The sequence below is a fragment of the Phycodurus eques genome, chromosome 6 (genome assembly GCF_024500275.1).
Source record: "Phycodurus eques isolate BA_2022a chromosome 6, UOR_Pequ_1.1, whole genome shotgun sequence".
In the NCBI taxonomy this organism is placed as follows: domain Eukaryota; kingdom Metazoa; phylum Chordata; class Actinopteri; order Syngnathiformes; family Syngnathidae; genus Phycodurus; species Phycodurus eques.
In genome coordinates, this window is record NC_084530.1 from 9,576,222 (window position 1) to 9,717,371 (window position 141,150).

General features: G+C 40.3%; 5 protein-coding genes and 1 long non-coding RNA gene across 6 annotated transcripts in view; 1 reads left to right on the top strand and 5 right to left on the bottom strand.

Moving 5' to 3' along the window:
- shoc2 (SHOC2 leucine rich repeat scaffold protein) overlaps window positions 1–6,314 on the bottom strand; it is a 26,514-nt gene extending 20,200 nt beyond the window's left edge. The window contains 1 exon segment of the mRNA XM_061679243.1: window positions 6,041–6,314. The gene's annotated coding sequence lies outside the window, so the exon portion shown is untranslated.
- A 9,975-nt stretch (window positions 6,315–16,289) lies between these two features.
- On the bottom strand, window positions 16,290–30,480 carry pdcd4b (programmed cell death 4b). Its single transcript, XM_061679807.1, has 12 exons — window positions 30,414–30,480; window positions 29,902–29,997; window positions 28,542–28,859; window positions 25,876–25,970; window positions 24,902–25,015; window positions 24,599–24,820; window positions 19,112–19,209; window positions 17,381–17,495; window positions 17,157–17,264; window positions 16,978–17,088; window positions 16,760–16,899; window positions 16,290–16,682 (listed from the first exon to the last, which is right to left on the bottom strand). The coding sequence occupies exons 2-12, from the start codon at window positions 29,942–29,944 to the stop codon at window positions 16,625–16,627; spliced, it is 1,422 nt and encodes a 473-aa protein (XP_061535791.1). The 5' UTR covers window positions 29,945–29,997; window positions 30,414–30,480; the 3' UTR covers window positions 16,290–16,624.
- A 153-nt stretch (window positions 30,481–30,633) lies between these two features.
- LOC133404505 (uncharacterized) lies at window positions 30,634–40,454 on the top strand. Its single transcript, XR_009768839.1, has 3 exons — window positions 30,634–30,769; window positions 37,104–37,525; window positions 38,649–40,454. It is a non-coding gene; the product is annotated as an uncharacterized LOC133404505 (long non-coding RNA).
- Window positions 33,237–74,398, bottom strand: rbm20 (RNA binding motif protein 20). The gene is made up of 14 exons (XM_061680450.1): window positions 74,209–74,398; window positions 49,661–50,669; window positions 45,102–45,166; window positions 44,659–44,762; window positions 44,114–44,214; window positions 40,541–40,687; window positions 39,636–39,767; window positions 39,456–39,535; window positions 38,508–39,204; window positions 37,610–37,693; window positions 36,935–37,517; window positions 36,535–36,600; window positions 33,774–33,895; window positions 33,237–33,675 (listed from the first exon to the last, which is right to left on the bottom strand). Exons 1-14 carry the CDS (start codon window positions 74,292–74,294, stop codon window positions 33,613–33,615), a joined length of 3,339 nt encoding a protein of 1,112 aa, XP_061536434.1. The 5' UTR covers window positions 74,295–74,398; the 3' UTR covers window positions 33,237–33,612.
- A 5,533-nt stretch (window positions 74,399–79,931) lies between these two features.
- smc3 (structural maintenance of chromosomes 3) lies at window positions 79,932–120,990 on the bottom strand. Its single transcript, XM_061678571.1, has 29 exons — window positions 120,800–120,990; window positions 120,328–120,403; window positions 119,921–119,959; window positions 119,767–119,834; window positions 119,610–119,681; window positions 115,235–115,314; window positions 115,065–115,143; window positions 112,913–113,030; window positions 110,688–110,863; window positions 110,421–110,501; window positions 109,778–109,942; window positions 104,414–104,535; window positions 103,945–104,158; window positions 103,664–103,767; window positions 102,356–102,455; window positions 98,612–98,772; window positions 98,176–98,317; window positions 96,989–97,139; window positions 96,730–96,882; window positions 93,422–93,573; window positions 93,058–93,216; window positions 91,380–91,487; window positions 90,755–90,863; window positions 90,327–90,574; window positions 83,788–84,000; window positions 83,524–83,712; window positions 82,248–82,425; window positions 82,044–82,150; window positions 79,932–80,435 (listed from the first exon to the last, which is right to left on the bottom strand). The coding sequence occupies exons 1-29, from the start codon at window positions 120,812–120,814 to the stop codon at window positions 80,364–80,366; spliced, it is 3,651 nt and encodes a 1,216-aa protein (XP_061534555.1). The 5' UTR covers window positions 120,815–120,990; the 3' UTR covers window positions 79,932–80,363.
- Window positions 120,991–122,703: 1,713 nt separating this feature from the next.
- On the bottom strand, window positions 122,704–128,032 carry dusp5 (dual specificity phosphatase 5). Its single transcript, XM_061678572.1, has 4 exons — window positions 127,536–128,032; window positions 126,689–126,822; window positions 125,229–125,448; window positions 122,704–123,440 (listed from the first exon to the last, which is right to left on the bottom strand). The coding sequence occupies exons 1-4, from the start codon at window positions 127,897–127,899 to the stop codon at window positions 123,034–123,036; spliced, it is 1,125 nt and encodes a 374-aa protein (XP_061534556.1). The 5' UTR covers window positions 127,900–128,032; the 3' UTR covers window positions 122,704–123,033.
- Between the last annotated feature and the right edge of the window lie 13,118 nt (window positions 128,033–141,150).

The following is a 141,150-nucleotide window of genomic DNA, read 5'->3' on the forward strand; positions in this document are numbered from 1 at the left end:
CACAGAGAATCGAGGGATATTTACATCTTAGAGACATAGAGGCGATGTCTTTAAATCTTTAACAACTAAATCATGTTGTTTTTGGTGGACTGTTTCCGTTTAGTCTTTGTGAGTGTATAAAGCTGGTTAATACAGTCCCTTCCAAAAGTACTAGAACGGCGAAGTAAATTCCTCTCTATGTAAATACGATGAAATAAAAACTGGAATTCTGAACTTTTGTCTTATATTAATCTTTTGATCTGAAACCCATGTCTTCAGTATACAACGAAGGAATAGACCTTGCAGTTCCAGTACTTTTGGAGAGGATTGTACATGCTAAGCTGCAGCAAAGAGAGACGTGTTTGGCTGAAGATCAGAACGAAGTGAAAAGGTTAGCACTGCTGAGACTAATCTTTAGAAGTAGCCTTCAAAGCATGGAGCCCCCACGACAAGAGGTCATATGACCTTTTGGTAAAAATCACAGCACCCCTTACATGGCCCAAAGTTTTTCGAAATGAAATCATAAATCAAAGTGCTAATGTGTGTCTGGTCTGTGACAGGCATGTCCGTGTGTAAAATAATTATGAACATAAATTTGAGAAATGCCAGATCCCCCCCCCTGCCCCCCTTTGTCATCTAGTCCAAACTGAACAAGAAACTTCCTTTTATGGTTGTATGTTCTGTGTCGCTGCATGACAATGTGCTTCAACATTACACACAGCACAGTTATTATTAGATTTGTGCTTTTATATATGTATATTAGTGAGTCAAGATTAAACATAAATTATCATTTTAATTTGTTTTTCAACACTCTACGCAAAGCACTTTTTGCCTGGGGGAGAAAAAGAACCAACCAATCACGGGCTGCATATATCCTCAGAATTGTTCAAGAGCAGCTTTTGGGGAAATAAATAGCAAAAAGGAAGTTCAGTTGAACAAATAAGATCACAGCAGTATTTGAAAAATAAGGGCAGAGCAAAATTCAAAATGTTAATATTAAAATGTTGGGTAGAATGCACAACATTAAATATCTATTTATTTTAGTTGAATCACATATTTTATTTTAGTTGAATCACACTCAACACAATCCTTTCTTCGGTAAGTTCCGATTTCAAACCAAAATGTAAAAATGATCCGCTTAATAAAACCTTTTCTTTTTCTTTGACGATATCAACAAAGAACATTTCGAATTGTGAGGTTACAAAGGGCCACGAAATGAACTACATTTCCTCCACATAGAAGCAGTGTTTCGGGAGTCCGAATACGATCAATTTTGAAACCGGTTCCCAGAGTGAATACAATTTAAAACACTGTCCTTGTTTTTCCATGTGTGCAACACATACGCATCTTTGCTGCCGTGGTATTCTAAATTCTCACATGAGCATGCACTAACACCGCTGATAGCAACTAGACACCGATTTTAACGGGCTGATCAATATCAGCCGATATTTAGCATTTTATGCTGATCGGGTGATCGCCGCTAATGTCATAATTCGCCAATCCGATCAATGGCTCCGCAAAAGACATTTACTCCGCGTCGCCGCGTGCACAGTATATTTGAATCCAAACGTTAGTTTATTCTTAGCCTTGTCGCATGTCTTTTTTACTGTAAATATCTGACAGCCAATGAAGTTATCAAAAAATAAATAAATGTCGGCGGTGTGGGACAAACAACACGTCGGAGACAGGCAACACGTAATGCCTGCCGGATCAGACAAGACAAATTTGCTCTTTCACGATTGCACTGTCAGAATACTGCAATAAAATCTTGTATTCCGATACCACCGCATCCCGCTTTTTACGATCATTGGGCTTTATCTTGTCAACTCAAATGTGACCAGATACAGTCGTAACCGTGGCGACGACAACAAGAGTGGAGTGCGTTGACTTTGAGGCTGCTCGGAAAAATAAATCTTCCTACAATATCACTAAGGGGATGAAAAGAAACAGGATTCTTATGCCTTTAAGAGTGGTTCTGTGTTTATGATTTCACTTGAATTTTTGGACTCAATCAAAAAAAGATTGTTTAAATTATGATCACTGTTAGTCGGCAGTATCCAATTTAAAATGCTATAAATAAAATGACAATACAGTAAATATGGTGAAACGACTGAGCAGACAATTTCGCAATGGACAAATGGACATATACAGTATTATTGGCTGCAGCAATAATACTGTTATGGAGGTAGAGTATATGAATGTAAACATTTGATGGACCGGGATAGAAGTGCACGGTATTACATGATTTGAAGCGGTCTTTTCACAAAAACCTTTGGGAAAACAAAGAAACTACTAAAACCGATTGAGAAGGACTTGGCAAGAGTCAAGAAGAGCAAAACAAAGGTTTTCCCGGTTCTCATGCCTCTTTGTGCCACCTGTACCGTGACCCTTCCTGCAATACCAAAAGCTTTCCCTTGATATTGCAATAATTATCGTACTGTGAGAATAATACCATGATAAAACTGAACCGTGAGATACAGATATCGTTACACCTCTAGTGTGTAGGTTAGCAGTCCAACTTGCATACAAATTGTGGTTACGGCGCCACAGTAGAACTAGAACTATATAATGAACTGCGGACCTTCGTACAGGCAATATTTTTTTTCCATTAACAATTGACGAATTTGAAATGCCAAAACAGAAAACAAATGTCACTCTAATCTTTTGATCACAAATGATAAGCATAATGGCAGCAAGGCAGTCGGCCGCTAGCATTAGAAGCTAACGAAGCAGTCTACATACCAATGGACAACACAAGTCATAGAATATTCAACTCAAAATACTTTGCTCACAAAAAGCTTGTCAATACCAGATCCAGTTGAGCGTCCTAGTATGCCAATTGGAATAGGAACAAAAACATGCAGGATAAATCTACCGAAATAAAACCAGTAACAGCACTCAACGGAACCAACATTTCTACATTCACAGGTCATCTCCAACTGTCATACAATGGAAATAATCTGGTCAATAATATTTGGACACAGCCAGAGTGCGCTTACTTTGCGCTAACTTCTGGTGCACATTCTTATCTTTTTCACATTATATCTCTCTTCATAAAAATAGGAGTTTAAAAACAACAACAGAAAAAGCAAAACACACACTTTATCCTTTGACGGCTAAAATGAGGTCCAGTGAGGTGCGCAAAAAGCTTGCATAATATGCTGACGTCACAATTTGACAGTCCAATGTCCAAAGAATGCACGGCATTTGAGGCACATTTTCCTGAAAAATGTTGGTCAAACTACGAGTTTTACAAGCTTAAAAGGTGTTCAAGGGCTGAGATTCCACTGTCATAGAAAGGATATGTCTATCCCATCCTGTCAAAAAAGTCTTCTGATTAATGTCTAATTTTACTGTCAGCCAATAAATTAGTGAACTTGTTGCAGTTCCCTCTTTTGTTTTGTTTCTTTATACATGTGGGGGGACTACAGTTGAACAAAAAACAAGCTTTGTTTCAAGTTCAAGTCTGAACGACATTCAAGGTTCAGTCAGTTGATAGCAGCATGAAAATGTGCACCTCCAAAATCAAAAGCGTAAGCTTGCAGGGTGCATCTTGCAGTAGTTGCATCTGCTCAAAAAATGGTAAATAATTATGACTTTGTCAAATACTGTCTGTGAAGTCCATTCATTCATCTTCCGTTCCGCTTATCCTCACTAGGGTCACGGGCGTCCTGGAGCCTATCCCAGCAATCTTCGGGCGAGAGGCGGGGTACACAACTGTGACTAAAAAGCTGCTGACAAAGCTCAGCTTTAATGTTAACAATGAACAAATATCACAATGTTGTAAGTTGTCAACAAATTGGAAAGCAGGTCTATGAGCAGTAAAGATACAACAATAACAAGGATTGCAACACACTTTGGCACAAGCATTACCAACAGCCAACAAAGAGAAAATTTGGATTGAAAATAAAAACACTCAAAAAGTCGAGTGAGGGTTTTTTTTTTTCTTGAATTTTAAAATACTTTGTAGTACATGGACAAGTCGAAATAGCAGTGTTTCTTGCCATTTTGACATTTACATAAGCTTATTTTTACGACTAACATGAATTGCATTTTTGCTGGACTTCTATCTAGGCTTTACAGGGTCAGGATTTTTGGGGCCAATCACCGATCAGCGAGTTTAAAAAAAAACGATAACCGATCAGTGATCTGATCAGAAGATGGAGCAATGTGTCTATTTAAATGACCTGTTCATTTAATGTGTATACCACCGCATTTTCACGACCATAGGGCGCACCGTATTAAAAGGCGCAGTCTTCAGTTACGGGGTCTATTTCTGTAACTAACACATACATAAGGCGCACCGTATTATTGGGCGCAGGCATGGTAAAACATACGCTAGCTTAAAACATACGGTAGCATGCATGCACGCTAAAACAATGTTTTTAAAAAGGCAGCGGGAGCAAAACTGAGTTAGGTTGTACTTTATTTAAGTATTTAACAATGTACTCACGTTATTTTTTGATCAATCCTCATCCACAAAGCCGTCAAAGTCCTCATCTTCTGTATCCTAAATGAACACCTGGGCAAGTTCTCCAACAAACACACCGGGTTCCCCCTCGTCATTGTCAGAGTCAGCCTCGTTGCCGTTGCAGTCGGAGCGGAAGATGGCCAGCTTTTCCTTGTAATCCGCCGGAAGTTGCTGCGCCACGGTAGTCCTTGCCCGAATGGATAGATTGTGCCGTTTCATAAAACGAAAACACCGAGACGGACCTCCTTGAAAATGTTCGATTTTCATTTCTTCTGCAAGCGTTATTGCCCTTCAGTCGAATGGTGACTGTAGAGACGCTTCTCCCGGCTGTTCTTTGATCATTAATCCATTGCTCGAGTTGGTCTTCCAACTCGGGCCCCCTCGCCTTGTTTCCGCGGAAACTCAGCTTTGTCTTCTTGACTTGGTGAAGCTCGTTTTCCTGCTTCCTCCACTTGCAAACCATGGATTCGTTGAACTTGAATTCTCTCGCGGCTGCTCGATTCCCCATGTTCCTCTGCGTAACTGACAGCTTGCAGTTTAAACTGTGCTTCGTAAGTGTGTCTCTTCGTAGGTGCCATTTTCGGGGGTCCTTAGCCAAACCGATGTTGTTTTGCACAATGCACATACCGGCGCCGTATACCTACTGGGGGCGTGCCTTTAGCGTTCTCCTTCACGCTCACCCTTACCCTTTTACGTCCGCCTTTCCTCTATATAAGCAGCGTGTCGGCAGGAAATTCTCCTAGTCAGTCAAGCGGAGCACTCATCACACCACAACATTTATAGATTTTCTGAACTCTATGCATACATAAGGCGCGCCGAATTATAAGGCGCACCGTCCATTTTGGAGAAAATATAAGACTTTTAAGTGCGCCTTATGGTCGTGAAAATACGGTACTTGTGTACTTAATTGCTCAAAAAATTATATTTACAATAAATAATGTATCTTTGTTCCTCTATTTATGCCAGTGAGGCATAGTGACAGACAGAACAAATGAATGGTCTTCTATTAGATGGCAGGAAGTAAATACAGAAATTAATGTATCCACTTTTTGTGACGTTTTTGTTTGTTGGAGTGCCGTGAGAATTTTCAATTGTAAAATATGTTCCTTGGCTCCATGAAGGTTGGAAATCACTGCTCTAGTCAGATTGTGTATTTTAGGGGTACACCCTGAACTGGTCGCCAGCCAATCACGGGGCACATAACAAACAACCATTTGCACTCACATTCACACCTATGGGCAATTTAGAGTTTTCAATTAACCTACCATGCATGTTTTTGGGATGTGGGAGGAAACCGGAGTGCCCGAAGAAAACCCACCGAGGCACGGGGAGAACATACAAACTCCACACAGGCGGGGCCGGGATTTGAACCCCGATCCTCAGAACTGTGAGGCAGATGTGCTAACCAGTCGTCCACCGTGCCGCGTAATTAAATTAATTACTTCACCCACACCGAAACTTTAGAGCATGATTCGACAGAACGCCGACATGTTTACGCACAACCGTTAGTGTTAGCACTAGCTTGCTAGGCCACATAACGTTTTGTTGCCTGCTTACGAGCCATATCGTATTAAAAGTATGCAAACATACCTCAAGCAAGTCTTAAACGAACATCCTCTCCTGTCCTGAGCACCGGTGACCACCAACACACGTTTTTCCCTATTTTGTCCAACAACAACAACAATGAGGTCATTGATCGGATCGGCGAATTATGACAAAGCCAATCAGCATAAAATGCTAATTATCGGTCGATGTAATCGGTGTAAAGTCTACTTCTATCCTTAAACTGAATATGTTGTTACTGTGTATGGTAGGGTATGAACTCTGTACAGCATGTGAGACTACAAAATGAGTCTTTACATAACGGTTAACATCATAGCACGCTAGCGACTACCATTTCAGATTTAATAAAAAAAATAAAAAAAACACTAACTACCATTCAGCTCATTCATACATGTTATATGTACATTAATCTAATAGATTCTTAAAAATCACATACAGATGCTCCTTTGTCGATTTTGGCAATGTTTTTCACTCGTCCAACAGTGTGTCCATCTGCAACAAATGTCCATGCAGTAAACATGGACAGTGGCCAAATAGTTGCAGGCGGCGCAAATTGGTTCCGGGCGACACTAATATACTTTTATTAATATGGTTTATTGCCTCGAGGCAGAGATTTTTGCATCAACCAATTTTTTTGTGGTCGAGTTAGCCGATTTATTTATTTTTTCACACCCCAAGAAGAATGTATTTGCTAATCGAATCAATTTGCGGATTCCGTTGAAAAAAATGTATATTGAATTGAAATTTTCACATTCGATTGGAAGCAAATTAACTCGCATATCTTATTCTGACAGGAGCTGGAATGAATTGAGTCATCCGGCCACGTCCTTATTTACTTATGGCATGTTTGACTTACTGCGCATGCACAGTATGTGTGGGACCCACCGTAAGCCCTAATGTATAATATGTAACATATCATGGACCGTCTCAGCTGAGACAAGAATCTCTGCGGAACCAAGCGTCCAATAAGTAGAAGCTGCACGAATGTTCATAGCAGACTGCGACTGCAGCAAATGAATTGGATAAAATTATACAAGATTCATTCAACACTGATCGTGGCAGATGAGTGACGAGAGCTACAGCTAACTAGCAGCTGAGCTATCTAGCTGGTAGTAGACAAGATGTTGCCAGTCAGCCTGGAGTACTCTTTTTTTTTTTTTTTTTTTTTTTTTGGCACAGAGACCCGCTTAAACAGATCTTGGCCACAGCAACGGATCATGATGATGAAAGTAAGCAATTTTAAACTAACATGACGTGTTTTGGCAACTGCTTTAAAAAAAACAAAAGGCACCTGCCGGCTGATTTCTTAAGTTGCGACCTCAAAAAACTACGAACATTACATAAACAGGGGGCTATATATGATTTCAAATAATGATACTGGATTTTTCATTTGTTGCACTATTATTTTGGAATAGTACAAGGAGTGAGAGATCGAATTGATTCGATCATCTCACGGTAACGACAATACGAATATCAATTAGAATTTATATATATATATACACACACACACACACATCGATATTCTGATTTCTCCGATAAAACACTATATAAATGTTAAAACCAACCTTTTGAATCATAAAATAACACCAATATAATGAATCAAGAAGACACTACAGTTGGATCATGAACATGAAAATGAAATATTCTCAGTTTTTAGTTTATACAAAAACACACATGCGTGCAGGAGTTTTCTGGATGGGGGGGGAAGTGTGCCGTTTACTGTGAGGCACACCAACCAGCAGAGTGAAAGAGGAAAATATTACGTGAGCATTGGACTCGATGGTGGCAATATAGACAATTTATGCATCTCAAGTGCAACAACCCATGTTACATTGAGTATATTCCCACCCCTAGTATGAATGCTTGTTTGTCTATTTGTGCCCTGCGATTGCCTGTTGTCCAATCCAGGGTGCATCCCCACCTCTAACCCCATGTCAGCTGGGATCGGCTCCAACACACCTGTGACCTCAATGAGGAAAAGTGGTGTGAAAATATAGATGGATGGCTGGATGGATACTGTTTAACTTGGACCTTAGTATTATTAATAATTAATTATTATTATTATTATGTTGTTGTTGTTGTTCTGTTTAACTTGGATGCTGTTGACATTCAGAGATAATTTCTGGCTATCTAAAGGTACATGAAAAGTATAGTAATCAGAAAAATAAGTGTTTCCGTAAATGATACAGTGGGTCAATATTGGAATCATTCTAATTTTGTAAAATAATCATTACTTAACACCAATGTGTGCTGATCATATATGCAATCATACAGTAAACATCCTGGAAGGTTGGGGTTTTAATCAAAGCATAACTGTATTGTCTGAGAGAACTCAATTCATTTCATGTGTCGCTGATAATGATTACCAATTTGACTAGTTTGAGTAGACTGCAGTTAATACTCATGACGGCTGCTGTGCTAATGACCAATACTGGGAATCAGATTAAGGAGACATTAGTAGCAGGTCATGCATGCCATGACACCTTTTTTAAATGTGTTCTTGTGCATGTAATACAATACCTTGAGTGTATATTGTCTCAATCTTGACTGACATATACAACGACGTAATTATTTGGGTTACGTGGACTTGAAGTACCCAACACATCCCGCGTAAGACTAATATGTTTAGCTGGTTGGATAGGGGACGACATGTTCATTAGGAAAGAAAGAAAAAAGAAGAAAACATTTTGTGAGCCTCATAAGGAGGAAAGCTACTGGAATATGTGACTGACAAGAATACAGGAAATAAAAGCAAGTAAGATAGACGTCAAGAGCAAACGTCAGTGTTGCAGACTGCTAACTTGCTAACGTCAGCGAGCGAGCAGGTAGCCACTCAAGCTAACTGAATTCCAAGACGCGTAACAAGTCGAAAAATCACACCGCTGCAGTTAAATGCTTAAAAACAAGCTTATGATTTTCCACCCATTTGGTGAGGTGGCAAACATCTTTTTTTCGCCACTGTCTACTAGTGATGATCTTTGTCTCCAACTGAGCTAGCGGTACGCAGGCCCGAGCCGAGAGCTCTGGTTGACGCGTACCCGACCAAGAAGCCCCCACTGCGGCCAGCTGGGAGCCATCGGTCGGTCGGTCGGTCGACAGACAACAGCCACGGACGCAACCGACATCTTGGCGCAAGAGTCATTGAAGCCAAAGAGGGCGCGGACTCATCTTGCCTACAGCGTCCAAGCTCTTGCCGTACTGAATGTTAAGCCGAAGAAGAGAAAGAAAAAAAAAAAAGGGGAAAAAAAAAAAAAAGAAAACACTCCTAAAACAGCGGCCATTCCGAAGCTGAACAAAAGAGTGCGTTTGTACTCGTTACAGTAAAATGACACTCGGGCGTTGCGTACGCTGCAGCAAGAGTTTGGTTAGTGTAGCATCTCCGGACTTGCGTGACACTGCGAAATGTCAAGTATATATCCGATAATATAGTGTAAGTGTTCTACCTTCTTCAGAGGTGTGACTCCGCCATCCTCGCTGCTGCTTCCTCCTCTTTTCCAAGCAACACTGGCGCTCCGCTCCGCCGCCCCGCCCCGCCCTCGCCGCCACCACCAAACTGCGTCATTCCGCCAGGGCCAATCGTGTCGCTCGACACCAGCTGCGCCTCGCCTGCGAAGCGGACATGCGCAGTGGGCTCCGGCGCGAGAGTACGCCACAACAAACACTCAAAAAGCCAAGTTCAAAGAACAAGAAATTCAGGGTGTGTTGTGTTCACAAAGTCACTTTACAATATAAAAATAATAATAATAAAAGAAAAATAATACAAAAGCAACTGATGAGATATGTTAATCAGATTTACTTATTGGTTATATAAAATAAATTATCAAGTTGCATTTGGTGTTTCAGGTGTTGAGGTTCTGTTACATTAACCCCTAAAAATGGTCTTCGCTTTGTGGTTCATTGGAACAAAAGCGGATAAAACTACAGGATTAAGTATGGAAGACATCTACTGTCGTGACTAAATAAACATATAATAATTAAATACATTTTAAATTTTAATCTAGTCTGTGCTTTGTATTAAAGGCCATGTTAAGTGAAAATAAAATATCTTGTAAATTTGACACACCACAGAGAAGAGTGTTGTTGAGAAGCCTGCCAATTTTGAAGAAATAAATCACCAAGTATAAAATATATATATATATTTTTTTAATGAGGCTCCAAAATCATGAAATCGAGAGCCCTCCTCCAGGCTGTCGGTTGCTAAGGGCTGGTCCACTGATGGTGCATAAAACATCCATCCATCTATTTTTAAGATGTCAATCAAATAGGTTCACAAAGTATGTGCTCAAATGTCTGTAGCTACTGGCTGAATAACATGTGCTGCTGATGTTTAGTGAACCGCTAGCTTTCCATGAAGTGTCTCTGTTCTGTGGACTCATACACAACAACACTGAGCTAGGCGCAGACTATTGGACAGACCCAATAAGAATTCGTTGGTCCACGAGCCCGCTAGCAGCGACTAGCTAGTAGCAGGCTCACAGACTGGCATAGGAGCCATCCCATTCACCATCACCTTGCTCCGTGCACCAAGAGTGGCATAACATTTCAGGGAAGATGGATTTTTTTTTTTCAGGTTGTATTCATAGCTTGATGGCTAACTGCCACACTGTTGTGGTAGAAATGGGATAAGTTATTATATTTATATATTAAGTAACTCGGAATTTTCTCCAACTATCCACTGATGGAATCAGGGCACTCAGTACTTACAGTGGGTAAGGAAACTATTCAGACCCCATTAAAATGTTCACTCTTTTTTTATATTGCAGCCATTTGCTAAAATCGTTTTAAGTTAATTTTTTTCATATTAATGTACATACACACAGCACCCCATATTGTTAGGTTGGATGGTGAACATTGGTGGACAGCCCCTTTCAGGTCTCTCCAGAGATGCTCAATTGAGTTTAAGTCAGGGCTCTGGCTGGGCCATTCAAGAACAGTCACGGAGTTGTTCTGAAGCCACTCCTTCGTTATTTTAGCTCTGTGCTTAGGGTCATTGTCTTGTTGGAAGGTGAACCTTTGGGCCAGTCTGAGGTTCCGAGCACTCTGGAGAAGGTTTTCATCCAGGATATCCCTGTACTTGGCCGCATTCATCTTTTCTTCGATTGCAACCAGTCTCCTTGTCCCTGCAGCTGAAAAAGACCCTCACACCATGCTGCTGCCACCATGCTTCACTGTTGGGACTGCATTGGACAGGTGATGAGCAATGTAATTTTCATCATAGGTATACCTCACCTCTGAGAGACAAAATGAGAGAAAAAAAATAAAAATTAAAAATAATCAAGAAGCTCACATTGTCTGATTTTTAAGGAATTTACTAGCAAATTATGGTGGAAAATAAGTATTTGGTCAATAACAAAAGTACATCTCAATACTTCGTTATATCCCCTTTGTTGGCGTTGACAGAGGTCAAACGTTTTCTGTAAGTCTTCACAAGGTTTTCACACACTGTTGCTGGTATTTTGACCCATTCCTCCATGCAGATCTCCTCTCGAGCAATGATGTTTTGGGGATGTCTCTGGGCAACACAGACTTTCAACTCCCTCCAAAGATTTTCTAAGGGTTTGAGATCTGGAGACTGGCTAGGCCACTCCAGGACCTTGAGATGCTTCTTACGAAGCCACTCATTCGTCGCCCGGGCGGTGTGTTTGGGATCATTGCCATGCTGAAAGACCCAGCCACATTTTGTCTTCAATGCCCTTGCTGATGGAAGGAGGTTTTCACCCAAAATCTCACCATACATGGTCCCATTCATTCTTTCCTTTACACGGATCAGCCGTCCTGGTCCCTTTGCAGAATAACAGCCCCAAAGCATGATGTTTCCACCCTCATGCTTCACAGTAGGTATAGTGTTCTTTGGATGCAACTCAGCATTCGTTCGCCTCCAAACACGACAAGTTGACTTTTTCCCCAAAAGTTTTATTTTGGTTTCATCTGATGATATGACATTACCCAAATCTTCTTGTGGATCATCCAAATGCTCTCTAACAAACTTCAGATGAGCCTGGACATGTACTGGCTTAAGCAGGGGGACACGTCTGGCACTGCAGGATTTGAGTCCCTGGCGGCGTCGTGTGTTGCTGATGATAGCCTTTGTTACTTTGATCCCAGCTCTCTGCCAATCATTCACTAGGTGCCCCCGTGTGGTTCTGGGATTTTCGCTCACCGTTCTTGTGATCTTTGTGACCCCACGGGGTAAGATCTTGCGTGGAGTCCCAGATCGAGGGAGATTATCCGTGGTCTTGTATGTCTTCCATTTTCTAATAATTGCTCCCACAGTTGATTTCTTCACACCAAGCTGCTTACCTATTGGAGATTCAGTCTTCCCAGCCTGTTGCAGGTCTACAATTTTGTTTCTGGTGTCCTTTGACAGCTCTTTGGTCTGCACTATAGTGGAGTTTGTAGTGTGACTGTTTGAGGTTGTGGACAGGTGTCTTTTATACTGATGAGTTGAAACAGGTGCCATTAATACAGGTAACTAGTGGAGGACAGAGGAGCCTCTTAAAGAAGAAGTTACAGGTCTGTGAGTGCCAGAAATCTTGCTTGTTTGTAGGTGACCAAATACTTATTTGCCACCATAATTTCCAAATAAATTCTTTAAAAATCAGACAATGTGATTTTCTGGAATTTATTTTTCTCGTTTTGTCTCTCATAAGTGAGCTATACCTATGATGAAAATTACAGGCCTTGCTCATCTTTTTAAGTGGGAGAACCTGCACAATTGGTGGCTGACTAAATACTCTTTTTGCCCCACTGCATGTATTTAGAGACAAGACAGGAAAACTTTACAGGGTGTTTTATTTTATTTTGAATCTGATAATGATTTCATATAGTCAAAATTGCTGATGGGTGAGATGTGAAGTGGGGAGCGAGCAGGCAGCCTCACCTTATATTGTGCAATCCTTCACTAAAAGCAAAAATAACAACAGTAACAGTTCTATCTAATGGCAACATTAAATGACTACAAAAGAGGCCATTGGCAAGTGCCTGTTTGTATCGCGTCACATCTGCAATGTTTTCAGACACTTTTAATATGCACTCCAATTTTCCATAGTCAGGTTTTAATATTTGTGTTACATATTTAGTTTTGCTGAGTGCATAAAACTGATAGGGACTGAAAGATAAAAGCACACTTCACTTAAAACTTCACTTAAAACACATTAAAATGCTTCATCTCTTATGATTGTTTTAACTACTCCCCCCTCCATTCTCATCAATGGACTAGTCCAGTTGATCTCAAACTTTTCGCCAAAAGTATCGCCTAAAAATATATTTGGCTCTCCAACTACCACCATAATAACAAACACAAAAATATAGCAGCACAGTAAGCCTGAAATGTTCATTAAAAATGACGCAGAGGTTTTATTCCTCAAATGTATATTCAATATTTTTGTTAGCAATTCTAACATTACGCACAGTTTGGACATCAAGACTGCGCTTAAATATAAGAAAATAAAAAACATACTTAAATAATGATTCAATTAAAATGTATTGGACATGAAAGTTGAATAAAAAGTGTGCCTTTACAAATCCTTGAAAACATTGTAAATGATTAAATACAAATGTATTGCATTGAAGTTAAATAGAAAAAAAAGAATTGTACTTAAAACAGTATACTGTACTGTACAAAAAAGTTGAAGCCGTTGTAACATGATGCTATGTTTACAGTAAATATTTAAATCAGTGATTCTGCCACATACCACTAGAGGGAGCCCATGTACCACTGGTCTTACTTGTACCACACTTTGAAAATCACTGGACTCATCCATTTTACTGGTACTAGTACCACTAGTGGTACGTGGGCTCCCTTTAGTGGTATGCGCAAGAATCACTGCCTGAGTACAGTTCAGTTGTATTTAACTTTTTAGTGAAATAGATTTCCGTTTAATCTTTAGGACCTGTGCTCTTTATTTAGGTACATTTTATGTTCTATACATTTTCATTGAAGTGTTATTCATGCAAGGCGTGCGGCACGGTGGCCGATTGGTTAGCACATCCGTGATTGAGAAAACAGGGAAGAATGATGATTTTAGCCTACAGAACATCTGTAGTTTAAATCTGCGAGGTCAATCGATATATTTTAAAGGTGAAGAGAAGTGGATAAATTTACATTTTCCAGCTGTACAAGTATATAGATATTACAAATGTTCAAACAGCGGGCTCGGTCTACTCTTCATTATGGAGGCTGTTGCTGATCAACGTTATATTTTTTATTTATTTACGCAGTTTCAGGCAGGAAAGTTGTGTATTATTTACTCATTACATATGTGAACTTTGACCATGAAATACAACTTCATACGATCAGCACAGTTCATGCAAAAAAATTATTAAAAAACATTCAAGAGAAGTTTGATATTGTACCACATTTTTAATACATTACCTTCCATTCTCAGAACTGAAAAGGGAAAATGAAGAAACCATTTTAAACAATAAGTAACAAAAAAAATTATGTTTTGAAGTTAGAGTTATGTGTTTTTTTTAAATTTATTTGTACTTGTCTGGACATGTTAATTAAAACAAAAACAAAAAAATCAGTGATGCAAAATAAAACACTCGTCATCCTTAAATATTACTCTTGTAAAGCAAACAGCAATTATGTAGGCTACATTTTATGCTTTATGCAAGGTCGAGACGTCGACGAAAGCTTGTGTTTGTGTTATTCTAAATGTTACCTACAGAGGTCAGTAGAACACTCCTAGCATGCAAAGGCGAAGAAGGTGGCGTCATATAGCAAATGCGTTGTCCTGACAACTCCAAAAATCCGAGCTAAAGGTGAGTCGTCAGAGAGCTTAATGTATTTTCATTAATTGATGGACATAGCTAACACTTTTTTTTTTTTTACTGCATCAAAACCTAAATGTGAGCACGTTACACATGAAGCAGTGTTTACGTAGATGGTCTAGCTAGATGCTAAACCTAGCGTCAACGCGGCTAGCTAAATGCTATGCATTTTCCTATTACAGTCCACCTGTAACTTCTCCGTAAAATCATTCAACTATTATTTAAGACCAAATTCAGTTTAAGTGTCGTACATGGCACGTCACAATAGCCGTGTGAACAAGATAAACGAAGGCACTTCATAGAACAGTTCCATCCTTGTAATTTTAGCATTCAAATCAGTTTTTGAACCCGTCCTTTTCTCATTGAATTAATCACATCACAACTAATCTAGTTTTCCCTACTTATGTGACGTGTATATAATATTTTGGTTTATATCACGATATAGAGGACTTAAGTACAAAAACCCCACTGGTACACAGACTATCAGTTTCGATTGATTCTTTTAGATTAGCAATATTATTGTGGCTGTAGTTTGTTGTGCCTATTGGGTCAGAGCGTGCGCTGTTGACTATTGCAAATGGCCTTTTTTTTTTTTTTTTTCCCTGATCAATGGGTCACAAGAGGACACAATGCCAGAGGTGAAACCCGTGTTCAGAGAAGTTCTGCCGAAACAAGGTTTGTATCTCTGCATTTAAGATTTACAATACACACACATTTGGTTCACACTAACATGACTGAGAAGATTGTATATGCAAAAAAAAAAAAAGTTATGTAAATGTAGTGACACTGCAAGAAATTTGATTCACAGTAGAGAGCAACAATGACACTACAAATGATGAATTTGCTGTACATGTTGCTGGCTGATTTTGTCATCACAGGGCAGCTTTCCATGGAAGATGTCCCTACCATGGTTCTATGTAAGCCCAAACTGCTCCCACTCAAGTCAGTCACACTTGAGAAGCTGGAGAAGATGCAGCTGGAGGCTCAAGAGGCTGTCAAACAACAAGAACATACCATAAAGGAGTAGCAGCAATAGACAGCTGTGGCTGATTCTCTCCATCAGAGACCTTTGAATTTAACAGGAATCACATTTGTTCGGTACAAACCAACCAGCAATGAAATACCATTTTGAATGCTTTCTTGAGTATTGGATGGATTGGAGGGAGGATGACAAATGTAATGTTATTTGCAACTAAATCTTGTGTTTTTAGTGTCATTTATAACCTGAGTGTGTCTTCAGCTCTGAATATTTGATATGTTGACATTCGTCATATTGTAACAAAAAAAAAAAAGTGATTAAACGGAGACTGAATATTTGATATGTTGACATTCGTCATATTGTAACAAAAAAAGTGATTAAACGGAGAAATGCATGGTAAATCACATATACAGTATGCAATTGATATAAAAATAAACTCTTAACGCCACTTCTTGGAACCTGAATCGACCAATAATAAAAGAAAATGACTCACACAGCACAGAAAGAGCAGCCAGTAAGGGGGGGGGGGGAGGCAGTATTGCATATAACAAACATAGTCTCCTTTATTTTCCGTACATATTATAAAGCTCTTGAAACAAAGCAGTCGCATGTACAAACAGTTGCCTCCTAGAACACACAAAAGGTGTGGCAGTGAACTCCATTGAATACAATTCATCATAACATGGAATGACTGACACAGAGGTATGGCACTTTCTGGGGTAGCTTATGTTATTGTTTATGCTTAAACAAGGGAGGAAACCATCTAAAGAACTTCAGTTTCAAAAGTGCATTTTTTCCCACTACTAGTTAGGAAAAATGCAAGTAAAAAAGTACCGGAGCGTTAAAAGCGCTTCTCTTTAGCTTTCAGTTTTGATGAGACCCCCGTCTCCCTCGCTGACAAATCTCTTGCGACCCCTGACAGGAGAAATAAACATTCAGAAGTTGTGTACATGTTTATGTTTTAATAATTTGGCAAAGGAGTGTGCACTTACCTACAGGGGCAAAGATCTCTTAACTTTACATCAATGATTCCCATATTAAAGCTCTTTTCAACAAACTGCTCAAGGATGAAGTACGCACGAGGAACATCTATGTTAATTTCAGCTATGTCCATATAAACTCTTTCATAGCCCTAAGGAAGAAGAAGAAGAAAAAAAAAACATTGAGTAAAACAATGTCCATTACATATCTGAAACAGGTGGCATCTTACCCTTCTCATTTGGTCCACAGTGATGATGGAGGACACAGAGAGTGACTTAAGAAGCTGCAGAACCATTTTGAATGTCTTCTCTCCCTTGGATTCAAGTACCATTACTATAGCCTTAAAGAAATAAGTCAAATACTGAGCCAGGTCTGTTGGTAGCTGACTGCGCATGCAGACTGACTTACCTCATAGACAAACTCATGGTGAAAATGAGGAACCTCCAAATCTCGTAGGCACCTCTCAGCCTCCTTGCTGTCTCCAGATAGGATGTATTCCTTAAGTAGCAGGTTCATCTAACAAAATAAAACAAATGTTTTTGTTTTACCCTGCAACAATGGTCTTCCAGCCATTAAATGTCAACAGCAAAGGGCTCAAAGTGACGATGCAATGATCCGAGGAAGGGTTTTACCTCTTTGACGAGCTGTGTGACAGGTCTCTGTCCCCCGCCTGTGCTCCATTGGTTGTCTACACGAACCCCACCCTTACTCATCTTCAAAAGCACAGCCGCCCGGTCTAGGGCTGCCCTGCAAGATCAATGATTCTTGTGTACTCAAGTAACAACATTAGGTTCACTTCCACAATCCAACACAAGAGCTCTCTAAAAAACAAAACAAGGATGATAATGCCCAGTTTTGATTGACATCAGTGAGAGAAAAGCTCAACAAAATACTACAGAAATCTCTTGACAGTGTAGTTCAACACCACTGAAAACTACAAACAATAATATTGTCTTAAAACTACTGGAAGCACAGGGATGGTAGTAACGCACTACTACATTTACCCTGTTACATTTAAGTAACTTTTTGGATAAATTGTACTTGTCAGACTAATTTTAATGAGAATCAGAATCATCTTTATTTGCCAAGCATGTCCAAAAAACAAGAAATTTGTCTGCGGTAGTTGGAGCCGCTCTAGTACGACAACAGACAGTCAATTGACAGAACACTTTTGAGACAAAGACATTGACAAAAACAGTCACTGAACAATAAAGGGTTGCTAGTTATCTGGTAATGCCGGTCATTTTTTTTTTTTTGACAATTGTGCAAAAAGACCCAGAGTCCTCTATCACTTGGAGCAGTTCGAAAGACTACTATTGCAATAGTCTGGTGCAATGACCATTGTGCAAAGGGCGCCGAGACTTCAAGCGAGTAAGTAGTACGATAATCTAGGACAACGTTGATTGTGCAAATGTTGCAGATACTCCTCAATCAGTGTGCAAATGGAGCAGATGCTACTCTAGCATGAGTGGCCAGTATTGGTCAACAACAGACATGCAAATAGTCCAGCGTGGCGAGACTACTGCAGTGAGTGCACGAGTAATGTATAATTAGCCCCACAGAAATGTGACAACAAACTCAAGTCAAAAAATTGGCAGCATGTTGTAATGGAATTGTAGGTTAGGTGTTTAAGAAGTTGATTGCAAGAGGGAAGAAGCTGTTGGAATGTCTGCTCGTTCTAGTTTGCATTGATCGGTAGCGCCTACCTGAGGGAAGGAGCTGGAAGAGCTGGTAATGCAATATACTTTCTACTTTTGCCTGTGTATTTTTGGTAGGAAGATTGAGATGCCTCCCTTTCACTCTTTGTATTTGTCTCTATCAATCCAAAGTTACCACTAGCGACGTATGACTCCTTTTCACCAATCAAACAAGCCAAGCAGTATCGCAGACAAAGGCCCCACAGAGTTTTATGAGGAAAGTTTTCAAAGTGAGAAATTTACGTGAAGCATGCCAGAAACAATGGCATGCGACTTGCAAGGCACAACACCTCGTTCAGTCTATTTTCCTTAGATAACAAAAAAGAACATTTGTCATGTGTTCTCATCTGTGCCTGCCTAAAAATGTTCACATTTCAGCCTACAAGAACTCCACTTTAAACTTGAGAAAACACGTAGCGTTGTTCTATGTAATGTCTGCCTGGTGAGCATATTAAATAAATAAATATATCAGAATCAGACATTACCCACCAGTTACTCAGTACTTAGTAGTTTTTTGGGTTCCCCCCCACTTGAGTACTTACTTTTAATGAAGTAGTTATTTGGAGGACTACTTTTTACTATTACTTGAGTCATGTTATTATTCAGTAACAGTATGCTACTCGTACAATTTTTGACGAAGCATACTGTATAGTTTTAATCACATACCTTGTGTATTCACAGCCAACTCTGCCTTTGTAGCCCTCAATGTAGCTCTTTGACAATATTTTGTCACAGACAGCACGTGCGATGAACTGGCCCATTAGCTAGGGAACAAGAAAAAGAACATGTTTTCAATAACACAATTTTCATAGAGGCATTAATTATCACCACTTACATGGTTTCCTTAACGTATGAGAATGATGCAACTTTAGGGAGAGCGTTGGAATGAAACGACAGTTAGAATGCATTATTAGGAATCATGCTTGTGTTCTAGGCATGACACGCCCCTGAAAGTATGTGACTTCATTGTGGCAGCGTTGTTATGAATCCCACGGACCCTAACCCACTCTAATCCTAAACCACCTTAACCCCAACCCTAGCCTTAAACCAAAGCATTATGGGGCCAATTTTGCAAATGCGTAACCCGAGCCACAAATGCATAACCAGATTCACATATCTGTGAAATAAATTTCCCAATACATAGGTTGATCTGTAAATGTGTGATCTATAAATATTGGGCCTCTAGATTGAATGTGATCTTGCACGTGACGTTTGCTACATTCTTGCCGCAGATGATCCACAAATGCTTGCAGTGATTTGCAAATGCGAGTGGGGACTTGTGTGTCCCTCCATATCATACCACCAGGGGACGCAAGCACCAAAAACATTGCCCACTGCTGACTGGGCCTTGACGACATAGACAGCTACAGATGCCATAGGTCACATCCCATCTAGAGGCCCGATATTTACATGTCACACATTTTGAGATCAACATACGCATTTGCAAATTTATTTCACAGATTGTGAATCCGGCTACGCATTTGAGACTCTGGTTACGCATTTGCAAATGGTTTTGCCACAATAATGATCCCATACATAAACTTCTTTGTTTTGATTTTGTACCCATGTGACACGTATTTGGAATGGTCATCTCATTGCATCTGTGTAACCTGCCTTTCCCGCAATGCGGGAGCCAATCACGTTGCAGTGGGGCGTGTCGTGCCTAGAACATTGGGATTCTTAATAATGCAGTAAGAACACCTGAGGTTGTCGTCTTTTATGTGCATCATTTCTTTCATGTTTAAAGACTACACGGGGAGCCATTTTATTATGTGTCCATGTTAGGCTGCTGAGTGATAGTTGCGTTCAATAAAATGAAGGTTCAGATAATGAGATAATGTCATGTTCCTGATTTGTGGATGACTCAGAAATGTGCAAGTTACTGTGCCTTTTTTGAGATAAGCATTAAAATGATGCAACTTGTCCTCTATCAATCTATTTCTACGCATCTGTATCTGGAGATTGCCATATGCTATGACGCATTAACCAGCATTGTCCTCAGTTTTTTTATATGCTATTTCAAGTCATAAATGGGTTAGTGTTCTGACTCACAGTTCTGAGGTTCATGTTTTGAATCTGCGCTCAGGGCTTCTTGTGTGAAGTTTGCATTTTCTCTCTGTGCTTGATGGGTAATTCCTGGGTACTCCGGTTACCCGAAACGTTCCCAAAACATGCACGTAACCCCAAATGCATGCATTGAAGACTTAATTGTACATAGGTGTGAATAAAATGTAAATAGTTTTTGGTATATATGTGCCCTGCGTTTGGCTGGCGACCATTCCAGGGAGTACCTCACCTCTCGCCCAAAGTCTGCTGAGGTAGGCTCTAGCTCACCTGCAACTCTAATGAGGGCAAGCGCTATAGAAAATAGATGGATGTTCTAAGAGAGAACTGAAATGTCATGCAGTTTCTACTGGTGAAAAAAACACCCCCATAACACACAACATAAGAATGGTGTCATAGGCATGTGTGTGTGTGTGTGTGTGTGTGTGTGTGCTTGTTTACAGTTGTGTAGGCGTGTGATTTTCAGTCATCGAAAAAGCTGGCTTTGTTGCTCTGGCATCCACAAAGCATGCACTCAGCACAGTGACTATTGTTCCTGTACAGAAGAGAGGCAGTTCACTCTCCATATGGTGCTGGCTTGACTGGCTGCTGCAAGAAGAACAAAAACGCAACGCGTGCGTGTGTGCGTGCATGCGTGAATTTCAGAAAGGCAGAGGGATACAGAGGGAGGCTATAAACACACACAGATCTGTGAGAAAGAACCAGTGAGACCAACTAAGACAGAGAGGGAGGAGTAATGGGGTGAGGGCCACTAATTGAGTGCTCTGCTGAGTTTGCATTTTTACTGCACAGCCAAGACAGTAGCCACAGATATCATCTGAAAGGACATGCACACACACTTCTTAACAATATGCATGAACAAAATGTTTGAAATATAAGACTAAATAATAATAATTAAAAAAAAAAAATTACAATAAAAAAATATGACCTAGCATTACTCACTTACGCTGCAAGGATTTGAATATATTTGCTCCAGTCAAATACTGTGTGGAACCTCCAAAATCAAATCCCACAAAAGTGTTATTATTCTGGATGCCTCAGAAGTTAAACAAAGAAAACGCCTGGAGGATTAACTCATACATGCAAATAAGTCGCCTTTCGGCCAAATTCGCCGTTATGAAGTCAAAATAGGCCATTTACGTGAATCATATAGATGCAATGAGTTTTTCCAGGGGGCGGGGGCGTCGCCGTCGTCAAAGGCTGTTTCGTACTTCTTTAACGATGGCAGCTAGATCCATTCCACACATCCACACACAGATGGAACTGTTACTCCGCGGCGGACTAACATGGGAGCGCATTGGCCTGAGGTTCCGTCTGTCACAGGAGTTGACGAGGGCAGAAAAACCACTTTCGCCGCTTCTGCTGTTAAGAAATAACGGTACTTTTACTCCTTTACAACGATCTAAATGTCTCTCGCTACTTTTATTTATCACTTATTGCTTATTTATCAATTATTTCGTGCGCGAGACTACGACTTCGACTGCCGCATCGGGCGCTGTTTGCGCCAATCCAGTTGAAAGCGCTAGTGACGTTCAAGTCTCGTTCGCCAATCAAACGACAAAAGAAAGTCACATGACCTCACACGACGTCTTCCATTGGGCTTCGCGGGCATAGGTATAGGAGTGGATAAGCCAGCCTGGCTGATCGACGTGCCTACATGGCGATCGTGTTGGGAAAGTCGTTATTACCATGAAGGCAACGGCGCGCTACTCTTGTTTACATTTAGACGAACAAAAACAACAGCTTTCATGTATTGTAGTATTTGTTTGGCACTGTCTGCCCAAACGTGGATATTTCAGGTCACTTATATCTTGAGAAAACACCGTGCAGTAAATTGCAGATGTTTTCTCACTCACACACACACACACACACACACACACACACAGCAGCAGCAGCATCAGAATTTGTACATTTTATTTGTTTTAATTGATGTTTATGCTGTGGTTAAACAAATAAAATAAATAAATAAATCAGAAGTTACTCTTTACTCAGTACTTGAGTAATTATTTTACTGTGTACTTTTTACTCTTAAGTTTTTGGAGGACTACTTTTTAGTTTCACATTATTTTTAAGTAACAGTACTCTTACTTGAGTACAATATTTGGCTACTCTACCAACCTCTGGAGCGGACATCCTCTATTGGTACTCTTACGTTTAAGCAACATTTTTGCTCATCAGATCAGCCAGTGTTGTATTAGTTGTACTGGTCGTTTGTATTTTCGCGTTGAGGTGCTGCGGGTCCTGGTCCTGGTTGTGGTCCCAGCGGAACTGCGAAGAACATGTAACATCGGCGACAAGAGCTGATCTGCTAGTACATCTTATATTAATTAGGAAACGTGGCTACAATTATCTAATTAGTTTACGGGTGTTAATGTTAGATGTATTAATCGACGGCGCAGTGTTAGGGATTATGTCACAACACAGAATGAACTAACTTCAAATTCAGAAATGGCCAATAAAAACAGAAAAATATGTACTTAATATTTTCCTGGAGGAAGCATTTGGGATTAGCCTTCGAAGTTGGTAATTGTGAAAAAGTTGGTAATTGTGAAAAATGAAGTGAGACAATGATTTTAGTCAATTCCTTTCCAGAATGAGAGCGCTTAAAGAGGATGATAATCATGCGGCACAGCTTGAAGCAGGCATTAGGTGCAGGTGGAGCTGGGCCTGGCTCAAGTTGGAGGCCAAAACAAAAAAGCAAAGAAATGAGGCAAATTTAATTTGAATCTTAAATTTGTACATCAGCGGGACGGTGAACGACTGGTTCACAGTTCTGAGGACCTGGGTTCAAATCTATGTGCCCTGCGATTGGCTGGCAACCAGTTCAGGCTGTACCCTGCCTCCTGCCCGATGATAGCTGGGATGGGCTCCAGCAATCCCGTGACCCTAGTGAGGAGAAGCGGCTAAGAAAATGGATGGATGGATGGATGGATGAATGAATTTGTACATCAACATGTGCTTGAGCGGTGTAAATAAGTTTTTCTTTTTTTTGCCTTATTGTACTCTTCAGAGTCTTCCAGATTGCTTAATTTATGTTAAAATTATCTGCCGGGGCCCAGGGGATCCCCCTCAGACCACCACTAGTTTGTCTGTTTGTTTTTTGTCACCTTTTTCATGCCTTTGGTGTTTGCATGTCTGTTAACTGCAGTTTTTCATTGGCTTATTTAGTGATGTGACCTCTAAATGACGTGTGTGATACCACCGAAGTGAAAATGTAACTTAGTGCGACATAGGAAAGTGCCTGTCTCACTACAATATGAGCATAAAATAGCATGTAGGTGATAGCATAATAGCTCATGACCAGCATGAAAATGAACAGAAGCTTTTTGTTCCCTCTCAATTTTGAGTCCATCAAGAATGAGTAGTTTTGCTTTTAGCTTTTACAGTGGACCCCCTGCATATTCGTGATTCGGCACCTGCAGTTTCACCTATTTGCGGATTTCCCCCCCAATTTTTTTTCTTATATATTTTCCTCCCCCCATCCCCCGCAAGAAGCGGGGTTCAAATGTTACTAGAAAAATTACCTGTTCCATTAATAAAGGTTTTATGATGGGGACTGTTTGAGCCTGTAATAAATTCCATTTACATTATTTACTGTATAAGCAGCATCACAGTACAGATTACTGCGTGTTCACCTTGTTTCTAGTCTAAGTACGATTTAGTGACAAATGTCAATGTTTACTATATGGGTTTGCATTTTTAAATTGAAAACCCTAAATCCATCAATGAATGAAGGTTTTAGATACGTCACTATAACCCGTTTCCCATGAGCTGGTGCCACTGCTAATTCAGAACTAGAACTAAAATTATCACCGGTTGTTAGTTTATTTTACAGTGAAATCAGCCACGTGGAGCTCACAAAAATACTTGCCCCTAGCACTAACATTGTACTGGTTCAGAGTAAATGTTCTTATTACGTCCTAAATAGAGACGCATTGTATGACGTGCAGATGTTATACAGTATGGGTGACGTGGCTCTGGGTTGGCTCTCTACCAGCGTGAAGCCAAACAGTGGAGATGCACAAGTTGAAACAAACCAGCACTGACACCAGAATAGTGTAAAGGAGGTTAAATGACAGAAACACTCACCTGCGGGGCTCCAGGTGTGTCCAGCACCAGATCTGGAAGCTCTCGGAGGAGTTTATCAAAGGACTTCTCCAAATCACTGCGTAATAAGACGGGCCCACAAAGATCAGCCAGCAGCCTGGAGGTCAGCTCCCGCTGGCTGGCCTTGGCCTCCAGGGCCAACGACACAGCCAGCGAGGGCACTTCGCTTCTCATGGGCCCCAGGTTAAGATCTGCTAGCAGCTCCTTCATGAGGAGGGAGATGTAAACACTAACTGTTAGCTCATGTCTTTATACTTATTCAAAGATGGTGCTCCTCATGCTTACCACCACTTCATTTTTGTCTCCATGTTCAAAGTACTCCTGCACGATGGGCGTGACAGTCTTCTCAAAGTCCTTCTCATCCAGCGGAGGGACCACAGTCTCATACACGCAGTTTTCCTGGCAAAATATTCCAGAGCCCATGCTCACAATATATTTGGACCTTTTTATTTGCTTTTATTTACTCTGCTGTCTGAAGCCAGGTCAGCATTGCAAATAAGAATCTGTTCGGAATTGTTTTTACCTGTATGAATAAAGGTTCAATAAATATTTGTGTTACAATATATATAATAACCATGTAAGAGCTGTCTGAAAAATTCAGCTTTAATAAAGACAGTGGTCAGTTGCGATTGACACATAGGCAGTCATTCATGCATCATTACTATTAAGCATTAATAAACATCATTGAATGTGTAATTAATCAGACACAGGTTGCATGTTTTTCCACACTTAAATGTTTCCCATCACCGAACAAATTTAAATTAGTCAAAGACAGCAGAAGTAAACAAAAAAATTCAGTTTTTAAATTAAGATTATTATTATGAAGGGGAAAAAAATTAAAACCTACATGATCCAGTTTGAAAACGTAGCTCCAATGTAGCTGAATTACAAATATTCTGCAAAGATTAGTGGGCCAAAATTCCTCCACAGCGCTGTAAGAGACTCATTGCAAGTTATCGCAAACGCTTGACAGCAGTTGTTGCTGCCAAGGGTGGCCCAACCAGTTATTGGGTTTAGGGGGCAATCACTTTTTCACATATGGTCATGTAGATTTTGATTTTCTTCCCCTTAATAATAAAAAAACATAATAACTGCAATTTGTGTTTACTTGTGTTGTCTTTGACTAATATTTAAATGTGTTTAATGATGGGAAACATTTAAATGTGAAAAACATGCAAAAATATATATATATTTTTTTTTTAAATCAGTAAGTCGAACACTTTTTCCACACCACTTGAGATCAACTGTGTAGGCAGTACCTGAGCTTCATCATAGTTTGGATCTTTCTCATCGACTTGCTCTGGTTCATACACTTCACCGGATCTGCCCCACACACCTTTGCCTCCAGCCCCACCTATGGACAAAATTTAAGCACAAAGCCTGAAATCAAAGCCAATGATGTAAAATGGTATAATGATTTATATGCCCGCGTGTAGTGGTTTGTAGACATGAGACTGTAATTGTAAAAAGGAAAAAAGTAGGAGCATGTGACTGGATTTGGGTGACTGTCCATGAAGTGTCTGTAATGGTCCCTGGAAAAAAAAAAAAAAACCTAAGAAGACTTTTACTTCAAACATAAAAACTGTTATATGGGATGATGTCATGTAACAAAGCACTGTGATGAAGAGACACATTATGCTGATTTAAATCCAGACCATCTTTAAGATCAACAAAGTTTTTCTTACACTTCAGATGAAAAAGATTTGCTTGTGAGCCACCCAGGCTCAAGAACAAGACCAGTTCCAGATAAATCCCATTTGCAAGGGGTTAGGGGTCTGCTCTACACCAGTTCTTTGGTCCATATGGTGTTGTGGAGAATGTGTACATGCACCAACAGATTGTGGACACTTTGCAAAGATGTTTAGCGAAGCAGCTTGTGTGCCAAGCTCTAATGGACATCTCGCTATATTTAGCCCAGCTGGTTATGTGAGCACGTTTCACTCCGTCCGTGCACTTTATTGCATTTAAACTGTTAAAGCAGGCGAGCGCAGACCTCAAAATTCCAAGTATGGCTAGCTAGTCTATCACTTCAGAAGTTGAATTTGTTATCAATTCAGTGCAGAGAGAAATTGTCTTTTATTCAAACTAGCAGGAACATTAATGATATGCAATTACAGGAAAAACCCTGAGTATGTTTATTGATATTTACTCTAAGGTTTGTGGGGGGGGAAAAGATCCCTCTAAGATTGCACATCTCATTTCAGTTTTTCTCCAAATTCCAGGAGGAGCAACCTCAACTAGATTATGAGAAGAGGATGAAAAGAATGTAAAGTACTGGTGTGTGACTCAGATTTTGTTTCACTAACTTGCTGATACGCGTTTCATGTTTGTGATTCTTCCATCCATTTTCTATAGTGCTTGTCCTCATTATGGTTGCCAGCCAATCACAGGGCATATACTTTATAGACAAAAAAAAAAAATCACTCAGTCACATTCACACCTATAGAGAATTTTGAGTCTTCAATGAACCAAATATGCATATTTTTGGAATGTGGGAGGAAGCAGGAGCACCTGGACAAAACCCATGCAAGCATGAGGAGAACATGGAAACTCAACATATGGACATGAATTTGGGATTCAAAGCCAGAGCTTCAGAACTTTGAGGGAGAAGTGCTCGCCACTAGTTGACCGTGCTGCTGCAGTTAAGACTTTTTTTTCTTGTTTTTTTGTAAATTCCCCAAAACTTCTGTATGTAATATGAAACTGAAAAAAAAAATAAAATAAAAATAAATTAAAAAAAAAAAAAAAAAAAAGCTAAAGCAGTACTGTAATTTCCCGTGTATAATACACACCCCCATCGTTGACCTCAAAATTCTGGAAAACCCGTCTACCTATGTATAATGCATTTCTACAATGCATGATTTTGCTTCTACCCATGTGATCAAAACATGAACTATTATCTGTATTTTGTTAGTTTTTTTTCTCAAATAATTATTCTGAAGTTAATCACTTTATTTGACCATACTTTTTCTTATTTACCTGCTCTTATTTTGAAATTCACAGCCCTACTTTTATTTAGTAAATGAGAAAATATACAGCTGCGCTCATGTTTGAATACCCAGTCAGAATTTGTAAGTTGCGTACAATTCTTTAAAGAAAGCATGAAGGACCAGGGGAAACACCTTTAATTTTATTTTAATGGTTTTCAAATTAAAAGGTCAAGCATTTCAGGAAAGCATTATCATGAAACAAAACATAACCGTAAAGAAATTAATGGCTACACCTTTTTAACCACTAGGTGGCGGTGGCATATTACAATGAAAGTGTACACCTTTTTATAACCTCTAGGTGGCACTGGCATTTTGGAACGAAAGTGTACAGCTTTTTCGTAATCACTAGATGGCGGCATACACTTATAAAATATGAAAGTTTTTTTTCATTTGCCCCTATATCCATGTATAATGCGCACTATTGACTTTTTACAATTTTTTGCGGGACAAAATGCACATTATACATGAGAAATTATTATACTACACCAGTGTAATATTAGTAATAGTTTTGTCGTGTGACCATGTGTCATCACTTATCAAAGTTGAGAGAGTATCATTATTGATGTCTATTTGGTTTGCAGTTAACTTCTTTTCACACTTCTTTCTACACCCTTAAAAAGTGAGATGCCTAAGGAGCATCTGCAACATGAATTTATAACTTTGTCACTCAGCTCAAAAACGAGTGCTTTGTCGAGTTCTGTCTTCATATAAAGTGGTTAACTTCGGAAAATGTTTTTGCATGCAAAAATACATCACAATACCTTGTTTAAAACATGAGACACTTATGTCACATTAAATATTCAAAGCAACGTCACTATTTGTTTGGAGGATAACCAATTTATGTTCCCTCAGGCGACAACAACCATTGATCACAAATGTTTCCTGGCATATTGAATAGTTATTGTTGTCACTTATTATTTAACATTTTGTCTTACCTTTCTTTGGCAGTCCTCTGCCTTTGCCCAGTCTGGACCTTCTGTCCAGCAGCTTGCTTTTGGGGCTGGTGGGGGCCACCGCTGTCCCCCTGACCAGATCGCCATTATCACTAAGGGAGTCCCCCCTGCCAGAATCCCTGGATGAGTTCTTTCTGAGCCTCCGCTTGGCCTTGGCCTTGAGACGTGCCTCTTGGATGCTGCTGCTTGACGACAACAGCCAGTTGCCATTGATCTCGTTGTTGATGTTCTTGTTGACGATGAGCGCTCCACCATTGCTTTCATCTTCAGACAAAAAGGAGTCACTCACATTGTCGGCCTCTGTTGAGTTAAAAAAATATTTGATTAAATACAACATGGAACGACCGAGGCAAACAAGAGTGTTCTACTTGGTGTCAACCAGTGGAGACGCTTGCTGGTTCAGTCTCAACGACATTGTGTTTAAAGAAGACCATGTCATAATCCATCCATTTTTTACACCGTATGTCCTCATTAGGGTTTTGGGTAAGCCTATCCCTGCTGACTTTGGGTAAGAAGTCAATTGCAGGACACATGAAGACAAACAACCATCCGCATTCTCACCAATGTTCAATTTAGAATCTTCAATTAACCCAACTTCAATTACCCTAAAATGATTGTACCGGTAGTGTAGTAGTACAAGCTGTGTGTGTGTTAGATGTGGCCAGTGCCCCAATACCCCTAGCCCCAATACATATAAAATAGGACAGTTGTGTCAGGAAGGGCAACCGCTGTAAAAACGGTCCCAAACAAAGCATGCAATTGGATCGCTGTGGAGACTCCTGATGGGTCAAGCTGAAGTCAAAACAAAAAACATATGACAAACATGAATCTTTTTGGAACATGGGGGGGGGATAAGTACCAGGAGAAAACCCAAGCAAGCACAAGGAGAACATGTAAACGCCATACAGGAAGGGAGGGTTTGAATCTCGAACCTCACAACTGTGAAACAAGACGTGCTAACCACTAGGCCAGTGTGCCTGACATGACATCTTTCTATTTTTAATCCATTTGTTACATAGCGTTTCATATTTGACTATGCAATGATTAAGATTACATCATACAATTATATGAGTGACGTTTATTTAAAAAAAAGAAAAAGAAAAAAACAGAAATACAGTCCAGTAACACGTCTGCACAGGTGTCAATTGAACAGCAATTTAGGAAATTAGGTTTGAAAAAACAAAAAGACATGCCAAACCCAGCATTATGATCATTGTATCTGCTTGTATAAATGATTAATTCTGCAAGAAATAAAAACTAAGTGGACCACTTCCACTCAACCCCCCCCGATTAGACACAGCTGATGATGCACTTAAAATGGCTCGGAATGGCTCACACTCACCGACGGGGTTCGAGTTGAGCCAGGCCTCGCAGTCAGCTGCCATGTCCGACAACAGGAACTAGATGTTGCAACGGCAAAAGAAGATTTAGTGGAAACCTGTAATGTCCAAGAGCAGAATGTAGGCATTAGACGGAAAAACATGCCCGGACACGAACCAACACAACAGAGGCCCACCCCCACTGTTTCCTTCATTCAAAGTCCCACTGTTGATCAACAATGGCTAGCAGTAGCATAGCATGACTGACTGTTCACTGACAAGTGGGAGAAATAGAAACACTACATTGACCAGAGCTAAAGCAATAATACGAATGCTAGATACGTAAAATGCAGCTTGCCCCCTGTGTAGCAGACACGTCGTTTAAAATGACGAGGAATGTTAACGTAATTAAATTACCAACTAACGCGTCTGTCAGTGCATATAATGGACCGACTTTTAAAAATTATTCCTAACAATGCATTAAAACATGCTTTTTTTAACGCGTTATGGCGTGTAAATTTTCTCGATAACTCACAAATGAATCAGTGGTCGTCTGCTGTGTTCAAGCTCTGTTCTGACTTGAACTACGTCTGCGTTTTGTCTGCCCAGCAACTCCACCACGTAGCCCTTTGTTTTGCTCTGATTGGCCGATGGAGGCGGGGGTTTTAAAACACCTCAGCCAATGGTAATGCAAGAATATGGGTTTTACTTAATGCCATTTTTTCTTCGTCGAGCTAATAACATTTGACGTGGCCCACATCAACAATCAACATTGTAATAGTAAAATTAACAATAAAAAAAACAACAAATCAAACAAACATCGAGTCTGTTTGCCTTTGCGGATGACCATGATCTGGATGACTGAGAATCTGCAAACACAATTTCTAGCAAGTAAGCTTTTTTTTTTTTTTTTTTTTTAATTGATAATGTGTTAGTAAATTAAAAACAACTCAGGCTGTTATGTAATACAGGCTAACGATATGTAACGATGCAAAGAAACTACAACTAAAATAGTAACAACCTTTCTCTTCATTACAATCACTTTTAGCAGAAAGCTGTGTCGTATTTTTTAAATTAACTCACAATTTATAAACAATATGTAATTGCTTGGTAGATTGGTTTTACCGCGTTTAATAAATTAAAGGCAAATAATTTCATTTGCATCCTTCAATTTTCCAGTATGTGGCCCTCACAGGAAAAAGTTTGGACAATCTGAATATTACAATTACAGCATATAAATAAAGGTAATTTGAGCAAATCTGTTATTTCAGAAGTGTGTATCAAACTGGCAACCCTTCGTATCAATCAGTACCAAAGAAGTAGCTCAGTTTCAAAAAGGTTGGTGACCCCTGTCATATATAATTCATTAGATGATTACCTGATATATACTGTATTGCATACAGTATTGGTTTATGATGAAGTTCGTTCCTACGGCATGAACACAGCCCGAATGTCTACGTAAGTCGAAACACGCCAGATTGTCTAATGCAGTAGTAAAGCCATCATAGTCGGCAAGCAGAAACCTATCAAATAAATACAGCAAGTACGGCGGTAACTTAGTGTGCCTTCTTGTATAATGTGTTTTTAACCTCGTTACGTTGTACGCTATACGGCCAGAAGTATTCACTCACCCGCCTTGACTCACATATGAACTTAAGTGACATCTCATTCTTCATCGATAGGGTTCAATATGACGTTGGTCGACCCTATGCAGCTGTAACAGCTTCAACTCTTCTGGGAAGGCTGTCCACAAGGTTTAGGAGTGTGTTTATGAGAATTTTTGACCATTCTTCCAGAAGAACATTTGAGAGGTCACACACTGATGTTGGGCGAGAAGGCCTGGCTCTCAGTCTCTGCTCTAATTCATCCCAAAGGTGTTCAGTTTGGTTGAGGTCAGGACATGTTCGAAATGGAAGAAGTGTTAACACAAAGTTGGGAGCATGGAATTGTCCAAAGTAAAAGGAACGCTGAAGGATTCAACATAAATAGCTTTTGGACAATTCATTGCTCCCAACTTTCCTGTTCCAACTTGACTGTCCACCAATGCACAAAGCAAGGTCCATAAGACATGGATGAAAGAGTCTGGTGTGGATGAACTTCACTGGCCTGCACAGAGTCCTGACAGCAACCTGATAGAAGTCCTTTGGCAAAAAGTGAGAGCCAGGCCTTCTCGCCCAACATCAGTGTGTGACCTCACAAAGGCACTTCTGGAAGAATGGTCGACACACACTCCAGAACCTTGTGGAAAGCCTTCCTAGAAGAGTTATAGCTGAAAAAGCTGGACTGATGTCATATTAAACCCAACTGATGAAGAAGGGGATGTCACTTCTGATCATATGTGAGTCAAGGCAGGTGAGCGAATACGTTTTGGCAGTATAGTGTATGTCAGGACCACAGACCGAGGACACCAAGTAACTCAATGACTAAAAATACTCTAGAATTGTGAAAACAAAAAACAAAACTAAATCCACGTTGACATCTGGCTTTGTTTGAGATGTACTTATTGTAGTGATCATCAGGTGCATTGTAGTTCATTGCGATTATATAAATGTTATTTTCAATGCAAACAAATATTTGGATCGTTTGCTGTAGCTGTCACTGTTTTGTTGATGAAAATAATAATTCGATCTTTTAAAGCGGTCGTGTATTGTACTATATGCCACTCGTGGTCAGTAGTTTTGTATAGTCGAGCTCAAGTTTGTTTTCCTGCATTTACCTGTTCTGCCACATCGCTTGGGGGCGCTCGTTCACAACAATACTGTTCAAAGTCATGAGCACGGTTTTAAAAATAGGTGGCACTGATGAATGGCGTCACGTACAGTACGTACTTTATCTCTGTATGACGCATGCCATTATGTCGTACGTAAGGTATGTATATACAAAGCTCCAAGCTTAATAATCACTAAATAACTGATTCAAACGTTAAGAAAAATTATAATGCTAGGGGGGAAAAAAACACTTCAGTAAAGTATTTATTTAAATGAAAAGTATATTGGAGAAAAGAGGATTAGGTTTCATAGGAGTGTACAAAATAAATTTGGCTTTGAAACAAGCAACAGTCCTGTATGTTGCAAGTTTAACTACTGTACATGGTCCAGTTTAATGTACTATATTTAAAATGTTGAGGCATTAAGTTAGGCTAATAAAGCTGGTACTGTGAGGGGCTGACATTTTTAGTGACATTTATACACAGCAGTCTTTGTATCGTTCTTACACATAAAGTGAATTGTAACTGAAAGACAACTGTAGTGCACACAAGACCAGAGTTAAAGAAAACTTTACAAAGACTCCAGTTATCAATAAATTGAGAATAATACACACTGAGTTGGAAACTCAACAAGTATAATTAACCTGAGAATCTGCCTCAAAAACATTCATTGGCATCATTTGAGTCACTTTGTTGTTTTAATAATAAAAGTTATTATTGTTATTTGGACAATTCAAAGACCAAACTGGAAGTCAGATTTTGTCTCGAAAGCAATTGAACTTAATGTACAGTAAAGTTTGTCAAAATTCAAGTTCAATAACAAATAGCTTCATGAGTACAAGAATAAAACTAACAAATGCCCTTACTATACATTATATAGTATGTACAAAATTGAACGCAATTAGCATAACTATTCCAAATATGCAACCACTATTCCAGTCGCCTAAAAACAAGTGCAAGTATGTATATTGTTATGCCGCGATGAATTCCACTTGTGCCTTGTTCCACTTGCTGTAAGGACAAGATGTCACTGTCTCGTTGAAAATTCAGCAAGGTTTAGGCTCTCTTGTGCCAGTTGGGACAGGTACTTCTGCATGAGTGGCAGAGAAAGATAACAAAAAGAGTGTGAAGGTATTGGCCACAGCAGTAGCATCAGTCAGCTGGCTGCAGGACATTGACTGCGCATACCTGTAGGTTCCTGTAGTGTACAGGGCTGCGACAGTGACTCAGCTTTGCAGTCTCCTCGCTGGTGTAGAACAGCTCACAAAGTTTACAGTAGAAACCAGTCCTCGGCTCAATGAACTCCACTCCTGCAAAGCAACGAACAATATGTGGGTTACCATTTTATAGGGACAGTTTCTTGGTGTAATAACGACAACGTTTCCTGCCAAGGCGGCGGAAAAAATGCTTTTCAAATCAGAAACAAAGCAAATGCAGTAATGTACTACATTAGAGGCATTTCTCAATTAATTTGAATATTGTAGAAAAGTAAATTTATTTGTACATCCATTCAAAAAGTGACATTCATAATATACAGATTCATTAAACACACGGGAAAATACTTTTCAGAAAGCCAATTCCTAACTAATTTCCATATTAAAAATATTTTTTATGGGTTCATATGTAATATTCTCATTTCTTGATACTTGGGGTATTTGTTCACTGTAAGATCATCAAAATGGAAATAGAAGAAATAGTATAGTGAATCTATTGTATAGAATATGAGTTTTTGAAATGAACTACTAAAATAATTTTCCAGGATATTGTAATTTATTGAGATGGACCTGAATTGTGGTTGCCACGCATGTTGTTTGTTTATATTTGACTGGAGCATTCTCAGGTTGGACCTTGTAACTTTATACTGCTTATCCTGTTCAGGGTGTCGGGTCAGTTGCACACCCTGGAAAGCTCACCACTCAATCACAGAGTACAGATAAACAGCCATTCACACTCACATTCACAGCGAGGACAATTTTGAGTCTTGCATTTTTGTGGAATACTGGAGGAAGCTGGAATATTCATCCAACTACTCATCCACCCATGCATCCATTCATTGTCTATACGGCTTATGCTCAGGGTTGTGGGTGAACTGGAGCCCATCTCTTCTGACTTTAGGCATGAAGTGGGATACTGGACTGGTCGTCAATTAGAGTATTTAATTCACCTACCATAATTTCTTGTGTATAATGCGCACCCGTTTATAATACGCACCCCCAAAGTTGACCTAAAAATTCTGGAAAAACCTTTGTACCTATGTATAATGCAATTTTACAATGCATGATTTTGCTTCTACCCATATGATCAAAACATGAAGTATTATCTGTATTTCGTTATCTTTTTCAAAGAATTATTCTGAAGTTAAGCAGTTTATTTGAACACGTAATACTTTCTTTTTATTTACTTGCTCTTATTTGGAAATTCACAGGCCTATTTTTATTTAGTAAATGAGAAAACACACAGTTGTGCTCATATGTTTGATTACCGAGGCAGACTTTGTAAGATGTATACAATTCTTTAAAGAAAACACGAAGGCCAGGCGAAACACATTTAATTTTATTTTAATGGGATTCAAATTAAACGGTCAAGCGTTTCAGAAAAGCATTATCATTAAACAAAACCTAAACATAAGGAAATTAATGATGGTTGTTTTTCAGTCTTCAGTTGTATTTTAAAAAAACAATATTTCACAAATTCTGCCAAGGTAAACTGTAAACTTATGAGCACAACTGTACATATATGCAGTCATACGTAGCCCCTATCATATTGGAATGAAAGTATAGGCGACACCTTTTTCATAACCTCTAGGTGGGGATGGCATATTGGAATGATAGTGTACAGCTTTTTCATAACCTCTAGATGACGGCTTACATTTATAAAATGTGAAGGTTTTTTCATTTTCCTCGATACCTATGTATAATGCGCACTATTGACTTTTGATGCGCATTATACAGTAGAAATTAGGATAACAGGTATTTTTGGGGAATTTGTGAGGAAGTGCTTGCGTGGGTTTTCTGCGGTCACTCGGAGAAGATGCAAACTCCAACATAGGGAGGCCGTAGTCGAGATTCAAACCGCGAAACCTCAAAACTATGACATGGAACACTCTTTAACCGTTCTGGTGGAAGTTGAGATACCTGCAGAAAATGCACGCAAGCACGAGTAGAACAGAAAGGACAGAAAGGCAAAGTTCATATTCAAACCCAGAATGTCTGAACATACGCAACACCGTGCCTCTCCCTTCCATCGCAAGCTGCGCTATTTCACATAGTATTTTACAAGTATATAGTTTTGAGACAACTGGACAAGAAACATGACCTTGACACTCTGATATTGAAAAGCCTGCTTTTTAAATATACCTAAGTGCATGTGGGAATGATTAGAACATGGAAATCACTTGTTCCGACACAATGACATACTCCGTTGACTTTGACTTGAAAAAAATGCTGATTTCAGTTGTGCTGAGTTTGGTCTGAATAAAAACACAGATTGTTGAAGCATCACACAATCAAAATAGCCACATTACTCATGGCAGACAGCTCTAGTGTCTGTGATCTATTGTTGCCACGCAGCAGCGGCTTATGTAAGTCCCTGTGCAGCATGTGCTGGGCCGTGCCATTCCAGTGCTAATAATAATATAAATATTCATTTCTCAGGGGTGCAGTTCACAATCAGATCACGGAAATAGGTCAGCATGTGGCCAGCCAATTCCAGTCAATTAGAGTGCTAATGCAACAGGTTGTCAGTGCTGTTATTAGCAGTGTACATGATAACGCTTTAACGTTCACACTAAGACAGCAGAGAATAATGTCTGAGATCTTAAGGCTGTGAGAATGATTAGGGTAACTGTAAAAGGGATCGATTCTATTTTGAGGGTAGTTGGAAAACTGAAATGATTTGTTGCATTCCCATCTCACTGCAACAGAGGTGAAATAAAATGCATCCGGCTTACCTAAAGGGATGATGTGTTCAATGACAACCTTCTCATGCTCAATAGATGATGAGGGTGCTTCAATATCTGGAAAAAGCAAATGAGTAAAAAGGGAAATATGTACAAAACATTTTAAAATAACGCTCAACTCTTTTATTTGTGGCTATGACCTCCTGTTTTCCTAAGTATATACAGGTTAGTTTATGTTCAACTTCGTGTCTCCTGTCTTTGAATTTTTTTATGATGGGTTGGTATTCTTCAAAGGATGTTCCAGTTCACTTTCGGTGAGAAAGTGAACATCATGTTATTTATGATCGGTGAAACTATAATACAAATTTCCAAGTATGATCAGGACAGAGTATTTGGTGGCCATTTTAAAAAAAGAACATTAAACCTTGAAAATATCTCTGGTGTAAAGTACCTTTTTTAAGAATGCTGTCCTTGTGTTGAGTCACATTAGAGCTAGCCTCTGTGACCTGTACAAAATCCTGGACCTTGCTGTCCTTTGATATTTGAATGTGATTCTTTACTGGCTTTTCTTCTAAGGGCCCACTGTCGGTAACTTTGTCTTCTGTACTTGTCTCCTCCAGTGCCGCCTTAGACTCCTCATTGGGAATGTCACTTGGGTTTGTAATTGGTGTCTCGGAAGTCACAGGACTCTTTAATTGTTCTTCCACACTCGTCTCAATTAAAACTGCTTTCTCAGTTCCAGAAGTTTCTACTGGGACATCAGCGGCCTCACATGTCTGTTCCTGGATGGATTTGTCAATAGATGTCTCCTGCTCCTCCAAAGTGGGTGAAGGTGACAGCACGGTCTCCACCATTGTCTGTGTTTGCTCCTCTGCCGATTCTTCAGGACAAGTCGCATCCTCTTCCAGATCAGGAAGGTCCGGTTCGATAATGAAATCGTCTTCTCCCACTTCATCAACTGTTAGAAATTCCTCCATGTTCTTGGGATAACAACACTCGTCATCAGTGTTGTCTCCACTTTCCAACCCCTTCTCCTTGCAAAGTAAGCAAGAAAAAGTCTTTTAATACACAGCTAAGCACGTTTACAGATGTTGCCTTCTTTTTTAGTCTTTTTCTTATTACTTACAGTGTCCTTATGTTTAAAACATTCAGCAGCATCTTTTGGCTTGTTGCCGCCCTGAGGTGAGACACGTTCTTTAGATTGGCTTTCCTACAAAGGAATGTCAATTAGTATCTACAACAATATGGTGCATCGAATTCAGCTGTACAGTGTTCCCCCATTACACCCCGGCGAGATTGCAGATTTTTGAGGGATTGGTTTCAGTTTTTTTTACGGTACAGTATACAGGCAAGTCAGGATTTAGAGATGGGTGCCTTCAATGTTTGTAGTACCACGTTTTGCGGCAACATGCCGGCAGCACTGAGGTGCACTGGCGAGTTCATAGCAAGAAGAGAGGCAGAGAAGGTCCCTAACTAATCTCCAGTAGTCGTCATTGTTCCCACAGAGCAGAGAGAATGTATTCCTGTGAATATTATTGCATGCTATGTTTAGATCTGTTGCTTCTCCGTGTGTGTTAAAGTAGCAGTTGTTTGAAGGTTTATAATTACCGTAAAATCAATGCTCATTTCCGTTAGCCGATTTATTGCGTTTTGCATTATTCGTTATGTGAGTATTAAGCTAACAGACTTGAGTTAAACAAAATTATACGGTTTGGTTGAATGATTTGGTTGTTAAAGATACAATACTTATTTTTCTTTTGTTTTATCTGTGAAGTTTACAGTAAACATCAACTGGGAGTTACAAATAAACAGCTTGAAGCAAGCATGCTTGACCTCTTATTTGAAGACTGAGAACAACGCAAAGGCATACTTTAAAAAGTGTGTTTTGATAAGTTTGTATGTGTTTAAAGTGTGCGGGTGGGGTAAAACGAGAATGTTTTTTTTAAATACGATCTACACCGCAGAGTTTCACCTATTGCGGGGAAGAAATATATACCCCATGATAAACTGTGTTTGTTACTCACAGTATTTCTAGTGGGGCTGTCATGTTTCTCTGTAGTGGTGCACCTCTTGTTTGGCTTCCTACTCCCCCCCCTGCTGGGTGAATGGAGCTTCCTATCTTCTGGAGTTCTGCGAAGTGGCTCATCAATCTTCTCGCTCTCCAGATGCCTCGAGTGCCTGCTGTGGTCGCTGCCATTCCTCCTTTTTGACTTGCTATCGTGTCTTTGGTACGGAGATCTGGTCACCTTGTCGGACTTCATGTAGAAGCTTTCCTCCATGCTGCGGTAGGAGTTGAAGGACTTGCTTTGAGGGCTGCCTCGCGGGAAGTCTCTGTTTCCAGTCACGCCTTTATCTCCTCGCTCATCTGCAGACCTGGAGATGACGTAATCCGAGGGTTTCCCGTATGCTTTCCGCCGGTCGGCTAGCCGATCGTTGGGGCGGTCAGCTGGCCGTTCGTTAGGCCGACTGCCGTCAGTGCTCCAGCCATTCCGCCTGGAGGGTTCATCCCTCTCCTTGTCATCCTCACCTCGTCTATAGTGTGAAGACCAGTCCCAAGAACCTCGGCGTAGGCCCAGGCCATTACTGCCTCTCTCCTGAGCTCTGCATGGTGCCGCTTGGGGGCTGTGGGCTGAGCTGCATGATGTGAAACTGGGACTGTGTGAGTGAGGGCTCAGGGAGCTTCTGACGGGGCTGCGGGAACGGGCTCTGTCTGGCATGTAGCTGGAGGACGGTGATAGGTAAGTTAAATGAAAAAAACAGTTGTCTTGTGATATTCCACAGAGGTTCAACATAACGAATAACTTGCTTGCCTTTCCTGACTTCAGACATAAGGTATTGTATGATCTTGCCACTATCATGTAAAAGTGACATTTCAACCATACAGGGTAGCTAACTAACTGTTGCTGTCTGGGATGAATAATTAAATATCTGTTATGTTTTTCATTTTCCAGATAGATGAATCATTTCCTTACTGCTCAAGTTCTTGCATTACATCTCTTTCCCAATGAGAAGCAATTTCTTGGATGACTGCCTGAACATCTTTACCCGGTTTCTATAAAAATAAGAAATTACAGAAATTGGATGGATGAATTAAGCAGTTGCCATTTTTTGGAACTTTGATAATAATGCATACACATTTTAGTCTAGTCTACCTTTAGTTGGAGCTCCTGGTACCTTTTAGACATTCGAATCAGAAGTTTCTGATTGTTTATCATGGCTGGAGTCAGTTGGTAGTACTGAACCATGGCTTGAGCTGCTTCGATATAGGCCATCTCCAGAAAGGCCTAATTGGAGAGAACATAAACAAATCGACTCAGCAGTTGTTTTACTTTTCATATTATTGTATATTCAGATGCGGGCTTCACATTCTGACTCTGCACTAAATTTTGGTGGTGATATCAAGGTTGTGGTCCAGTTTTGACATGAAACCTTAGACCCTGAGTGCCACATCGATAGCCAGTGAATTACAATTTAAAAAAATGCCACCCTAATGTATGACCAGTACAGTGTTTACTCCATGTGCAATAGTCATAGGATCTGCACACCAGTATTGAACTCAGTGGAGGGGACTTTGAGATTGAGTACAGACAGTGCCCTGCCATTTCTTCAAAGTCACACAAGCACCTTTATCTTCAAACACTTTAGACAGGCCCTTATTTTAAAGCTTATAAATTTTATAGTATAAGCAAACAAGTGAAAAACATGAAAGCAATAATTTTGCTTTTGATTCAATTTTTCATGATCTGAGGTTAAATATCTCAAGCGTTTTTTCCTTGTACAAAAGGCCTACTTCTCCTTTGGATATTGTTCAAAGATCTGTCTAAATCTGTAAGTGAGCACGTCTCTCTTGCCGAGATAATCCCTCCACCTCACAGGTGTAACATAACAAGATGCAGATCAGACAGCATGATTATTGCACAGGTGTGGAACTACAGCAGACCCCATAATTCCAACTTTTTAGTTCTTTTACTCTTCCCTTTTGGAACTTTGTGTTCCCACATGACTATGCCCTTAGGAGCAAAAGTATATACTGTACTAATTTAAAAAGTTTTTATACCTGATGGGTAGAGCGCATCAGGATGTAATTGGTAACTTTGCCAAAGGGCAGTCCCAGATTGATGACATCATTCTCGGTACAACTGCCTTCAGGGAGATTGCAGATGTGAACAACACGCCCCGTGGTGGCCTTTCTCGGGGGAAACGGCTGAAAATATAACAAGAAAAATATGAACATCTGAGAAAACTAAGAATTGGCAGCAGTGGCTCAGCCAAAACCGAACCCTTGACAATTGGGACATGGTGTCCTTGAGCAAGGTCATAAAACCCCAACTGCTCAGGGGTGTGACATAGTTGCACAGCAGCCTGACTCTGACATTTCTCCTCAGAGTGTAATACGAATTTCCCCAAGGGGGTCCAGAGAGTGTGAAGTTAACGTAATTGGTAACTTAAGCAGGTGTTCAAAACTGACCTTACATGTACAACCATGTGATTAGACCTTGTCAATCAGCAAAGGAAATGAGTCAGAATAATGACAGTTGTATGATGAAACATATTCAAACGATGATATGACAGTATAATCTACCGAGCTTTGCGGTGGAGGTTGCAGCAGGAAACTATTCTGCCCATCATCAATGCAACACTATCACACAGCATGATGTCTTTGATCCAGCTGGCCGTATTATTAGCAACTGTAAAACTGTGGCAGTATAATTAAAGCTTCACATTTAGATTTACACACTTGCTTGTCAGCTTACAGCCAAGAGAGGTTTCAAACATTTGATACTGCAAAATACGCTAACCTATATTTGATTGCATGTCCAACATCCCTTTTAAAACCCAGACACAGGTCATACTTCAATAAACAGCAGTAGATGTAATATCTACATGCTTTGGGGTGTTGTATATTTGGCACCATTTCGTATGACGGCACTTATCATGGTCGCGTATCATGAATTGCTACTTAATAAACTACAAAAACATGTAGTTATAGGTTCCTTCTGCAGATACAGTACTTCCATATACAGTATATGTCCATACTCTGTATACAATATGTATATATATATATTGCATGACAGTATACATTGGTTGTTGTTTCACCATTTGTTGTTCTTCGAACTGAACTATGGAGGAGAGCTTAAAAAGCCTTACAACAATCCACATGGATTTTGTCCTTTACCACAGTTAAAGAAAGCTGTTGCGAATTCATCACAGAGTCTAATTTCTGCGACCAACTGCAATTTTTTTTTGGGGTGGGTTTGCATCCTCACCACCCAACCTCCTAGGCCGTCTTACCTAACAGACAGTTCCATGTGGACGACGGACGAAAGTCTGAATTCCCCCTTGGACCAACAGTAAGCCAGGTCATTTGACCAGTGGAAATCCAAACACTTAACATTCACTTCACACTCTGGCTAAAATCCATGACAAGAATGTACAATGGAGAGAATCTTTATTTGTTGAATACCTACATACATCACACATCAGTTTGATCACATGATTTGCTCACTGATGACACAAAAAATAAAAGTTACTCTCACCCGACCGAATGTATGCTTCCACCTGTTCTACAAGGTTTTCAAATGTGCAGCTCAATTAAATTTACAAATCAATTTAAAAAAACAACTGAAATGCCTGCAGTTTTGGTTACTTCTAGTGGAAAGTGCATGATGGTGACAACTTAATGGTTTCTTTGGCAGTTTGAGAGGTACAAGAGCGATAATTCTATGAACAGCTCTATGTCAGTACCACAGCCACCATCAGAGCACATAAAGGTCAATATACACTGGGGCTCAATAAACAGATCCCGTTATAGGCTGTTAATATTCTGTGAATGTTCGAGAGAAGAAGAGTCTTGGGCATTGCTCTTTGCACTTTACTGGTGTTTGACCTGCAAATGTCGTGTGCTTGTGAAGTCCCAGGCGGTTTGACCGCAGCACTGAGATCCCCACTGAGGGTGACTCAGACGATCAACAGTAGCTGAGACCACAAACCAGCAGTACATGTCAGTCCCTTAAATCTAAACAAAAACACGCAAAAATGAGGATAGTCCAAAATATTTCAGTATCGAATCGAAGAAGAATATATGCAGGAAGTAATGTCAAGTAAACGGACTCACATTCAAAATCCAGCATCAACATATATGCATTTGTGACTTGTTGTCAAGCTAAGTCAGTGTTTTGTTGGTTTTATGTTTTACAGTGGTTAACTTCTTTTTATTTGTATTGTTATTTTTTAAAATTTAATTTTATAAAGTAACACGATATAGAAATGTAATAGACATATTATATAAAAGTGTACTTAATTTCCCTGAACAATTAACGTGACCAGTTCTATGATGGCAACAGTTTTTCCCTCCAACTGATTTTTGTTTCCATTATTTTCAACGGAACAACAAATTGGAGGTCGACCAGCTGGAAGGTTGTGTGTTATAGAGCATCCACTGAATGCAAAAACATGTTTGGTTTAATTCAGTACAATAAACAACACTGACCTCACAAGTTACCATCCTTTATGTGCACAGCCATGTCCACTGTTGCTGAAAACTTAAAACGTACCCAACTCTGGCCAAATACATATAGTACATACAGACCTATAAAACTATTTAACATGGCGTTGATTGGCTGGAATCTATCCAGATGTTTGTTTGTGTAAAGCAGGATTCATGTTTGAGGGTCCAAGGAGTTGGTCCGCTTGCTTTCACAGTTCCTCCCTGACGTTCCTGCGCACAGCCCCTTGCATGCTGATCCCTGGTATCACTTTACTGGACTCTCCTCAATGTTCAGCTTTACACAGCTGCCTGGAGGTCGTTAGGGCTGTACTGCTAACAGCATTTAACTGTAATCCTGTGTTTATTTTTTTGTGTTCAGGTTCTCATTCCTTGAAGCTACCGTCTTAGTTGAAGGAGAACTGTGTGTAACTTGGAGGTCGTTAGGGCTGTACTGCTAACAGCATTTAACTGTAATCCTGTGTTTATTTTTTTGTGTTCAGGTTCTCATTCCTTGAAGCTACCGTCTTAGTTGAAGGAGAACTGTGTGTAACTTTAATTCAAAGAAACCATTGTGTGTATGTATGAAAATTGGCTTGTATACACATTCACATGACATACCCTATATATGTGTACCGCCCACTATGTTTGTCAAGTTTGTTTGTACAAATGTCATCAAAAGGCTTTTGCCTCTCACTGTGGTCACATATACAACACTTGGCTTTGAAACTTTAAAACTCCACCTGTTCTACTTAAGACAGGTGTGTGCTTATAGAAACTAACTTTAGCTCATGTAGAATAGCCTATGAATATTTTCACACTCTCACAATAAAAGCCTCTTCCGACAACCCAAATGAATTCATTACTCAAAACACCTTAGCTGCATAATTACCTATTTTTAACACTTAAAAGACAAAGAAAAATGTATCTGTCCAATCGATCAAGAGTTGAAATATAAATATGCCTTTTTATTAATATATTTGAAACTTGACTAGTTGTTATGACCGCCTTGAAAACAGACATAAACACGGTTAGTTCTAAGATGACAGCTGCTCCTTTGTCGTAACCAAAGCATATTTTTCATTTATAAGGGTACAGTACAGTACAGTACTTTATTGTAAAATAAAAGCCACATATTTGTCAGACCTTTGACTCTGGCTGGTGTGAAGTAAACCCCGTGTTGGGCAAAGGGTAATTCTTCACGGCCGCAGCTGGCAAGTATGACGTGTTGACTCCTGAGGAAACATCTGTGGAAACAATTTTAAATGTTATGCTTCATATGTCTGCCTTCAGTATGACATGCTATCCGGTTAACATAAAAAAATCTGTACAATGGTGAGAACTCCACAAAATAAAGAGACTCTTCTTTATTAGTATCCCCAAACTTTCGAATATTTGAACACAGCATTGTTACCGCCAATATTATTATCATCAATTTTTTTTTTAAATCAATGTTGCTTTTATGTTGGTCTTGCCAGCCTCAGTGATTATACACTATCATACATGTGATGAGTAATGGAAAGAGACTGAACCATATTTTAAATTCTAGACGCGTCAATGCCCTGCATCTATTTATAATTGCGTGTTACATCACTCTGTCATCTACATATTGCCCACATGTGAATACCTGTACTCTTGACTTCAGTGCAAACAGACCCAGTTGTTGTAGACCATCTTACTGAATAACTTACCTTGACCTGCAGCATTATAGCTCACTGAGTCCCCTCCATTGAGAGCACCATCAGAGGACCTTCTGAGCGTGTAGTGAGCAGCTCCGGCTGATATCACTGCCGAGCTGGAACAATCAAACACATGGCTCATTTTAGCTGTCTTCGGCCTGCCCAGCGCCCTCTTATCTTATGACAGAGCTCATATTCATGGAAACACCAAGACAGCTGTATGTAGTAGCAAATAAATGGAAATATTTGGAAAGAGAAAGAGATACATCTGTTCTGAACAGACCGATATGGTGCTAGAATAAATAAAAATTCACAAAAGGAAGTGTTAAAATCATGTTTCTTTGACAATCACTGACAAGGTAGCTCGCAGGAAGTCACTGGCTCTGCTTGTTGACAACAGTATACGTTTATGTATCATAAGCTGCTTTAAAAAGTCCAGTGATTTGAAAACTCACCCTTCGTTATTGTATGACATTATGTTCTGCAAGTGTAGTTTTCCCTTTACGTGCTGGTCCCAGTCCTAAAAATACACAAACAAGTCGACACTCATGAACTCTTAACATCTTGTGTATAAGGGTCATTTTCATATAATTTGATCAATAATGGTAAAGACATGGCCCACTGACTTTCCTTTTGAAAGTCACTGAATTTTAGTGCTATAAGTATTTGAATTATTCACAGTTGTTAAAAATCAAAAGGTCATAATAGTTTCTAAGAACATAAATATTCAAAAGTAATATTGTTCAAACTTTTAATCCCAAAATGTCTTTACCGTTAGGCGTCCAAAATGAAGTTTCATGATTTGCAAGATGTTTTCTGAATAGGAACGTTTACATTTTTGCATATAGAGCAGTGATTCCCAACCACTGTGGTGCCATGAGCGAGCTTCAAGTGTGCCGTGGTAAATTATTACATTTTACTTAACTGCTCAAAAAATTATTAATTTACAAGAAATAATGTAACTTTGTTCTTCTATTTATGTCAGTGAGGCATAGTGACAGACAGAACAAATAAATGCTCTTCTATTAGATGGCAGGAATTACATACAGTAATTACTGTGTAGCTACTCTTTGGGACATTTTTGACATTCACAGAGTTTGAAAGGTAACACATGTAAATTGTGCAACTCACACGATTTTTATGAAGCTGTTATGCAGTTTACTATTATGCACTTTGCCTTTTATTAGGGATGTCCCGGTCACATTTCTTTGCACACAAGTCTGAGTCTTCGATTTTAAGTATCGGCCGATCCCTATTCCCGATCCGATACATATAACTACCAAAACTCAATTTTTACTATTTAAAATAACAACCAAAAAAGAAATTAGTAACAAGTAAAATAATAATATAAAAATATAAATAAAAACTATATATTTTTAGAAAATACAAATAATTTTGGTAATCCCAACTGACATAAATCAGGAAGATTTTAGTGTGATTTTGTCAGTCAGGAGGTGAAATTAATGTGTCTCCTGTGCGCGCCTAGACCTCTTAGAGGCAGTGTGGTGCACTGCCTGCATGGAGCTACGCGGGCAGTAAAAAGAATAGACGAGAACGTCGCAATAAAAAATTAATTTAACACGTTCTTCACAGATTAGGAAGAACGCATGCCTGTGAATATTGGTATATTACCTGTCTGTGCGTGTTACTATGGAGTTTGTGTATAAATATTCGTTATTTGAAGGTAAATCCCACCCGTGATCTAATGCTAATTCTAGCTAGCCCACCAATGGGGGTTTCCATTGACTGTTAGCATTGCGCTGGGGATTTCTAAAGCGATCATGTGTCTCTTGCAATTAAATATACGATGTGTGTAATTATTTTCGTTGTGAGTTGAGTTAAACAGTAAACTACACCTGGGCATTAAACAATTTAAAGCAAGCCCGGGGAGGGCAGAGACTGTATGTTGGAATAATATAGGACATGTATGAGGGCAGCAGAACAGTGGTAAGGTGTGCCAGAGGAGTTTAAGGTGGAGGTTGGACTGCATCAGGGATCAGCCCTGAGCCCCTTCCTGTTTGCAGTGGTGATGGATTGGTTGACAGATGAGGATAGAGTGGAATCCCCATGGACCATGATGTTTACAGATGACATTGTGATCTGCAGTGAAAGCAGCGAGCAGGTGGAGGAATAGTTAAAAAGATAGAGGCATGCACTGGAAAGGAGAGTAATGAAGATTAGCCGAAGTAAGACAGAATATATCTGCATGAATGAGAGGGATGGAGGGGAAGAGTGAGGCTACAGGGAAGAAGATAGTAAGGGTGGAGGACATTAAATACTTGGAGTCAATAGTCCAGAGCAATGGTGAGTGTGGTCAGGAAGTGAAGAAACGAGTCCAAGCAGGTTGGAACGGGTGGAGGAAGGTGTCAAGTGTGTTATGTGACAGAAGAGTCTCTGCTAGAATGAAGGGCAAAGTTTATGACAGTGGTGAGGCCAGCCATGATGTATGGATTAGAGACAGTGGCACTGAAGAGACAACAGGAAGCAGAGCTGGAGGGGGCGGAAATGAAGATGTTGAGGTTCTCTCTGGGAGTGACCAGGTTGGGTAAAATTAGAAATGAGCTCATCAGAGGGACGGCCAAGGTTAAATGTTTTGGAGACAAAGTTAGAGAGAGCAGACTTCAATGGTTTGGACACGTCCAGAGGCAAGATAGCGAGTATATTGGTTGAAGGATGATGAGGATGGAGCTGCCAGGCAAGACAGCTAGAAGAAGACCAAAGAGAAGGTTGATGGATGTTGTGAGGGAAGACATGAGGGCAGTTGGTGTTCAAGGAGGATGTAGGAGATAGACTTACATGTAAAAGGATGACACTAATGGGACAAGCCAAAAGGAAAAGAAGAAGTGACGCACACACACATACAGGCACACACAGAGTCTGGGGCTGTGTCCAAAATTACTCACTAACCACTATATAGTGCATTATGTAGTGGTATCCGAATGCTGAGCGATCAAATTCAGTGCCCAATATAGTGCACTCAGAATTTCCTACTTGGCATAGCAAAAAGTAGTGAACAACCGATGGTCACTCCTTGAGTCGTGATATACCATCATGCATTGCGTCTTCAGAGAAGAAAAAGTAGAAGAATGGCGTACTAGATGCGTCACAGACAAGGGTAGAGATTTTTTTGTATAATGCTAAGTCACTTTTCAACAAAGAAAAAAACAGGGTATGTACAGTTTTTGTTTACAAAAGACTCTCATTTGAAAAATATTTCGCAATATATATATATATATATATATATATATATATATATATATATACACACACACACACACACACACACCCACGCACACACACAGACCCTTTCCAAAAAATTTTAATATCATGGAAGAGTTTATTTATTTCCATAATTCCATTAAAAAAGTTAAACTTTCATATATTATTGATTCAGGGCCCACAATTTTAACAATTAAGTATTTATTTTTTTCCTTTTTACATAATTTGGGCTTCTAGCTCCTAAACCCCACGAAATCAGGAATGAAAACAATTTGAATACTGTGAAGAAATCAGCCCAACTTTTGCAGGCCATAAATGTTTTAAACTGAGTGTCACACACTAATCATCAACTAAATTCAAAGCACCTGCACAGGTTCCCCCAGGAGCCATTAAATTGTTTCAGTTTGGTTCAAATGTCTCAGTTGGGTTCAATATGAGGAAGACTACAGACTTGACAACTGGCCAGAAGACCATCGTTGATACCCTCCAAAGGATGGGTAACCCAAAAAAAAAAAAAGTTCATTGTGAAGTTACGCTGGCTGTGTCCAAGCATATAAATGGAAAGTCTGGTGGAAGGACAAAATGTGTCAGGAGAAGATGCACCAGCAAAAGAGATGACTGTGGGCTTCAGTGGATTATCAAACAGAGAAGATTCAAGAATCTAGCAGAGATCCAGAAAGAGTGGAATGACGCGGGAGTCACAGCTTCAAAAAACCACCACATTCAGACGCATCCGGGAGATGGGCTCCAACTGTCGGGTTCCTCCGTTCAAGCCACTTCTGAGCCTGAGCCAACGTAGCCAGCATTTCAACTGTTACAAGGAGAAGAAGGACTGGACTGTTGGCCAGTGGTCCAACGTCCTTTTTTCCGATGAAAGTAAAGTGTGCCTTTCATTCGGGAATCAAGGTCCAAGGGTTTGGAGGAAGACTGGTGAAGAACAGAAACCAAGCTGCTTGAGGTCCAGTGTAAAATATCCACAGTCAGTCATGATTCGGGGTGCAATGTCTAGTGCAGGTATTGGTAAAATCTGCTTTCTTAAATCCAAGATCACCACAACAGTCTACCAGAATGTTTTAGAAGACTTCACGTTTCATTCTGCTGAGGATCTGTATGGAGATGCAGATTCATTTTTGGTGTTTCTTCACAGCTCTCACAATGTTTCTGTCATCAACTGCTGTTGATACCCTTGGCCGATCCGTTCGATGTCTGTTGCTCAATCCACCAGTAGTTTCTTTCTTTTTCAGGACATTCCAAATTGTTGTATTGGCTATGCCCGATGTTTGTGCAATAGCTCTGATCAATTTTCCCTCTTCTCTCAGTTTCAAAATGGTTCGCTTTTCTCCCATAGACAGCTATCTGGTCTTCATGTTTGGATAAAAGCAAATGCAGTTTTCACAGGTGAAACCCAAAGCCAAAAACAAGCAGTATCTAATGTTTAAGCAATCACGCTAAAAGGCAACACCTGAGCAACTAGAAACAGTCTCAGTCACATGTTCCAATACTTTTGCTCACTTGAAAAGTGGGTGGCTTCAAACAAAAGGTGCTCTGTCCTGTTTAACACATCTAGATGTAAATACCATGAAATACAATCTTTTGATCTGAAGCCCAAATGTCTTCAGTATACAACAAAAACAAAGGAATCGACCTTGCCATTCCAATACTTTTGGAGGGGACTGTATATATGTGTCTTGCTCTAGTCGCTGATGTACTGTACATAAAATAAAAAAGTGTGACACATTGAATTCATTGATTTACTTTTTTTTTTTTTTTTTTTTTAAATTGCTTTTTGACTCACCTTGAGGTTGTAGACTTTCTTGTCACAGATGCTGCACTGGTGTGGCAGTTGAGTGGGTGTGACAGCGTGGTAGTCGTTTACTTGGTAAGGCTGAAGTGTCCTGCTACCTGAACACAGGGTTTCCTCATTTCCATGTAGGGGTTGGTAAATCCCAAAGCCCTGTATGGCGTCAGTGACAAAAGATGAACCCCCACTCTTGGGCTTGAATTTTTGGTCAGAAGTGGGCTCCTCTGGATTATACAGTTCATTTCTGGACCGCACTGCCTGCCCAGCTGCTGTCCAAACAGTGGCAACATCAGAGGCCGGCGGGGCATTCACAGTGTAACTCACGTTAGTTGGACCGTTCCATTGCTCTGTCTGTCCAGTACAATTATATAGATTCATGTTCTGATCACCAACATTGAATCCAGCTTTTTGGCTGGAGATATCTTGGCCATAGAAGTCTTGTTTGAAGCCAACATTGTTCAGTTGTTTTGCTTGAGCGCTGACAATGGAATAATGTCCATCAGCACCTGTGGCTGATGCTGCAGATGTTCCCAAGTTGTACTTGAGACGCCTGTCGATATCAGATGGGTACGTAGGAGCAGACTTTTTACCAAACTCCAAACCCTGTTGGCCTACTGTGTTCCCTCCACCATGATGGTTTGGCGTCATATTCCCTGGGTTCTGTTTGAATCCTCCTGACCCCAAGGCCGAATTTGAAGTCGGAAAACCAAGCACCCCTGTGGCGAAGCCAGCTTGGGGGTTCAGCAGTTGATTGAAGAGGGGCTGGGCCATGGCAACATTGGAAAGAACCTGATTGAGAACAGTGGCTGCGGTGGCGGTATTACTGCCCTGAGCCAGCTTAAGGCGATGGAGGGTGAGCTGGGCCTGTAGCTGAGCGAGCTGAAGGCTGGCCGGAGTCAGGAGGAGCTGCTGGTTCTGCTGCTGGACCCCCACTTGCAAACTGCCAGACAGCTGGCCCCCCACCTTAGGGCCCTTCTTGTCTGCACTGTCCACTGGCAACGCACTGAAGGCAGAGAAAATAAAATTGGAGTTATTATACATTAATCGAAATCAAATTCTGATAATAAATTAAGTATTTTCAATATCTGAATGATAAGCAGGACCAATACATCAAGTGTTGAAGGAAATATGATAGGAATCGGTTACCTCCATGTATTGACCACAACATTCGGTCTACCTCCACAATATAAATATAAATATTCTGCCTTTACAAAGATAGTAATCCTTAGATTTGACTGACACTGTCAGAGAGATGGGCAAATTGACAAAATATTGGTTTTAAGACCACTTCTAGACCACTGCCAACTACATAACATAGATTGTTAAATTAACATCTCTGTCAATTAAAATCGAGTTGATTTTTCTCAATGCTTGTGCTCGACTTTATTAGATTCTGTAGATGTACCCATTGTTGTGAACAGTAAGTGGATTAAAACAATTAAAACAAAAAAAACATGTTTATGGCACAATGTATTATAATGAAACACCTGGCTTCAGGAAGCTTATTTGATTTTTTTCTATACCACTTATCCTGTTCACGTCATCTTATGGTGAGCTGAAGCCTATCCCAGTTGACTTCGGGCGAAAGGCAGACAACACCCTGGACTGGTCGCCAGTCAGTTGCCGGGCACACTTAAAGACTGACAACCATTCACTCTCACGCTGTCACTGAGTGGAAACTGATCCCGTGCTGCCTGTCCCGAAGTCAGGTAAATTTACCACGACACCACCAGTGACAATAAAATAAGAGTTGCATGAAATAAATCAGTTCAATAAACTGTTGTTCTTTTTTTTTTTTTTTTAAATCAGGCAAAGGAAATTTTTCATGATTTTTTTTTATGCCATATAGAATTCCTGTATGGAACATTAGCGCCGAACAACTCATGGCGCTGCGAACGAAGCACTTCGAAATAAGTCGTCTACGATTGCCATGACCCACTTTGACTGGTTTTTCATTTCGTTTTCTGACAAATGCTCTTGCATACTGTCCAAACTTTGTCGACTCAACTATTCATCACATCATCTGTTAAGTTGTAGACAACACTTTCTTGAACCCACTCTTACCCACCCTACGAAAGGGTTTTGGACCAATAAGATTAGTTAAAAAAAAATAAAAATAAAAAAACTCCACCATCATCGCTTTCATAAATCAAATTTTACTTATAGAAATGGTTACTCTGGAATTATGGCTACACTGTAACTATTGTAAACGCCCTCTCATTAAAGCACAAGTAACATTGTCCAGTTTAGCGCTACATGAAGTCTTTTAGATATCTAAAATATCACATGATTCGCATAGAATTATGACAACTGGTTTCACTTTGGACAAGAGCCAATTATCAGTCACAGAATGGACTATAAACACGTGTATATGAACATGCATGCTGATGGAGAGAGATACCCTTACACCACCCGTCTATGACTTCGAAGCTATAAATACTAGACTTGCCCTGTTCCATCACAACAGAGTGTCCTTAATAGACCAGTGTATACCCTTGGTGAGCTGGAACACTGAAAAAGTCACTTTACAACAATTTATTGATGATGAAGTCAAGAAATAATGACGATATCAACTAAAATATAACGGTGCAATGTATGAAAGCTCTGCATGAGTACAATAGTACAATACGGCTGAAGGAACCATAAGTCAAGATTTACAATAAAATAAGAATGGAGTTTACAAGTATGTTTGGCAATGTGAGGAGACTCACCTCGGCCTCCCTCTCTGCGCTCATCTCTGTGTCAAGTTAAGGGTTACTACTAAGTAAAAGCTAAGTTTGTTTTCAATAGTTTTCAATTTACATGATTTCGAATGGAAAAAAATGTTTTGTACAAACTAATTGGAGGTTCACCAGTGTCCTGGAACGCACATGGTTCATTTTCATTTTTTACTAGTCTATTATATTTACCGCTATGTTTAGAAGAAAACTATATCATATTTATGATGAAGTTTTATCTTACCAGCTATTTAAAATAGTCACACGTACGAAATATGACCAGCAGTCATGTCAGAAAAGAGTCTCGACACCAGAAAACCGGCTTGTGTAGCAACAAGATTATGAATGAAGAATGATTCAATGAAAATATTTTTTTCCCCCCAGACAAGCCATTTAGAATGTGAGTCATACAATAACACACATCACAAACAAAGCCAGGCACGTTAAACCCAGACCATTTCTATTTTGCCTTTTTTTTTTCTTCAAAGCGGTCCAATGTTAATTAAGCTTTTTCCCATCAAGCATAATATCCTGTATGACGTGTACTTGGAACATTTTGCGCAAAATTCAATTAAATTCATAGTGAAGTGGTTGATATGATTTATAATTATAGTGTATGGAATCTAATAGTAATAATAATAAACCGAACACTTATAAGCTTAAAGTTTGCATGAATGTTCAAAATCACCCAAAGATTCCAATTTCACATTGCATTTTGTTCCATGTATATAACTATATATTTAGAAATCTCATTTCTTTTAGTGAATTTACTTAAAAACACAGTTTGGTCACCCGATAAAACCAAACATCTCTAATTAATAACTGCCACAATTTAAAATATCTAAAAGGTCAATATTTAATGCACACATTCATTCTCTTTTAGCATATTTAAGTATCAGGACATGTGTGAGAGCACTTCCTTCCCTCCTTTCAGAATCTTCAGGACCCTAACAGACAGCTGGTAATCACAACAAAATAACACATGCACCTAATCAGTCCACACCGCCTCACTGGGGGAAGTAACAAATTAGAGATAGAATTCCAGTCCAAACCCAGAAAAGCCTTCCAGTGAGCCCAAGGAGACATGCTCCAAACACACCTCAACATCCACACACAGTGTAGATTCACAGACAGCTACATGTCACGTCTGGCTAAGGCGCTCTAACGTAACACGGCAGACAACACTTAAATCCGACACACTTGTACCTACAAGTCTATGGAATGAACAGACAAACCTTTAAGAGGTGCAGCCAGGTTCCAAATTAAAGCTGTAACATAAGGTGGCACTCTGCCTTTCTGCCCAGAGTCGACCTCTGCTCATAAGCTGAAACTGACGCATGACACGACCCTGCGATAAGACATATACACCAACATCACCGCAAGTGCTCTGCAGCCTACGCGGGTGACGTGGCGAGCCTCCGTTACTAACCACCAGACAAGCAATGGGGACCCATGTGACGAAAAGTCACAAGTGGTCCCCCATGTGTGTGTGTGTGTGTGTGTGTGTGTGGGGACGGGGGCTTGACCGACACACATTGTGACCAAAGTATTTTCAGAGGAGGGCCTGGGCGTCATTCTGTGCCAGCGGTATGAGCTGCTGTTGGCCTGCATGGAGCTTGAGGCACACTGCATACAACTTTTGCGAAAGCTAAATTATTCTATTCTAATAGAGTGTACCCTTACTATCTTGTCGTTCACCTATTGTGGATTCAGTGCATCACAGATTTTTTTCCCCCCATATTTATATAAGGCATTCTTCTCCATATTATGGGATTTGGAGTGTTTTTTGGGGGGCGGGTTTTGTGGTAAAATGAATCTTTCCTAGCCTAAAACTTTTTTTTTTTTTTAAAAAAAAAAAAAAAAAAAAAAAAGAAAAAAATCATGAAAATACATATTACAAGGAAAAACATTTACACAGTGTACAGTACTACTGTGCATTTGCTGTATGTTTCAGATTTTAAAAGGTGTTATGGAAAGAGTACGTAGAAAGTGTTTACAAGAGTATGGTGGCGGTTAATATGAGTGTGAGAAAGATTAATAAGAGTATGGGGAGGTTCGTGCAGCTTTAAAATGTGTATACATAATCCCCCAAAATATGTGTTCACTACTTCGCGAACTAAATCTATTGCAGGGCTGCTCTGGAACCTAACACCCACAATAAACAAGGGATTACTGTATTTAATTGCGTGCCAATGTATGAGGTTGAATTTTAATACAGAGTAATACAACAGTGTTGAAATAATTACTTCAATTTGAAATGTTTATATTCAATGTTTTTTTTTTTTTTCGTTCAACACTACTGTATTTCCACTGAGACGTGGTTCTGATATTTTGCCACCCTACTGACAATACAGGATTACTCGCACCTCCCAGTATAACCCAGGAGATTTTTAATAGCTACTGAAGATGTGTGTAGGCACAGACAGACAAATTCTCCAGTACTTAAAAAAAGCATACAGTATAAAATGAAAGATTAGAAAAAAGAAGTGTGAGATCAACATTAACTCCATCCTCAAAAAGGCCCAGCAGAGGATGAACTTCCTGCGGCTTCTGAGGAAGCACGGCCTGACACAGGAGCTCTTGAGGCAGTTCTACACAGCGGTCATCGAATCAGTCCTGTGTTTTTCCATCACAGTCTGGTTTGGTGCTGCCACAGAAAAGGACAAATAAACTGCTGAAAAAATTGTCGGTTCCCCTCTACCCACCCTTGAGGACTTGCATGCTGCCAGAACTAAGACAAGAGTATGCAAAATCCTCTTAGACCTTCCACATCCAAGTCACCACCTCTTCCAGCTCCTTCCCTCAGGTAGGCGCTATCAAAAACGCAAACTAGAACGAGCAGGCATTTCAACAACTTCTTCCCTCTTGCCATTAACTTATGAAACTGTCAACTTACAATTCCATTGTAACATGCTGCCAATTTTGTCTTGAGATTGAGACATCTCTGTCGGGTCAATTATAAATACATTACTCGTGCTCTCACTGTAGTAGTCTCGCCAACTCGGCACTTTTTGCATATCTGTTGTTGACCAATACTGGCCATTCATGTGCTTGAGTAGCATCTGCACCATTTGCACAATCGACATTGTCCCAGATTATCGCACTACTAGTCACTTTAAATTACATAAACTCACTGCACCAGACTATTGTTCTATTAGTCATTTCAAACTGCTCTAATTGCTAGAGGACTCTGCATTTTTTTGCACAATTGTCGAAAAAAATAAAATAAATAAATCAATAAATTGTACCGGCATTACCGTTACCACTACTGGTAACCTTTTATTGGTCAGTGACTGTGTTTTTCATTTCTTTATGTCTCAAAAGTATTTTCTGTCAATTGACTCTCTGTTGTCGTACTAGAGCGGCTCTAACTACTGAGACAAATTCCTTGTCTTTTTTTTTTTTTTTTTTTTTTTTTTACATATTTGGCAAATAAAGATGATTCTGATTCTGACATGCAACATGACAAACAAAAATAAAAATAATGTATCCGATTGACTGTACTGTAAATGTGAGGGTGTGGGGATCAATATCGAATTTTGATAAGTTGATTAAAAATCCTAAACCTGAACCCGTTTGATTTTTGATTAAGTATTAATTATCAAAATTAGGTATGGTTAGCTGGTTAGCACATCTACCTCCCAGTTCTGAGGACCCGGGTTCAAATCCGGCCTCGCCTGTGTGGAGTTTGCAGACGGACGGTGGTGACGGAAAATGGAGGTTCCATCCAATGGCAATTCTTCAATTATTTATCAACAATATACAACGTGTCCCCGAAAACACTCCCTAATCTCATGAAGTTATAATATCCAAACCAATTTAAATATACAGTATTAATAAAGGTGGACTCCATAGACTCCCTATCAACGATATATTTTGGTTTTTCACTCTTACGGCCCTTAATACCGTATATAATAAACCGTATGGCTACTTCTTCTTTGAGAGATGAACCATTGCTGGTCAAAGTTACCTGAATGTGCTAATCAAATGGATGTTTCCACAACTAGCAGCTGCTGGTGGTGACTACCTTTTTCAGCAAGATGGTGCACTGTCACACTGGCATCTCGCTGTCAGGAGATTTCTCAGCGCTAAAGTGCTAATAATATGAATAGTGAATGTAACGTGACAGATACTGTACATCACTTTGCATCACTCAATAAATTCATTCAACTGTTTCTCAAAATTGACACTGAGAACTAAAGGTGGTGGTGAAAAGTGTGTTTTGGTATCACATCAAATAATATATTATTTGTTTAGGGATTGCATTTTGATTAAATATGTTACAATAATGTGGTTTTCAACATAAAAACAAAAAGTATCGACAGTTCAGGAGAAAAGATTAAACTTTTGTTAAATTTATGGTAGTCTTACAATGTTTCTTGTTATACTTCTTTACCAAGCCACTAGATGGTGCCACATTTTGTCATAATTGATGATGGGAGCGTGTGCCAACCCAATTGAGGGCACTGTCCTCATAAAATAATCAGCAGTTTTGACTTTTGCAATTGTTTGATTATTACTGTGTAAACTGATTATGACCATGCTCACTGAATTGACTTTTATATGTTAGAATTAGTGGCGAGGTGGCTAGCACATTTGCCTGGGTGGGGTTTCTCTGGGTACTGGGTTCTCCGGTTTCCTCCCACATCCCAAAAACATGCGTGGTAGGTTCATTGAAGACTCTAAATTGCCCGTAGGTATGTATGTGAGTGTGCCCTGCAATTGGCTGGCGACCACGCGTACCCCGCCTCTTGCCCAGAGACAGCTGATATAGGCTCCAGCACGCCCTAGTGAGGGTAAGTGGTACAGAAAATGGATGAATGGATGTTACAATGATCTAAAATAAAGAAATTTGCCCCAATTTTGCCTAACTTGCATATCTTTTTAGATCAGTCTCATGAAGAGTGGGCCAAAGGCATACTTCACTGTACAGTTCTTGTTTTGTGACCGTCTAGATTACAATAAAGGCTTGTGACAGACATGCAAAGAAAAAAAAAACCGAGCACGAAGCCATTCATCCCTGGCACAATACTGGCAGTTAAATCAAGGCACAGTATACACATATCGATTTCGATTTCCGTTTGGCTGCGGGGGGGGGGGGGGGGGGTAGGCGCAGTGGCCCCTAACACTGTGCCTGGACCCAACTGTTTTAGAGACATCTGACAATCAGGCTTTTGCTAATCTTGATTGCGAGGATGGGGCAGAGGGGTGGGAGAGTTTGTCGGTATGCGTGTACTCCAGTAAATGTTGCATGGGGTGTGGTATGAGTGATGCAGAGCAGGGTCAGCTACCCTAGCCCCACATTTGGCATAGACGCATACACTGAGGGAGAGAAGGGTGGTCCTGATTTCTAGTACCCTTTCAATGAGTGAGGCCCCAGAGGCCGTCTCTCTACAGTGTAAACTGCAACCTGATTTTAAATGTGTAAAACATGTTGCCAAAAATCTAATCTCCTAAAAAAAAAGCCCGCAAATTATTTGCTTAGGTATTTACAACGTAACTTGCATGTATACAATCGGATCGTCAGGTGTCCAGAACTTTGAAGTCACCCATTTCACTGCTTTGCTTGGTACTCGTTTTAGCATGTTTTGCATGTCATGCAATAGCACAATCTAACACTCCCATTGCTTAACTATCTGAAGGAGGCATATTGCGCTGAGTGCATTGGAGGTCAGCCAAAAATGACCTACAAACAAAGAGAAGGGAGAAAATCTCATTTCTAAAATAAATAAATAAATTAGCCATACTTAAAAGTAAAGTGAATGTAGGGATTACATGTCATGACATTTGCTGTGTTTGTCAATGTTGACAACAACTGAAAACAGTGCAATATGCACACTGGCACTTTGTACAGAAACACTGTGTGAATGAGCACACATTCCTTATCCACTTTGAATACCCTCTGGTGAATAATGCAACTAAAATTGATAACTCACTAGTATTATGAGGAATACTGTAAGCCCTTGAGATATTGTACATATAGCAATGTACAGAATAGTCATAAATAAGACACTTGACATTATCAACAAACAAACAAAAACAAGAAAACAAAACAAAGCAAAAGAGTGGAGCAATGGTAAAGTAATAATGCCCAATGGATCAGCAGCAAACAGGCATAAGTTTGGACAAAGACAGTCATTTTAGTAGCTGCAAGGGAGTTGCAGGGGCATTATATCTGACAAGTAAGTGATTTCTAAGAAATCATTTTTTTTTTTCATTTTTTATAATCATACATTTATTTTATTATATTTATTATATTAAAAAAAATGTAGATAATAAATGTATTTATTTAATTTTTTTAAATAAATGAGAATATGGTTGGGATAAAGTAGCAGCAGCAGTGTTAAGGACTGTGCTATGGTCCACCATGACATACTCACACATGAACGCTTAACACGTCCTCTGTGTTTACAGATAACCTTTTTAAGCATTTGGGGTGCTGTTTGTAAAGCGACTCATGCTGAAAATAACAGCAACATTTTGTTGTTGTTACGATGTGTAAAAGAAAATGGGGTGAATTTTTGAGAGTCACTTTTTTGTTGCAAATTTACAACATTTAACAACTTAGAGATATATTAAATAGGTGGAGTCAAATATACAATTTTACACCTAGATGTTAAATGTTAGATCTATATGCTAAAAGTAAATCCAAGTGTTAGATCTAAATGTTAAACCTAAAATATGAATCGAGATATAAACGATGAATCCAATATAAATGTTAAATATAAATATAAACGTTGAATCTAGATTTAGATTTACGTGCAACATCTAATACTGGGATTTAACCATTTACTATATCTCTAAGTTGACAAATACTGTTGCAAATTTGCAAATAAAAAGTCACTCTCCAAAATTTCCACGACTTTTTGAACATCTTTTGAAGCTAAATGTGACAAAATTAGCTGTTATTTTCAGCATGAGCGTCTTTATAAATGGGACCCCGTGGTCTCTTTCAGAATCTACTGCTTACTTTCAAATATTTGCATTTTGAATCTCTAGAACACTGTTGTCAATGAAAGATTACAAAAAAGAAACACATTTTGCATCTGTTTGTAGTTTTAAAAAATGCCTCTTAGTGCATGTTAAACTTGAAGTCTTAAGACATACTGTACAACGTTACATGAAACTGCTTCCAAAGACGTTCTCCAACTCTCGCGCATACACTGCACGATCGCTGAAGGTTATGTTGTTTCGGCCGTTAGGATGATGAGACGCCCGGGTCGCTGAGAAACATGCTAGCCTAAGGAAACCTTCTGCCTTGACAGCTGCCGTCCAAATGTGAAACCTAAAGAGCATTCCAACAAATACATCCCCTCGCCGTACAAGTGCAGTTAGTTTTAGTCGTCTGCTGACACTGTTCCCACTCGAGCACATCAGAGTGCCACCTGCCTGATGGATTTGCCGAAGAAATTAAATATCAGGGCCACTTGCCAAACCTGCTTCTGATCAATGAAATTCTGTAAAGGCACCCTCAGTGTACACTGAGTTTTTTTCCGATAGCTTATCAACACTTGCCCTCTTTTCAGAGCTATCAGGTTTTCTGTGGTTAGTTCTGTGTCGAAAGTGATGACAAGGGGTAAGAAAAACAGCCCAAATTACCACCAATCTGCTGAGTGTCAAACGGGGTGTTGAGAGCAAGGGGAGGGAGTCTCCAATCATGCTGATTGGACTTGGGACAAAATGACATCACTCCAATCTCAGATTTGATCCGTCAGATTTTTGTGCATCCATTTTTCTTTGTTTTAAAACCCCGAGTCAGACCTGGTAGAGTATTTAATTATTTGACAGGTAATGATTTCCAAATTGCAGTAGCGGAATAGCTCGGAGGTGTGCATTCAAGCTAAGACTGGGAGGCAAAGTAATGTGAGGAGCGGGGGAGGAGTGAGGACGGTTGGCTGTGACAAGTGAGGCTGACCAACCACTTTTCCTGCTACTCTGAAACTGTTATTTATAGCCTGCTGCCTGCCTGCACACACTCCATTTCACCGGCTGTGTTGTCCAGTTAAACCTGAAATTCCGTAGTTCGTGACGTCATCTGGGTCGTTACAACACTTTCTGTGACGGGTGTACGGCTTGCAATAGCGGGCAGACGGAGCACACATCAAGCTGGAGTCTTCCCTGACTGTGGTCAGCAACATCAGAGCTAAACTTGTCCACGAGGTGATGTAGTCATGAATCATATAACCCCTCTCTTACCCCCTCCTTCCATATCTGCACCATCTCATTTTCATTCTTACACACTCCCGTTCTATTCCAGTGCCTTCAAAAGCAAAAGCAACTGTTTAAGGATGGCCTATGATTTTGAAACACTGCTGTTCGGTAAATTAGGAGAAAGAGTTATTGATGATTTCCCTGATGCTGCCACCACCATGCGTCACTGTACATACTGCATGGCGTTCTTATAGTGATGGGCAGTGCTGTGTTCGTGTCAAAAAGGAATTTTTAGAATTACAACCAAGAAGTTCAACATTGGTTTTATTTGGCCATAACAAAATCTCCTAAACGTGGGAAAATGTGTTATGGTCCGATGAAACCAAGGTTGAACTTTAATCGGACGCACTTTATATGGTGGAGACCTACCCCTATTTCCCCTGTCTGTTCTGTCCCCCCGTCTGGTCTCTCAAACTCTTTTCTGTCCTGCTGTATTTCCAATAAACATCGCAATAATAATAACTTTAAAAAAAACCAAAAAAAAACACAGAGTATGGTAGCAGATGTGTGCTGAGCCCCATTTAATAGGAGTCTGAATGGGATTGGTTAATTCTGAACACAGCCACATCCCAGTTATGAGGGGGTGTGCGCACTTCTACAAGCACGTTATTTCTCTCTTTTTTTCTTTAAAAATCTCCCCTCTGGAAAAGAGTTTTAAAAAATATTTTCAGCTGAGTTGTGAAAGTTGTAGGTCACATTACAAGTGCAAAAAGTTTTGAAATCATTTAGCTTGGTGCCAGTTATTCACAAAATGTGGCATTTCAACAGGGGTGTGCAGACTTTTTATATCAACTATATATTGTATTGTACACTACGTGTGTGTGTGTGTGTGTGTGTGTGTGTGTAAAAGTACAGTTCTCAACTTTTTTTGAGCCAAGGCACATATTTGACATTAGAAAAATATCATAGCACACCGTCACCACAATAAGACTTCTTAAAATGCGTGTAAACTGAAATAATTTAGATCTCCTCTATGGTTACTCACATATGTACTTACATATGAAAAATAATCAACTAAATAGGCCCATATGTGAAATATGGGCCTATTTAGTTGAACACAAAGCTATTAGTCTATTATATAAATGGCAACGTGCATACACAGGTTACTTATGCCTTTTGCCATGTAGAGGAAGCGCAATACACGTGTCATTTTCAATTTTTGCTGCAATATTGTATTGCTGACAATGTACTTAAAAAACACGGCACGGAAGTACATTAATCATTGGGGGGGGGGAAAGCAAGGTAGCAGGCACAACAACAGAGCAACTGATTTGCTGCGATTATACTGTAAATCAGAATTATGTCAAATTTGCCCCATTTGTAATTCATTTACCACTCTTCTGTTATATAAAATATGTATTGGAAAGAAGAAAGAAAAAAAATGGGACCTTGCCCATCCTGTTCAACATGCAATGTGGTCACCCTTTGTGATATTTTTAATTAAAGGTACAATGACAAAGTTGATATTGTCATGGGTTAAATGTATATTTTCACATTTTTAAAACATTTTAGAGGAGACAATCTTTATTGTGTGTGATATAAAACCACACACAGTTTTTAAGTTGCATCTCTGAGATAATAAGATTAGAAACTTAAAGCGCTTATACACTTGCCCTTGGCAACTCTCAACTAAATGCTTCGGTGTCTAAGGCTCTGCAGTTTAGAGTCGTATACATGCTTTAAAATGTCTCAACTTGTAGAATAGGAGCTTATTTCCAGTTTTGCTGTGGAGTCTTTTCTAATATCAGTTAAAATCATGACTCACGACATCAGTTAAATTAAGCACTAATGAGTGCGCTTTACCTTCCTGAATTTCTTTAAGCATCCAGACCATTCAGGTCCTCTGGGAAAGGTTTACGTAATTAGTGCTCCTAAGATAGCAACCAATTAAGATTTAGTAGTTTTTAGTTACCACGGTAGCTTAGCTTCAAAGTGTTTTTATTTTTATAATGTGTTTTTTTTCCATAGGAAAATGTATAACTTAAAAATAAATAAATAAAAATACAATGTTTTATATATATTGGAGCTACTCTAACATATCTTGCTGCCGTTTCAATGGAAACTGAAATGCACTTATTGATAAACAGTGCACTTTCGCATGATATGTTGTTAGCGTTATGCCAGCGGACATAACGCTTGTTAGGCAAAATTACTGTATGTGGTTTGGGCAAACTTTCTGGTGTTTCGATAATGAATTGTCTTTTGTTTTATTTGTCAGTTTTACAGAAAACGTCTTCTGGGAGTGACAAGCAAGCATGTTTTTTGGCTCTTATTTGGAGAACTGCGCAAGAGAGAAAGTGAGCTAAGCAACATTTTAAAAATAATGTCCTTTAATAAGTTTAAGCATTAATATGCTTAAACATATTTAAAAGTTGCGGGAGGGGTAAAACTATTTCCAAAAAACATTGTTTCTATCATCGCTCCGTATCGCAGATTTGCAATAAATGGGCGTTCACAGCAGTTTTCTTTCTTTTTCTCATCAGGTGCAGAGAATAAATAAAGAATAAACCCAGACTGAGAAAGCTTGCGTTCTGCAGTTTGGAGCCATTAGAGCCGACCGCTGCAGGCATTGTCGCTGCCCCTCTATCTTCAAACTGATGACTGACTGACAAGCGTGTGTCTGAGGAGATCCAGACACACAAACATGATCCCACTTTAATTCACGTCATTGCAATCCCACGCTACATGCTGGAGACTGAAATAGAAGAGAGTCAGCAAGTAAGCAGTCACAAACAGTAACATTGTCCTAACAATCTCAAACTAAAGAACCGAAGCCTCCACGCGTGTGTGGTGGGACACCTCTTACCTGAGCCGCCAAGACAACTTGAACAACTCAGATTCTGACTTTCAAGCATTTTTCCACGCGCAAGTTACAAACTTGTCAGAGCAATGTAACACTTTACTCAAATACGAAATCACAACTATGGTTTTAGCCTTATAGATAAAATAGCTTACGTGCTCATTAAACTCCCCGTTACGCTGCTACCTAGTCACCTGTAATAAAAGCCAAAGTAAGGAAAATTCCAAGTAATGTGAAAAAAGTACTCTTTAATTCCCAGTACACAATTTCCTGTCACACTCAGAAAAGGTAAAAAAAAAATAACTATTAATTTGCATCTTAGTATCAAAACTTGTCAGAACATCGTTCAATGTAAAGATGTGCAATGACTATTTTAATTACAGTACTAATTGAATTGTTTCTAACATTGTAACTTGACATGAAATCAAGCCATGCAACAAAAACGTGTTGGGAAATAATAACTATAGATTTAGAGCTTGAAGTTAAGGTCATCTGGGCAAAGTGCCGTGTTTTTTTTTTTTGTTTCCTTTTCTTTTTTAATTACATGGGGTCACAAGATTAACAAGTAAATTCTGCATCATAAACCTCTGGGATGTGAAAAGGGTGGTGTTTAAATGTGACAGAGGAACAAACAAAAAGAATGACTCGAAAAATGCAGCTGCGGTGTATCCAAATGCTTAAAAACACCCAGGAGACAAATGACATTAGAGCAGAGCTCTTCTCTCACCACAAGAGCATACAGACACTGGACGCATTAGGGACCAGATTGCATGTTTCATCACAACATATTATGTCATATTGTGCTTGTCCCCCACACTGAAATAAATCGGCTTAAAAAAAATCATTTGCCAATAGAACAGGAAATGTTGATGTTAAGCTTACCCATAACCAGTAATAATCTCAATAACGAGAGGACATACCCTATTACAAATTTTAAGGGGAAAAAAATACTTCAAGATAAACTACCTAGGAAGAAGAAAAATCAAACAAGCAAGTTTTGCCTTGGGCGGCACGGTGGGCGACTGGTTAGCACGTATGCCTCACAGTTCTGGGGACTGGGGTTCGAGTCAAAATCAATGGTCATTAATAGCAAGCAGCAGAGATAATAAGGATTCGGACCTTGCAATATGATACTATTGCAATATTTTTTGCAATGGATAATATCAGGTCAAAAAAATACAGTTTTCCAGTTGAAGCAGAGGATGACTTAAATCTTTTTTTTTTTTTTTTTTTTTATTATTATTATTATTTTTTTTACAGGAGTGGAAAAAAAACTTTATTAGGTTTTATATTGTTAATTATCTGCTCAAAAGTGCTGAATATCCAAAGGTTGTGGGAACTTGATGTTCTTAATGTAGCGATGTTCGATACAGTTTTTTTTTTTTAAAGCCCGATACCAATATGAGTATTCACTTCCAGTCCGCACCGATACAGAGTATCGATACGACTCGTACTTTTGATACATAAAATGTCAATTAACACAATGGTTTATAATTGAGAATATGATTTATATTTCTTTCTGATGCACATGATGATTCCACAATGTGTCAAACCGCTGCAGTATAGCGCCAACTACTGCCGAGGATGACTTACTCGATGTTTTGGTGGCTGGTATCAACAGCCTTCATGAGCAGGCGATATCTTTAAATAAGGCTACGGTAACGGTACTCACCCATCCCTAAAATAAAGTGTTCCATATTATTTATTTGTTTCCCAAGTTATATCATTGTTGATAATTATTGTGAGAAATCATTACTACTTACATAGGTGAATATCATTCATTGCAGTGGTCAACAACAAATTTATTGTCGAAGATGTTTTAGCTACTTTAGGACAATTTTGATGTGCTGAATCCAAATATCACATTAGTGTCACTCGGTCAGGTCAACTGTAGATAATGCTTGAAAGATAGAAGTGCAAATGGAAGAAGTGTACGTTGGAGGCCGAAGGAATGTCCACCGCTTTTATAAGACTTACAGCAAGGACACTCGGTGATCGTTCTCAGCTGTTGACAACTTTGCAAATATCCTGTTCACCTGCTTTGTCTCCAGTGGCAGAGGCCAGTCACATGATCTACACAGTGGATACCTGACATTTTAATTCATTAACATTGGTCTACATCGTGGTGACATTGGCATTTGTGGAGCGCTAAGGTTACTTTAGTTCAATCCCTGCCGCCATCAACAAGTACTGGGAATGCGGCGTGCCTGATCGTTTATACACTGCACACCTTGTGACAATATTCATAATATTCCACACAGAATCTAGCACCTTAACGCACCGTCGTCTGTCCCTGCCTTCAGACAGGTGAAAAACAAACCAGCAACATGATCCAGAGTTAGCCCTTTAACATGTCTAAATGCATCATATGGCCAAAGCAAATCACAGAGCTTTCACTGACCGCCCACAGCCAGACAGAAGTGCGAACAATTTCACTCAATGAAAAATAGCCTCAAGTATCATTGTGGGGCAGCACGTGTAAATTTAAACCCTATGAGCAACTCGTAACTCCAGTCTGCAATGCTTTCATGTGGCATGAGCCGCGAAAACCTAGAAATAAGTATTATGAGTCATGAAACTGAGAGAAAACACAATCAGACCATTATGAAATGCTGTAGTACAGCTGTTGTTTTCTGTCAGGGCTCACAGTGAACACATTCAAATCGACGGATATGCGGCCCACAGTGAATTGTGCACATAGAAGAAAGGGGCGTCGGTGTAGCGTAGCACCACGGCATGGTTAAATAGTGGGGTACGGTATCAACGCACAAACTGCAGCTATCAGTCACCATTGTTTGACAAGTCAATTTCAATTTCGCATGTTTGACTTTTTCATTTGATGTCGATCTCAGTATTATCCTCCGTGTAATATCAACAAAGCTCCTCCAGACCACTGATTGCCAACAACTGGGCTGAGGAACATTGGTTAACCACAGGCGAAACTCTAAAACCTCGCTCAAATCCCAATGTTTTAGCAGCGTCAACCTTGGGCCCCTTGACCACACAATTCTTCCACATAGAAACCACTAATAGAAGCACAGAAACGGCAACGAGAAGCTGCCTTAAAGAGCGGCAAAAATGCAGTTGGTCATAAATTGGTCCAGCTTGCTTCCTATGTGCGACATTCATATCGTCAGTATGCTTAGTCATTTTTTCTCGGTTGATGATGACAAATCAATATGCGCGTGAGATTTAAGAGGAAGGGACTATATGAAGCCAAGCTTTTATTAAGTATTGGCCACAGTGAATCATCACACCCATCAAGTACCTTAACACTTTTAACGAAGTTAGGAGGAGGCTTGACATCAAATTAACCATTTAATCCCACTAAAGCCCACAGCAGATGACTTCTTGGAACGCTTAGTGGCAAGACAAACACACAGCTCTGAAGCTGTTCGAGGAAAGTATCAGAGACCACTTTAACTAATTACATACGCAATTTAGAGGGAGTCACATTTCACTCGCACGTCTTTTATGTTGTGATTACAAATAATTATACGATGATGATTATCACTCCTCACTTGTTTTCGGTTGGCTCGGTGTTCGCTTTCATTTTGGAGTAGCCGGTGTCTTTCTAGACTGAGAGGCAGGTCCTGCTATCTCTGTTATTCAGGACCTAAACATAGCCAGACCTCCACTCATCATGGCAATGGCACGGACCGAATTCAAGCCTTAATTCAATAATCACTAAGAGACTCGCTCTTTTGCTTTATGGAACCGGCTAAGTTGCAGTAAATCCTTCATGTATAACAAACCGTCTGTCGCCGCCTCTGATGTACTTTTTGCATGGGCCCTGCCATTCCAAGATGAGAAGGGACTGCTTCATAGATTGTCACCCTGCAAATTCATTGACTATAATAGTCTGAGTCAGGTTTACATTCCCACATAACCACAAGCATTTCGAAAGTGCCCGACACAGCTAAATTCAAGCTACTCATTGCCTTCATGTATAACACTTTAAGATAGGGTCTTATATTTACTCAACTAAATAGAGGACCAGGACTAGGGCTGTATTCTTGATGCATGTTTCTTTATATATGGGTCATTTTCATACAATTTGATCAATAACATTGACGACATGGCCCACTGAATCTCATTTTGAAAAATCTATTAATTTTACCGATGACTATATGAATTATTGGTAGTTGTTATCCATCAAAAGGTCATAATTGATTCAAGGACAAAAAAAAACAAAAAACATCTAAAATAATATTTTTCAGACTTTTACCGCCAAATGTCTTTCCCGTTAGGTGTAGAAAAGTTTTCATGATTTGTAACATGTTTTCTGAAGATGCTAATTAAATTTTTGTATTTATAGCATTTTTCATGGAAAAGGGTCTTTTCCATGAAAACTAACAAATGCATCGTAGTGTCTTCAGAGTTCCTTTTTTTTGATTCTCTTACAAACAGTCCTTGTTTGTCACTCAAGCTCTCTTTACCGTTAACGGCACTGGAGAGAGCCTCATGTTGTTACAATAAACCAGAGGGATGCATTCACACAATAGCAGCCAGCAAAATAAATGATGCTTTTTCTGAGATATAAATGAATATGTATGAGTTTGTGAAAGTATCTGAACCATTGCATGTCTTTAATGTTACGCGAGTATATATAAAGACATGAGTGCGATGGGTTTAATGACTAGTTAGGATCATTTATTCATATGTATTTGCAAAGGTTGAAGGGCAACGGATGTAAATTGTACGTTGTACAACTCAAATGGTTTTTATGAAACTGTTTGTCTTTACCGTTATGTAAGAAGTACATTTCAGTGGGCCACTTATTTGTCAACAAGCATTACCTTTACTGTGAATGCCTAAAATTTTAAATCATTAATAACGTTTTGAGTGTAACTGTTTCAGGATGGGAGACATTTACTCATGAAAAACCAAAGCGGCTTAAAAATGTTTTTTTTTAAAGATTTGTCTTTGCTGTTATTGACTAGTACTATTTTTTTTTAAATGAAAATAAAAGTTGTATTTATTTTTAGTTTAAATCTTGTTGCCTTAAATGATCACAGGTAATATATCGCCTTTCCTTTCGTAAAGGTTAGTCAGGAGTAACCTTTGGTAAATGTGGCTTAAAGGTTGCATTGGGGCACCTTTCAAAAGCATCTTCAAAATTCAAACAACCTATTCTCCAAGTACTTCCGGGTCAGCTCACTCAGACAGGATAGGAAAGGAAAGTTCCCCGGAAAGTTGCACGGCTGCCCTCGGTCACAGTTAATCCCAATCAGAATAAGAATCATCTTTATAGGCCAAATATTTAAAACACACACACACAAGGAATTTGTCTCCAGCAGTTGGAGCCACTCTAATACTACAGCAAACATGCAATGATTACAAAATATACATTTATGACATATAAACAAGGTGAGTTGAGCAGTAGTGCGCTAATACTGATACAATGACCATTGTGCAAATGATACAGAGAGTCGTGAAGCAATATAAAGTGTTTATATTACATCTTTCAATGATTATAACTATATTTAGATAAATTATTGTACAAGTCTTTTTATTTTTTTAAAACATTTTATTTCAAGCCCCTCCAGGTCAAAAGGACTATAAAATTGATTCTGACAATCAACAGTGTTTCACTGGTAATCACCATGGGCGCTTGTGTGTTTTGCCAGCCTGTGAGTTGCAGTAAATTGGAGTTCCTGTTTTCTTGCCCCCCACATTGTGTAAAGCACGGTGCCATAAGGGTGAGCACATGTGTTTCAATGTCCTCTGCTTCAGCTGTTGGCAGTGCTTCCGAACAGCAGTGTGTGTACGGGACATACAACAGGAGGTGGGTTGTATGTGCCACTTCAACAACGGCAGAGTCGCTCTGTTAAACCAATAGGGTAGCATGAACAAAGTCAATTCCTTCAAATTCATATCTGAGCTTTGTTCAGCTATGAGTCACCTTGCACTAATGGCGAAGAAAGCGATCCAGGAGGACAATATTAAAAGAGCAATGAAAAAACGATTACAGAAGACTCGATTTGTGTCCATGCTAACTTTGAACCCTTGCCGGGTCCCTTGTGGCACGCTGCCATGCAACTGTCACGCATTTAATGTCAAGATTAGCCTTAGTAGCAGCCATGTGTCAACGCGCCCATGAGCACGTGCTTAAATTTGTGGCAGCGGAAGCAGAAGGTCGTAAGATTGCTGTGAATCCATTTGTTCTTTTTTTAAGCTACGGTCAAGAAAAACATCGAGTACAGACACTGTTAGTTAGCGGTTATTAATAACAAAGTTGTGAGGGTCAACTATTATCATCTTAGTTCTCATATTATTGCCAACCCTTACAACCTACATTTGATGGGTAATGTAAAATCTACGTGGAGCTGTGACGTAAAAATAAAGTCATTGATTTGGCGCTGCTTCAAGCAAAATGGCTTTTGATTTCAAAGGAATCCCAGCTCTGTCACAGAGCTGAAAAATGACGTCAATCCCAGTACCGATGTCGTGGCAACCATTTGGCTGGATGAGGTGAGAGAAAGCTGCTCTTGTTAATAACCTTGTGAGACTCTGGTGTTGAGAAACCCCGAGATGACGAAACATTGCAAACATACGCTGGCACAGATTTGACGTCTAAATTCTCATGGCGTACAACTTCCATAACAGACACGATCTAGTATGGGACAAGGAAGATGGGTGGCACACTAAACTGCGTAGCGCTCAGTAACCACGCCAAATGCAATGTAATTGAGTTTTCCCCCTTTCCTGTGGCATTGTCATTGGTAAGCTCTGAAGAGCGGCACAATCAGTGAAACCAGGGAAAATTTGTTAGGAGGTTGTGGTCACGTTTAACATGTGCAATGAGGACTGAGGGGCTCTTTTAGGACCATGAGAGGCCTTGTGAGTGGTCAGAGGCAACTTTCCCGTCTGAGACACGCTAACACAGTGATTTAGAGTTGGCAGGTGGGCTATGGGGCAAAGGTGAAAACGTGAAACGGGAGGGTATGAGTTGAAATCAATAAAATGCATGCACTGCACATGTGTCTTTTTTAGTTAGTATCTAATGAAGTCTATCCATTCAGAGAACTCACAGTCCAGCACGTGATTTTTTTTCTCTCTCCTATTTTGGGTTTGAACATGTACCTATATTTAAAAAGACACACTAATTGCCATGTCGATCACAACTTGTAACAGGACAACTCTTACTACAAAAGACATTACAACACGAAAATCAACTACCTTAATTCCCCCAGATAATATTTGGCCTAAAAAAAGACTTCATTGTATATTATATTTTACATAATCATCATTTTTTAAAATAATAATATGCTTAGTATGAAATTGGACAAAGTTCCTCTGAGACATAATAATCAAAGACAAAAGCGAACATTTGAGGGGAAAAAAATGCTTCTCTATACCTTATTTACAGTTGGCACCCCCTCCCAAAAATGCAGATTAAAAACAAACAAGCCATAGTAAACAACTTTTTTTCAACTTCGTGTCAATTCAGTGTGTGTTAAAAGAACATGTTAAATGCATGAAACTGCAATTAAGACATTAGGCCAACTGCATTTAGGATTAGATAATGCCATTCAGTATTTTACATTAACAATTATGTTTGCTGTTGTGTACACATTAGCCATCACAGTACAAATATTGATCTACTGTTAATGTAAACCTGCTAACATATTAATTGGCAGTTACTTATGTATGAGTGAAAACTGTGTAGTATTTTTAATCAATTATACAGTATTATTTTTAATCTATGAATGAGCACAGTAATAAACTAGCAAAATATTTTTTTCTGTCAAATGAAATCAATATTTCAAATATAAGATCATATAGAGTATAATAAATATTGTAATAGTGATCATTCTATCAATGGTGTCAAGTGGGGTTGTTATGCCAATATTGATCAACAATATTTAACATTGCATATACTTTGTTCATATTCTTGATTATTATGCCTTCATACTGCCTAGACGAATACTGTAATCAAAATACTCAGGGATTTAAAAAAAAAACACAACACTCTTTTCACATTTTAAGTTGGTGGACAGACATGCCTGAGCAAATATAATTCATCTTTCATCACACAACATCATGTCTACTGACGAAAATGTTCTACTCATGATTGCCATCACCTCTGTGTCAATAAAACAATCTGTAAAAATTTATGCAATTCATAATTTCATTCAGCCATCACGAGTAACATGTTGGCTGGGCTACTCGGACTTTTTCTTACCTTTGTAAACCTTCTGTAGTTGTCTCTGAGGGGTTTCCACCACTTTGTCCTTTCCCAAGCATTTTCTTTGTTTTGTTTCCTGAACTTTCCAGGCTACGATTCCAATCCACAGCCTGCTGCAAGGTGTGATGCAGGGGGTAAAAAAATAAAAATAAAATAAAAATAAAAACTCCCTCGCACCACCTGCACCCTTAATACCGCCGAAACCTCGACCACTAGACACAACAGGCAACTTTCTCTTGGCAACTCAGTTGTTCTCTGGCTGCCACAGGTGGGAAGAGAGAGAAAAAAAACCCCTCCTCATCAACAGCAGACAGAGCGGCCGCTTCACCCTCTCCTGTTTTCTGTAAGGGACTTACTGCATATGCAAAAACGCATTTCAGTTCCCCACAAAAGATGGGGAGAACAGAGTAGGGTCTTTTCCAATGGGCGCAGACGGTTGAGTGAATGGCCCTCTGGAGGGGGTGGGCTCTAGGGACGGCAAAAGGGGGTTGAGTTGGCCGGGACAGCTCAGAACAGCAACAGGGACAAGAAATCCTCTCAGGCCACTACTGATTATCACCTCCACGCTCCCGCATACAAACAGACACACACTAACCACACAAGGTGTGGCCAGCAGTGGGATGCAACGGACTTGAGTGGCTCGATCGGTAGGTATCGAGATCAATTTAACTGTTGAATCATCGAAAGGTTGCCGTCTGGAGTCAAATTATTCATATTTCATAATAGCCTGCCACCCTGTGGTCTTGCATCTGTGAGCTTAACGGTGAGTCTTGTTTGCTACTTTACACAAATGAAAGATGCCGAAGTAGGTATTGCCTGGTTGGATTTTTAATTGTACTCGTCATTCTAAGTTAGACAATGTTCACATCAACAAGGTTATCGGTTAAAGTTCATTTATAAAATGCTATAGAGATGTCCAGTAAAGTGAAAATAAGTCTTGTGAATTTGACATGTAATAAAATAAAAATAAATAAATAACTTGGGGAAAAAATAAAATAAAAATCAAGTGTAATAATGAGGCTTCAAAATCGTGAACTTCAAAAACGATTGCATGGTCTGTAAATTTGACCCATGTCCATACAGCTACTGACTGAAGACGCAAATACATGACCAAACACAACATTATGACAAAACAGTCGCGCAGTCAATTAAAGGAGGGGGCCTGCACCCCATCTTCACAATGTCTGCTTCATTGACAAATATCAGACTTCAGTCAAAATCGCTTGTTCCGTGCTGACAACCCTGCGGAAAAGCTCACTCTCAAGCATTCCGTTATGTAAACATTTGTGTGACAATGCTACACAACAATCCCTCCAACTATTTTTGGCTCTGTGTGAGAGCAGATCGCACTGCAGCTTCAACTGGTGTTGACAATGGGGAAAGCTAGAATGATGGAGAGTCCAGTGTGATAATAGTAAAGTGATAAGAGTCTCCTAAAGAACACCATCACAACACTACAGTATTTACAGATAAACAATCACTGTTAAGTACTACTGTACTATACAAGTAACTGGATGTTACAACTTAACAAACAAACAAAATACATGTTTTGGATGACATCTCATGATACTATTCCAGACTACAGTACGTTATTTGCTTAATCCAAGAGGTACGTGCAAATTGAATGGCCTTAACCCAGGTAAATAAATCAGAATCAGCATTCCCTTTCATTACTGCTCAATTTGCGTTAGCCAATATTCCCTTCGGCCCAGTACAAAACATTCTCGTAAGTCATGATATGGATGCCACCTGCATCTCTAGACAGGCTAAAGTTAGAGGTTTGAGTCAGGTTGAAGTGATTGATCATCACGTGTTTTTGGCAGGACTGTGCAGTCTGGCTCTCAGCATGCGTAATGAAAGTAATCCTGACCTGCATCTCTTTTGTACTTCCTACTTAACATTTGGATTAATTAAATCATGAAAAATCATCTTCTTGGTTGTTCTTGCGGCCATATCCAAAAGGTGTGTTTTTAATACTTGGCTTACTAATTAGTTATGGGAGTAATGTTTCTCTGGAGTTCATAGTAAATGTACACTGACGAAGAGTGATCATATTCATTATTTTGAGCGGCAGACGTGCCCTGTGGTTCGCCATTGATATTTTGAATGAGGTTTTCCCGTATACAGTGGACCAATGCCGCAGAAAAATCAAAAATCAAAATGTGCGTGTTTAATAGCTTTGTGTCCCATTTTATTTGAAAGTAAAGCGCGTCCTCCTTTGCACCGCAAATGCTGGAAATCATATTGAAGATGTTATTTGTTAATATCCCAACTGAATCAAATCCAGACTTTGGGGACATGCAGTTTATAATACTGCTGTTTGATGTTTTGGTTTTATGTGTGTCCATGTTTGTACAATATGCTTGGATCTGCAAGCATCCCAGGCTCTTACAGTTGATGTCATTATTAGAATATCAAGAGGCATTAACTGAACACAGACACTATGCGAACAACTAAAGCCGACACGAACACGTGACACCATTACATACACATGCTCACGCTCAAGGTCAAATATCCTGACGCTGGGGGAAGGTATCCATTTCAACATGCTCCTTTTGTTGAGCACACACACCAGATCAGAACAATGTTTAGCTGGATTTGGCTTGAAGCCGTGCAATCTCACCTAAACGAAGCGTGTCCCAGAAAATATCCAATGCGATCAACATGACTTTGACTTCGGACTTCAACTGTCTCGCTGTTTTCAGCCATGGCGACAATGGACTCTTCCACTGAAGGTTTCGGCGTTTGGTCTCCGAGTTGTACTGGAAGATCCAATGACTCAACATCAACACTCACTCTGTTCACTGCTTGACGATCGAACACAAAGGATAAGCATATAAAATAATGTGCAAAAAAAGTTTAACCTGCAGGGAGCTGAGGTCACAGTGACGTATAGGAAAATTCGTAGTTTGAAGTTGGGGTTTGAAATACATCTTTTGTGACACCAGCACTGGAATTATATGACACACATTGTACGGCATACACTTCACTTCGACCAAACACAACATGATGATCATTAGCACAATGTATTGACCTGTTTTGGTAAATTCATTTTTTTTCTGAAAGAATAAATAAGGACGCAATCTTGTCTTTGGGGGTTTTTATGACAAGAAAGAAAGAAAGATATCTTTGCAAAGAATCCCTTCGTTATACAGAAGTGAGAGACAGAGAGGAGGGAGAGAAAAAAATACACCCCTCCCATTCCCACAACATTCTCACATAATTACCTTCGGCCAGTCGTTGTGGGAATGGGTGCATGCAGAGGATGAGAAAGGAAGAGAAAAACAGGGAGGAGTCAAAACAGTCATGTGCACATTTGCAAGGACACACAGAAGAGCTATGGAACAATAAAACATGCAAAGTTTATATACAACTGATAAAACTAATATGTGATATATATGAAACATACATTTTTCTTGTTCACGAGTGAGGGAAGAATGGAACGGGAGATCGACAGGCGGATCGGTGCAGCGTCTGCAGCGATGCGGACTTTGTATCGATCCGTTGTGGCAAAGAAGGAGCTAAGCCGGAAGGCGAAGCTCTCGCTTTACCGGTCGATCTACGTTCCTACCCTCACCTATGGTCACGAGCTGCGGGTCGTGACCGAAAGAACGAGATCCCGGATACAGGCGGCCGAAATGAGTTTCCTCCACAGGGTGTCCGGGCTCTCCCTTAGAGATAGGGTGAGAAGCTCGGTTATCCGGGAGGATCTCAGAGTAGAGCCGTTACTCCTTCACATCGAGAGGAGCCAGATGAGGTGGCTGGGGCATCTGATTCGGATGCCTCCCCGGTGAGGTGTTCCGGGCACGTCCCACCGGGAGGAGACCTCGGGGACGACCCAGCACACGCTGGAGAAACTACGTCTCTCGGCTGGCCTGGGAACGCCTCGGAATCCCCCCGGAAGAGCTGGATGAAGTGGCTGGGGAAAGGGAAGTCTGGGCGTCCCTGCTAAAGCTACTGCCCCAGCGACCCGACCTCCGATAAGCGGTAGAAGGTGGATGGATGGATGGACATTTTCCAAATCAATACAATAAAAGAGCTGCAGTAAAGATGACATATTCAGTATATTTTATAACAAAGGTAATAATGTACACCACAACAAAATACAACGACAATAATAAACGTATTGTTAAATTAATACGAAACTAAACATTATGATCAGACAAAATATTTGATACAGGTCTTGTATTGGATAGCATTACTGTCATGATCTGTGTTTTTGTTGACTTTGTTTTGATTAGATTTAGTTGAGGTTTTTGTTGTTGTTGTTTTTTAACAATGTTGTTTTTTAACAATGTGCAAAAAGATGCATGTCTTCTAGCAATTAGAGCAGTTTGAAATGACTAATAGAACAATAGTCCATTGTGCAAAGACTTCAAGAAATGTATGCAGTTTAAAGTGACTAGTAGTGCTATATTATCTGGGACAATGTCGATTGTGAAACTGTTGCAGATGCTACTCAAGCACGAGTGGCCAGTATTGGTCAACAACTGATATGCAAATAGTGCAGCGTGGCGAGACTACTACAGTGAGGGCACGAGTAATGTACCGTATTTTCACGGCCATAAGGCGCACATAAAAGTCTTAATTTTTCTCCAAAATGGACGGGGCGCCTTCCAACATCTATAAATGTTGTTGTGTGATGAGCGCTCTGCTTGACTTTTTTTTGAGCGAACTGCTCCCCGTGCGCTTTTCCACTAACAATTGTGTGTGGAAAGTGCATGTTTATGACAATAAAGGTGATTCTTCTCCTTCTTCTTCCATTTTTTTCCTGTCAATATGGGGTGCTGAGGGAAATAATTAACTTAAATGATTTTAGCAAATGGCTGCAATATAACAAAGACTGAGAAATTTAAGGGGGTCTGAATATTTTCCGTATCCACTGCACTCTCTATCTATATATATATATATATATATATATATAAATAAATTTTTATATGTATACACACACACACACGCTGATCGGCTGAATAGGAGGGGTCCAAGAACTGACCCTTGAGGGACACCATAGGTCACTGCCATTCGATGAGATTGAACACTTTCTCAACAGTCTTGGCTACGAAGGGGAGATTTCAGATGGGTCTATAGTTTGCTAACATGGAAACGTCAAGCGTTCTATTTTTCTTTAGAAGAGGCTTAATGACAGCTACATTAAGAGCTTTAGGAAACACGCCTGACCGAAGTGAGCAATTGATTATTTGCTGCAAATCAGCTAGCACAGACTTCGCAATAGTTATAAAAAAGTCAGCTAGTAATGAGTTAGGACAACTCGATTGTTTCAGCTGCTGAACCCTTTTCTCGACAGTTTTTTTGGGTCAACTATCAAATTCTGACATGTTAGTAGAGTTTTTCCTGGGTGGCTTCAGATATAGCAGCATTTTATCATTTTGCTGATATTTAACCTGATGGATTGTATTTTTTCACTAAAACAAGCAGATTCATTGCATTTATCTGCTGTGAGGAATTCTGGAGCTATCTGATTCCAGGGGTGTGAGCTTCGTCAACCAAAGCAGAGTGCGAGTATTGTTGAGGTTCTTACTGAAGATTTCAAAAGTGTTGCTGTCTAGCCCTGACCAAATCTTGGTTAAAATTACAAAGACTTTACATGTCGAGGTCATAGTCAATTTGGAGTTTCGTTTTTCTCCACTTACATTCTGCTTTCCTACACTTTGATTTCGAGGTCCTTACCATCATCATAAGCACTCAACGTAGGCCAGCCGGATTCCTTAGCAATCTGCTAATGTTCTGTCCTTCCTTTTGGATGCTATCCCATAGCTTTAGGCTTTGCTTCCTGTAAATTCCAGGGAGAACTGCTCGATGATCCTGACTGTTTCCACAGTCCACATCAGTCCTCTTTGTGGAGCTAACTGGCTGTCTGTTAGCATGCTCCTGCTCACCATTTTGAGAGCGGTAGAGTGGTTTCATTCCCCGACTGTCCATTTACCCCAATATACACTTCAAGGCGGTGAATTTGCCTTTCCAGGACCCACATCTTCTGTAGCAGTTTGCGATGGTCTTCATAGACAAGTGAGGCATCTTGTTGCTGGTCTTGTTGCTAATAGCAGGCTTGTGCTAATTAGCTGGCCACGCAAAACATATTGGACTATGGCAACAACTGTACTGTACACTACGTACTGTAAATATTAAAATTGTTGATTTGCACTGATGCAAAAGGAATATAGATATATATTATAATAGCGGCCTGTCAGAGCAAGCATGACTGTCATCTTGAGTTGATCGCCTGCTTTGAGCTGACGTGAGTTAACGTTAGCACAACGCAAAACCAAGCAACCTGCAACAGTAAGTTATTATAACAAATGTCTGGCCGGAGCCCAGCAACCCCCAGTAGCGCAGATATTCCCGATGGTGCCCATATGTCATTGGAATTGGCGACGGATACAGTAGTTCTCAGGCTTGTAAATGTTTGGCAAGCAAAGGGTAACGGGCACACGGAGATGACGTATTCTGTCAATATCACACCCAGGTCAATGATATCCTGCCATCTGCTTTCCAACCAACTGCGTCTGAGGAGGTCATGGTGGTTCACTCTAGTCCAAAGACACCCTGTGCAATGACACCATTCCAACACAAATACATATGCACACTGGAACTTATTTGGCCTGTTTCGCTTAAGCAATGTACGTACTTACAATCAGATCCAAATGTGAGCATCCTCCCCCCACCTTCTGATCAAAGTCACCAAAAGGCCTGATTGATAAATGTCTTTAAAAGATGATCCTGTGGAGTGGGGGTGTGTGCGCTGACAATCATAAAGGTTATACTAGTAGTTCCAATATTTTTTTAAAAAGTTAAACTTTCATAGATTATAGATTTAGTGCCCACAATTTAAACAATTTCAAATATTTATTTATTTTTACATAATGTGGGCTTCCAGCTCATAAAACCCACAAAATCAGGAATTCAGAAAATTAGAATACTGTGAAGAAATCATCATGTACTTCTCAGTTTTTGTAGAAAAAAAAAAGGAAAACAGAAATTAGGGTCACATTAAATAAATCTAAATATGGTACTTTCAAAATGATATGTTAATCTTCAATACTTTGTTGGGAATCCCTTTGCTTTAATCACTGCGTGGATGCGCCGTGGCATTGAGGAAATCAGTGGCATTGCCTGGGAGTTGTGGAAGCCCAGATCGCCTTGATGCTAGCTGTCAGTTCTTTGTTTTTGGGTCCTTCTTTTCCTCTTGATAATACCCCATAGATTCTCAATGGGGTTTAGATCCGGCGAGTTGGCTGGCCAGTCAAGCACTGTGATGGCATGGGCATCAAAGCCGGTTTTGGTGCTTCTGGCGGTATGGGCAGGGGCCAGGTCCTGCTGGAAGATGAACTCTGCATCTCCATACAGATCCTCAGCAGAAGGAATCATGAAGTCCTCTAAAACATTCTGGTAGTCTGTTGCGGTGCCCTTGGCTTTAAGAAAGCAGAGTTGACCAACACCTGCACTGGACATTGCACCCCAAATCATAACTGACTCTGGATATTTCACACTGAATCTCAAGCAGCTTGGGTTCTGTTCTTCACCAGTCTTCCTCCAAACCCTTGGACCTTGATTCCCACATGAAAGGCACGCTTTACTTACATCGGAAAAGAGGACCTTGGACCACTGGCCAACAGTCCAGTCCTTCTTCTCCTTGGCCCAGTTGAGACGCTGTGGCATTACTGTGACTGTAAGCATCTGCTTCTTCTCCTGCCACATTTTATCCTTCCACCAGACTTTCCATTGATATGCTTGGACACAGCACTCTGTGAACAGCCAGCCTCTTATGAATGTTTGTGGCTTACCCATCCCATGGAGGGTATCAATGATGGTCTTCTGGCCAGTTGTCAAGTCTGTAGTCTTCCTCATATTGAACCCAACTGAGACATTTGAACCAAACTGAAGCAATTTAATGACTCCTGGGGAAACCTGTGCAGGTGCTTTGAGTTTAGTGGATGATTAGTGTGTGACACTCCGTTTCAAACATTTATGCCCTGCAGAATTTGGGCTGATTTCTTCACAGTATTCTAATTTTTTTGAATTTCTGACTCCATGACTTTTACAATAATATGCTGGAAGGCCAAATTATATAACAATAAACAATACTTGAAATTGAAAGTTTAACTTTTTGAATGGAATTATGGAAATAAATAAGCTTTTCCATGACATTGCAATTTTTTGGAAAGGGTCCGTATATGTATATTTTATATACAATATACGGAAGAGTTTGTCATTATTGCAACTTGGCATATAAGACTATTTGGAAGTAAATAACCACTGACGAGCAACAGTAGAACAGCGCCCTCTAACGGTATAAACAGGAGAAAATGTTTAAAACCTCGTTTTGATTTTCTAATTTATTGCATACAAAAAGAGCAGAAAGTTTGTTCATTCAAATTCAAACAAGAGAATCCAAACATTAAATTCAACGAGGAAATCATGGTGTAACTTTCCATCACGGATATGGTGTTGCAGAATTCAATTAATCCCACATATGTAAATATGCTAAAACAGGAAATTCCACAAACTACTAACTATAGAAAAGAGCTTAAAGCTTTGAACATTTGATGGCACACAGTATGGTGGGACAAGTTAACATTGTTTAACAGGGTTGGAACAGGTATAAGTGACACAAACATTTCTGAGGCTTTTCTGCTGCACTTCAACGTCCAGATGTTCAAATTCAGTCATGGCCAATCAAGAAGCTCAGTGAACAGCTAAGAGGGTAACAGTGTATTTTGAATCTTAAGAACGCAGAAGAAGCTGAGCAGGAGTCAACCATTAACCATGGGTGGTGTCATCCTCCACAAAGTCTTTGGCCTGCTCTGCTGTGATCACATCAATGTGACTCACCTAGAAAAAAGAAATACAAAACGCAATTCACACCCATTGGTGACTTTTTGTGTATACTCTGATAAATATCCTTTTTTATGTCCCAAAACAAAGTAAACGTGAGTGAGGTCAGATGATGAAAACCAGTAACAGAACAGTCTAAGAACTAGCCTACATTAGAGATGTGTGCAGCATTCATTCAAGAGAATCTGAAAGAAATCAGTCAGAAAGAGAGATGATGATGATGATGATGATGATGATGATGACAAATTGCCAGCTGATGACTGCCATTTGGTTCCCTACTTCATTGCTGCGTGCTGATGCTTGAGTCCACTGAATGTTGAATAGTTTAATGTGTAATATAAGTAAGAATGTAGTAAAAAGTCAATAAATATCAGGCCTGACTGGGTACAATTATTTGAATTACGAAGTAAATTTAAAACGACATAACTCATCACACAATGCCCATTAATGTAATGTATAGCTGTTTATCTACAGTGGTGGCTCCCAGATGAAGTGATAGAATCACTCCTGACAGCAGAGGGCGATGTTGCTTTAGTCACGAAGAAACAACAACCAAGCGGCAATTTGAGAGAAAGCCTCACCGGGAGATCTGCACGTTTACACCTAAAATTTTAAGGCCATATCCATCAAATTTGTTACAACTGCTTCACTGAATGTGACCCCTAAGATCGGGCAAAAGGGCTCAATAGTATATAGAGTAGGGGTTCCCAAACCTTTTGTGTCCAGGTACTCCTTACTCGGGTCACATTTTCCAAAGGACCTTCTCACAATTCTAACGACAATTGAAAGTAACTACCATGTGTACCCCTAAATTCCTAAGGAATAAAAAAAAAACTCTGCCTATTTTCGATTATAATCTAACGAGAATAAAGTCATTTAAATGTACATTGCATAATGAGATTATTTCAACAAGCAAATTTAAAAAAATTAACTTTATTCTCATAAATTCCGCAAAATATTTGGTTAGTCTCAAAGAACATAGCACTATTCTTTTGAAAAATAAAGCATTCACCCTACCTAGATTTTAGAGTCTTCAATTTATGTTTTTGGAATGTGTGAGGAAGAGAAAACTGACATAAGCGCCCACAGAACAGGCAAACTACTAACAGGGAGTCCAGAACAGAGATTCAAACTCTGAACCTGCAAAGTGACAGGCAGACATCCATCCATTTTCCGTACCGCTTGTCCAAGTTTGCGGGCGTGCTGGAGCCTATTCCATCTATTTTTTGTGCGAGAGGCGGAGGACACTCTGAACTGGTCGCAACCCAATCCCAGGGCACATATAAACAAACAACCATTCAAAAATCACATTCAGACCCACGGGCAATTTAGAGTCGTCAATTAACATACCATGCATGTTTTTGGAATGTGGGAGGAAACCGGAGTACCCGGAGAAAACCCATGCAGGCTCAGAACATGCAAACTCCACACAGGCTAGGCCGGATTTGAACCAGAGACGTCAGAACGGTGAAGCAGATGTGCTAAACAGTCGTCCAACGTGCCGCCCAGAGGCAGACATGCTGACCACTAATCCACTGTGCTGTCGGTCTTCATTTTGCGAGCTCTAATTCAAAACCTCTTAAGGTTCCACGGGCACCCGCTCACCTTGTTTCTGAATTTGACTCCATAAAACTTGTCGGCAGACTCCAGCAGCTCAGGCCTGAAGGTTGTAGTGATGAACTGAGCGTGGCCGGCCAACTCAACAATCATGTCTTTATTGGACATGCAACAGGATATGTTAACATGAGTATTTCCTCCACATTAACGGTACGCTTGTGTGTTTGTTTGTGTGAAATTGCCACCCGTTACCTGAGACCGCCTTCCTGTGCTGTGCGTCGAGTGCCTGGTCGATTTCGTCAAAAAGGTAGAAAGGGGCGGGGTCACACTTTTGGATGGCAAAGATCAGAGCCAGAGCCACCAGAGACTTCTGACCTCCAGACAGCTGCTGCATTTCTCTCATCTCACCCTGCTTGCCAGTGAATGACACCTACACACCATGCGTAACAAAGGACACAAAGAATCGTGTTACTTTCACTGTCAATGTATAATAGATCTTTTCTCAATCACACATACATATATTATATAGGTAATATAGTAAAAGGTTTAGGCTGATTTCATGTTAGACAGTGAGGGAAAAAAAGTGTCTTTTTACAGAATGTCAACTTCTGGTTTCAGCTGTCTATGCTTAAATCAGACGTGTTTGCACAAAGAAATCATTTGCAGGCTGGATGGCAGTTGTCGAAACATGGTATTCTGATTAATATTGTGTTTGTGGAAAAATAATTAATAATTTTCAACCATGTCAGTGGGCAGCCATTTTGGGTTTACAGTATATTGCCCTCTGCTGTCCACTGAAAATGATGTCAATGCTGGCCACGGGGCTGGCATTGTCAACGTCACATTGGCCACATCAGCTAACGAGGAACCATCGACATCATTTCCAGTGGACAGCCGAGGGCAATACAAACTCAAAATGGCTGCACACTGAGATGGGTAAAAACTGTAAATAATTATTATTCCACAAACACAATATTTTAAGCCTTTGAAATGTGAATATTTTTTTTCATAAAATACTTTCCATTTTCCATACTTTTCCAGACCTGGAAATTTATTAAATCAAATTCCACACTTTTCCATGCTTTCCATACTTGCTTAGGAACCCTGTAGGCTGCTGTCATGGCGACGGTGAGTTGAAATTTAGTGCTTGCCAAAGAGGTATTCATGATATTAATGCACGTTATATACGGAGCTTATGCATTCGCTTTAGTCAGCTAACATATGACCACTGCTTTATATCTGTCGCAGACCATCTTTTGTGCTGTTCATCTTTTTTCTGAGACAGCCAAAATGGTATAGTGTAGAACAGGCTTCAAGCCATGCGGTGTCTGTGGGATTACTGTGAGTGTAAGCATCTGTAGCAACATATTCAGAGGGCAACAGTTTATGTACATTACCCAAAAATAAAAATTTAAAAAAAATTAAAGAAAAATCAAACTCCTTCACAATCATTATATTAAAAAAATAACATTTAATGAATTTAAGTTGAATGTAGCCAGATTGGATGACAAAAAGGGGAGACTCTTACCCTGATCCCCACTCCGGTAAACTGATCCACCGAGGGTACGCTGCTCTGTGAGCCAGAGCCCCTTTCACTGTCTGCGCCGCCTTCTTCATCCTGGGACTGACTCCCTTCAGCGTCTCCCTTCTTCATCACCAGTGTAGCTTTGCCTCCAGGCACTAGCTTCTGGAACACCTCGCTGAAGTTCTTCGACACCTGACAAGACAAGGGTCAGGTGACTAAATAACATTGGGAAGATTGTACACAGAAAATGTTTTCGGAGAACAGTACCTGTTTGAATGTGAGCTGGATGGCTTCATACTTGCGCAGCTCCAGGACATTCATGAGCTCCATTATGGATTTGTAACCTCGGTCCAGCTCATCCTGACGCTTGATCAGTTTCTCCTTTTGCTCAGAGAAGTTGACGAACTGATCCAAGGCCTTCTTATTTACGTGACTATACTTCTTCAGCTCCGTGTTACACTGCTCCAGTTTACGGAACAACTGGAAAGAATAGAATACGAGTTACGCTAAAGTATCATGTGGTATATTTACTTCATGTTGTTATGTGAATTTTTAAAGAGAAGCCCCCCCCAAAAACTAAACCTATAATTACATGCACACACACACACACACACACACACACACACACACACACACACACACACACACACACACAGTACTGTCGTGTCTCATTGGTTGCAGTTTTAAGAAGTAGCAAGCTGCCACAGCAGTCAAGCAGTTTAACGCATCAAGGTACAAGCCATTGATGTGTCTTTTTGTGGTCACATTGATGACACTTGAAGAGGAATAACATTTGTGGACTGTCAATAACAAACAACTGTCTATGAACTGCAGTAATTACAGTGACTAACCGATTTTGTTCCAGATGGTTAAAGGGATGCGTCTATTTCAGGGAGACCTTTATGTCTTTAAGCGAATGATGCACCCAGGGACTAATTGGGGCACGGTGTCTATAAAAAGGATGGCCACGATTTGAGGGAATAAAGAACGGGGTCCTGTTTATGATGAGAACAAATTTTGATATAAGTTGGAACGTGCTGAAATACATCACTTAACGGGGTAGTAAACGTAATTACAGTGAATATTTGTATGGCAAACACTTCATAGGCATAAACAAAAAAATTCAAATGAAAAATAAGTATGGCGGTAATATCTGAGCATGCCTTCTTGTGTGATGTCACGAAAGTATTACATCATTGTGCAAACTAGTTTACTGCGCTATTTGAAACTATGAATCTGTGTTTGTTGGGATCGTAACAGAGGACCCTTGTAATGAATGTGCACTTGATTTAGAATTCCATAGCAGATACCAGTTGAGAACAGCACTTTGAATGCAACTCAATAAAAAAGTACCGGTAGTTAGAATCAAACAACACTTATGGACTTCAAGTGGACCAAATATAGTATGTTGAAATGAGTGAAGAGGGCAGGCTCAGATTCTATCATCTTCTGAAAACGATACTTAGCTGATGAATTAGTAAGTAGGATAGGGCTATAAAAAAAAACACTCTCTAAACCCCCTGACCTATAAATTGGGAGTTGCAGAACGGACAGTGAGGAGCACTGTCCATCGTCTCTCTGATTCACTTTGCAATCAATGGCTTCATCCTGCCCACAAGCACGTTTTCACAGAGAAATAACTATTATGTGGACTTTGGATTAAGTGTGTGGCTATTTTCAGCATTGTCATGGAAGGAAAATAGCACAGATACACCCACACACACCAGACAAGAGTACATGCTTTGACATTAATGAAATTGCAGCCAAGTGCACTCAGTCACAGTTGGAGCCCCCAGAGGCAACAAGCTGAGAGCACTGACTCGTATCTGAGTCACTGTTGAGTGGGTGGGTGGGCGAAGGCCTCAGGCCTCGTTCCCGAGGGGAGCTATAGCTTTCTTTGTCCGCATCAGAGTTCAACGGTTGTTTATTTTTTAACTACCCAGTCATTCAAGTGGAGCAGAAATCGACTTGGCCAAAGTCTATTTTGAAAGGCTTGTTTAGTGTCTTACGGTGCTGCTGTTGGGAAAGTAAGAGAAACAAACAAGAAGAAAGGAAAGGTTTGGTGCTGGACTCTTTACAAAAAAGGTTTGTTGTAAATATTGAAATCCTATACAGGACTAACAGAGGGGTGGAAAATAACCACAGTGAAGCTCACAAGGTTAGCCAGTCTGAATCCATGCAACTTCAGTAGCTCTGGAGCAGATGTTTTAACTGAGGTAATGACTGTCACTAGGCTGATTTCACATGTTGACATGCTATTTCTGTACATGACTCTAGATTGGAGTTGCTGAATTTTGTAAAGAGCTCTAAGTTAACTTTTGTTTACCCTTGGCAAAATTGAGTATTTGCTGTACAGTCTTGCTCACTATTATCGACAAGTGAAGATTAAGTGCTAAATGTGGAATATCTCCTGAAGAAAATGAATCCAGTGAAAAAAAAAATTTCTACAGGGAACAAAAGGGCAAATGAACAATACTTTATGGACAGATGAAACACAAATAGAGCTTTTTACTAATGCACACAAACAATATGTTTACAGATGGCACAATGAAGCCTTGAAGGAAAAGAAGACCATGCCAACAGTCATGCATGATGGAGGTTCCATAATGCTGTGGGGCATCTACATTCTGGTACTGGAAGCCTTGACTGTATCACACAGGTATCATTAAATAAGAAAATTATCAGATTTTAGAGCAAAATGTGTTACTCAGGGTGGCACGGTGGACGACTGGTTAGAGTGTCAGCCTCACAGTTCTGAGAACCCGGGTTCAATCCCCGGCCCCGACTGTGTGGAGTTTGCATGTTCTCCCCGTGCCTGCGTGGGTTTTCTCCGGGCACTCCGGTTTCCTCCCACATCCCAAAAACATGCATAAATTGGAGACTCTAAATTGCCCGTAGGCGTGCATGTGAGTGCGAATGGTTGTCTGTTTGTATGTGCCATGCGATTGGCTGGCAACCAGTTCAGGGTGTACCCCGCCTCCTGCCCGATGACAGCTGGGATAGGCTCCAGCACACCCGCGACCCTAGTGAGGATAAGCGGCTCAGAAAATGGATGGATGGATGGATGGATGTCTTACTCAGTGTACGAAAACCTGGTGTGAGGTGAACATCATGGGTCCTCCAGCAAGACAAAGACCCAAAGTACACACCCAAAAGCACACAGGAATGTTTCAAAAGGAAACAAAATTGACTGTTTTAAAATGGCCAGCTTCACAATTCAACTGTCAAGCGCGTGTCATGGTTTTTCCTTTAGTCATCGTAACATCCTGTCTCGGACAGGATATTTCAGTGACAAAAGTATTTCCGTCCGTAAATGCGCTTTTGTTACATTTTTAGGGGCTGAAAATCTTCGGTGACTTCATCAATAGGTATGGCGGCCGACACAGTGCAAAGTGACATTATCCTGTGAAATTAAAGCATCGTTATAAGGAGAACCAGCATTGTTGAAGGTGTACAATGGAATCGGTCAATTTGACACAGTTCTAAGTCGTAACCGGTTTTATGTGATGTGATATTGCTTATTCTTATTTATTTGGTTTTAGAATATAAATAATAATAATAATACATTTTGTTATCTATTTGGTTTTATACAAATAATACAGTGCATGTATTATTTTTATTTCATTTTATTTGTAAGTGCCTTTCAAGGCCCCCATGGACAATCATACATTAAAAACGGGATTAATTCGAGAATAAAACAAATACATAAAAATACATACATAAAAATTAAAGTTAGTAGGCGACACTGAACAGGTATGCTTGGATTTTAAGGTAATGAGAGAGACTGAATTGCAGAGGGCAGGTGGTAGAGCGAATGAAAGCTCTACTCCCCACAGTAATGAGGCGGGCAGGAGGAACAGTCAGGTGGAGGGAGGAAGAGGTCCTGAGGGTTCAAACTGGAGATGCAAAATGGAAGAGATCAGACAAAAACAGAGGAATAGAGGAGGAGTATGAAATGAAATGTTTGACTGGAAGCCAGAGAAGTTCCTGGAGGATGGGGGGTAATGTGGCCGAAAGAGGGGGTTTTGGCGATGACAGGTGCAACAGAATTCTGGACCAGTTGAAGCGTATGGAGGGACCTGTGATTGAGGTCAAAGAGAGAGTTGGCAAGAGTCAATAAGGGAGGTGGAAAAGATTGTGGGCCAGGATAGAGGGCGTATGCGGGGTAAAGGAGGGGCGTAGTCGGTTGATGTTGCACAGGTGGAAGTAAGCAGATATGCGATTGGAATGATATTGTGCTGTCAAGGATGACACCCAGACTCTTAACTAGAAGGGAAGGGGAAACCAAGGAGTCACCTACAGGGATGGGAAAACTGTCAACTTGGGATACCGTAGATTTGGTGCAAGTTGGAATTTCCATTATGTCACGGTTTAATTTCATGAAGTTAATGGTGAACCAGGAGTTAATAACTGATAAGCAGGACGTGAGGGAGGAGGGTGGAAGTGGAATGTTGGGTTCGCAGGAGAGGTAGAGCTGTGTGTCATCCAAGTAGCAAAGAAATCGAATATTACATTTACGGAAAATGGCACCAAGTCGGAGGAGGTATCTGATAAAGAGCAGGGACCGCAGGACAGAGCCCCTGGGGCACACCTGGAGTGCCTGGGGAGGGGACAGATGAAAATGACTTTGGCTGAATGAACTGAGTGTGATCTTTGAGGTATGAATGCAACCAAGTTACATATTAAACAAAACCAAATAAACAACAATAATCAGAACAAAAGAGAAAAACTAATGCAAAATACATTTTTATCTGATTAGTCGATTAATTGATGGAATAATCGATTGTAAAAAATAATAATTGTGACAGCCCTACTAGGAGTCTTTGCGATAAGTTGCTGCGCATCACCCTGTTTTTGATCAGGTTCTGGACTCTTGTATTCCTTTTGTACCATATTATCTGTGGAATTTTACATACATTTCTGAATTGTTCAAGTGAGGAAAGGTCCACTGACATTGTTCGCGTAATAGGCGGTCCTATTGTTTTTGGATATTTGGAGAAGGGTAGTAATAGGTGATCCCCATGTTTTTCTAATTGGTTAACTGGTCCTTTTTCTTTAAGCTTTTAAGTAAGTTAAGCCAACTTTTGCAAACATTTGTGTAAGACCTGTAGTTTGAATACCACCACATTTACAGAACTAAAAATAGTTATGTAGATGAATATGAAGTTCACGTTTTTAAATAAGTAGTATTATTAGGATTTCCCTTTATGCATACAGCATATTTAAACATTATTATATATGAAAAAAACGCTTTCATTGTTTTAAATATTCCCCCCCCCCCCCTTTCTGAACAATACAAGAGGCACTCACTCGCTGCTGATTTTAGGACCCCAACTACTTGCAGCATGCTGTAAAAAATTAGATGTTGGCTCAAAGTTTAAAAAGAAAAGATTTAACTATCTCCAAAGATATTTAGAAGGTATTTCAATTCAGCTAGTGTTGAGCAGAGGTGTGTAGTAACATGTTAAATTTACTCAAGTAACTTTTTGGATAAATTATAATTGTCAGAGTAGTCTGAATGCATCATACTTTTTACTTTACTTGAGTATTAATGTTAAGAAGAAGCGGTACTTTTACTCCGTTACAATGATCTATACGCCGATCTAATGATCTATACTACCTTTATTCATCAATTTTTGCGTGCGCAATCTATTTTTAGACTTTGACTTCCCCTTCCGCATTGGGCGCAGTTTGCACCAATCCAAAGTTCCCACTAGTGTCATCTGACTCCAGTTCACCAATCAAAAGGCACAAGGCAGACTTACTTAAAGATTTTATTTGTTTGTTTATTTTAGATTGTATTTATTGTTTTACATTGTCTTGTTTAGCAATATCTGAATTTGCACATCCATATTTTTTTGACAGTCATGCCATGATTCAAGTTACTTAACAGATACTCAGAACTTGAGTAATTTTTTCACAGAGTACTGTCTTACTCTTACTCAAGTAATAATTTAGAGGGCTATTTTTTACATTTGAGTCATATTATTCTGAAGTAACAGTACTCTTACTTGAGTACAATATTTGGCTACTCTACCCACCTCTGGTGTCGAGTATATGCCACAAGACTTATTTAGCTAAGTTGAGATAAAAATACAAATATCTGTGCAAATTGTTACTTAGTTTTAAGTTGAGCACCTAACACCTAATGTTTTACAGTGTGGGTACTGAGACTCATGACGCGGTGCAGTGACGGTGTGCAAGATTTCCACCGGGAATTGGAATTTATAAAACTCGGGACACATGCGGCCAGACTTGTGTGCTCCAAGCGCTTCTCAGCCTTACAAAAGTACAATGAAACATAACTGTACAGGTAGTGTTTTACGTGACAAGCCGATAGCATGAGTTCCATGTCTGTCTTATAAGATTGGTCTCCCTTGCCAAGCTGGACATCGTCTTCAGGAAGTGGAAGGGACAGATCGATGTCATAAATCTGAGTGGGTACCAGCGCTATCTGCACCCTTGTCGGCGGCACCTCCTCGCCCAACATTGTAGGTGAACCTCCGCGAATACAGACTTTCTCCAGCTCGCTCTTGTCGTGGCGAGGGAGCTGAACGTTCGTCGTTCATAATAACGAGAAGGTGCTCTATCTTCAGAAAGGAGAGCGTGCAGGTGGAGGAGTGACTAAAGCAGTGGAAAAGACAGCGAATTTCAACCACCATGTCTTATATAGTGAGACTGAGTTAAGAGAGCATTAAAACATGCACTCGCGAAAGTGTGATCACATGTAATTTTTACTTGCACACTAAGAAAACTGTTGCATATGCGACAATTTTGGTCGCAGTCTCGAGCCCTGGCTGTAATACCTGTTTGAGTGTGAGGGTCTGGTACTTCTCAAATGCCTCCTGGGGTAGTGAGCCCAACTCCCTGATCTTCTTCATGCACTCCTCTTTCTTCTTGAGCAGCATGCCCTGCCGGTTGGTCATCTTCTCCAGTTCCTTGGTGTCATGGTTGATTGCATCATTTTGTTCCTTCTCTATGTTCTTCCAGCGATCCATGCTCTTGATGTGATCCTTGATCTCCCCCTCTGTCTTGTCAACCAAAGAGTCCAGATCTAGTGGATGACATGAGTACTTTTCAGTTTTGGGTGCTAATTGATGTTCATGTTTAATGAATAATATTTGGTTGGTTTTCTAACGTTAGAGACAAAGACTAGTGTCATTCTACTACACACTTATCAAATGCATATCGAATGGAGCTTTATGTGCTTCTCCAGTCTGCAGTGTGACCATACCTTCTGATCGGGCCAGTGTCTCCTTAACCCGTTTGTTGATGCCATCCAGCTCTGATGTTGTGGCTGTGAGTACAGTGCCTCCCTCTGTCTCTCGTAGCTCATTTAGCTCCTTTGTTTGCAGATCAAAACAAGAAGAGTCTTTGTCATACAAGTCCCTATTCTGCATTACATGAACCATCAAACGAATTCCAGTCCTTGTCCAGAGTGCATACTAACATGGATTTGGATTGATTCGCTCAAAAGTGAATTCACATAATACACAGGTTTAACACCTGGCATTTAAATACATCTCTAGTGGGTACTTGAGATTGGATCTGAATTTCCTGCTCTGTATGCAAATAATAAAAAGGAGTGGGCAAAAATCCCTCCTGAGCTTGACAAGTAAGGAAATTATCAACCTATGTGTTTATGGGATCAATTCCCTATTTCACTCAATAAAACAGAAATTTTAGAGCTTTTACATTGTTGTTGTTTTTTTCACGGTATTTTCGCAAATATCCTGTCTGCTACCATAATCATAAAAATAGAAACGGCTCATTTATTTGTATGTGAGCAAGCTTAAAAAATTCAGCAAGGGTCAAATAATTATTTCACCCTCTGAAGGGCCACTGAAGCCACACAATACCTGCTCCACTTGATCAAGACGCTTCCTCAAATTCTCATTGAGGTATGTCTCCACTCGTGTCATGATGCCCTCCAACTTGATTCTCTCATTCAGCAATTGTCTGTTGTCCTGTGGGAGTCACAAAAAAATAAAATAAATAAAGAAATAAACATTTGTGTTGCTGGTCTTGCTTTGACAACCAAGAAAGCAGCGACCCTGTGTATTTATCCTAAATACCTTGGTAACAATCACTTTAATGGAATGCACATTGTGTTACATGTCACACAGTAGAAGTGCAAACACTGCAGAAAACATGCATGAGAGGCCCTGTGTTCTGTGGATGAAGTTGTGTAACACAAGTGGGGACAACTTGAGTTTATTCAGGTGAGAGCTGAAAGAAGCTGGCAGATCAAACGATCACAGGAACTTCCCACACACAGCTGCTTAACTTTCCATGGGGTGCGACTGAGTGAGTTTTGGGTGGGTCATGTTGGGGAACCCTGAAATGCATAAATTTTGTACTAGGACATAGGTACTTGTAAATGTTGGTGAGTATTACAGAATGTTGCGGCCCCCCAAAAGGCAATTTATTTGTTGGAAGATGAAGAATAAAAACAGTAATTCCAAGAGAGCCTTCGTGCTGCTTGGTGCTGGAGCCCTAATTAGTGGCCAATTCTAATCAGTTGTATTCGAAATGCTATTGTATGACAGAAAAGATACTGAGACATTCTTCCAGTTCATGGCCTACGAAAATATCAGATTGAGATGTAGTAATATTTGATCAGTAATAGTTGTTTTAATTAATGGTCTTGTTGGTATTTCTTGGTAAAGCAATGTTTATTACAGGGCTGGGAACCTTTTACAAATCCCAATTCCAATGAAGTTGGGATGTTGTCTATCCAGCCATCCATTTTCAACACCGCTTATCCTGGTTAGGGTCACTGGAGCCTATCCCAGCTGACTTCGGGCGAAAGGCGGACTACACCCTGAACTGGTCGCCAGTCAGTCGCAGGGCACATATAGACATGGACAACCATTCGCACTCACATTCACACCGTCACTGAGTGGGAACTGAACCCACGCTGCCCGCACCAAAGTCAGGCGAGTGTACCACTACACCATCAGTGACCTGTTGGGACGTTGTGTAAAACGTAAATAAAAACAGAATACAATGATTTGCAAATATTTTAAAACTTATAGTTAATTCAATACACTACAAAGACAAGACATTTAAAAGTTCAAACTGATGAACATTACCTTTTTTTTGTGTGCAAATATTCACTAATTTTAAATTTGATGCGTGCAACACGTACGAAAAAAACTGGGACAGGACCAACAAAAGACTGGGAAAGTTGAGGAATGCTAAAAAAAAAAAAATTTATACAATAAAGGTACGTGCTACAGGTGAACAGGTTAATTGGAAACAGGTGAATGTTATGATTGTGTTTTCGATAAATTGATTTCCAAAAACAGTTTTTTTATGTGGACTCAACAGACCACAGCACACTTTTCCACTTTGACTCAGTCTATCTCAGATGCGCTCAGACCCAGAGAAGCCGGCAGCATTACTGGGTGATGATGATACACCGTATATGGTTTTTGCTTTGTATGGTAGACTTTAAATTTTGTTTCCTTTTAATGTCAGAAAGGATTATATAATTTAAAACATTAATAAAACTCCAGCACTTTTCCTCCTCACCTGCTGAAGCTGACGGATCTCATCATTTAGGTCATCCACACGCCTCTGGTCCTCCAGGCTGAGCTGAGAGAGCAAATCTGTGCCCAACTCATCCTTCAGTGACTCCCTTGTAGACTCCATGGCGTGAAGGCTGGCCTCCAGACTCTGAAGACTCCGTTGCTGCACAGGAAACAAAAGAAGACACATCCATCGACAATACAAAGAGAGATTATCAAGTTTTAACAAATGACCTGATTGTTTGTTTGTTTTCTTTGAGAACCAACGAAATCTTGACTTCGACATCAATGACCACAACTCCTTGTGATATACTGCACATACAATTTTAAGGTAATTTTTTAACATCAACTGACAAACAGTTGGTCACCTTTGGCATGAAAGTCTTCTCTGACTGCTGCCTCTTCTCTTTCAGCATCTTCATCTCTGACAGAATGCTGTCGCGGGAGGCCTTAAACTTCCTCTGTTGTGTCTCAATCTGCTGCATCTGGTTCATCAGCTGGTCAATCTCATTGTTGATGCGTGAAAGCATGTTAAGGAGTCTTCACCGTTTATCAGAATTACAAGGATGAAACTGTGTGACACTGTGTTAACCACAACATTTGTGACCAGGTAAAATGAAATGATTACCCCAATGAAAAATTGTAAATAAAAACATTCCATAAAAAGAAGTCGAGACGTGGATCCTCCAAGAAAGCACAACATTTGTGACGTGGTCAAATGAAATGATTACCCCAATGAAAAATTGTAAATAAAAACATTCCATAAAAAGAAGTCCAAACATGGATCCAAGAAAGCTTGTGTAATGGATTTTACACAGGAAGTCTCTGGAATCGAAGATATCCTTTTAGGAAGGCTGAACATCCTCATCTTAAAGCTAATTGAACAGCCAGCACTATTGATTGGCCATGACTTCGAAACTCCACTGGGCCTCAGAAGTTTCAATGAACTCCATTAATGTAAGCAAATCAATAAGCTTGTGGCTTAATTAAGTTAATGATGGTCCAGGCCATGCAGGGTTCAAGAGCATTTCCTTCAGTGAAAACACCGTAAATAAAATGAATGTTAAATATGTGATGAGCAGTCTCTATGAGATATGGAACAGATACACAACACACAGAGACTAAAAAGTGGCAAGCCATCGGAGCACAAGTTCCTTTACTTGTCTGTCTCAGCAAAATAAAGACGGACACTTACTGTAAATATAAGTGATGGGTGGGGTGGATCAGTGTAATTCTCACACTTAGACAGGGCTGAGGTTAGGGGGAGGCCAGAACGAACAACAACGGGGTTTTAAATAATTGCTGTCAACTATGACTCACCATTGCAGTAGAGAAAGATGTGGTCACGTAACATGCTCATGAGTCCTTTCGCCTGCCTTCACATGTAGTTAACCAGTATGGATACACACACATCACCTGATTCACCACAGATATGCCATCACATGACAAAGTGACCATGTCATCAAAAAAATACTAAGCAAGGAACACAAATCCTCACCCCAGTTTATCCTGACATGCATTCCAGCTCTAACAGCGATGAGTCATTACCGCTCAGTCCAATATGACCTACTATTTCCTAATCCTCCTTTACCTGCTTCAGGCATCTTCCCGCATCACAGTTGTGCTCATATGTTTGATTACCCAAGCAGAATTTGTAAGATGGGTAAATGGCTTTAAAGAAAACATGAAGGGCCAGGCGAAACAATTTTATTTTAAGGGGATTCAAATTAAACTGTCAAGGCTTTCAGAAAAGCATTATTATTAAACAAAACATAACCATAAAGAAATTAATGATGGTTGTTGTTCCGTCATCAGTTGTATTTAAACAAGAAAAAAAACAATTTCACAAATTCTCCCAGGGTATGTAAACTTATGAGCACAACTGTACATTTATGCAGTCATAAGTACCCCTGTCATATTGGAATGAAAGTATATAATAGATGAAAGTATAGAATAATAAATGAAAGTATAGAATATACCTTTTCATAAGCTCTACGTAGTGGTGGTCTATTTGAATGAAAGTGTACACCTTTTTCATAACCTCTAGGTGACAGTGGCATATTAGAATGAAAGTATACATCTCTCATAACCTCTCGGTGACTGTGGCATATTACAATGAAAGTGTACAGCTTTTTCATAACCTCGAGATGGCGGCATACATTTACAAAATGTGAAAGTTTCCCCCCCCCCATTTATCCTATACCTATGTATAATGCGCACTATTGACTTTTGACAATTCTTTGGGGGGGAAATGCGCATATACACAAGAAATTACGGTAAATGACATGTTCTTGGCAAACAACTCTGGGGGCTATGTGTGTCTTGTACTCCTGGACCTAACTGCAATGTTTGATGAACCACAGTATCCTCATGGCCTGGTTACAGCACTCTGTGGGCATTAGGGGTAGCGCGCTGGAGTGGAATATGTCCTATGTGGCAAACAGAACTGTGTGTGTGAGTCTTGGTAGTTCTGAGTCCCACGGAGTTCCATAGCGTTCATTTTTGGAGCTGCTCCTGTTCTCTATATATTTGCTGTCCTTAGGTTATATCCTGAGAAAGCATGGGTTTTCCTTTCACTGTTATGCTGATGAAAGTCAGTTTTATGTCCCTTTAAAAAAAGAAAGATATTTTCTTCGTAAAACCACTATTATTATTATTTCTTGAAGACATTAAAACCTGGATGGACTTTAACTTTTTACATTTTAATGAAATGAAAACTGAAGTGACAGTGGTTGGTCCGAGTGGCTCTTGTAAATCCTCATTTGTTGACTTGGACCCTTTGACACAATACAAAAAGACAATACCTTCGAACTTGGGTTTTAAAATGGTCAGTGATTTTAAATTGGTTCAGCAAATTGGTGCAGTACTCAATTCCTGCTTCTTTTATAAATAGGAAGCTGGCAAAGGACAACTACGTTTCATTGTTGCTAAGGGTGGCCCAACCAGTCATCCTTGCACAAGAGCATTTAGAATCAGTAATCAATGCCTTTTTTACATCTCGGTTGGATTACTGTAATGCACTTTATTTCGGGGTCAGCCAGTCCCTCCCTGAAACATCTCCAGTTGACTCAAAATGCAGCTGCCTGCTTCCTAACTGGAGTACATAAGAGAGAGCACATAACTCTGGTCCTGGCCTCCTTCCAGTGGCTGTCTGGGCAGTTTAGAATACAATTTAAGATTCTTTTATTCGTTTTAAAATTTCTAGATTGTCTTGCCCCGCCTTACCTCGCTGAGCTACTCAATTCATATGCCCCTACCCGGTGCCTCAGGTCAGCTGATCAGATGCTTCTTGAGATATCGTGGCCGAGAATGAAACTCAGAGGGGATGGAGCCGTTTCAATCGCTGGTCCCACGCTGTGGAATGACCTCCCTCTGTGCATTAGAGAAGCCCACCTCACTGTCCATTTTGAAAACCTTAAAACCCATTTTTATTCTCTGGCTTTGCGTGAACAGGGAGAACATACAAAATCCACACAGGCGATGCCAGATTTTAACCTGGGTCCTCAGAACTGTGAGGCAGATGTGCTTACCAGTCGGGCGCCGTGCCGATTTACCCTAAAATGTTTTTTTTTTTTTTTTTATGTTTCTTATTTATGGAAACATATTCCCACCCTTATTATTCCCAAAATATCTTGAAAATGCATGACACCAGTGCAATGCAAATTGGAAAGGATATGTTCAATGTTCCTGCGCAGGTTCTCATTAAGCTTGGCCTCCAGCTCACCAAGCTCCTCCTCAGCCTTCCTCATATCCTTCTGCAGCTCCAGACGAGACTTTCGGGTATCATAATAGCCTCCTGTCAGAGCTCCACGGTGACTCACCTGGTCACCTACAAGGTCAAGTAGCTGTCAAACCTCTTCACATGTTCTCTGGTTCACTTCCAATTTGGAACTGTCCTCATGGTTTCTATGACTGTTGAGTGGTGTTGCCTTTACCTTCTAGAGTTATACAGTCCATGGTGAAAGCTCTGGCCAGTTGTGTGGAAACCTCCATGCTGCGACATATCAAGGTCTTCCCAAAGACGTGCTTGAAGGCCTTGTCAAAGTTGTGGCTGTAGCGCAGCTTGCTGATCATCGGAATGGCATCCTGATCCAAGGTTGATACAAAGTTGTTCGAACACAGGGAAAATACTACACACTATGTAGTCAAATAGCCCTCGAGTAAAAAGATGAATGATTTGAGAATATTTATTATTTCATTTAAGAATGTTTTCATGGTGGTAAACTAGCTTTACCGCAGTTTAATGACGTGGGAATGCTAGAGTATTAATAATCATAACGTGTACTTTAACATTGATGCAAAGTGTCAGGCAATTAACATGCTTTAAGTTCAGCCAATTTGAAATGTAACATATAAAGGTAATGTAAATGCAATATATAAAGGGGTGAAAAGGGATTACTATTTTAATTTGACTATTAACAGCAGGAAGAATGTTAGCTAGCCAGATGTAAATACGACAAATAATAGCAGCATGGATCAGGCCAATGCAGACAGGCTCAGTTGCCTCATCTTTACAAATGACTCGTAACAGTTAAGATCACTCCATGCCGCCCAGCTACCCAAGTACAAAACTGGTTATTTCCTGATTAGCATGCCATGTTGAGGCTAGTCGCTAAGAAGCAAGTTAGCTTTTAGGTGAAATTAACTCAATTTTTTATTTTTATTTGCAAGAATATGTATGTGCCAGCACTAGTCAAAATGCAGTATTCTGGTTGATATTGCATACATGGAATAAGAATTAAGCAGAAAAGAATAATTCTGTCAATCTCAGAGGGAGAGTCGCCATGTTTGGCAATATCACCCTCTGCTGTCGACCGAAATGAATGTCATAACTACCAAGTGGGCCAGCGCGGTAATGTCGCCGGTCGACAAGAAATATAAAAGATGAAATACTGAAAAATACAGCAAAGATGTTATAGGAGCTGATAGGCTTCATCAGGATTGTGTCATTTCCTCTAGTATTGGCTTGGGTGAAAATGACTTTTAAATTAAAAAAATAATATAAAATTTACGCACCGCAGTTTTAAGGGTGATTTTTGTTCCAATTATGTGATATGCCTATATTGCCTAATTCAAGCCAGCAAGCTGTGTGCAACTAAACCACATGCAGCCAAGTCCTTACGTTGGTCTCTGGGTAGGCAGTGTCCCTGACATCCAGCTTGCTGAGGGGCAGGAATGTGACTTCTCCAGGGAGATTCATCTTGTTGAACTCCATTAATATTTTGGTGCTGACCTCATCGGTCTCCACAATGTGGTAGAACAGTCTGAAAGTGAAATCATGTTAAACGACATAATCACTGATGTCCACATTCCAATATACAGTACCTAACATAGAATATGGTGAATCAGCCATTTTAATTATCTAATGCATAACCCTATGACTTTCCAGCCGTTAATTGTGACATTGATTAAATTACATCTTAGCTGAGGAATAAATCCTCCATGACACAGAGACTTATTTACCAATTTTGAATGGTTCATTTTTAACCTCCAAGTGGAGTGTCAGGTTTATTTTTTTATAAAAGAAGGAAATGGCTAAATAAAAGAACAAGACGCACCTAGTACCAGCAGTCACCTCCACACAGGTGTAAAAGGCAGGCTCACACTCAAAGTTATTCATAACGATGCCGTGGTAACCATTGATCACATGCTGGTTTATGCCCTTGCGGCGGAAATGCTCAAGGACCTTGTTGATGCTGTCAATGCCATTCAGGATGGCCTGGAGGAAAGAAAAACAAATTAGTAAATATATTATTCAGTGTTGTTGGGGGAAAAAAGAACAGAGCCTATCAAAAGCTGAGGCTAGATGGGTCAGGAGTAACAGAAGTATATCCCTGAAGCCTGTTTATTATCGACTGTTACTCCTTAGCCGTGATTTTTTTTTTGCATGATCCGTTTGCAGGATAAATCTGTATCCACCAGTTGCTGGATGGGACAGATTTGGTCTCACGATGGATAAGTAGTAAGGCTGATGAATGATATTGTGACAAGTTACCGTGAGACCTTCTCAGTATTCAGGTGAGCTGATTTACATAGAAAGGCACTTTACTCACGGATTTATGACATTTGTCAATTTCTATAACAGTCACATTGAGTCAGTGCGTATAAAAAAGGTTTACTAGCCATGGGGCAAGAAAAGACAGTAACAGGGACGAGGGATGGGAATTGGTAAGAATTTTACAATTCTGATTCCATTTTCGATACTGCGTCACGATTCTATTTTTTATAAATTCTCAAATGTATACATATATATATATATATATATATATATATATATATATATATATACACACACATATATATATATATATATATATATATATATACACATACACACATATATATATATACACACACACACACACACATATATATATATATATATATATATATATATATATACACACACACATGTATATATATATATATATATATATATATATATATATACACACACACATATATATATACATATATATATATATACATATATATATATACACATACATACATATATATATATATATATATATATACATATATATACACATACACACACACACATATATACAAAATGCAATAAAATTACTGTATCACATTTTGACTGCGTTAAAATGCATCTTTGTCTTATTTTGTACAAATAATAGTTAAAGTGGTGTCATTTCTAGTTAAACTGGTGTTTATTGCTGTTTTTGGTGGCAATCTAGCACCCATACTCAGAATAGTTAAGGCCTCTTTATACTCCCGCGCCCACATTGCCTCACGTGACCGACGCACTGGGCCGCGCGGCCCCTATGCATCACTTGACGCGCGCACGGCACAAATTGTCGGCGCGCGCAGAATGCCGCGGAAATCATCTCTCGTGATTGGTCCGTTTTAATCACATGCTGTGATGATGTACCGAGCTTTCTCCTTGGTTCCACATAACACCGCTGCCTTCTTTATCGCTTTTGCAGTATAATCGCTCGCTCCAGTCTTCACTCAGATCTTTAACAGATCTTTGGAAATGTGCGAAGTTCCATCCTGCTTCAAACGCTCCACCATCATTCCAGTCCCCAAGAAACCTGCAATCTCTGGTCTGAATGACTACAGGCCTGTTGCTTTGACATCTGTGGTCATGAAGTCCTTTGAACGTCTCGTGCTGGACCACCTCAAGAGTGTCACAGGTCCCCTGCTGGACCCCCTGCAGTTTGCCTACCAAGCGAACAGGTCTGCGGATGATGCAGTCAACATGGGACTGCACTTCATCCTAGAACACCACGACAGTGCAGGGACCTACGCGAGGATCCTGTTCGTGGACTTCAGCTCAGCGTTCAACACCATCATCCCTGAACTCCTTTCAACCAAGCTTCTCCAGCTCAGCGTCTCACCTGCCATCTGCCAGTGGATTTACAGATTTCTGACGGGCAGGACACAGCAGGTCAGGCTGGGGGAGGCCACCTCATCCACACGCAGCATCAGCACTGGGGCGCCCCAAGGTTGTGTCCTCTCTCCGCTGCTCTTCTCTCTCTACACGAACGACTGCACCTCAGCGAACCCGACTGTCAAGCTCCTGAAGTTTGCAGATGACACCACTGTCATCGGCCTCATCAAGGATGGCGACGAGTCTGCATATCGACAGGAAGCGGAGCGGCTGGAGCTGTGGTGCGGGCGACACAACCTGGAGCTGAACACGCTCAAGACAGTAGAGATGATCGTGGACTTCAGGAGGCATCCTTCGCCACAGCTGCCCCTCACGTTGTCCAGCTGCCTTGTGTCAACCGTCGAGACCTTCAAGTTCCTGGGAATTACAATCTCTCAGGACCTGAAGTGGGCGAACAACATCAACTCCGTCCTCAAAAAGGCCCAGCAGAGGATGTACTTCCTGCGGCTTCTGAGAAAGCACGGCCTGCCACCGGAGCTGCTGAGACAGTTCTACACAGCGGTCATCGAATCGGTCCTGTGTTCTTCCATCACAGTCTGGTTTGGTGCTGCTACAAAAAGGACAAACTCCGACTGCAACGGACAATCAAAACTGCTGAAAGGATTGTCGGTACCCCCCTACCCACCATTGAGGACTTGCACGCTGCCAGAACTAAGACAAGGGCGTGCAAAATCCTCTTGGACCGTCTGCACCCCGGTCACCAGCTCTTCCAGCTCCTTCCCTCAGGTAGGCGCTACCGATCAACGCAAACTAGAACTAGTAGACATTCCAACAGCTTCTTCCCTCTTGCGATCAACTTCCTAAACACCTAACCTATAATTCCATTACAATAAGCTGGCAATTTTTTGACTTGAGTTTGTTGTCACATTTCTGTGGGACCAATTATGTATTACTCGTGCACTCACTGTAGTTGTCTCGCCATGCTGCACTATTTGCATATACTGGCCACTCATGCCAGAGTAGCATCTGCTCCATTTGCACACTGATTGAGGAGTATTTGTAACATTTGCACAACCAACATTGTCCCAGATGATCGCACTACTCGTCACTTTAAACCGCATACACTCCTTGAAGTCTCGGCGCCCTTTGCACAATGGTCATTGTCATGGTGGACTATTGCAATATTAGTCATTCAAACTGCTCTAAGTGCTAGAGGACTCTGCATCTTTTTGCACAATTGTTTTTTGTCAATGTCTTTATGTCCCCAAAGTGTTCTGTAAATTGACTGTTTGTTGTACTAGAGCGGCTCCAACTACCGGAGACAAATTCCTTGTGTGTTTTGGACATACTTGGCAAATAAAGATGATTCTGATTCTGATTAAATGTATCATCTGGTCATCTAGGGCTGTTCTAGCAGAGACTGTTCTACGATCAACATTGTTGTTGCTTTGTTCCTTGTTCCGGAAAGGAAAGTAAAAACGGCTACCGGAAATGGCCATAAAATGCAGAGGAAACTCCACCCTGTGGTGTACTTGCCAATACCAGCCGTAGCGACACCCCGACTTCAAGGAAAACTGCAGCACACTTTCAAAACAGCGCATGTGGGTTGCAGTTGAGTATGAAGGCAAACTGCGCGCGGGATAGCCGCAGTGACGTCAGCGTTGTCGCCGCCCGTGGGAGTATAAAGAAGCCTTTAGTGTCATGTAGCATATTAATAACACTTGTGGTAGTTGTGTGAATACCAGCTGATGCGTATACTGCGTAAAATGCGCAGTGACATCATCAATTCAAATAGAATCGTTAAAGGAATCGCTAGAAAATTCAGCTAATGATTCCAAGGTATTGTCAACTTTGGAACCAGTTCCCACCGATTCTCATCACTAACAGACACTCATACGCACGAACTTGTGATGTTGTGTTACGCTAGTCAGTGACAGACCTTGCCAGTGGCTGCTCTGAGGAGCTGCTGTTTCTTCTCCAGGTCCTCACGTTTGGCCGCCAAGGCCTGTTGCTCTGCATTCTCCTCACGCCACAGGTAGCTGCACGCGCACACGCACGCACGCAAATACACACACACACACACACACACACACACGTTTACACTCATGTCACCAGAGACACCCAATCACACCTAAAGTAGGTACAATGAAAAGAGTCAGCCAGGAGTAAGCATACATCCACTAAGGACGTGCATAACATGCATTCTTCTTCTTTTGCCATCTCTATCCCTCTGTCTGGCCAACCTGTATAGATCTCTCTCTCCTTCTTTCGTGTCCAACCTGTCATACATTTCATCATATGCCTCTTGTTTGGCCTTTGCCACCTCTACCTTTGCCCCATGTCACATCTCAATGTATTCCTTTCGCCTCTCCTCGGTCCTCTCAGTGTCCCACTTCTTCTTAGCTAAGCTTTTTCCTTGTATAATTTCCTGTGCTGTGAGGTTCCACCACCAAGTCTCCTTCTCTCTTTGTGTACATAAAAGGGCTACAAACCTTATATGTACACACAAACTTGCATATTTGTCTGATCCAGCCATTACGTGTTGTCTGTCTCAGACGTGTTGGCTGTCCCAAACCGCAGACATATTTATTTATTTTATTTTTTAAATAACTTTGTTGGTGGTCAGATATTTACACTACGGCGTCAAAAGACATGCGACAAGTCTAAAAATAAACTGGCTTTTGGATTCAACTATACTGTACACGATGGCGACTCGGAGTAAATGTCTTTTGCGGATCGGCGAATTATGACAAAGCCGATCAGCATAAAATGCTAAATATCGGCTGATACTGATCAGGCCGATCAGATTGGTGTAAAGTCTCCTTATAATCAAGTTTTCTTGTCCAATAATGAAACATGTACTTTGAAATGTCTCTCTTAAAATAACAACATTCAACCATAAGAAAGATCAATGCCCTTGTAAAACAAATGCTTTATGATTTGGACATTTAAAATGCATGCATCATTTTCATTTTTATTTCGCTTCCAGCCATCCTGTTTTCATATTGGAGTGTTTTTAATTAAAGCAGTCATTATGATGGCTTTGACACATTCCAATCAAATGCATTACAGCGAAACCGACATTTCCTGGTTGAATAAAACTTTGAAAACACACATGCATTTACCTCATAAGAAAAAGGTCACTTTTGTCATTTTATGTTTTTAAATTGACTTTTCCATAATGTTTTGCCTTGAGTAACAAATGTGCTTTAACTTTAAACTGATATGCGTCCAAAATGAATCTTACTTTCTTTCACTCTGCAGCTCATCCTTCCTGTTTTTCACTTCATAGTACTTTTTGTCCAACTCCTCAACACGGGTCTTTACCTCATTTAGATCTTGGTCCAGTTTCTAGAGACAAAAATGAAAAGTGTAAAAAAAAAAAAATAGTCTGTGGTTATTAATTAATTTTTTTATGTGGACCATTTTTACATTCGTCCCCAACCCGCAGGTAATATTTGCTACATAGCAACAAAGCTACTGTTTCCATTCTTATCCACGCATGCATGTATTAAAATTAATTCTTACATTATACTGCTCCAGGTTCTTCTCTTTGTTGGTCTCTGTGTCCTCCAAATCTTTATTGATGGCGGCGATTTGCCTCTTTTTATCATTGATGGCTTGGTCCAGAGATTTCAGCTCCTTCTTGATCCATTTGTCCCTCTCCTCTTTGGAGGTGAACTGACTTCCGCGACCCTGCTTGGCGTACAAGTCCGTCCTCTCCTGTGTGGCCTGGGCAAGTCTAAATTGAGATGAACATTTTTCCATCATCAGGTATCTATTCCGATACATGTCGATAAGTATTCAGAGATCATTTCTACCATTTTCGTTATGTGTATATATTTTTGTTGAAGGATATCTATAGCAACATATGTACCCACCAAATGTCATTTTGCTGCCACTGTAAAAATACATTCAGAATTAGATGACTGACTCATGAAATTAGGTCTGTTCTCCAGTTCCTCAGGAAACTTAGTGGTGCGTGAGTCATCCCTACCTGGAGATACCTCGCTCCTCCTTTTCTTTCACCATATTGAATTTGGGCTCTGTCTCCTGCAGCTCCTTTTGCTTCTCCTCAATTTTCTCCAGCAACTTTTGACGCTCTTTCAGCAGACGTTTCTACAAGAATAGAGCAGGTTTTTATTAACCATGATTGCTTCTTCACGTTTAAAGAGTTATTAAAAAAATTCTCTGCTGTGCTAGGCTGATTTCCTAGGTCACAGCATACTAGGCTTAACCAACAGTATATGTGTGTGTGTGTGTGTGTGTGTGTGTGTGTGTGTGTGTGTGTGTATATATATATATATATATATATATATATATATATATATATATATATCACACACACACACACACACACACACACACACATATATACACACACACACCAAACATGGTAAGCACACCCAACAAAGAGCAGCCTGATTGGGTGTTGTGAACACAGTGATACACTATGCTTAAAGATACCAATCTGTTCGTATTAGGGATATGGCACTTAAAAAGCAAGCAACTCACAAGCAATTTTTTGACTTGAGTTCGTTGTCACATTTCTGTGGGGCCAATTATTTATTACTTGTGCACTCACTGTAGTTGTCTCGCCATGCTGCACTATTTGCATATACTGGCCACTCATGCCAGAGTAGCATCTGCTCCATTTGCACACTGATTGAGGAGTATCTGTAACATTTGCACAACCGACATTGTCCCAGATGATCGCACTACTTGTCACTTTAAACCGCATACACTCCTTGAAGTCTCAGCGCCCTTTGCACAATGGTCATTGCACCGGACTATTGCAATATTAGTCGTTCGAACTGCTCTAAGTGCTAGAGGACTCTGCATCTTTTTGCACAATTGTTTTTTGTCAATGTCTTTATGTCCCCAAAGTGTTCTGTAAATTGACTGTTTGTTGTACTAGAGCGGCTCCAACTACCGGAGACAAATTCCTTGTGTGTTTTGGACATACTTGGCAAATAAAGATGATTCTGATTCTGATTCTGAAAGACTGCAACAATGTGCTGTCACTGCAAATATAGCTGCACCAGGCCAACAGGCTTCTTTGTAGATTTTGTCTGATATAGTGCGCGGACATCCGATACGCCCTCTCTTGACACTTTCAAACAAAAACTCAAAAAACACCTGCTTCACTCAGTGTTTGATGTCTAGTGTCCTTTGTTCTGTGTTCTTGTCCGTCAACCTTGTGTAAAACGACCTTGGGTTCCATGAAAGTCGCTACATAAATCTAAGCTATTATTAATAATAACATTAATAATTAGATTTATGGTATACCAGGGCTGTCACTATCGAATATTTTTTTAATCGATTATTCTCCACAGATTATTCATTCCATCGATCAATTGAATAATGGGCTAAAAAAATCGCATTAAAGTTATTGCAAAATATTTTTCCGATTACTCTTTATCAACCAATTATTGTTGTTTATTTGGTATTCTTGAATTACTAAACAATTCAAAATAAACAACAATTAAGCGATATCCCACGAGAAGGAGTGATGTTTTTAAAACAGAGAGCGACTTCTTGGGTACTGATTAATGAGAAGGGCTACTAGTTTGATATTCACATCTGAGGCTGCCTCAGGTACAACTACATGTCAATTGCAGGCTATTCATACTACAGCGGCAGATAACGGTTATTTTTGTAATAGATAAACTGACTATTAGTTTTTCCATGAATTGATAATTGTTCAGTTACTAGCTTGGTCCGTAATATTTCAGAATATAGGAGAAAATGTTGATCACTGTTTTCCAAAGCAAAAGCAGATGTTTACAAAAGTCTTATTTTGATTAAACACAAACGATAATCAGTCTGCTTTCATGCAGGACTACAGGAATCTGAGAATATTTATTGTTGAGAAGCTGATATAAGAGGATTTGGACAACTTTAAGTTAAGCAATGGTTCTAAATGATTGCGCAATTATCAAAATAGTTGATTAATTTGATGATTGATTAATCGATTAAGAGTGACACCTCTATTACATACAGAATATTAAAATCACATGCGCTCTTTCAAAGTTTAGCATGTTAGACAGACTGTGCCCGTCTCACTGGTGACGACAAATCCGATAAGGAAGGTATTTTCATATTTAAAGTGTGCTATATTTTCCAAATTGAAGTTCTATGACATTCACAAGTCTCAGGTCCGTGCTGCATGATTACAGCTAGCCTCAGACTTCAATGACTCACGCCAGGTTACCCGCAGTGGGAGTGTCTAAAGTCTGGACAGGAGAATGTACGTGGGTGTAAAGTGCATACGCCAGGCATGTAGACTTGCACATGAACAGGAGAATATGGCCCCTTCATGAGCGTATTGAAAGAATAGGTTGCTATGCATGCAAAAAGTTGCAGACAATAAAATACCCTTATTATAAAAAGACAGTCCTCAGTAAACCACAGTCACAAACACACTTGTCCAGTTGGCCAACACGACAGCCACACTGCCAGCAGCCAGAAGGCATTACTTTTCATTTTGCTCCAGTAACATTTGGCTGATACTGAGCCATCACCAACCAGCATTCTGCCTGGGACACATCATGGCCATCACAAAGACTGAGCCAATAAAGCTGTTATTTATAATGATCTTCATACACACACGTGCCCAAAAATATGTGGCCATACGGACAGTGAGTCATACCAGCTCTGCACACACAAACCAATGCCAGTAAAGATGTGCAGTGGGATTTATGCATGCTGCTGCTTCCTTCTCTTGAATCACAGGGTTAGTTATAAAGTAATAAAACACAATAGTTCATTATTTACAGTGGGTACGGAAAGTTTTCAGACCCCCTTAAATTTTCCACTCTTTTTTATAATGCAGCCATTTGTTAATTTTTTCCCCCTCTATGTACAACCCCAATTCCAATGAAGTTGGGACGTTGTGTTAAACATAAATAAAAACAGAATACAATGATTTGCAAATCATGTTCGACCTATATTTAATTGAATACACTACAAAGACAAGGTAATTAATGTTCAAAGTGATAAACGTCATTGTTTTTAGCAAATAATTGTAATATAATAATAATAATAATTAACTTAGAATTTTATGGCTGCAACACGTTCCAAAAAAGCTGGGACAGGGTCATGTTTACCACTGTGTTACATCACCTTTTCTTTTAACAACATTCAATAAACGTTTGGGAACTGAGGACACTAATTTGTGAAGCTTTGTCGGTGGCATTCTTTCCCATTCTTGTTTGATGTACAGCTTCAGCTGTTCAACAGTCCGGGGTCTCCGTCGTCGTATTTTACGCTTCATGATGTACCACACATTTTCAATGGGAGACAGGTGTGGACTGCAGGCAGGCCAGTCTAGTACCCGCACTCTTTTACTACGAAGCCACGCTGTTGTAACACCTACAGAATTTGGTTTGGCATTGTCTTGCTGAAATAAGCAGGGACATCCATGAAAAAGACGTTCCTTGGATGGCAGCATGTTTCTCCAAAACCTGTATGTGTCTTTGAGCATTAATGGTGCCTTCACAGATGTGTAAGTTACCCATGCCATTGGCACTAACACAGCCCCATACCATCACAGTTGCTGGCTTTTGTACTTTGCGTCCATAACAGTCCAGATGGTTCTTTTCCTCTTTGGCCCGGAGGACAGGACGTCCACAATTTCCACAAACTATTTGAAATCTGGACTTGTCGGACCACAGAACACTTTTCCACTTTTCATCAGTCCATCTTAGATGAGCTCGGGCCCAGAGAAGCCCGCGGCGTTTCTGGGTGTTGTTGATAAATGTCTTTTGCTTTGCATAGTAGAGTTTCAAGTTGCACTTATGGATGTAGCGCCAAACTGTATTTATTGACATTGGTTTTCTGAAGTGTTCCTGAGGCCATGTGGTGATATCTTTTACACATTGATTTCGGTTTTTGATGCAGTGCCGCCTGAGGGATCGAAGGTCACGGGCAGTCAATGTTGGTTTTCGGCCTTGCCACTTACATGCAGTGATTTCTCCAGATTCTCTGAACCTTTTAATATTATGGACCGTAGATGATGAAATCCCTAAATTTCTCGCAATTGTATGTTGAGGAACATTGTCCTTAAACTGTTGGACTATTTTCTCCCGCACTTGTTCACAAAGAGGTGAACCTCGCCCCATCTTTGCTTGTGAATGACTGAGCAATTCACGGAAGCTCCATTTATACCCAATCATGGCACCCACCTCTTCCCAATTAGCCTGTTCACCTGTGGGATGTTACAAACAGGTGTTTGATGAGCATTCCTCAACTTTCTCAGTCGTTTTTGCCACCTGTCCCAGCTTTTTTGGAACGTGTTGCACCCATAAAATTCTAAGTTAATGATTATTTGCTAAAAACAATACAGTTTATCAGTTTTGAACATGAAATATTTTGTATTTGTAGTGTATTCAATTAAATATAGGTTGAACATGATTTGCAAATCATTGTATTCTGTTTTTATTTATGATTAACACAACCTCCCAACTTCATTGGAATTGTACACACAGCACCCCATATGGACAGAAAACCTAATTGTTAAAATTTTTGCTGATTAAAAAAGAAAAACTGAAACATCACATAGCCATAGGTATTCAGACCCTTTGCTCTGACACTCATATTTAACTCGGGTGCTGTCCAATTCTTCTGATCATCCTTAAGATGGTTCTACACCTTCATTGGAGTCCAGCTGTGTTTGATTATATTGATTGGACTTGATTAGGAAAGCCACACCCCTGTCTATATAAAACCTTACAGCTCACAGTGCATGTCAGAGCAAATGAGAATCATGAGGTCAAAGGAACTCTCTCAAGAGCTCAGAGACACAATTGTGGCAAGGCACAGATGTGGCCAAGGTTACAAAAACATTTCTGCTGCACTTAAGGTTCCTAAGAGCACAGTGGCGTCCATAATCCTGACATGGAAGACGACGATCAGAACCATTCGTAGAGCTGGCCGTCTGGCCAAACTGAGCAATTGGGGGAGAAGAGCCTTGGTGAGAGAGGTAAAGAAGAACCCAAAGATCACTGTGGCTGAGCTCCAGAGATTCAGTCGGGACATGGGCGAAAGTTCAAGAAAGTCAACCATCACTGCAGTCCTCCACCCGTCAGGGCTTTATGGCAGAGTAGTTCGACGGAAGCCTCTCATCAGTGCAAGAAACATGAAAGCCTGCATGGAGTTCGCTAAAAAGAAAACACCTGAACGATTCCAAGATGGTGAAAAATAAGATTCTCTGGTCTGATGAGACTAAGACCTCTGTGAGTTACTTCAAAATAAAAATTGTGCACGTGGTAGCAATGATTGTAGGGGGGATACATGCAGTGATGCAAAGGAAGGAAAAGTGTTGCTTGTAAGCAGTGACGCAGATGGGAGGCTTCCATACCCTCTGTTCACTGTTGCCTGCCAGCTCATCCTGCAGGTCCTTGGCCTTCAGCTCTAGTTTGGTCCTCTGTTTAATCTGTTCCTGGCGCTCAGCCGACAATTGCTCTCTCTCCTCCTTCATGGCAGAGATCTTGGATTTCAATTCCCGCACAACTCGCTCCGTCTCCTACATGAGGGCAGGAAAGAAAAAGGTGATTCGATTCATTCAGGAGTGCATCTTCTGGACTTTATATATAGCTGGCATGCAAAATGTCAGAACATTTTAGCTTCTTCCATCTTCTCTGTGCGTTTATTATTAGATTTACCAGTACCTGTTTTTGTGTAATGTCAACAACTACTTAGAACATTGTGCGAGCACAATAAAGCCTTTGTTATCAGTGCATCACCAGCCGATTGCAGGAGTGTGAGTATTAGCTGCTTCAGCCACATTGCCAAAAGTCTAACGTGGTATTAAAAGTTACCGATATCAAAATAACCAATCTACTGTACTTTTCTGTTTTAGTACCAACCACAGTAGTAGTACAGATGGCACCATAACACCAAATGCAGCTTTTCTCAAAAACAGGCCGTCTACTTTTTATTTCCTGTTTCAATTTTGTTCTAATATTTTCCTAGGTTTTAGGTAGTTTGTATGTTGTTTTTACCTCAACTTTGTCTCTGGCATCTTGCTGAGCATCACGTAACTGTCGGGATTTGTCACCACACGTTTCTCTCTTGGAGGACAGCTGAAAAAAATACACACAAAATAAATGAAGCGAAATGTGTGATGTAAATGCCACTTTCTTATATTACAATTTCGACTAATTACGACTACCCCTAGAATTACTTACACAATGAGTTGCACAACAATGAAAAGTGCTTTGACATAACATCTTTAAAAGAACACATTCAGTAAACTTTTGACGCATTACCTCGTCCAATTTGGCGCGGGTTTCATTGAGCTCCTGGTTGTAGATGGTGTACTCAAGTGCTCTTCTCATTTTGTCCCATTTCTGGTACTGAGCCAGCTCCTCTTTCTCATCCTCCAGAGTATGCAGACGCTCCTCGATGTACTTCAACAGCTCATTGATCTTCTCCCTCTTTCCCTCTGATGAACAAATGCGTCATTATTATCATACTACTTTTTTTATAATTACACATTAACGGAATTGTATTGTTCAATATCCAATATACAGCCTAATAGAACAAGTCAAACAGAAGTGAACTTATTGAAATATTAGCATGCTGTAATTCACCGGTTATGTTCTGCAGCTGGTGGTGACAGGCTAGTTTTGCCAAATCGGCAAAGATAGATCTGAGAACAAATGAGGGCGCTGCGCTGGCATGACATCATTAAACTGTACAGGTACATATCAATAAATTAGAATATTGTAGAAAACTTCATTCATTTCAGTACTCATACATTATATACATACAGTAAACACTTCCTGCCTAACTTCTACATTGAAAATAATTTCCATTGTTTCTTGTTTGTTATGTACAACCCCAATTCCAATGAAGTTGGCACGTTGTGTTAAACATAAATAAAAACAGAATACAATGATTTGCGAATCACGTTCAACCTATATATAATTGAACACACTACAAAGACAGTATATTTAATGTTCAAACCGATAAACTTGATTGTTTGTAGCAAATAATCATTAACTTCGAATTTTATGACTGCAACACGTTCCAAAAAATCTGGGACAGGGGGCAAAAAAGACTGAGAAAGTTGAGGAATGCTCATCAAACACCTGTTTGGAACATGCCACAGGTGAACAGGCAAATTGGGAACAGGTGGGTGCCATGATTGGGTATAAAAGGAGCTTCCCTGATTTGCTCAGTCATTCACAAGCAAAGATGGGGCGAGGTTCCCCTCTTTGGGAACAAGTGCGTGAGAAAATAGTCAAACAGTTTAAGGACAATGTTCCTCAATGTACAATTGCAAGGAATTTAGGAATTTCATCATATACGGTCCATATCATCAAATGGTCCAGAGAATCTGGAGAAATCACTGCAAGTAAGCGGCAAGGCCGAAAACCAACATTGAATGCCCGTGACCTTCGATCCCTCAGGCGGCACTGCATCAAAAACCGACATCAATGTGTAAAGGATATCACCACATGGGCTCAGTAACACATAACAGAAAACCAATGTCAGTAAATACAGTTTGGCGCTACATCCGTAAGTGCAACTTGAAACTCTACTATGCAAAGCAAAAGCCATTTATCAACAACACCCAGAAACGCCGCCGGCTTCTCTGGGCCCGAGCTCATCCAAGATGGACTGATGTAAAGTGTAAAATGATCAATGAAAAATCATGAAATAATTCTCTCTGAGTGTCTGCAGAGCATCTCAATAAGTTTAGATTTTTGTATTGAACTACCTAACTAAATTAAGGTTTTCACACTATTATAATGTTTTTTAGATGTACCTGTAGTAAGTGTAGATAAAAGTAGGGTTGACTTTACATCATATTTACATGTTTAGAGCTGTGGAAAAGAAGGATTTTGATCTCAATGTGAGGGAATTACGCTTCGTTACTCATGACGGTGCATAATATCCTGTTTGATGCCTTGTGCTGCTTTTCAATTCGAGCTCACTGGTGGGCAACAAACACAGATTTTCGTTGCAAGTCTAACGTTTTGTTTTGACCATTGCACATACCAATATAAGCAGTTATTTGCGTGTATTTAATAAGTCAAGGCAACATGAAAGTATTCCAGTAAAATATTGATGAACGTTTAACAGTTGTTGGTTTTTTTTCTCCCCAGTGCTTGTACTTATTACTGTCACTGGTTAGCTGGAGCTGATCCCTGCTGACTTTGGGCAAGAGGTGGGCTAAACACTGGTGGCCAGTCAACTGCAGGGCACTTTTAGATAATCAACCATTCATACTCATAATCACACCTATGGATAATTTAGCATCTTCAATTAATTTATAATGCACATTTTTAGAATGTGAGAGGAGGCCAGAGTGGCCGGCTGCCCATAGAGAACCCACACAAGCACATCGAGAACATCTAAACTCCCCACAGGAAGAAACCGGAGATGCGTTTCCAAACTGTGAGGCAGACATGCTAACCACTAGCGCTACATGCTGCCTATATTGGGAAAAAATAATCATAAAATAAAAGAATGGCTTAGAACCAACCTGTTTCCTTCATGAGCGAAATACTCTCCTCTTTGCGTTCATCATACACTCTTGTTCCTGCCACCTCTCTCAGCAGCTTCAGACGCTGAGAATCAGGTGCTGTGGCCATTTGGTTGATCTGCATAAAACGTAAAAATATTTAAGATTTCCCTACCAATAAATTATATATATATCGCACTATTGTGACTTATTAATGTGACTTCAACATGATAGTGGAAATCATTTATGATGCGTTGAATAAAGTTGAGTTCAGAGCATCCAGGGACGAAATGTATCACATCGCAAAATGTGACATAAAATTAGGTCTTTGGGGATGGATTCCTCAATTCCCATCGCTACAATATGTAATGCATATTTTTAAAGTTGTCAGTATGTAAAACCTTTTTCTTAGCAGTCAGCAGCTTTCAAAACAAAGATTAAACTTTTTAGTTATCGTAACTCTAAGAAAAGACCATGGATTGCGTGGCAGGCAGAGATGAACAGAAAAGCTATCTCTGATTGGTGCAGAGCTGTCAAATGTCAGGTAACGTCCATATTTTGTTATGGAAATCATTGAACGCCGACTCGTTCCGGCCGTAACACTGATTACAAATTTCCTAAATTAATTCAATGAAATAAACACTGTATTGTAAAAACAAACCAACGTCGCGTCCACATTGAACAGTCCCCCAACCTCGCTGCTTTCCGGGTACTACCACCGGTGAATACTTGGTACACACTATTTTATTAGGTCCCCCGGCTACTGAGCCTCGGAGGTGAACGCTCTCTTTGCGTCCGGTGTCAACGCATTATAAGTCACTAATCATCGCGTCCACGGCACCGTGATGTTATCACCAACGAAGGCCGATGGGGAAGAACATTACTAGCGCAGTCATAGAGCTATACTGTAATTTTTCGTGTATAATGTGCATTTCCCGCCCAAAGAAAATCAAGTCAATAGTGCGCATTATACATAGGTATAAGGAAAAATAAAATAAAAAAATAATAATAATCTTTCACATTGTATAAATGGATACTGCCACCTAGGGGTTGTGCAAAAGGTGTACACTTTCATTTGGCGTTATTACATGAAGCATGGACTGCCCAGACAGGAGGCCCATATTGATATAAAATACATTAAATCCTAAATATTTTGGATTTTGTGCTGATATTTTCAGAGGCTGAAGTGGGCATAGATAGAAATGTCCAAATATATACTTTTAAATTTTTTTACATTAGGCATGGACCGTCCCGACAAAGGATGGGAAAAAAAACTATTACGTTAGTGCATGCATACAGAGCAGAATCATTCTTGGAAAAAGCTAATAAAATACAAACACTACTTAATGTTTTGAGCGGATGGATAGCAGCAAATCGACGGTGCGCACTTTGGAGATTCGCTTTATCCTCGAGAGCGTATTATACACGAGAAATTACGGTAGAAGATATCTATGAGCGCGTTAGCCAATTGTGCTTTTCCTCAACGTCCATCTTCCTAGCTTCCCTTACACACATCCTGTTACCTTCAGGGCTCCCCGAACAATCGGAAACCACAGACTCATGAACGATATACAGGGTTGCTACAAAAGGATTTTTGCTTTCCCACAAGGCATAAATTCTCTCTATACGTAACATTACTTGTTCAAAAGGTCAAAATATTCCTCTATATATGGAGTAAGGAGTTTAAAATGTAGCGTAGAAAAAGCATAAAATTAGACAGTAATTTAGTACTTCCATCCATTTTCTGAGCCACTTATCCTCACACTGGTTGCCAGCCAATCGCGGGGCACATATAAACAAACAACCATTCGTACTCACATTCACACCTATGGGCAATCTAGAGTCTTCAAGCAACCTACCATGCATGTTTTTGGAATGTGGGAGAAAACCAGAGGGCCCGGAGAAAACCCACGCAGGCACGGGGAAACCATGTAAACTCCACACAGGCGGGGTGGAGGATTGAACCCCGGTCCTCAGAACTGTGAGGCAGACGCTCTAACCAGTCGACCACCGTGCCGCTAATTTAGTACTTAGTGGAACTTATTCAAATTATTACCCAAAACAGCGTTTTGATAAACTCCCATAAATACATTAAAAAATAAATAATTTTGTATAGCAATAAATGCTTTGCAAAAAATCGGATTATTTCGAAACCTTTTAATTTCTTTCTTACCTTGCCCTGCTTGACAATGTAGTAAGGGTTACAGCGGGAGAAGCCAGCACTTTCCAGAAGGTTCATGACATCATTCTTACTGCACCAATCACAAACACCACCAAACATGTGATCACATGAATCTCAGTGGGGCAAATATTTCCTGTGATTACAAGGACAGAAACACTTACGTCACCATTTTCTTGTCCAAGAAATACTGGTCCTTCTTTGCACCGATCACACGACGAAGGGAGACTTCCTCTTTGTCAATCTGGAGGGACACACAATCATACTTATGCTGAAGCAGACTACAAGACAAATTTGTCAGACTACTGCAATAAAATTTTGCCGTATCTTGTACGGGTGGGTAAAAATATCGATTCAGCAATCCATTGCAATTCTTCTTAGCGCAATTCGATTCACCTCCTGGCTTCTGTGAGGCGCTGTGTGTGTGGTTTGCGTTGTATGGAGAGAAGCCAATAACAATGGCTACTCAAGCAAACAATCGGCTGCAGCAGCAGCAGTGTAAAGCAAGCAACTTCTACTTTAAAATGTGACGTTTGGGGTCATTTTGGATTCCCCTGTAAATTTAGAACACAGAAATGGGTAAAAGACACTCCTACCACAATACACAATTCCAACACGAAAACACACCAGAAGTCGCTATCCCGTAACCGTACACGGAGTTAAGACAGCCGTTTTGGAATCATTGAAGTCGGCAGAAAGAGCAACTGATCCCTACCTAACCATCACTTCTCATGTAATTTCTAACGAGTGCAAATTTGTGTCAAATGTTCTGCAGACTAGAGACCCCTCCACAGAAGCCACACGGGGAGGAGCAATATAGTGAACTTGTTGATAGACGCAATAAATGAATGGGGTTTGACGAAAAAAATACCGGTACTGGCTTCTCTCACAAACATGCTAATGAATTAGGTAACACTTAAATACCCTGCAAATAATAATAGTAACTCTAATAAGGAAAGAAATATTGTTTAAGTATACATGCATTTAACTTTTTCAATAAAGCGCTATCATCATGTTTTAACTTTTGTACTCCATATGAACACAATTTTTACTTTTTTTTTTTTTTTAAATTGCATTTTTTAAGAGGAAAGATGTTTACATGCAATTTACCTTTTCAGTGTTTATACACAACTGCCATATTTTTTACTTTTGTACTCCAGATTTACAAATAACTTATTTTCAGATGTTTTATTGATAAAAAAGAAAAAGAAAAAGTGATTTGACATCAGGGTGGGCAGTATAAACGGTAGAAGGTATACATTTGGACGAAGGTACACATTTGGACTTAACCGGCCAATCGCGATAAAGCTTGTCTCAGCATAAAAATGAGTCATGCACGTCTGGTCACGGAGCTCCCAGGCAGCAGCGGTTTTTTAAAATTAATTAATTAATTTATTTTTGAAACCACCTCCGTACTGGTTAAAATCCATCCATCTTAAAAGGTTGAAAAAATAATAATCTTTGGACAATTTATCCGATGTGTTATCGATGTGGACATTAAAATCACCAGTTATTAAAACCCTATAATAGGTGGTGTGGATGACTGATAGTAATTCTGAAAACACACTGATAAAAAAGGTGGAATGTTGGGGTGGTCTAAATTGTGAGACAGAGGATCAGCAGGCTACTAAAGAAAAAAGAATGGTATTCAAATGAAGAGTAGCAACCTTCTAAATTACTGAGATTGATCGAGGTTTTTCATCCCCTTTCCCTAAGGTTTACACATAAAAAGAGACGTGGTGCCTCTTTTGGAGACAATTTTTTTTTATTGTAACGTTAAAACATACGTCGAACGACACCGGCCGGAAGCGAACGCTGCTTGCATATCTTTTGCGTATCTTTTCCAAAATTAATTACACTTTTATCCAAAACCAATATATGCTACAGCCACTATATAAACACCAAGCACCCTTATACCATGCAATAGCCTTTCCGAAGAATTCAACCAGTTCTACCAGTATACAGTAGTGTGCAATGGGCCATGAAACTATGTCCACAACTTGAAAAAAAAAATACATCTTCTGGTAAGTATAACCTGTTTCATGTTATTTGAATATAATACGAATAATACGGTGCGCCTTATGTGTGGCTTAAGTACAGATATAGACCCCGTAAATTGAGACTGCGCCTTATGGTACGGAAAATACGGTACTGCATAGAGATAGATGGGGGGGGGGGGAGAGAGAGAGAGAATGTCTTGTAAATTTGACACGTCACAGAGAAGAGTCTTGTTAATAAGCCAGACAATGAACAGTTTTCCCACAAGACCGGAATCTATTTGTGGTAGTGGGTATCCGGTGGCTGGCCGGGGGTTTTGGGGTAGGGAGGGATTGAAGTTAAACGAACACTTACCGAATATTTTATAATAAATAAAAGTATTTCAATAAAAAAAACTATTTCTTATCTGGATAGATACAGTGGGTACGGAAAGTATGCAGACCCCTTAAATTTTTCACTTTTTTTATACTGCAGCCATTTGCTAAAATAATTTAAATTCATGTTTTACCTCATTAATGTACACAAAACACCCAATACTGACAGACAAAACAGAATTGTTGACGTTTTTGCAGATTTATTTAAAAAAAAACTGAAATATCACACAGCCATAAGTATTCAGACCCTTTGTCCAGTATTTAGTAGAAGCTTTTGCGCTAATACAGCCATGAGTCTTTTGGGGAATGATGCAACAAGTTTTTCACACCTGGATTTGGGGTTCTGTTGGCTTCATCAAGCCGTGATCTCCAACTCTCACTGGAGCAGTTTGCAGCCGAGTGTGAAGCGGCTAGGATGAGAATCAGCACCTCCAAATCTGAGACCATGGTCCTCAGTCGGAAAAGGGTGGCGTGCCCTCTCCGGGTCGGGGATGAGATCCTGTCCCAAGTGGTGGAGTTCAAGTATCTTGGGGTCTTGTTCAGGAGTGAGGGAAGAATGGAACGAGAGATCGACAGGCGGATCGGTGCAGCGTCTGCAGTGATGGGGACTTTGTATCGGTCCATTGTGGTAAAGAAGGAGCTAAGCTGAAAGGCAAAGCTCTCAATTTACCCGTCGATCTATGTTCCTACACTCACATATGGTAACGAGCTGTGGGTCGTGACCGAAAGAACAAGATCCTTGATACAAGCGGCCGAAATGAGTTTCCTCCGCAGGGAGTCCGGACTCTCCCTTAGAGATAGGGTGAGAAGCTCGGTCATCCGGGAGGATCTCAGAGTAGAGCCGCTGCTCCTCCACATCGAGAGGAGCCAGATGAGGTGGCTGGGGCATTTGATTCGGATGCCTCCCGGACGCCTCCCTGGTGAGGTGTTCCGGGCACATCCCACCGGGAGGAGACTCCAGGGACGACCCAGGACACGCTGGAGAGACTACGTCTTTCGGCTGACCTGGGAAGGCCTCGGGATCCCCCAGAAGAGCTGAATGAAGTGGTTGGGGAGAGGGAAGTCTGGGCGTCCCTGCTATAGCTACTGCCCCCGCGACCCGACCTCGGATAAGCGGTAGAAAATGGATGGATGGATGGATGGATGGATTTGGGGATCATCTGCCATTCCTCCTTGCAGATCCTCTCCAGTTCTGTCAGGTTGGATAGTGAACATTGGCGGACAGCCATTTTCAGGTCTTTCCAGAGATGCGTAATTGGGTTTAAGTCAGGGCTCTGGCTGGGCCATTCACGAACAGTCACGGAGTTGTTCTGAAGCCACTCCGTTATTTTAGCTGTGTGCGTAAGAGTCATGGTATTGTTGGAAGGTGACCCTTCGGCCCAGTCTGAGGTCCTGAGCCCTCTGGAGAAGGTTTTCATCCAGGGTATCCTTGTACTTGGCCACATTTAATTCAATTAAACAACTTTGACACTTTTAATGACATTTCTGTTTGGTGGTTTACCGTGTGGTTCTAGTAATGTAAAAGTTTTACATAATGCACATAGACTAACGTTTCATAATTCACATCCAATAGCGGTAGAGGAGTGATTATATTATCTACCTGATGATAATCATACACAAATGAGCTCAGCTCCTACCTAAAGGTCACTACATAAACTTTCATCTCTTCATTCATGTGACATGGACACTATTCTCACCTTTTTGGCTCTGAGCACCACCACAATCTATTTAAATTTAAATCCTACATTTAAATGCTGCTAGACCCCACACCGTTCGGAAACTCAGAGCACTATGGGAACGCGCACCCTCAGAGTCAATTTAGAGCATCAGGTTGAATTTCAAAATGCATTTTATAAGCACCGCTGTATAGCCACACTAGCCGCAGCCACGGGAAGGCCCGAGGCCCTGAGCTACATAGTCACAAAACGCGAACGTTCTAAAAAAATAAACTAGCTTTCGGATTCAAACATACAGTACAAGACAGCAGCGCGCAATGTCTTCGGTGCAAACAAGATTGTGTCAGCAATAATGTCTTAATTCCCAGATTTGCAAATTTAGACGTTACGACGAAATCATCAACTGATTTTATCAGATTGGTATAAAGTCTAGTAAAAATTACCAAGCGTGTTCAACTTTGTGATGAATAAAATATCGGTGTCAGTCTTACCGGCAGCCGGTTGTCAGAATTGTCAAATATAATCTCCACAAATGCAGAAATAACACGAGGACCAGTTCCCTCCTACAAAAACAGAAGGGGAAAATGTATGTTTGCATGATAAAAAATAAGTCTTATGATGACTGATGCTACCCTTGAAGGTACTTACATGGAGCAAGGCCAGGCGCTGCTCAGGTCGGAGGTGGCTAAACTCATCACTGAGCACAAACTGAATGGCTAGGGAGGAGGAAATAAACAATGACCCTTACCTCGCTTCTAATAAAATCATGGATGTACGCTGCTATTCTAAGCCGCCCACTTACCATAGAAAAAGTTACTTTTTCCTGATCCATTTCGCCCAACTGTGAAAGAGAGGAAAAAATAAAATAAATCAATGTGTCATGAGAAATCATCAGGTGTGCTTAATTTAACTTAATTGGTCTGAACATTATTATCCATTTCCTACAAATCCCATAACTGTTCATCTATCTATGCCAGTGACGTATAGTGACAGGCAGAACAATGATATAGCAGTATATAATGTTCAAACAAATAGATACAGATTTCACACTGAGTAATACATTTATGAGTATTTGAGATTATTCAAGATTTGTCTAATGTCTAATGTTGGGAAAGACTGTTCTAGTAAACGAATGTGGGAGTCTTCATCCAAATAACAAAACATACAGCATATAGCAGGAGGAGGTGCTTCAAGTGACCCAGTACCCACCGATGACATTGTGCTTGGGACTAAACGGGTCTACCACAGTCTGGTCCCTGTAACTTCGGAACCCCTGGATGATAACCTGCACAAGAACCGTCAATGTATCTTTATAAGAGGGCACCAAACTTTCAAATGCATTGCGTTTACCGTGTAAATGTGCCGGACAATAACTATTTACTCAAGTGAGTAGACTATAATAGTTATGGCTTGACGCTTCAGCTAACTTTAGCCAAACATCTTCTAAAGGGGGCGGGCAATTCAAAGCAGCATTTTCTATGGCGCTCTCGTTAACCTTAACGTGACGGCCATTCACAACATGCTCAATGCGGCCTGTCTGAACTCCGTTATCTTAAACGAAACAAGGTTTTGCACTAAAACCGCGACTTATGATCTGCCTTCATTCAAGCAAGTAACAGTGATGCTAGCCCACTCGGCCCAGTAAGGAAGCAACAGGGACACACTGGTGTCCTTAGCTTACCTGTTTGATGTACATCTGAAGTCTATTTCGGGCGTCTCCTTGTCTGAATCAGGAGCTAACCGATCAGCTCCAGGTCAATGGAGATAGCAGGTAAGTAAAAGCCCACACTTGTTGGAATATTTTATCGGGGTTTTTTTTTTTTTTCGCATTTAAAACCGGTGAGCCATTCCGCAGTGGAGGAAAACACGGAAAATGGCGGCGGGGGCGGGACGAATTGGCTCATACCACAATGTAAAAACAAAGTGATAACAAAATAAACACCCACATGGTAACGCGGAACAATAATCCGTATTGGATCAAATCTAGCAACAATTCTAAGTTTTAAATTCTGAAGAAACAAGTTGAATGTTTTATTATTGCGTTCGTGCCAATGAATAATAATCTTAACTGTTTCGTGGTTTCGACGCGTCTCCATTTGCAACTTTGGTACAGACCATATGGGCGCCAAAGGAAGGAATGAGAGAAACAGCGACGTAGCTGCGCGAATGTTAAAGCGAAATTTTATTTTATATACAGTACAGTATATATGCAATGTTTAGTTTACTACGCCTGAATACGCTTTCTTATCGATAGGTAACTAATTACTTGTGGGATGTTTTTTGGAACAAACTCACTGAATCACGTGTTCGTGTCAAGTTCGTTGACAAAGACTGCAGATGATATTATCGATTGTAAAAATAATAATAATAATAATAATAATAAAGCACTCCTCATCTAAACCTGATTGGCCAACTCAGAGCCACTGCAGGTGTCACTGTTGCCTTTTTATGTACAAAGATGTTATCCTGTGCCTTGTGGATTTAGCCACATAATGGGAGACATGAGTATTATGCCGTTAGCTGCATATAAATCAGTAGTGGGAAGTAACAAATACTTTGTTACTGTACCTGAGTGGATTTTTTAAATGCATCCTTGAGTATGTATTATTGATTGATTATGTATTACTTGTATTGAGGGGAATGGTTAGTCATTTGGGGGTCCAAGGCAAACCAGTTTGGGGCACTCTACATCCATGTTATATATTTTTTTAATATTAATGTTGATCATCAACTAAAAAGTGTGAATTTGAGAACATTCTCCTATTTCCTGAACTAGATAAAGTCCTTACAATTCATATCTAACAAAATAATTGATAAGAACATGAATCAACATTTAATATATCTGTACTTTCTTCTTACTTTGTCAAAATTGAATGGATTACTTTTGTCAACCCCAGTGAATGATAACACGATGTAAATAGAGAGGTCAAGTATAGCCAGACAGAAAAAAGAGGCACGGCAGTGACATGGACCCAGGGACCATTAACGATGATGACGCAACAGATAGAAAAAAGCAACATATTCCCCTACCCTGGCCTTATTTAATAGAATGGTTAGATGCTCCAAAAATGATTTGTGGCAAATACGTTGAGTTTGTCTTGTGCCAGCCTAAAAACCACCACCTTTTGCCGCTCAAAAATTCTGTCTAATTTGAATCAACACATACTGTATGCACGTTAGTGTTTTTTGTTTGTTTTTTCTTCCCCCATTTGTTATCATAAGCTTATTTTGTATGTTTCATTTATAAACTTAGCAAAGCTTTGGGAGCAGGTTTTAATAGTGTGTCCAGTGATAAAAAAAAAATTTGTACTCATTAGCATTATGGAAGTTAATAAAAGAGGGGAACTGATTTTTGTGCAGCTTGGTTATCAAAACAGGTATTTTATATAGAATTGGCAGTTATTTGTATACCCTTGTACTTATAAGTACATTTCAGAGTCTAATGTTTTTCTTTACTTTTACCTAAAGGAGTTGAATCAGTCATTCTACATTTACCAGTGTATTTTAGCTGTATTTCTACTAAAGTACAGTGTGTGAGTACTTCTGCCACCTCTGATATTTATTCAGTGATTGCATTAAGACAACTCTTTTTCAACTTTTATTAAACACATCAACATCAACATTACTGGAAAAAAGATTGCAATTTTAAATAAATTTAAATGCCTGACTGACTTTGTGAATAAACACAGAAATCACAATTATCAACCTAAGGCATGTATATTGCAGGTTTATCACTGTGCTGTTGTCACTGCAGCAGCATCATCCCATGAAATGTGTATTACTAACAATTTAGACTTTCTTTTCCCTAGTCTGGTCTGCTGGTTTCAACACCAGGCACACAGGGAGCTTTTACATTTGATTCATTTTCAAGTAAGACTAACAGCAGTCACATTTCTTTCTTTTTTTTCTTTTTTTTTAAGGCAGTGCAGTTATTGGGCTCAGCTTGAACTGATGATGGACTGGGGACTTCAGGCAAGAGGTAGGGAGGGTGAATACAGATGGCTCAAAGTTTTTGGTGTTGAAGGAGGTGGTGATGTCATTGGCAAAAAAAGAAGCAGACTCTGGGGCACAGGGAGTGGCGGGTTCAGGTGTGGCGGCATGAGTGGGCGCCGTCGAAAGGACCTCTGACTCAAACTGCAGCAGCTGACCCATGAAACTAAAGTTGGGCGAGATAACGGCCCGGCGCTGCTTGATGATATCGAATGCTGCATCCAGTCTCAGCTGCTGGGTTCTCATGATGTAGGCCATGCAGATGGTGGGGGAACGAGAGATGCCCGCTTCACAGTGCACGAGGACCTTTCCCCCAGATTGCTTTATGTGATCTGGACACGGGACAAAAGGCCAACAAGTCAATCATTGGACATGGATGTGCAATTTTCTTCAAAATTGTTACATAATATTTTCAAGGAAAAACTTTAACAGTACAATCACAATGGGAAATTTAAATGGACAGCTACTATGAATACTGTGACAGCATATAGAAAATAATGAATCACATTTGAATGAACTTTGAAGAAATACCCTGCCATTTACTCCCACTCACTAATCATATACCACAGCTACATAAGCACCACCCACAGAGAAACTTTGCAGGGGCCACAGGCTTTGTATATTTTTATGATCTTAAATCCGTGTAATTCACACACTTGTGGTGGTTCTGTAACATAGCTGCATGGAACTTAAGTCCTCCTGAACCATTGTGGGGCAATGGGTGCTGCCTTTTGTGACACAGCGCAGCATGCACTCCGACTGACATTACTGTTCGTGTTCATTCCGAGAACATGTTCTCTTTTTAGGAACATGCATGCAATTTAACAGAATTCCTTTCCTAAAAGGTCATTTCAATCAGCCCCAGTGAGCCCCTTGCCTTGATGGATGTTTTAATGACCATGGTGTCGTGGTGGGCTTTGCCTACTATTTTCAGTCATAAGGTCAATGATATTTATTTTTAACCCCTAAACTACGGGTGGGGAACCTACAGCCCAAATAACATTTGATGCAGTCGACCGTACAACAACTAACCCTAAGATGGTCATAACATTTAATAATAAGAATCTATTGTTTCATACATTCAGTAAGGCCAGAAATAGTCCCAAATAAAAACAAGGTTACCCACCCGTGCCCTAAACTGTCAATCATCCCCACTTAATTGAAATAACTCGGCAGCTTAGTAGATAAATTTTAGAGCTCTTGGCTCAATGTAGGCTAAACCTGTTCCTGGTACAATTAGTTGTCTTATGTAATGAGGACTAAATGTAGGCTGCATCCTCAAACAATACACAATAGCAACAGTAGCCCCCAAACAATACTGGTCAGTCCAGTCGCTCCTGGCTGAGCTTTGTCCTTGCTTATGCCTGTCTATAAATAACCACCAACTCATTGTGTGCATCGTTTGCTGCTGCTTTTATTATCTATCATCGCTCTCCCACACACTCTATTCTCCACAGGCTGCTGCTGCCCTCAGGCCCACCTGTGAGCAACTGACCACTGTTGAGGTGCATCGCCCGTCTTTTCAACCTCCTTTGCCTACGCATTACTGCTCAGCCACTTGTCACACTGACTACACGGCCTCACCCACTGGAGATTAGGCCTAGTAGGCGATGACAACATGAGAAGGGCTTTTTCAAGCTAAGACACAGTCAACTCCTCAGCAAATCCTGATTGGAAGGGACCGGTTGGATGCGTTGGCGTAGGCTCGAGGTCAGGCAATCAATTTAAACTGATTAGCACTGGGTTTCTTATAGCCCTCTATTTGTGAACGGCAGCGCTGGCAAGCACAGTGAGGGTTTATTAGAGGCAGACGAACTCCTTTTAAAAATAAACACCTATGGATAGGAGTCTTTGTCTATGTCGCCTAATTCAAACTGAATATTTCCAAGACTTCCTGCACGCAATCTAAAACTATAAATGGACAGACACAAGTTGTGTTATTCTGGGTAAAGCTCTATCCTGGGGAAGGTACGTACATTTCCCTTGCCAAATAGTCTATTTTAAGGAGGGAGTAGAGACAAAAAATAAACGTGGAATGATGATTCAGAAATAAACCTCCAGGTGAAAGCCCTTAGAAAACCTATTTAACACCGCACACCCAGCTAAGAGGCTTAACTCACCGATAAATTCTATTGCCTCTTGGAAGTGGGAGCTGATGTCTGCCACGTGGCTGTCCTCCACTGGGATCCACTTGTAGTTGTAGTGGCCCTTGGCCGAGTGCATGTCCCTGCGTGACACGTTGAGCAAGGCAGTGATGTGAAGGTCGGTGAGATAGTCCTGCCTGGAGGCGTGGTAGGCACTACCGAGGTAGAGGAAAGGCAGGATCTCCACAGGTTTACCCTGAAAGTGGGAGATGGGCAGAGGGAACACCAGATAGGAGTCAAGATAAGGGGGTCTAATATACAACAAGGTGTGATGTTGGCTCTTAAGTGATGACCGCATGCATCTAATTAAGAACTTGTCAACCTAGAGCAAACCATTATCCTTATCTGGCATCTAAATGATTGCACTGCTATGTGGAGGTAGATATTGCACTTCCAATAACATGATGCCGTCACTGAGTCAGATCATCAAAGAAGGAAACGAGTAAAGACGTAAGTATATAACACTGGCGTCTCTATGTAAATTTGTCAGTAGGATATGGGCGATATCAAAGTAACCTCACTGGATGATTTAACTGGTACAATGAAGTTTGGTCCACTTCAGTACAGGGAATCCTGATCAGGCTTTCCAGCATGGGGTGTCAAGTGGGAATGGTGGTACGTGTGATATCATAGCAGCGAGACAGCATATGAATTAATGAAAGAACTGTATCGTTTGGTGAAAAGGGGATGTCAGTAGGCAATGCCATGATGCCACAAGCCTGTTTTAGCAACAGATGCAACTGCGCATTTTTGCATAGCGAGGCGGTATGCCATAGTAATTAGATGCATGATGATGTCAACACCATAAAAAAATTGTGAAAAACATAGGGTCACCTGGCCTTTGATTGTATTGCTGAAAAAGGCAGTAAATTCTATGTGTGGGGGGGGGGGGAATTTTTTTTTATAACCACTATGTGCAGTATAGTTGCAGGTTTTTTTTTTCTTTTTTCATTGAGTTTGAATTGGCTGAGGGATGCATGGATGGATTTAAAAATCATTTAACTGCTATTTTAAAAAGTGTTACTAGATCCATCCCTTAATTTTGTATAGCGTTTGTTGCCGGTGAGCTGTAGCATATATCACAGTTGACTTTAGGCAAGAGACGGGTTACACCCTGGAATTGTTGCCAGCAAATGACAGAATACAATTAAAATTTGTATTTTCAAATCATCAGTACACCTGCTTGTCTTTTGATATCACACAATAGATTGATAGTTGAGATGTTAGTATTTTGAGAAAAGGTCATGGACCAAAGGGTGTTTTTCTCAATCTGGCCTGCTCCTTATCTGGGCCCCATGGAGTCAAAGAATATCACAGTAGTCTATGTTTGTGTACAGCGACTATGCTAAATGCAAACCACTCGTGTGTGTTTTATGTCACCCTAGAAAAACATGGATGTGGGTTTTGGCTGGATGATGATGATGGGCTGCCCTTACCTGATCATAAAGTGGTTTGTGGTGAGCAAGCTTCTCACTGCTGGCTCTTTTCTCGCTTTCAGTTCCGCTCTGCTCGATGCTTTTCACCTCAGTGCAAAGTTCTGGGTATTGCGAGTGGAAGTTTTCATATCCTCCTGTGAGAAGGGGCGATGAAGGAGGGGGCATGAAGACATGTACTGAGTTTAGAATAAACACCACACGAATACACGCCTTGTGAAACCACAGTTTATGAAACAGATTTAGCGCCGGATTATAACCTGATTATAAAGAGCCTCATTAATTACTGGAGTCCGCTAATCCTTTTCACTTCCACAGGATGTTAAGGCGACAGACGGAAATTGGGGTGTTTTAACACATGATCACAAACACAGCCAATTGTTTAGATTACATTCTAGCTTTTTTTCCCCCCCTTACCCTCCATTTGTTTTTTGCTACCGAAAGTCGGTTTCACAATTTGTTCATATTTGTCAGTACTGACTCATCGGCTCCCGTGACGCACATTTAATGCAGTCTGCTTACAACACGAACGTACATAGAGAGATGAAGAGTTCAAGGTGGAGAACGGAATGTGTAATAATTGTTTGAATAGGCCACAAAAGACACAAAATAACTTTCGTTTTTTTTTAAATATAAATTGTTGTACTTTTTTTCCCCACAGTAAAATTATTTTCATTTTCAAAGGAAAACTGTTACGTGTCGATGACTTATTGGCGGTCAAGATATTGGCATTAATAAGTCATCGCCCTGCTTATGAGTGTTTTCCTAGTCAATCGCTTAATATGTGCCAAAGAAAGTAAACCATTTTTGCTTTTCTTTTTTTCACCTTTTTGAAAAGGTTTTTCGTTACCTTTTAAGAAGCAGATGTTGGTCCCGTTGGCCACATGCGTCAGGGTGTTTATGACTATTTGTGCTACGCTTTCCTTCTTCAGCTTCTGCCAGTGGGACGTCCGGTCGTCCAGAGCCACCACCGCCGATATGCTCCCCTCCCGAAGCCGGACGAGGGCTCTCTCGTCCGGGATGACGAACTGCAGAGGCACCGGTCCTCCCCGCGACCTCCGGACCACAACGGAGTTGAGATTGACGTTGACGGAGCCTCTGATGTTGGAGTTCGTAAATGACAAGTAAGGTCGACAGTCCACGATAAGGCAGCTCCCGCGCTCCTTCCTGATGATCCTCCGCAAGTGGCGGCAGTCGATGCTGGACACTTTCATTTTTATTGCCCAAAGAATGCGTGTGGATTCCTGAATGAAGAGTGGCTGCGGGCGAACGATGAGCCCAGCGCGCCTCAGTCCCTACATTGCCTCTAAGGGGATTCCGGCAGAGTCTTTTTCTACTGAATGGGACTTTGATGTGCGTGACGCCGCGAACCATATATGGACAGCGGCGAGGCGTGGTCGAAACCACAGACCCGCCCACAAGGATGACGGCTGCTGCGTAATCCCGCCCTCTGCGTGACGTAACACAGCGCTTGATTAACTCTTACTCATCCTCACGTCCTTTTATTTCCAGCTTTCATTGTGAACTTTCGAGAAACGTGGCCGTGATATAAACTCAACAAAATAGACAACGTTGAAAGAAAAACAATTAAGCACAAACCGTTCACAATTTAAATGGGAATCATATTTCAATGCAAAGCATGCAGGAACACACATGGAATTTGTTTCCAGCTGTTGGTGTCACCCTAGCACGATCTGTAATTTGCAGTAGTATACTCAAAATACACGTGCAACACATAAGGACATGACATTTACACAATATACGGCACTATGCCAAACAAATTTTGTTTAAGTGACCTTTTTCACTGCAGTGCACTGCGCTTCACTCATTTTAGACATAGTAAAAGAGTCAAGTCCCTGGGCCTTCAGTATGGAAGGAATTCACCTCTTAATACCACGATTATTGCGTCACAGTCAACGTCGGTACACAGGCAGGCAATCCAAAAAAGGCAACAGTATCCAAAAACGTGAGGAAAAAAGGCGAGGTCGATAATCGGAACAGGGTCTAGTCTTACTGTGAGTCTGTGACGTGGAAACAAGGAATGCTGGAACGCGACAACAAGGTACAACGAACTGGCGACTAGAAAGAATGAGACATGAGGTTAAATGCAAGGGGTAATTAGGGTGAACGAGGCACAGGTGGTGAAGATGCTCTCAGGAGCAGGTGTGTACGAGACAGGGGGGAAACAACAACCGGAACACACACCCATGACACCAAGAACAGGGGGAGGCTGAAAGGTTGTGATGAAAAGTATTATTGAACAAAGGGGAATGGAGATGGTCCTTGAGATATGCTGGCGGGTTGTTAACGCATGGAACGTGTGGCAGACAGTGGCGAGGACAGGCGGCTGGCTTGACGTCGTGGATGCGAAGAACACTGATGGAACACTGAGGACAAGGAGAGACACAGAGGTCAGAGAGGACACGAGGAATTGAGTAAGCTCACGTGGAGACTGAGGAGTCGTGGTACCGCAAGAGAGCGTTAATACTCCGGCGACTGCCTATGATCATTACTGTGGTTATAGAAATGTAGCTAGCGACAACGTCGTAATGAGAGCTGTGTCTGACATTTTGGTAACCTCAATCAGAAACTGTATGATGCCGTTGAGTTATACACCACAGCAAACGGCAGCCACGATAACAAACATGCTGTCAAATGAATACCACTATAATTGAGCATATTATCTTTGTAAAGGCAGAATATTTGATAAAGCGCTTGTACTGGTTATCACACTGTTGTGACTTGTGTAAATATACTAAAAAATAAAATGAGGAAAAACTGCACCTAAAAGTTGACTATGATTACATATAATTTACATATACTGGCTAATATTATTGACTAGTCACACAGCTTGTTTCTTTAATAGAACAAAATATACTGTTTAATTTTCAGTCAATACTCTTGTTTTTTTTTTTTTTATAGTCAGCCATGTTGTGGTGTAGCAGACTTTGTAGACTGGACAAGTCGCTGACAGAGGCAAACACTAACTTCCGCTCAGTCCCATGTATAGCCGAATGAACCTGCCTTATATCCTTTGGCTCGTAAGCCTAAGTCGTCAAATGAATTAACAGGTTTAAATGTCGCACTGCGTGCACTCACATGACATGCAATCAATCCCGGGGCTCAAGGCTGCCTATGTTTGGGTCATGTCTGAATGCTGTCTGTTTGACTTTAAACACAGTATAGAAGTAACACTGAACTTTTTAACATTTAGGTCACACTGCTTTTCTTTCTTTTAATATTGAATGCTTTTTTTCATGTCACTATAAGATTGATTAAGTACAGTCACACCTCCAAAGTCCAATGCAATTTGTTGGTGATATTAGTTAACTTGTAAGTTTAACATTTATTAAGCATTCTTAACTTTCATGCACATATAAAGAGAAGCTAAACATGGTATAATACAGCTAAACTAAACAAAACCCTTTGAATTAATTAATATAATCGTCATTGTCGGGCAGATCCTTAAATCTCCAAGCCACTATTTGTCAGGAAAAAAAAAAAAAAGACCATCTTACTTGACTCACTTACCAAACATCTTGAAAGTTGGTATTATTACTTATATTGCAACTGTTGTGCCCCTTATTGTTACGTTAACGGTCGTTTCTGTGTATTTTACCAGTTGTTCATGGAATGCGTACCTTATGTAACTGTCACATTTATTGTAGATTCATGTTGCACTGTATTTTTTTTTTTAGTTAAATTATTACTTAGGTAGTGTGTGAAAGAGTGACCTCCTGGTCAATTCCTCTACATAGACGAGTCCATCAGTGGGTTAAATGTTAAAAGAAAACGAGCGTCAAAACAGCGTTGGTACTTATTCTGTGGAACAATTCCACCTGAATGATACTGATTGAGTATATCATTCATGATTTCTTGTATTAAATAAATATGTGGTATGCAGAGGTAGAGAGAGAGAGAGAGAGAGAGACGGTGTTTGTTTCTCTGTGCTTTGGTAAAAGTAGCAAGACATTTCCAGTCTAAGGTCCCAAATCCAAGTGAAATCATGAGTCATTGCTGTTGAAGTCTTGTAACATTTTCTCATGTCAAGTCTTCTTCTTTTCCTTTTGGTTTGTCCCATTAGGAGTCGCAACAGTGCGTAATCCTTTTCAATGTAAGCCTATCTCCTGCATCCTTCTCTCTAATACCAACTGCCCTCATGTCTTCCCTCACGACATTTTTCAACGTTCTCTTTGGTCTTTCTCTAGGTCTCTTGCCAGGCAGCTCCTTCCTCATCATCCTTCTACCATTATACTCACTATCTCTCCTCTGGATGTGTCCAAACCATCGAAGTGGGCGCTCTCTAACTTTGCCTCCAAAACATCTGACCTCGGCTGTCCCTCTGATGAGCTAATTTCTTATCCTATCCAACCTGGTCACTGCTAGAAAGAACCTCAACATCTTCATGTCCGCCACCTCCAGCTCTGCTTCCTAGTGTCTGTTCAGTACCAATATCTGTAATCCATACGTCATGGCTGGCCTCAGCACTGTGTTATAAACTTTTCCCTTCATCCTATCAGAGACTCTTCTGTCACATAACACACCTGACACATTCCTCCACCAGTTCCAACCTGCTTCGACTCATTTCTTCACTTCCTTACAACACTCACCATTGTTAACCCCAAGTTTTTAAAGTCCTCCACCCTCGCTATCTCTTCTCCCTGTAGCCTCACTTTTCACCCCTCCACTCCTCTCATTCATGCACATATATTCTGTTTTACTTCAGCTAATCTTCATTCCTCTCCTTTCCGGTGCATGCCTCCACCTTTCAAACTGTTACTCCACCTGCTCCCTACTTTCACTGCAGATCACAATGTCATCTGCGAACATCATGGTCCATGGGGATTCCAGCCTAACCTCATCTGTCAGCCTATTAATCACCACTGCAAACAGGAAGGGGCTAAGGGCTGATCCCTGATGCAGTCCCACCTCCACCTTAAATTCCTCTGTCAGACCTACAGCACACCTCGCCACTGTTCTAGCTGCCCTCATACAGTACATGTCCTTTACTATTTGGAAAAAAAACTCTCTCTCCGTGTCTGGGATGCTCAGAACTACTTCATCCAGCTCCTTCCAGAATTTCTCTTTCACCTTCAGTTCGCATCCTACCTGTGGGCAAACACTAATTACATTATACATAATACCCTCGGTTTTCACCTCCAAGACATTCTTAGCCAACTCTTCCTTAAAATAAACCCTACTCCATTTCTCTTCCCATCTACACCATGGTAAAAATAATTTGAACCCTGCCCCTAAGCTTCTCGTCTGACTGCCTTCCCACCTGCTCTCCTGGACACACAATATACTGTATCTACCATTCTCCTAATCATCATGTCAACCAACTCCCTAGCTTTTCCTGTCATATTCCCAACATTCAAAGTCCCCATATTCAGTTCTATGCTCTGTGCTTTCCTCTTCCTTTCTGCCTAAGAACCTGCTTTCCATCTCGTTTGTATCGATCCGGTATGGAATGTTTTGGATGAACGCTCATATTTGTTTGGCAAAGTTTTAAACTGGATGCCCTTCCTGATGCAACCCTCTGCATTTATCTGGGCTTGGGACCGGCCTACAGGTTGCACTGGCTTGTGGCCCCCCTGTAAGGACAGCATTTGTGTCAAGTCAAGCCTAAAGTCACCAAATTCATGACTTGAGTCTGATTTGAGTCCAAGTCATGTAACTCAAGTCCACACCAGCTTGTTTTGCGCCTTCACGCAGCGATTGCTGAGAATGAAAGCAGAGAATATTGTCGGTATTGGACTGTGGCCACTTCACTGCGATGGTACAGCCATTGGGTGCTCGCTATTTTGTGCCTTTATGGGCATAATTTTTGCAATCAGCACTGTTTTTGTTTGTTGTTTTGTTTTTTAATTTTTGAGAATGTTGGCGATATTTGCGATGGTGTTGCTGCAAGAAGCGGAACCGTGAGGAGCTTCACCCCCCAACATGGAGCCAAATGCATTCGGGAGAAGAAATGGCGAATAATGAGACCCGGTGCTAAAAAAAAGTAAAGTAAAGTGAAGTGTGAGAGACGACTCGATGGGACAAGAAATGTTGAACCAATGGTGTGGTGGTGATGGTATGGGCTGTGGTGTATTTTGATTGGAGAAGAAGAGTTTGTGTATTTATGATTGTATTATTATTTTATGTTTTGTGTACATGCTTTCAAGTTTTGTTTTGTGCACATCACATTGTACAGTTTGTGGTATATGTATTTATTTGTATTTGGTTTTGGTTTTGTCTTGCTTTTGTCTGCAGTCATGTCAGAATTGCAAAAGATAATCTATTCTCAATTGCTTTACCTGAATAAATTAAGGTTACATAAAATATATAGAAAAATAGATCAAGGATAATTGCCATTCAAACATTTAACATAGTCTGTTCAACACGTGTGAACCATAAACATGAATAAAAGGTAAAAAAAAAATTTAAAATAATGTGCTGGAGAAATAAAAATTAATGAAAATACTTAATAGAGGGTAGTGAAAAGTATATATAACAGAAAGCAATTGGACTATTGCACAAATGGATTCTACCATATACAGGTACAGCACTGAATGTGGGATACTGTATTGTTTTTGTACTGTTGCACAACTCCAGACGTTGTGAAAGGCACCAGGCGAAAATCCTGGTCATCAAAACATCACAGAGCAGTGAGTGGACCCGAATGAATGAATGAGTGAGTGAATGTGTGGTGGTTTTGTGGAGGTTTGGTGTGGGGTTGGATGGGGGAAGAGGTTGAGGCTTAGCGAGCCAGCAGGCACCGTTCCATATGGTCCAGGCTAATCTGGGCTTGTGACATCACAGCTAATTAGTGTGCCAATGCCCACCATCCGTTTCTAAGCCCTCATTTCATTATGGTGTTTTCTGGTGTCAGCTGTAAATAACAACAGTGGAGCCTTGGGAGGCGGCATGGTGGACGACTGGTTAGAGCGTCTGCCTCACAGTTCTGAGGACCGGGGTTCAATCCCCGGCCCCGTCTGTGTGGAGTTTGCATGTTCTCCCCGTGCCTGCGTGGGTTTCTCCGGCACTCCGGTTTCCTCCCACATCCCAAAAACATGCATGGTACGTTAATTGACAACTCTAAATTGCCCGTTGGTGTGAATGTGAGTGGGAATGGTTGTTTGTTTGCATGTGCCCTGCGATTGGCTGGCAACCAGTTCAGGGTGTACCCTGCCTCCTGCCCGATGATAGCTGGGATAGGCTCCAGCACGCCCGTGACCCGAGAGAGGAGAAGCGGCTCAGAAAATGGATGGATGGAGCCTTGGGGGACACAGTGTCTTCTACTTGCCTTTATGAGAGCCTTCTCTGTTTAGCTCCCTCTCAACTGGTTTCCACTTGAGCAGTGTGAGGTCCTATGCCTGAACAGGACTTCATTCAGGATATGTCATATTTTCTTCTCAGTTCATTTCCTCCATATTTCATGAATTTCCTGTGCTTATACACTGTTATAAGGAGTAATTAAGGTGGAATGGAAGTCATTGCATATTTTTTTATACCCATAAAACAAGAGAGCTTTTGGAAAGATTTACAGGATTTTCTCAAGTACAGTATGTCACTGGGGCTTAATTGGCCACCATACTGACAATATTCACGGGTGCCTTGAGATTAGGGGTTAAATGGCCTTTTGTATTTTCTGTTGTCGATCCTAAGGGTCGACGTCGACTAGTCGATGACATAATTATTTTTTTTCAGTCTCACCATGCTGTGCATGCCAATGTAACTATAAATAATCACTGTGTGCACCTCCAAACACAAGCTTGTTAACTCACTCACTCACTCACCCTGCTGTCCTCAGTTGCACAGACCCCACCGCCCGACTCTTTCAGCCAATCAAATTCAGACACTTGCTCATCCAATTACATTTGGATACCTTCAATGTACAGTCAGAATTTGTACAACTCTAACACCAATTCAAGTACATGGTTGCTACAGCAAGTAATTTTTTTCTGACAATTCAATCACGGGCCGATATTACATTTTCATCAGGCAAACCCTGCTTTTCATATGAAAAAAAAACTTTTCCCCCTCATTATTACTATTATATTGCGTACAAAAATGTAATTTAATGAACTTATTCATTTAAAATAAATGAATTTGCTACAGGCTGGTATTACTGTGCTACTGCTACGGCTTCTCATGGTTTCGTGAAACAGATAGTAATGTGGCAATAATGAGGCAGATGTCTTTAATCACTTACACACACTGCCTATTAAGACTTAATGGTAAAATAATAACTATTTTAAATAATAAACACTTCTCTGAGCCTAATTAACATAACATGACATTTAGGCCTACTGTAATGATTTGGCTATGCATTAGTAACGCTGCCATTCTCGCATGACATCTTGAAGTGAGCGCTGTCTGGTCCCCAGGCCACCAGTTTGACGCCTGTGCTCTAGACTGTTCAGAAAGTCAGACTGTTGTTGTAGTTTGCCGTTCGGTTATTCAGAGCGCCACATTCTGGGAGTGCCTGAGCACACTCTGGCTGCGCTGACTCGGGAGACAGAGCATCGGGGCCGTTAGGGAGGACCAGCACGGAAGCTGTTCAAGCAAGTCGTTCAAGCAAGGCGGTCGTTCGTAAATTCAAAGAAAGGGAGCACGCTCTGCCTCTAAGGACGCTCCACTCACAGAGTAGGGCATCAGAATGAATTTCCGAACGTACCCTAGGTACACCAGCATGCTGTATCAGCCCGACTAACCGATGTTCCTACGTGGCAACCATGTTGGGGAAGTCGACGTTCCCATAAAAGGCAATGCTCGGACATTGAAATTAAGTCGGAACTTTCTTATTTCTGATTGTGTGAGCAGATGCTCCAGTATATTGTCCGTCTTTTTACTGTTAAAAGAGGGCATTTGGTGAATTTGTTGATGGCTGACATAAGGATTTAAGGTTGCTCATTAGCTAGTGTTAGCGTTAGCCTTTTCAGATAGGCGTTTGTAGCACTTGTGCTTTTGTTATGATTATTAATATTCATTAATTTTCCGTGCTGCTTATTCTCACTCGGGTCACGGGCGTGCTGGAACCTATCCTAGCTGTCTTTGGGCGAGAGGCGGGGCACACTCTGAACTGGTCGTCAGCTCATCGCAGGGCACATACTGGATAAACAAACAACCATTCGCACTCACATACATACCTACGCGCAATTTAGAGTCTTCAATTAACCTACCATGCATGTCTTTGGGATATGGGAGGAAACTGCAGTAACCGGAGAAAACCCACGCAGAGAGGGGGAGAACATGCAAACGCCACACAGGCGAGGCCGGATTTGAACCCGGCTCCTCAGAACTGGGAGGCAGATGTGCTAACCGATCAACACCATGCCGTATTTATTAATAGATTTGCATATTTTACTAAATGATTGTGCTACCAGTCTCATTTTTAGTAAAATATTTCCACATGCTTGAGGCACTGCCATAGTTTGTTGCGCCGACCAAACACGTTGATTTCAGCGAGACGTTTGTATCCAAAATGCGCAAATAGTCGACCTAAAGGTGTAACCATTATTGCGGAGTTGCAAAGCTGAGGCATCAATTAGACTAGTCGGTTGAAAACAGTACTTAAGATATGTTCACTGACCACACTTGAAACTCAAAACACTTGTTTTGCAAATCATCTTTGCCAGTTGAAATGAACGGAAATGCCATTAATTCATTTCAGCCTGCCTCAAAAAAACAACTTGTTTACAATGTGCTTTTTAATAATAAAAATAGAAATCTAGTATGTTGTACTTTATAAAACATAGAGTAATAATAAAATTAAATAGAATGTAATGAATTAATTAGTTTGTGGATCATGATTTAAGGTGTCATTTCAATTAATTGTGATGCTCCTTCTGGTGTGCCTGCTCTACAATACAGTCTTAGAGTCTTATATATATATAATACAGTCTTTTTTTTTTCTTTTTTGTAGAGGATAAATAATTGTCTGTCTACATGTGTTGCTCCAACGTTTGTGTTCAAATATCCGTTGCTTAAAGGCTTATAACACTGCCACAATTGATGCTAATCGTTAGCCTGTCAATGGCAATTTCTATTATATGTTAGCATCAAGCTAGAAAGGGCATTCTTAGGCAAATTTTTTTTTTTTTTTTTTTAATATATAACTTGTGATTCTCTTTGTTTCATGTTTAGTTTGACAGTAAACTGTAGCTGGACGTGGCATTAAACTGCTTAGACAATGGCACTGTTTTCAACTGAAAACAGATAAAACTATGTCTGTTAGGCATCTTGTTTCCATGCCAATGCCATTTTGGATCTTGAAAATTGAATTGAAATTACAGTGACTTTTAGTGTAAACAAAAAAAAATGGTTTAAAATGAAAATGGTTGTTTGTCAAAACATGCATCTTGCGTGTGTATTCCATGTCAATACAGTTCTCAACAGAAATGAATATACCTGTTTTAAAAAAAAAAAATTTTTCAGACATTTCTCAGTAAACACAGGAAAAATATCCAGAATTATGAGAATTATTAGATTCTCATTGGTTGAATATTTGTGAATTAAAAATTGTTTTGTATAAAATTTAGCTTCGTTTTTGAGACGTTCATTATCAGGGTTCACAAATTTTTGTTACAAAACATTCTTGCATTTGAAGTGCCACATTTGTATTGAGTTGTTTTGTGGTATGATTTACAACATCCAGTACATACTGTGTACATACATGTTAGATTCTAAACAGCTATGACAACCATTATTCAAAAGACTGATTTGGATAAGACCCAGACAGACAAGTAGTTAGTGTTCATACTGTACGTATAGTTATATATATGTATATTGGTGAATTGTCAGTCATTTTTGCAGCTCATTTTCAACAGGGATCATTTCGACAACATTGTCAAAACTTTGCTCCTGGTGAGGTGTAAGTCAAAGAGCTTTTTCGTACCTAAAATAATGGAAGTGCTGAATAAATGCAACCAATTTACTATTAATCCTGTGGAACACAATCCAGCGCAGCGTTAATGTGTTCTACATAATTGTTTTCCCCTCTTCTCTAACACACTGTACAATCCAGTATTTTTCACCTGTGTTTTTTCTAGAAAGGTACAAAGTGTTCTCGCCAAATGTTCTTTACGCAAATGCTGTCAGACTTTTCATTTTCATAATTGACAATAATGCTGGCTCGAGGCTTAAGTTGTATGGTATGTGAAAGCGTCATGTCACTTCCTGTCCAGATAGTCCTTTTTTCCATGTGACTTATAAAAAGCACCCAAACACAATAGGCCCACCCCCTCCTCAGCGGTACAGGTGTTTCCTGGTTTGCTGACATGCCCCAATAAGGTTGTGTGACTAACTCCAGTCACATGACCTGACCACAGATTACACCCAAAACACAAGTTTCAAAATGTGATAGTTTCAAAACTATTAACAGACACAGATGAGCAGCTGATATCTGGCTACTGCTTACTGGTTACTTCCGCTACAGCGTATACAAGGAAATATAATCAAACTGATCAATATGCAATAATAGATTCATGAGGTAAAACCACTGTGTGATTAGTTTACACTAATATCACAGTACAAAGTCATCACGGCAATTTGCCGATTTATGAGATTATTATGATGCTAGAGCTCATCTAAAGAATACGTACAGTACTTAATATGCACTATATGTCTGTAAAATACTACATAAAATGTTTGATTCTCTCACAAATGAAAAGCTAAGCAGATTGTCATTGTTAGTTGAAAAAAATGTTTTATAGTGAAGGCGAAAGTAGCTGTGGAACAGTTACTATACTTTCGGTTGAGCAGAAAGATGTTCAAAATTGTATTTTAGAAAGAATATCGAATGTAATCTAATTTCAGTCAGTTGCCAGATTCGGAATACAACAGGAATGTTTGGCTTTCATGAGTTCAAGTCATGATCTGATGGCACATATGACACATTCTGCACACAAAAACACTCAGCCACATACGCACATGCTTCAAAGCCTTGAGTCACTCCTCAGTCCCACCCACTCTGCTCCTTAATATGACTCCTTGATACGAGCCAATCATTTGACAAGACAGACGAGGCCATAGAAATTAAATAAATACAAGCAAATGCAGTAGAAGTGAGCTCACCCTCTGGCTGAACTTGACTATTGTCTCACAAAATGTGACTCCAAGTGAAATCTCACAGGATAAAAATAGTTAAGGCCTACGGATGTGCCACATTTCTGCTCCAGAGGAAAGAGTGTTGTGGGATTTCACTGACAAATTCCAAGCACTGTTGTTGTATTCTCCCACTTGATAATTGTTCTATACACACATTATTAGTGTTCGTTGTAATTGCATGGGTAGTTCCATAGTGTAAGTTCTATTGAAGATCTTGTGTTCATTATAATTTTTACATATCAGATGTAGGAACCTAGATCTGTGAAAATGACCACGTATGGTAATCTTGCACACTCACATTTACATTCAAAACTGAGTGCTACAGTATGTTACAACCGCCCATAAACCAGGTGAGGCTTTAATCCTGTTCTTGGAGGAGACACTTCCCTGAAATTTCTACGAGAAATGGCATTATTCATCCAAAGAATTCGGTCGTGGCCCGGGTTAACAACGTCCACCACCGGCACCGTCAACCTGCAGGGCGCCGGTGGAAATTCAGCTACTGTGGGTCAAAGTCGAAGAGGCAAAGCGGGTTCTTCGACAGAAAGAGAAGAGGAAAGCATAGAGCCTCAAACTGACATGGGGACTTTGAATGTTGGGACTATGACAGGAAAATCTCGGGAGTTGGTTGACATGATGATTAGGAGAAAGGTTGATATATTGTGTGTCCAGGAGCCCAGGTGGAAAGGCAGTAAGGCTAGAAGTTTAGGGGAAGGATTTAAATTATTTTACCATGGTGTAGATGGGAAGAGAAATTGAGTCGGGGTTATTTTAAAAGAAGAGTTGGCTAAGAATGAAAAAGAAAAAGAGTATCAGATCGAGTGATGAGGCTGAAACTTGAAATTGAGGGTGTTATGTATAATGTGATGAGTTGCTATGCCCCACAGGTAGGATGTGACCTAGTGGTGAAAGAGAAATTCTGGAAGGAGCTAGATGAAGTAGTTCTGAGCTTCCCAGACAGAGAGAGAGAGAGAGAGCGAGAGTCGTGATTGGTGCAGATTGTAGTGTGCTAGATAGATGGAAATAATACTTCGAGGAATTGATGAATGAGGAAAATGAGAGAGAAGGGAGAGTAGAAGAAGCAAGTGTGGTGGACCAGGAAGTGGCAATGATTAGTAAGGGGGAAGTTAGAAAGGCATTAAAGAGGATGAAAAATGGAAAGGTAGTTGGTCCTGATGACATTCCTGTGGAGGTATGGAAGCATCTAGGGGAGGTGGCTGTGGAGTTCTTGACCAGCTTGTTCAATAGAATTCTAGCGCGTGAGAAGATGCCTGAGGAATGGAGGAAAAGTGTGCTGGTGCCCATTTTTAAGAACAAGAGTGATGTGCAGAACTGTAGGAACTATAGAGGAATAAAGTTGATGAGCCACACAATTAAGTTATGGGAAAGAGTAGTGGAGGCCAGACTCAGGACAGAAGTGAGTATTTGCAAGCAAGAGTATGATTTCATGTCTAGAAAGAGTACCACAGATGCCTTATTTGCCTTGAGGATGTTGATGGAAAAGTACAGAGAAAGTCAGAAGGAGCTACATTGTGTCTTTGTAGATCTAGAGAAAGCCTATGACAGAGTACCCAGAGAGGAACTGTGGTCCTGCATGCGGAAGTCTGGAGTGGCAGAGAAGTATGTTAGAATAATATAGGACATGTACGAAGGCAGCAGAACAGTGGTGAGGGGTGCTGTAGGTGTGACAGACGAATTTAAGGTGGAGTTGGGACTGCATCAGGGATCAGCCCTGAGCCCCTTCCTGTTTGCAGTGGTGATGGATAGGCTGACAGATGAGGTTTGACTGGAATCCCTGCAGACCATGATGTTTGCAGATGGCATTTTGATCTGCAGTGAAAGCAGGGAGCATGTGGAGGAACCGTTAGAAAGATGGAGGAATGCACTTGAAAGCAGAGGAATGAAGATTAGCCAAAGTAAGACAGAATATATTTCCATGAATGAGAGGGGTGGTGGGGGAAGAGTAAGGCTACAGGGGGAAGAGATAGCAAGGGTGGAGGACTTTAAATACTTGGGGTCAACCGTCCAGAGCAATGGGGAGTGTGGTCAGGAAGTGACGAAATGGGCCCAAGCAGGTTGGAACGGGTGGAGGAAGGTGGCAGGTGTGTTATGTGACAGAAGAGTCTCTGCTAGGATGAAGGGCAAAGTTTAGAAAACAGTGGTGAGGCCAGCCATGATGTACGGATTAGAGACAGCCGCACTGAACAGAGAACAGGAAGCAGAGCTGAAGGTGGCGGAAATGAAGATGTTGAGGTTTGCTCTCGGAGTTACCAGGTTGGATAAAATTCGAAATGAGCTCATCAGAGGGATAGCCAAGGTTTGATGTTTTGGAGACAAAGCTAGAGAGAGAAGACTTCGATGGTTTGGACACG

What these genes read in the sequence shown, in the direction of transcription:
- smc3 (XM_061678571.1), bottom strand. An exon ending in AGAACCTGGAGCAGTATAAT is followed by an intron (nt 103,768 to 103,944) that starts GTAAGAATTAAT and finishes TTTTGTCTCTAG; the next exon opens with AAACTGGACCAAGATCTAAA. An exon ending in GGACTGTATAACTCTAGAAG is followed by an intron (nt 96,883 to 96,988) that starts GTAAAGGCAACA and finishes TTGACCTTGTAG; the next exon opens with GTGACCAGGTGAGTCACCGT.
- pdcd4b (XM_061679807.1), bottom strand. Translation starts at nt 29,944, where the DNA reads ATGGCAGCTGACTGCGAGGCCTGGCTCAACTCGAACCCCGTCG. An exon ending in GAGACAAAAATGAAGTGGTG is followed by an intron (nt 24,821 to 24,901) that starts GTAAGCATGAGG and finishes CTCCTCATGAAG; the next exon opens with GAGCTGCTAGCAGATCTTAA. An exon ending in CTGTGGACCAAATGAGAAGG is followed by an intron (nt 16,900 to 16,977) that starts GTAAGATGCCAC and finishes CTTCTTCCTTAG; the next exon opens with GGCTATGAAAGAGTTTATAT.
- rbm20 (XM_061680450.1), bottom strand. Translation starts at nt 74,294, where the DNA reads ATGGCTGAAAACAGCGAGACAGTTGAAGTCCGAAGTCAAAGTCATGTT. An exon ending in GTTTTAAACATAAGGACACT is followed by an intron (nt 37,518 to 37,609) that starts GTAAGTAATAAG and finishes TTACTTTGCAAG; the next exon opens with GAGAAGGGGTTGGAAAGTGG. An exon ending in TGAACACATCATCCCTTTAG is followed by an intron (nt 33,896 to 36,534) that starts GTAAGCCGGATG and finishes GTTGCTTTGCAG; the next exon opens with GAGTGGAGTTCATTGAGCCG.
- dusp5 (XM_061678572.1), bottom strand. Translation starts at nt 127,899, where the DNA reads ATGAAAGTGTCCAGCATCGACTGCCGCCACTTGCGGAGGATCATCAGG. An exon ending in CAACATCTGCTTCTTAAAAG is followed by an intron (nt 126,823 to 127,535) that starts GTAACGAAAAAC and finishes CCCTTCTCACAG; the next exon opens with GAGGATATGAAAACTTCCAC. An exon ending in ACAAACCACTTTATGATCAG is followed by an intron (nt 125,449 to 126,688) that starts GTAAGGGCAGCC and finishes TCCCACTTTCAG; the next exon opens with GGTAAACCTGTGGAGATCCT.